Source organism: Staurois parvus, unplaced genomic scaffold (assembly GCF_062004578.1).
Source record: "Staurois parvus isolate SC_StPar_1 unplaced genomic scaffold, SC_StPar_1.0 ptg001435l, whole genome shotgun sequence".
In the NCBI taxonomy this organism is placed as follows: domain Eukaryota; kingdom Metazoa; phylum Chordata; class Amphibia; order Anura; family Ranidae; genus Staurois; species Staurois parvus.
Genome location: NW_028319231.1, coordinates 680366 through 792170, shown reverse-complemented (window position 1 = coordinate 792170; position 111805 = coordinate 680366). Strand labels below are relative to the sequence as shown.

The 111805-nt window shown below is 48.1% G+C and overlaps 1 protein-coding gene across 1 annotated transcript; it reads left to right on the top strand.

The window, feature by feature from the left end:
• Positions 1 to 28455: 28455 nt before the first annotated feature.
• On the top strand, positions 28456 to 88648 carry LOC149435987 (interferon-induced very large GTPase 1-like). Its single transcript, XM_089662196.1, is given in 4 exon segments — positions 28456 to 28755; positions 74825 to 78972; positions 87955 to 88467; positions 88469 to 88648. Coding segments are annotated over 4 exon segments (5025 nt in total). The 5' UTR covers positions 28456 to 28466; the 3' UTR covers positions 88544 to 88648.
• Positions 88649 to 111805: the final 23157 nt, after the last annotated feature.

Sequence of the window (111805 nt, the reverse complement as noted above, 5' to 3'; positions counted from 1 at the left end):
TAACCAGCTTATGTTTTCCTTGTTCAATGTTCTTATTAAGAGTTTCAAGTTTGAAAAGGTACAGAGTATAACATGAACATGGTTGGTTCCAAACCATGGAAGGTTACAAGTATCAGAGCCAGCATAATGATGATACAAACTGCCACAGAGAACTATGTAATGATTAGAGATGAGCGAAGTATTCAAAAATTCGATTCGACTGATTCGGCGAATTCGTGGAAAATATTCGATTCGAGTCGAATATATTCGCTGTGAATTTAACTTAAAAAAGGGTGTTTCTAGGCTTCATAGAGACTTAATATTAGTGCAGAACACTGTACCTTTAATTTAAATGCCCTTGGAGTCTGCTGGGGAAGAGAAATAATACTGTCAGTCAGTATGACATGCAGATGAGTGCCGTCGATCTTAGAATCACCGCACACTTCACTCATTTGGCCAGTCACGGGGCCAAAACCAGTGTTTGGAGCCACAGTGTGGCGGTGGAGGCAGCAGCAATGGGAGGCCATACAGCAACCTATGACAAAATGGAACCCACCAGCAGGAGTGTGAGGAGACCTGAAAGTGGCACATGGCAGAGTGGGAGCAATGGGAGGAGGTACAGGGACCCATGTCACACTGTGGACCCAGCAGCAGCGTGACCAGGCGGTACGGGGGCCCATGGCAGATTTGGGGCCTGGCAGCACCTATGGGAGGCCTGTAATCTGCCAGCAACCTATGACAAAATGGAAAACCGCAGGAGTGTGAGGAGACCTCAAAGTGGCACATGGCAGAGTGGGAGCAATGGGAGGCGGTACAGGGACCCATGTCACACTGTGGACCCAGCAGCAGCGTGACCATGCGGTACGGGGGCCCATGGCAGATTTGGGGCCTGGCAGCACATATGGGAGGCCTGTAATCTGCCAGCAACCTATGACAAAATGGAAAACCGCAGGAGTGTGAGGAGACCTCAAAGTGGCACATGGCAGAGTGGGAGCAATGGGAGGCGGTACAGGGACCCAGGTAACACTATGGACCCAGCAGCAGCGTGACCAGGCGGTACGGGGGACCATAGAAGATTTGGGGCCTGGCAGCACCTATGGGAGGCCTGTAATCTGCCAGCAACCTATGACAAAATGGAAAACCGCAGGAGTGTGAGGAGACCTCAAAGTGGCACATGGCAGAGTGGGAGCAATGGGAGGCAGTACAGGGACCCAGGTCACACTGTGGACACAGGAGCAGCGTGACCATGCGGTACGGGGGCCCATGGCAGATTTGGGGCCTGGCAGCACCTATGGGAGGCCTGTAATCTGCCAGCAACCTATGACAAAATGGAAAACCGCAGGAGTGTGAGGAGACCTCAAAGTGGCACATGGCAGAGTGGGAGCAATGGGAGGCGGTACAGGGACCCAGGTCACACTGTGGACCCAGCAGCAGCGTGACCAGGCGGTACGGGGGCCCATGGCAGATTTGGGGCCTGGCAGCACCTATGGGAGGCCTGTAATCTGCCAGCAACCTATGACAAAATGGAAAACCGCAGGAGTGTGAGGAGACCTCAAAGTGGCACATGGCAGAGTGGGAGCAATGGGAGGCGGTACAGGGACCCAGGTCACACTGTGGACCCAGCAGCAGCGTGACCAGGCGGTACGGGGGCCCATGGCAGATTTGGGTCCTGGCGGCACCTATGGGAGGCCTGTAATCTGCCAGCAACCTATGACAAAATGGAAAACCGCAGGAGTGTGAGGAGACCTCAAAGTGGCACATGGCAGAGTGGGAGCAATGGGAGGCGGTACAGGGACCCATGTCACACTGTGGACCCAGCAGCAGCGTGACCAGGCGGTACGGGGGCCCATGGCAGATTTGGGGCCTGGCGGCACCTATGGGAGGCCTGTAATCTGCCAGCAACCTATGACAAAATGGAAAACCGCAGGAGTGTGAGGAGACCTCAAAGTGGCACATGGCAGAGTGGGAGCAATGGGAGGCGGTACAGGGACCCATGACACACTGTGGACCCAGCAGCAGCGTGACCAGGCGGTACGGGGGCCCATGGCAGATTTGGGGCCTGGCAGCACCTATGGGAGGCCTGTAATCTGCCAGCAACCTATGACAAAATGGAAAACCGCAGGAGTGTGAGGAGACCTCAAAGTGGCACATGGCAGAGTGGGAGCAATGGGAGGCGGTACAGGGACCCATGACACACTGTGGACCCAGCAGCAGCGTGACCAGGCGGTACGGGGGCCCATGGCAGATTTGGGGCCTGGCAGCACCTATGGGAGGCCTGTAATCTGCCAGCAACCTATGACAAAATGGAAAACCGCAGGAGTGTGAGGAGACCTCAAAGTGGCACATGGCAGAGTGGGAGCAATGGGAGGCGGTACAGGGACCCAGGTCACACTGTGGACCCAGCAGCAGCGTGACCAGGCGGTACGGGGGCCCATGGCAGATTTGGGGCCTGGCGGCACCTATGGGAGGCCTGTAATCTGCCAGCAACCTATGACAAAATGGAAAACCGCAGGAGTGTGAGGAGACCTCAAAGTGGCACATGGCAGAGTGGGAGCAATGGGAGGCGGTACAGGGACCCATGACACACTGTGGACCCAGCAGCAGCGTGACCAGGCGGTACGGGGGCCCATGGCAGATTTGGGGCCTGGCAGCACCTATGGGAGGCCTGTAATCTGCCAGCAACCTATGACAAAATGGAAAACCGCAGGAGTGTGAGGAGACCTCAAAGTGGCACATGGCAGAGTGGGAGCAATGGGAGGCGGTACAGGGACCCATGTCACACTGTGGACCCAGCAGCAGCGTGACCAGGCGGTACGGGGGCCCATGGAAGATTTGGGGCCTGGCAGCACCTATGGGAGGCCTGTAATCTGCCAGCAACCTATAACAAAATGGAAAACCGCAGGAGTGTGAGGAGACCTCAAAGTGGCACATGGCAGAGTGGGAGCAATGGGAGGCGGTACAGGGACCCATGTCACACTGTGGACCCAGCAGCAGCGTGACCAGGCGGTACGGGGGCCCATGGCAGATTTGGGGCCTGGCAGCACCTATGGGAGGCCTGTAATCTGCCAGCAACCTATGACAAAATGGAAAACCGCAGGAGTGTGAGGAGACCTCAAAGTGGCACATGGCAGAGTGGGAGCAATGGGAGGCGGTACAGGGACCCAGGTCACACTGTGGACCCAGCAGCAGCGTGACCAGGCGGTACGGGGGCCCATGGCAGATTTGGGGCCTGGCGGCACCTATGGAAGGCCTGTAATCTGCCAGCAACCTCTGACAAAATGGAAAACCGCAGGAGTGTGAGGAGACCTCAAAGTGGCACATGGCAGAGTGGGAGCAATGGGAGGCGGTACAGGGACCCAGGTCACACTGTGGACCCAGCAGCAGCGTGACCAGGCGGTACGGGGGCCCATGGCAGATTTGGGGCCTGGCGGCACCTATGGGAGGCCTGTAATCTTCCAGCAACCTATGACAAAATGGAAAACCGCAGGAGTGTGAGGAGACCTCAAAGTGGCACATGGCAGAGTGGGAGCAATGGGAGGCGGTACAGGGACCCATGACACACTGTGGACCCAGCAGCAGCGTGACCAGGCGGTACGGGGGCCCATGGCAGATTTGGGGCCTGGCGGCACCTATGGGAGGCCTGTAATCTGCCAGCAACCTATGACAAAATTGGAAAAACCGCAGGAGTGTGAGGAGACCTCAAAGTGGCACATGGCAGAGTGGGAGCAATGGGAGGCGGTACAGGGACCCATGACACACTGTGGACCCAGCAGCAGCGTGACCAGGCGGTACGGGGGCCCATGGCAGATTTGGGGCCTGGCAGCAGCAATGTGAGGCCCGTAATCTGCCAGCATCCTATGACAAAATGGAACCCAGCAGCAGTGTGAGGAGACCTGATAGTGGCACATGGCAGAGTGTGGCGTTGGAGATAGCAGCAATGGGAGGCGGTACAGGGACCCATGACACACTGTGGACCTTGCAGCAGCGTGAGGAGGCGGTACAGGGGCCCATGGCAGATTAGGGGCCTGGCCGCAGCAATGTGAGGCCCGTAATCTGCCAGCACCCTATGACAAAATGAAACACACCAGCAGTGTGAGGAGACCTGAAAGTGGCACATGGCATGACACACTGTGGACCTTGCAGCAGCGTGACCAGGCGGTACGGGGGCCCATGGCAGATTTGGGGCCTGGCGGCACCTATGGAAGGCCTGTAATCTGCCAGCAACCTATGACAAAATGGAAAACCGCAGGAGTGTGAGGAGACCTCAAAGTGGCACATGGCAGAGTGGGAGCAATGGGAGGCGGTACAGGGACCCAGGTCACACTGTGGACCCAGCAGCAGCGTGACCAGGCGGTACGGGGGCCCATGGCAGATTTGGGGCCTGGCGGCACCTATGGGAGGCCTGTAATCTGCCAGCAACCTATGACAAAATGGAAAACCGCAGGAGTGTGAGGAGACCTCAAAGTGGCACATGGCAGAGTGGGAGCAATGGGAGGCGGTACAGGGACCCATGACACACTGTGGACCCAGCAGCAGCGTGACCAGGCGGTACGGGGGCCCATGGCAGATTTGGGGCCTGGCGGCACCTATGGGAGGCCTGTAATCTGCCAGCAACCTATGACAAAATTGGAAAACCACAGGAGTGTGAGGAGACCTCAAAGTGGCACATGGCAGAGTGGGAGCAATGGGAGGCGGTACAGGGACCCATGACACACTGTGGACCCAGCAGCAGCGTGACCAGGCAGTACGGGGGCCCATGGCAGATTTGGGGCCTGGCAGCAGCAATGTGAGGCCCGTAATCTGCCAGCATCCTATGACAAAATGGAACCCAGCAGCAGTGTGAGGAGACCTGATAGTGGCACATGGCAGAGTGTGGCGTTGGAGATAGCAGCAATGGGAGGCGGTACAGGGACCCATGACACACTGTGGACCTTGCAGCAGCGTGAGGAGGCTGTACAGGGGCCCATGGCAGATTAGGGGCCTGGCCGCAGCAATGTGAGGCCCGTAATCTGCCAGCACCCTATGACAAAATGAAACACACCAGCAGTGTGAGGAGACCTGAAAGTGGCACATGGCATGACACACTGTGGACCTTGCAGCAGCGTGAGGAGGCGGTACAGGGGCCCATGGCAGATTAGGGGCCTGGCCGCAGCAATGTGAGGCCCGTAATCTGCCAGCACCCTATGACAAAATGAAACACACCAGCAGTGTGAGGAGACCTGAAAGTGGCACATGGCATGACACACTGTGGACCTTGCAGCAGCGTGAGGAGGCGGTACAGGGGCCCATGGCAGATTAGGGGCCTGGCCGCAGCAATGTGAGGCCCGTAATCTGCCAGCACCCTATGACAAAATGAAACAGACCAGCAGTGTGAGGAGACCTGAAAGTGGCACATGGCATGACACACTGTGGACCTTGCAGCAGCGTGAGGAGGCGGTACAGGGGCCCATGGCAGATTAGGGGCCTGGCCGCAGCAATGTGAGGCCCGTAATCTGCCAGCACCCTATGACAAAATGAAACACACCAGCAGTGTGAGGAGACCTGAAAGTGGCACATGGCATGACACACTGTGGACCTTGCAGCAGCGTGAGGAGGCGGTACAGGGGCCCATGGCAGATTAGGGGCCTGGCAGCAGCTATGGGAGGCCCGTAATCTGCCAGCACCCTATGACAAAATGGAACCCAGCAGCAGTGTGCGGAGACCTGAAAGTGGCACATGTTTGGGGCATGATTCATGGCGGATTTAGTCAGTTGTGTCAGGAACTGGTGGTTTGAAATCCAGACTAATCCACGCCTGATTCATTTTCACAAACGTGAGTCTCTCCACACTTTGGGTGGACAGTCGTGTCCTCCGCGGAGTTACAATACCTCCTGCCGCACTAAACACGCGCTCCGATGCCACGCTACTGGCCGGGCATGACAGCCTTTCAAGGGCAAATTCAGCTAGTTGGGGCCAAAGGTCAAGTTTCGTTGCCCAGTAGTCAAGGGGATTGTCTACCTCGGTTGGCAGGGTGCTGTCCAAGTAGGCCCAAGCCTGTTGTTTGAGCTTCTGCTCCAGGTCCACCTGATGCTGCTGCTGCGGCTGGTTAGTAGTTTCCTCACTGCGCTGGTGAAGAAAGCTACTCATCATCGACTGCAGACTGAGGCAGCCGCTGCTGGTGGAGCTGCCACTGCTCCTACCACCCCACCCCTCCCCTGCTGCCATGGCAGCGGAACGCGAGCGCACAGGGCCCACAGTGTCTGAGGATGGACGTTGGCGCAGAAAGGCAGAGACCAACTGACTACATAGGTGGTTTTTATAGTACGTTATTTTGGCCTCCCTCTCAGCAGGTGTGAAAAAGGCCACCATTTTGGAACGGTAGCGAGGGTCCAACAAGGTGGACAGCCAAAAGTCATCCCTCTGTCTGATGGTTATTATTCGGCTGTCGCTACGCAAGCAACCGAGCATGCTATGGGCCATTTGTACCAAGGAATGCGAGGGACTCCCTGCCTCCATCTCCACAGCATACTGCCACGGTGCGTCTGGGTCCTCTGTCTCCTCCTCCTCCTCCTCTACCAGATGCTCCTGCTCCTCCACTCCTGTCCGCTGAGTGGAAAAACCACCCATTTCACTCAATAATTCCTGAGCACAAATGTCCTCCTCTACCTCCTCCTCTTCTTCCTGTCCTGCCCCCACAGGGGTCATGTGGCGTTGAGATCTGTGCGCCACGTCTACCGCACCCTGACCAGCCATTGTTAACAGCATTTGTTCCAGGACGTGCAACAGAGGAATGACGTCGTTCATCCCATAGTCCTGCCGACTCACGAATAGCGTGGCCTCCTCAAAGGGCCTGAGCAAGCGGCAGGTGTCACGCATGAGCTGCCAATGGCTGACATCGAAGTTACACAGGGGAGTACCTTTATCCGCTTGTAACATCAGGAAATCGGTGATGGCCTTTCGCTGCTCGTAAAGGCGGTCTAACATGTGTAGGGTTGAATTCCACCTTGTTGCAACGTCGCAGATCAGGCGATGCTGTGGAATTCCGTTCTGCCGCTGCAGCTCAAGGAGGGTGTGCTTTGCGGTGTAGGAATGGCTGAAATGCATGCAAAGTTTACGTGACATTTTAAAGATGTCTTGCAGTGGGATGGTGGATTTTAGGAACCGCTTGACAACCAGATTGAACACGTGAGCCATGCATGGCGCATGGTACAACCTTCCTTGACGCAGAGCAGACACCATGTTCTTTCCGTTGTCGGTCAACATGGTTCCGATTTTCAGTTTGCGCGGAGACAGCCATCTGTCGATTTCTCTGTTCATTACACTCAGAAGTTCCTCCCCTGTGTGACTACGTTCGCCAAGGCATACCAGGTGCAGCACAGCGTGACACCATTGCGCCCTGCACATGTGATATGTCGGTCGGGTAATGGGACTTGGCACGGGGGTGGCGGCTGAGGACACGGCGGAAGAAGAGGTGGTAGAGGCGGACATGTTTGCTGGACCAAGGACGTGCAAACGTGGAGGCAAAAGCGTCGTGACCTGTCCAAGTTGCTGGTGCGGCTGTGCCGGCACCACGTTCACCCAGTGGGCTGTAAATGACATGTACTGTCCCTGACCGTAGTTACAGCTCCACACGTCGGCGCTGCCGTGCACTTTGGCAGAGACCGACATGCTCAAAGACTGGCCCACCATCTCTTCTACATGTGAATGCAGGGCTGGCACTGCCTTTTTGGCGAAGAAATGACGGCTTGGCACTCTCCAGCGCGGCGCGGCACAAGCCATCATTTCTCGGAAAGGTGCTGAGTCCACCAGTTGGAAAGGGAGGGACTGCAGCACCAGCAACTTGGACAGGAGGACGTTCAGCTTTTGCACCGTCGGGTGCGTGCTCGCAAACTGTTGTCTCTTGGAAACGGATTCCAAGAAAGACTGCTGACGGAATCCGAGAAGAGGAGTAGCAGGAGAAGGAGCATCTGAACGAGCGGAAGATGCCAACGAGCGACAACTCCCCTCAGCAGAGGTGTTGGAGCCTTGACTGGCTGATAGAGGGCGATTGACGTCGGGTGATGGAGCAAGTAACGGAGCGGGTGATGGAGCGGGGGCTGGGGCAGGCAGAACCGCCGTATCTTTATCACGGTTTTCCCAGGCCACCGACTGGTGACGCTGCATATGCTGACGCAACGCTGTAGTCCCAACATGGGCCCCCTGGCCACGCTTGACTTTCTGGCCACATAGTCGACATACGGCTACGTTTACTTCCTCGGGCGGCTTGACGAAAAATTGCCACACCACCGAGTAGGAAACTTTGCCCCCGCTACTCCTCACTGGCTGACTGCTACTTCCTCCGTGCGCACCGGCACCACTACTGGCCGTGGTGGTAGGCTGCAGTGGAGCTGGTGCTCTACTCCGTGGCCGTTTGGCTCCACTGACACTGCTGCGACCCTGCTGCCTCCTGGGCAACCCACCGACTGTTTCGCTCTCTGCCAAGCTGGCACCCTCTTCTCCTGATGATGCGGAAGAAATTACCTGATGACGACGAGGCTGCCAAGTGCGATCAACCTCCTCATCATCAAGTAGGGTCTCCGCCTCACTACTAGCCCCTCGGCTGCGTCTGGGTCAGGAGACAGACCTGTCTCTAGACCGGCTACCGAGCCACTCTCCTCGCCAGTACTTCTTCGCCTGGCTGCTGAAAAGGCGGATGTCTCCCCCCGTTCCTGACCGCCCTCTGTTAGCTCTTCCTCACTGTACAGTGGGGCTGAGCCCACAGCATGCGATACTTCGCTTGGTGAGGGAACAGCAAAGGACAGGGGCAGGTAGAGGACACGTGATTTCAGTGGGCTTGCTCCCGGGCCATGCCAACTAACGGTTGTGTCTGATGTACCCACCGACCGTTGGCTGTAGGTGTCAGAGGTGACCTGGGAAGAGGAAGACGACCGAGCCAACCAATCGATGACGGCAGGGTTGTCGGTGGAGACACGACCGCTGGATGACACCGGGAGCACTGGCCTCTGGCTGCGAATAGTGCTGCCTCGACCCCTTCCTCTGCTGCCACGTCTGCTCGCTCCTAAAACATTGCCTCCTCTGCCACTCCTCTGCATGTTGTCTGACATACTCTTTAATTCAACGATTCTGTGTCCCTGAGTAACAATTCTGTGTCCCTGAGTAACAATTCTGTGTCTGTCCCTGAGTAACAATTCTGTGGCCCTGAGTAACAATTCTGTGTCCCTCAGTAACAATTCTGTGTCCCTGAGTAACGTTTCTGTGGCCCTAAGTAACGGTTCTGTGGCCCTCAGTAACAATTCTGTGGCCCTCAGTAACAATTCTGTGTCTGTCCCTGAGTAACAATTTTGTGGCCCTAACTAACGTTTCTGTGGCCCTAAGTAACGGTTCTGTGGCCCTCAGTAACAATTCTGTGTCCCTCAGTAACAATTCTGTGTCTGTCCCTGAGTAACAATTCTGTGGCCCTAAGTAACGGTTCTGTGGCCCTCAGTAACAATTCTGTGGCCCTAAGTAACGGTTCTGTGGCTCTCAGTAACAATTCTGTGTCCCTGAGTAACAATTCTGTGGCCCTAAGTAACGGTTCTGTGGCCCTCAGTAACAATTCTGTGGCCCTCAGTAACAATTCTGTCTGTCCCTGAGTAACAATTCTGTGGCCCTAAGTAACGGTTCTGTGACCCTCAGTAACAATTCTGTGTCCCTGAGTAACGTTTCTGTGGCCCTAAGTAACGGTTCTGTGGCCCTCAGTAACAATTCTGTGTCCCTGAGTAACAATTCTGTGTCTGTCCCTGAGTAACAATTATGTGGCCCTAAGTAACGGTTCTCTGGCCCTCAGTAACAATTCTGTGTCCCTGAGTAACAATTCTGTGGCCCTAAGTAACGGTTCTGTGGCCCTCAGTAACAATTCTGTGTCCCTGAGTAACCTTTCTGTGGCCCTAAGTAACGGTTCTGTGGCCCTCAGTAACAATTCTGTGTCCCTGAGTAACAATTCTGTGTCTGTCCCTGAGTAACAATTCTGTGGCCCTAAGTAACGGTTCTGTGGCCCTCAGTAACAATTCTGTGTCCCTGCGTAACGTTTCTGTGGCCCTAAGTAACGGTTCTGTGGCCCTCAGTAACAATTCTGTGGCCCTCAGTAACAATTCTGTGTCCGAGTAACAATTCTGTGTCTGTCCCTGAGTAACAATTCTGTGGCCCTAAGTAACGGTTCTGTGGCCCTCAGTAACAATTATGTGTCCCTGAGTAACAATTCTGTGGCCCTAAGTAACTGTTCTGTGGCCCTCAGTAACAATTCTGTGTCCCTCAGTAACAATTCTGTGTCTGTCCCTGAGTAACAATTCTGTGGCCCTAAGTAACGGTTCTGTGGCCCTAAGTAACAATTCTGTGTCCCTGAGTAACGTTTCTGTGGCCCTAAGTAACGGTTCTGTGGCCCTCAGTAACAATTCTGTGGCCCTAAGTAACGGTTCTGTGTCTGTCCCTGAGTAACAATTCTGTGGCCCTAACTAACGTTTCTGTGGCCCTAAGTAACAGTTCTGTGGCCCTCAGTAACAATTCTGTGTCCCTGAGTAACAATTCTGTGTCTGTCCCTGAGTAACAATTCTGTGGCCCTAAGTAATGGTTCTGTGGCCCTCAGTAACAATTCTGTGTCCCTGAGTAACGTTTCTGTGTCCCTGAGTAACGTTTCTGTGGCCCTAAGTAACGGTTCTGTGGCCCTCAGTAACAATTCTGTGTCCCTGAGTAACAATTCTGTGTCTGTCCCTGAGTAACAATTCTGTGGCCCTAAGTAACGGTTCTGTGGCCCTCAGTAACAATTCTGTGTCCCTGAGTAACAATTCTGTGGCCCTAAGTAACGGTTCTGTGGCCCTCAGTAACAATTCTGTGTCCCTGAGTAACAATTCTGTGTCTGTCCCTGAGTAACAATTCTGTGGCCCTAAGTAACGGTTCTGTGGCCCTCAGTAACAATTCTGTGTCCCTGAGTAACGTTTCTGTGGCCCTAAGTAACGGTTCTGTGGCCCTCAGTAACAATTATGTGGCCCTCAGTAACAATTCTGTGTCCGAGTAACAATTCTGTGTCTGTCCCTGAGTAACAATTCTGTGGCCCTAAGTAACGGTTCTGTGGCCCTCAGTAACAATTCTGTGTCCCTGAGTAACAATTCTGTGGCCCTAAGTAACGGTTCTGTGGCCCTCAGTAACAATTCTGTGTCCCTCAGTAACAATTCTGTGTCTGTCCCTGAGTAACAATTCTGTGGCCCTAAGTAACGGTTCTGTGGCCCTCAGTAACAATTCTGTGTCCCTGATTAACGTTTATGTGGCCCTAAGTAACGGTTCTGTGGCCCTCAGTAACAATTCTGTGGCCCTCAGTAACAATTCTGTGTCTGTCCCTGAGTAACAATTCTGTGGCCCTAACTAACGTTTCTGTGGCCCTAAGTAACAGTTCTGTGGCCCTCAGTAACAATTCTGTGGCCCTAAGTAACTGTTCTGTGGCCCTCAGTAACAATTCTGTGTCCCTCAGTAACAATTCTGTGTCTGTCCCTGAGTAACAATTCTGTGGCCCTAAGTAACGGTTCTGTGGCCCTAAGTAACAATTCTGTGTCCCTGAGTAACGTTTCTGTGGCCCTAAGTAACGGTTCTGTGGCCCTCAGTAACAATTCTGTGGCCCTAAGTAACGGTTCTGTGTCTGTCCCTGAGTAACAATTCTGTGGCCCTAACTAACGTTTCTGTGGCCCTAAGTAACAGTTCTGTGGCCCTCAGTAACAATTCTGTGTCCCTGAGTAACAATTCTGTGTCTGTCCCTGAGTAACAATTCTGTGGCCCTAAGTAATGGTTCTGTGGCCCTCAGTAACAATTCTGTGTCCCTGAGTAACGTTTCTGTGTCCCTGAGTAACGTTTCTGTGGCCCTAAGTAACGGTTCTGTGGCCCTCAGTAACAATTCTGTGTCCCTGAGTAACAATTCTGTGTCTGTCCCTGAGTAACAATTCTGTGGCCCTAAGTAACGGTTCTGTGGCCCTCAGTAACAATTCTGTGTCCCTGAGTAACAATTCTGTGGCCCTAAGTAACGGTTCTGTGGCCCTCAGTAACAATTCTGTGTCCCTGAGTAACAATTCTGTGGCCCTAAGTAACGGTTCTGTGGCCCTCAGTAACAATTCTGTGTCCCTGAGTAACAATTCTGTGGCCCTAAGTAACGGTTCTGTGGCCCTCAGTAACAATTCTGTGTCCCTCTGTGTCTGTCCCTGAGTAACAATTCTGTGGCCCTAACTAACGTTTCTGTGGCCCTAAGTAACAGTTCTGTGGCCCTCAGTAACAATTCTGTGTCCCTGAGTAACGTTTCTGTGGCCCTCAGTAACAATTCTGTGGCCCTCAGTAACAATTCTGTGTCTGTCCCTGAGTAACAATTCTGTGGCCCTAACTAGCGTTTCTGTGGCCCTAAGTAACGATTCTGTGGCCCTCAGTAACAATTCTGTGTCCCTGAGTAATGTTTCTCTGTCCCTAAGTAACGTTTCTCTGTCCCTAAGTAACATTTCTGTGGCCCTAACTCTGTCCCTAATACAGAGCGGTCTGCCTCTCTTGAATGACTGGAGGCAAATGGAGAATTCTAAAATGGCCGCCATTTATAGCTCGACCATTACACAGTGCTGGCTGGCTGGCTGCTGATTGGCTAATGCGATCACATGTCATTAAGGAATGCATTATGGGTCAGCGCGCCTTGTCTGCGCGCCTTCCCAGACATCCCCGCTCCGTCGCCGCACATGTCGCCGCCATTTTAGGAAAAATTTCGATTCGCGCATCCGAAGTATGCTATTTTTCGGATTCGGCGAAAATTTTCCAATATTCGAAACGAATTCCACTTCGCCTACTTCGATTCGCTCATCTCTAGTAATGATCAAAGTGTTATATTAAGTGCAGACCCAGGTGTGGAATGAACATTGGTATTATGGGTGAAATGGGTGAGGTAAGGACGAAAACTGCATGGAGAGTAATCTCAGGTCAAAACGAAAGTGGCTGTTAAGAGGTTGGTGGCCTATGGGTCCTATGACTTCTTAGATTTGGCCACGGTACATCTGAGTTATATATAAACAAACAGAAATACATCCAGCATGAAGTGTAGTAATGAAATGTATCGATATAAAGAAAAACATGCCCTCACACGATGGAAGGGAAGGCATGTAATCCACATTGCCAGCTGTAAATGGCCACTCAGTCCACATCAATGCACAGGAGTCTCACGTGAAGTTTGGCTATGCTGAGGTGCTCCTCACAGGCAAATGCTGGCTTTGGAGAGACCGGCCGCTGTCAGGTGCAGACATGCCTACTGAAACATCATACATTGGAAATGCAGAAGAGGAGACACGCATTTATTTTAGGGGATTCTCCTTTCATCAGAGGATTACCCATGACTGTATTTAAGGCCAGCTCAAAAATGTAATCCATTAAGGGACAACTGCATGTCAAACCAGGGCTTTGTTTTCAGCCAGGATGTGGTGGAAAAGAGTTTTGCCACCTCCAGCAGCTGCCTCGTGCACCCCACTACTTACTGTCACTTGTAAACCCAAAACCGGCTTCTGTTTTACAAGTGACAGCACAGGCCTCCTTTTCTGTCGGCACTCAGGAAGGGACAGCTGCTGGAAAGCGCAGTGTGTTTATGGACTGCAGGGAGAGCATCTCATGCTGTGTCCTGCTGGATGATCTCACTGCTGATTACACTGCAGGCCACTGGGGAAGAGAAGAAGACAGGGCGGCTGCTGACAGGTGAACAGATTTTGTGTGTAGTACACACCTGAACCCTGCATTTTGTGCGTAATGCACTCCTAAGCCCTGCATTCTTTGCACAAAGCACTCCCAAACCCTGCATTCTGTAAGTAACGCACTCCTAAACCGTGAATTCCAAGCATAACACACTCATGAACTCTTCATTCTGTGTATAGTACACTCCTGAACCCTGCAGTATGTGCATAACATACCCCCAGACTTTGCATCTTTTTGCTTAATGCACTCCTGAACCCTGTATTCTGTGCATTATGCATTCTTGACAACCTGTATTCTGAGCATGATGCACTGCTGAACTCTGCATTCTGTGTGTAGTTCACTCTTGAACCCTGCACTCTGTGTGTAGTACACTCCTGAACATTGTTCTCTGTGTGTAGTGCATGCCTAAACCCTGAGCTTTGTGTGTAGTGCATTCCTGAACTTTGCAGTCTGTGTGTAATGCACTCCTGACACTCTGCATTCTCTACATAGCGCACCCCTGAAACCTTTATTCTGTGCATAATGCATTCCTGACATCCTGCATTCTAAGCATAAAGCACTGCTGAACTCTGCATTCTGTGCATAGCACACTCCTGAACCCTGCGCTCTGTGTGTAGCACACTCCTGAACCTTGTGCTCTGTGTGTAGCGCTCTACCAAACCCTGTGCTTTATGAGTAGCACACTCCTGAACCCTGTGCTCTTTGTGTAATACACTCCTAAACTCTGAACTCTGTGTGTAGCACGCTCCTGAACCCTGCACTCTGCATGTAGCACACTCCTGAACCCTGCACTATGTGTGTAGAGCACTCCTAAACCCTGCACTCTGCATGTAGCATACTCCTGAGCTCTGCACTGTGTGTAGCACACTTCTGAACCCTGCACTCTGTGCGTAGTGCACTCCTGAACCCTGCACCTGTGTGTTATGCACTCCTGGTTTTATTTAAAAATGCCCCTTTAGGGAACATCCATTTTATTTTTTTCACATTTTTTTACATGTATTTTTAAATGTTTTCTTTTTTTTGATCAGCTGTATTGCTATAACAAGCAATAAATATCATCCCGTTTGACAGCATGGGTAGTCACAGGTCCTCTTTACTGAAATATCTGGGGTCTATTAGACCCCAGATCTCTCCTCTGCCTCACTCCCAAGATTAGTTTGATCGGATGTTTTCAGAGGCCCTTAACAGCCCATTTACATTAGAACGAATCAGTTTGGGACAATATACTTGTCACTTCTGGTTTCTTAAACCATAGAGATGATCGGGGAAGTTCTGGTCCTCAATCATTCCTAGGGGCAGTAAGTGGATAGAAAAGAAAACTAATGCAGACATCATATCTAAGAATTAGTAAGCTGCAATACAGTACTTTTTTGCTTTTGGTTTTAATAATACTTGAAGCTCTACTATTCACAGTGGTTATTTATTACCATTAATGGATTATTATTATGATTATTTTTATTATTTACTGTGATATTATTAATATGTTCTTTTCTTTTTTTATTATTTATCATATTTAAATCCAATCATTGTGATTTAATAATATATATTCTTTATATTTATTCTCATTAGTCTAGATTTGTTTGCCTGGGGCATATTTAATTAATTATTTTAGCAATAAAACATAATTATCAGATTTCCTCTGTCGCTGCATCAAGTTTTTTCTGCACTTTATGTACATCTATGATTTTATTGTTGTCTATTTAAAGTTTATTCTCCACCCTTATGGCTTCATTTTCCTTTAATTAAATTTTTGAGATATATTGAAGTATAATGTATTATGCTCAGATGGCCTGTGTTTACATGATTATTAGAGATGAGCGAATCGAATCAGGCGAAGTGGAATTCGTTTCGAATTTCAGGAAAAATTCGATTCGCGGCGAATCCAAATTTTTGCCGACTTCGGATGGTCGAATCAAATTTTTCCTGATCGGCCGTTTTCATCCCTTCTACAGCCGGCAAAAATGTCCCTGCAGAGAGCTCCGCTATTTCTGACAGCTGTCTGACAGTTCTTTCACATTTACAGCGATTGAAACATTGTATGTATTTGTTTCCATTTAGGATACAGATGTTTTTATTAGGAAACAAATAGATACAATGTTTCAATCGCTGGAAATGTGAAAGAACTGTCAGAGAACTGTCAGAAATAGAGGAACTCTGCACATACACTTTTTGCTTTACTGGAATTATTCTTATTTTCATTCTTCTTATTATTATTTTCATTCTTCTTTTCATTCTTTTCATTCTTCTTTTCATTCTTCTTCTTATTTTCATTCTTCTTTTCATTCTTTTCATTCTTCTTTTCATTCTTCTTCTTATTTTCATTCTTCTTTTCATTCTTCTTGTCATTCTTTTCATTCTTCTTTTCATTCTTTTCATTCTTCTTGTCATTCTTTTCATTCTTCTTCTTATTTTCATTCTTCTTTTCATTCTTTTCATTCTTCTTTTCATTCTTCTTCTTATTTTCATTCTTCTTTTCATTCTTTTCATTCTTCTTTTCATTCTTTTCATTCTTCTTTTCATTCTTCTTCTTCTTTTCATTCTTCTTTTCATTCTTTTCATTCTTCTTTTCATTCTTCTTCTTATTTTCATTCTTCTTTTCATTCTTTTCATTCTTCTTTTCATTCTTCTTCTTATTTTCATTCTTCTTTTCATTCTTCTTCTTCTTTTCATTCTTCTTTTCATTCTTTTCATTCTTCTTTTCATTCTTCTTCTTATTTTCATTCTTCTTTTCATTCTTTTCATTCTTCTTTTCATTCTTTTCATTCTTCTTTTCATTCTTCTTTTCATTCTTTTCATTCTTCTTTTCATTCTTCTTCTTATTTTCATTCTTCTTTTCATTCTTTTCATTCTTCTTTTCATTCTTTTCATTCTTCTTCTTTTCATTATTTTCATTCTTCTTCTTCTTCTTCTTCTCCTCATTCTTTTCATTCTTTTCATTCTTCTTCTTCTTCTTCTTCTTCTTTTCATTCTTTTCATTCTTCTTCTTCTTTTCATTCTTTTCATTCTTCTTCTTCTTCTTCTTCTTCTCCTTCTTCTTCTTTGGCCCCGTGACTGCCCAAATGAGTGAAGTGTGCGGTGATTCTAAGATCGACGGCACTCATCTGCATGTCATACTGACTGACAGTATTATTTCTCTTCCCCAGCAGACTCCAAGGGCATTTAAATTAAAGGTACAGTGTTCTGCACTAATATAAAGGCTCTCTGAAGCCTAGAAACCCTTTTTATAAGTAAAATTTGCGGCAAATAAATTTGAATCAAATCAAATTTTTTCGGAAAATTCGGCGAATCAGGCGAATCGAATTTTTGAAAAATTCGCTCATCTCTAATGATTATCTATCCTGGAAAGGGATACATTCTGATTTTTATCATTTATTTTTATTTCTATGTATTCCTATCATATATATTCATGTCACTTTCTATGGCTTTTCTACATGTTATGTTCTCAGGGAGGCACTTTATGATAATTCAATACCCTTCTTGCCCACATGGGTTCTCAGCAAGTTGTACTTTTTGTGGTTATGTTAGATTACATGGTCACTGTGCAGTTGTCCCCTGATAGGTTAAGTTTTTGAGCACTATTGCATAGCTGGCCCTAAATACGGTCATGGGTAATCCTCTGATAGGCTGATGAAAGGGGAATCCCCCAGAAATCCTCTTATGAATCTCCAACCTATGACGTTATCTTGGTAGGTGTGTCTGCACATGACAGCGGTCAGTCACTCCTCTGTTCCACACAGAACCAGTGTTTCCCTGGGAGTAGGAACAGCTCAGCATGGCCAGGCTTCACTCAGAACTCCCATGCATTGATGTGGACTGAGTGGCCTTTTATTGCTGGCTATATGGATTACATGCCTTCCCTTTTACCATGTTTGTAAGTGCATTTTTTGCATTATTTTTGTTCTTTATTGTGGATGTCTCTCTGTTTGTTTTTGGTGTGCCCCTGAGGATGTGTTGGTACACAAAACGCATTGGGTGGAGCCCTATTGCTGATGCCACGTCGCCACCATTGAGAAGCAGTGGCCATCTTGGTACTCACTTTGCTATTATTTTTATTACTCCACGTGGATATTTTAAATTGTTACTCATGACCATTAGAATAAAGTACTACACTATTAAGCACCTTTCTGGCTCCTGTGGCTGAGCTAATTCCTCCCCAGGACCACCAGGCACCCACCTTGATGGATGGATGGATCTGGATGACTAACCCATAGCTGCACCCCCAGATGTGTGATGTGTATAACCCATGCACATGAATACTTTTGTTCTGGTGAGTGTAGACCAGCCCCAAGGGTGGATTACCTTTCACGAGTTCATGCACTACTGTCCATCATGGATAAACCACACGTGCCATTCATAGGCTTTCTCTGAGTTGGTACTCTCACACGAAGGACAATCCATTATTCAGGAATGATTATATGAACTTTTTTTAGCACCATTTACCAGTTTACATCATTATTGCACTTATTTGCACTTTGTTGACTTTACATGCGTTGATGATTGATAACATGCATTTATAGCGCTGCACTATTACTGTAACATATTTCTATTCTGGGACTGTTGCCAATACCCTGAGTGCTAGCTGCTACCTTCATATCTATACCTAGATTTATATTTATCTTGTGTAATACCATTTTAGTGGTCTATATAATTTTACCAGCGCACGCTTTATCATTATTTTTAAACAATGTAACTATTCTACATTGCAGCTCAAGCTCTGTCTCCCTCAGTGGCTTAGTGGTTAGAACTCAGAACTTACAGCATATGGGTCATGGGTTCTAATCCCAGTCATGGCTGCACCTGTCTGCATCCCAGTTTGCATGCTTTCTCTGCACGCATGTGTTTCTGCCAACACTCCAAAGACATGCTGTTAGGTAATTGGGCCTAGTATATGTCTGAGTTTCTGGTCTTAGATTGTAAGCTCCTTGACATTTGTGAATACCCAATTTCCAGGGTTCTGTCAGTGCCAGGAATATTGATCAATCAATTACCATTTTGGCTACTAAGTGGAAAGGGAGTGAATCTTACCTGTGTCCTGTTCTTCTGACAAGTTTGAAACTTTCAATTTTCCTTCTGTTTATATTTCACTACAACTTTGTTTATCTTCTCTAAGGCTACTTTCACACTAGCTTTGTCAGCAGGCATCAGACAGGCATTTGGGAAGCGTTTTTTACGCTTCTTAAATGCCTATGAAAATTCTGCACATGGCAGCACACAGTGCTGTTCACACTGAAGCGTTAGCATTGCGTCACGGCAAAACTGGCGCCTCATGTCCAGTCAGGAGGAGTTGAAGCTTCCCATTCAAGTCTATGGTGCTGCTCCTCAAATGCCTGGCAGACGCGGTTGTGAGGCGTTTTTGGAGCGTTAATACCATTTAACTTCATTACAGGCATTTGTGGCGCAGTTTTAATGCTTGGTAAATGCTTATCACATGCCTCAAAACCGCACATAGGACATTTGGGGAGCATTTGAGGAGTGTTAAAACCGCTTCCCAAACACCTGTCAAATGCTATAGGGACGTTTGGCAAGAGTTAGAAATAAAGTCAAGTGTGAACGAGCTCTTAAACCTCTCTCCTTATACAACTTGATCCCCTCCCCCACCCCCTGTCATCACCTGTCATCAAAAATGCATCCAAAATGCTGTGGAACACGCTAAACATGCATCAAAAAAGTGCATGCAAAAACGCATCTGGAACACATCTAGACTGTGTTTCTATAGTGTGAACTGGCCCTTAGGACTTGTTCACACCACTTGTGGTGCAGAAATGCATGCAAGAACACACATTGTCCAGCACAACAAAGAAATGCAATGCCCTCTGCAGATGTGCACAGATACCATGATGAAAACTTAATTGCACTTCCACAAGTCTAGTAAACACAGATGCATTCACAGCCACCAAAACGCATGGCACCACACTACTACTGTGCAGGTAGGTGCAACACACTTTTACAATAACATGCCTGCAGTATTTTTGCATGTTCCCACACGTCAGGCAGCCCATTGAAATTAATGAGCTGAGGAAAAAAAAGTAAAAAATGCCCCATTCACACAGGTCCTCTGTCCTGTACAGCATGAATGAGGGGGTTGTTCATGTGGCTGGAGCCACCTGTTACACTATGGGGACACAGCAGCTGTATGAACACAGGTTGTCATCCGACAGGTGTGAAGGCGTGGGGAAGTGGCCCTGAATGCTCACTGTCTGTGTTCAGGGCTGTACACCTGCACCCATATGCTTTTCAAATTATGACCTGCAGCATTCCCATTGTGTAACATAGGTTGCCTGCAAACGGCAACAGCCACAAAAACAAACCACTGATTCACACTCTACAGGCCGCAGCACCCATGTGAATGAGCCCCAAGACCTCCATTACACACACAGCTTTATTTATGAACTCAGTACAGTTTTATCATTTAGATTTCACAGGAATATGGTTGGGATTATGTCCATTAATAATGTTTTTAGTGTATTTTTACCATAAATATAATTTGGATATTTTCTCTGGCGGTGGGGGGCTGTCAGGTATGCTGTACGGGGCCCCATGATATCTAACAGTGGCCCTGGGTGTATGCTTGTGTCTGTGCCACCTGTATAGTTAGGAAGAACCTTGAACCTCTGCTATGTATCTCAGTGGATCTAGGAATTTGACATGTTTTCAACTGAAAATACAATTATTAGTAATGTTTCCTTGGCAAATGAGGATCAGCTCCTCGGTGGAGAAAAGCGATCTCGTCATGTCCAGATGTGTTCTGGAATTCCACAAAATTCACAAAGCTCAAAAATAGACTTGCAAATTTCCACTAAACTCTCCTAACTACACCCCCATCCACTAACACTCCCCACTACCACTTCCGGGTGTGTGCAAACGTCCTTCCATCAACGTCATGACGCATTTCCAGTATGACAGCTGCTCTAAGTGCCTCCTCCAACAGCCATCTTGGCGTTTATTTGTACACCGTAGCAATTTTACATGCGGCTCCATTGACATTTGACATTGGCAAATATATGTTTGCAGCTCTACTGTGTATATGACATTGGTGAATGTATGCTTACAGCTCTATTGTGTATATGACATTGGTGAATGTATGCTTGCAGCTCTACTGTGTATATGACATTGGTGAATGTATATTTGCCGGTAAATGCCCAAAGTCAACATAAATTGGGGGCCCAATTTATTACTGTTAAGAGGATTGTAGAAAAAGAATACCTAGCTGCACATTGAACACGACCTATTGATTGGGTTTGATCTATTGATCTATGGATTTTGGTTTGTTAGTTTGGACATACTTGCATATGTGCGCTCTAACAAGGGAGATTTGGGCATATTATATAGCTAGCACCAATAAGTGTTAGGGGTGCTAGTACATTCAACTAGAACATGAAATAATCCCCTCAAAAATACATAGTCCAAATGTTTATTCATCAAATACACATTCCACATTTATTTGGACAGCAACAACAAGTAGCTACATTCAATTTCTTGGTGAAGAAAAAAAAGCAGGATTGATGTTGCTAAAATAGAACGGTCCTGCTCATAAGAGTTTACACTCTAAAAGATTATACCTATAATGAACTGTGCTTTCACAGGTTACAGCAGGAAACACACAGTTAATATGAATCACGTAGTAGGCTTATCTATCCACAAAATAGGCTGCAGATCAAAATATCAATATAAAAATACATACGTGCCAAAATAAAACACCTCCCACCTCCCCAATTCCCCACACATACATTTCTCATCAGGTTTGTCTGAAAACTGCATTTCAGTCTAAATAAAGCAAACTATAGCCAAGTGCAGATTTGGAAGAGCAGAGCAATAGACATGTGTTAGGATTACAATGCAAAGATAATAAACACAATCATTGTACAATAACACACAAACACACCTTAGAAGGAAAAAATGCAAAACATTTACAGCCCACATCAAAACACAGAGTGAGTGTGGCCTGGGGGCAATTCACCACAATATCTCTTCCCCCCCAAACCACCACAGACAAGGACTTGCAGAAAATAACGTTGCCTATACAAGGAAAATCAGCCACTACTGCAACTCTTTATATAACATAGGCCACACCCACCACTGTCATTCATTTGGTCAGAGAAAGTGTTTTCACCCGATGAATCCTCTTCCCACCTGCGGTAACCCTTGGTATACAGGCCCCACAAATCAGAGTCAGAAAGAAAGCCACAGTGACGTGTACCTGTGCAGCATACAACAGAACATTGAACAGGGATGTGAAAGGGAACCCTATTGGCAATATTTCTTGGCCCTATGGGCACAATTCACTCCAGATTATCGCATGAGTTAAGGCAGTCACATGACCACATCTCGCATGCAATACTGAAAATGTCAATTCACTTTTGCTAGCATGCGGCATTTCCCATAAATCGGAAAAACACTCAGGAAATCAAACATAAAAAGGCCTTACACCGCGGTCACATCAAAGCCGATTTAGAAATTGTACAGTGAAGATGCTGATTTCCTTACGATTTGCAAGACATCTGACACAGATATCTATGCAAATCGTCACAAAAGTAGGACATGTACTACTTTAGAAATCAGTGTCGGAAACGCACACCCATGTGACTGCTCTAATAGCAGACAATGGGGTGCGACTTGGCATATGATTTGCAACTCAGATGTCATGCAAATCACATGCCAAGTCACACTCAATGTGACCGCTATTAGAGCGTTCATATTGTTGTGGTTCAAACTTGGTTGGAGCCGCAACAATTTCTAAAGTAATGAATACACTACTTTTCATGCGATTTGCAGAGAGATCTGTGTCAGATGTGTTGCAAATCGCACTTTAAATCAGCATGTCCCCGACTTTGAAATCATGTGACTTCACTGTAAGTCCCATGATGTGACCGTAGTGTAAGTCGCACCACTTCAAAATCCGCTTTGATTTGACTGTGGTGTTAGTCCCCAGTCACATCGGGTGCAATTTGTCATGCAATTTGCAAGTCGCAGGGCATGCAAATCGAATGCCAAGTCGCATCCAGAGTGCACGATTTCAGGTGCGATTTGGGAATTTAAATTGTACCTGATATCGGATCTAATGAATGTGGATGTGAGTGTCTTAACGTAAGTGATTTGCTGCAGCACAGTTTCAAAAGTAGTTCTCGTCTTTTTCAGCATTTTGTAGTGATTTCACATATAGACTACAATAAAAATCGCAATGCAAAACACAATTGAAAACGCAATAACTCATTGGTAAATGTACAGAAAATACGGTGAAAAAAAGAAAAATTTAAATTGCATCGAGTGTGAACCAAGCAGGCAATTCAACAAAGGAAATAAATCTTTGAAGATCATCCAAATTCATTGCCATGGTTGGGATTCAAACCAACAACCCTAGCGCCCCTTACCTATATAAGAACTGTCAGACTGTCTCCTGCATAAAGCTGGTTAGCCTCAGTGGAGAGACAGGGTGACAGTTCTTAAATAGGAAAGGGGCGGGGCCAGCCGAGGACATCAAGCATGTGATCCCACCCCATGTGACATCAATGATGTCACATGGGGCGGGGTCACTCAGATGATGCCCCTTACCTATTTAAGAACTGTCACCCTGTCTTTCCACTGAGGCTAACCAGCTTTATGCAGGAGACAGTCTGACAGTTCTTATATAGGTAAGGGGCAGGGCCAGCCGGGGACAGCAAGCATGCGACATGGGGCGGGGTCACTCGGATGGCCCCGCCCCTTACCTATATAAGAACTGTCAGAGAGAGACTCACTGCATAAGGCAGCTAGCCTCTGTCTGGAGCGGAGCTTTTTTATTTTTATTTTTTCGGGTCGGCATGATTGACGTTGGATCTACTTCGGGGGACATTGTTTTATTAAAGGACTTCTCAAAGACCCTGTACTGTGTTTTTTTACACTACACTTTTGCTTTTTTTGTGAATGAGTAGCGGTACCATGTACCGCAGACTCATTCACGTAGGGGGGGGCGGGATCTGGGGACCCCCTTGTTAAAGGGGGCTTCCAGATTCTGATAAGCCTCCCACCCGCAGACCCCCACAACCACCGGCCAGGGTTGTGGGGAAGAGGCCTTTGTCCCCATCAACATGGGGACAAGGTGCTTTGGGGGGGGAGCCCCCCCTGCCCCAAAGCACCCCCCCATGTTGATGGCATGTGGCCTGGTATGGTTCAGGAGGGGGGGGCGCTCGCTTGTCCCCCCCCTTTCCTGACCTGCCGGTCTGCATGCTCGGATAAGGGTCTGGTATAGATATTGGGGGGGACTCCACGCTGTTTTTTTTTTTTAATTTTGGCGTGGAGTTCCCCCTTAATATCCATACCAGACCTGAAGGGCTTGGTATGGATGAGAGGGGGGACCCACGCTGTTTTTATTTATTTATTTATTTTTTATTGCGGACCTTTATTTTTACATTCAGCTGTCAAAATAAATATTAGCTAGACCTTCGAAATAAGTAAAATCATTACAGAAATAATTATAAAGGATAAGAAACAAAAATAAAATCACTAGAACTAAGGAAATCAAATTAGAATACATAAAGATATGCCGAGTGCTGTTTGTTAAACACAGGAGACGCGACCGAGTGCCGGCTGTCAGAGGACTCCACACACAGGAGACGCGACCGAGTGCCGGCTGTCAGAAGACTCCACACACAGGAGACGCGACCGAGTGCCGGCTGTCAGAGGACTCCACACAGGAGACGCGACCGGGTGCCGGCTGTCAGAGGACTCCACACACAGGAGACGCCACCGAGTGCCAGCTGTCAGAGGACTCCACACACAGGAGACGCGACCGAGTGCCGGCTGTCAGAGGACTCCACACACAGGAGACGCGACCGAGTGCCGACTGTCAGAGGACTCCACACACAGGAGACGCCACCGAGTGCCGGCTGTCAGAGGAATCCACACACAGGAGACGCCACCGAGTGCCGGGTGTCAGAGGACTCCACACACAGGAGACGCCACCGAGTGCCGGCTGTCAGAGGAATCCACACACAGGAGACGTGACCGAGTGCCGGCTGTCAGAGGACTCCACACACAGGAGACGCGACCGAGTGCCGGCTGTCAGAGGACTCCACACACAGGAGACGCGACCGAGTGCCGGCTGTCAGAGGACTCCACACACAGGAGACGCGACCGAGTGCCGGCTGTCAGAGGACTCCACACACAGGAGACGTGACCGAGTGCCGGCTGTCAGAGGACTCCACACACAGGAGACGCCACCGAGTGCCGGCTGTCAGAGGAATCCACACACAGGAGACGCCACCGAGTGCCGGCTGTCAGAGGACTCCACACACAGGAGACGCCACCGAGTGCCGGCTGTCAGAGGACTCCACACACAGGAGACGCCACCGAGTGCCGGCTGTCAGAGGACTCCACACACAGGAGACGCCACCGAGTGCCGGCTGTCAGAGGACTCCACACACAGGAGACGCCACCAAGTGCCGGCTGTCAGAGGACTCCACACACAGGAGACGCGACCGAGTGCCGGCTGTCAGAGGACTCCACACACAGGAGACGCGACCGAGTGCCGGCTGTCAGAGGAATCCCCACACAGGAGACGCCACCGAGTGCCGGCTGTCAGAGGACTCCACACACAGGAGACGCCACCGAGTGCCGGCTGTCAGAGGACTCCACACACAGGAGACGCCACCGAGTGCCGGCTGTCAGAGGACTCCACACACAGGAGACGCCACCGAGTGCCGGCTGTCAGAGGACTCCACACACAGGAGACGCGACCGAGTGCCGGCTGTCAGAGGACTCCACACACAGGAGACGCGACCGAGTGCCGGCTGTCAGAGGACTCCACACACAGGAGACGCGACCGAGTGCCGGCTGTCAGAGGACTCCACACACAGGAGACGCCACCGAGTGCCGGCTGTCAGAGGACTCCACACACAGGAGACGCGACCGAGTGCCGGCTGTCAGAGGACTCCACACACAGGAGACGCCACCGAGTGCCGGCTGTCAGAGGACTCCACACACAGGAGACGCGACCGAGTGCCGGCTGTCAGAGGACTCCACACACAGGAGACGCGACCGAGTGCCGGCTGTCAGAGGACTCCACACACAGGAGACGTGACCGAGTGCCGGCTGTCAGAGGACTCCACACACAGGAGACGTGACCGAGTGCCGGCTGTCAGAGGACTCCACACACAGGAGACGTGACCGAGTGCCAGCTGTCAGAGGAATCCAGCCAGAGATTTACTATTGAGCAGCGGCTAAAAAGCAAGCGCCCACAGGGGACAGCTAAAATGTGTTCTGCACATGCGCATTTATATCAGCCAAATAAACTGCACGAGCATCTAGTTTTTCACTGTGTCGACTTGCTTAAAAAAAAAACTTTTTAACACATTTTAATTTTTTTTTTGAAATGGCAGATATTGTTTAAAGTGAAGTCGATATTTGGCAAAGCAAATTTCAAAATGAACGTCTCTGCAGTGATTTTTCATGGTGTTAGATGTGCTTCTTAGCAAGTCTGCTTTGTGAGTCTGATTCCTGGTCTGTGTCTCGTTAGTAAATTTGATTGGGCGTCTACTTGTTGAGGCTGCTCAATAGTAAATCTCTTAGCGAGGTAAAAGTAGACGGTCGCTCATAAAAATTAGACATTCGCCCACGGAAATGCGCCCAGGCACAATAGTAAATCAAGGCCATTCAGTCCTATGGGAATTGCAGAATGCATAGAGTGGAGCATGTGAGCAGAATTAATGGCACTGCTTGATTTACACTCTCAGCTGTGAGGGGCATCAGTGGAGGATCGGGAGCGTGCACAGAACAAGGAGGAAGCATGAAAAAAACAGATCCATGGTATACTTGACATTTTAGAACAAATGATATAAACAAACTGAGTTTAGTTCCACTTTAACTCCAAAAGTTTTTTTCCCCTTCCTGACCAGGGCACTTTTGCTATTCAGCACTGCACTACTGTAACTGGAAATTGTGCGGTCATACAACAATGCACCCAAATCAAATTTATATAATTTTTTTCAGATAGAACTTTTTTGGTGATATTTGATCACTGCTGTCTTTTTTATTTTTTTATTCTATAAATTAAAAAGACAACATTTTAGAAAAAACAATATTTTTAACTTTCTGTTATAAAACATAACTAATAAAATAAAACCAAATGTCTTCATAAATGTAGGCCAAAATGTATTCTGCTACATGTTTTTGACAAAAAAAAAAAATCCCAAGAAGTGTATATTAATTAGGTTGTATGAAGGTTATAGTGTCTACAACCTATGGAATATATACTGGAATTTACACAGCTATGACATTATAGTGGTAACAGTGGTGGAACTGTGATAGTGTGGAGGACAATCTGGCGCTAACAGACCCTCGCTGGGAGTTACACTAACTGACAGACACTGACAGCAATAGTGACATGAATACATTGATCAGATATAATATTGTAAACTGTATTAATACACTGGCTGAGAAGGGGTTAACATCAAGGGACAAACAAGGGACTATCTGTGTGCTTAACCTCCCTGGCGGCATTCCCGAGTGTAGCTCGGGGTTAACTTTCAGTACCAAAAGCGGTAACCCCGAGCTACACTCAGGAATACCCTGCAGCATTGCTCAGGGATTCCCTCCAGCACTTACCTTGTCCTGTGCTCCCGCGATGTCCCTCCTGCAGTGTCCCCAGCCATCTCCTCCAGCCGATGCCGGCATCCGTCTTCCGGGTTCCGTTCCCTGCGACGTCCTGACGTACGGGGGACGGAACTGGCGGGAAATTAAAAAATTTTAAAAGTGACATTCAGTCAATACACTAAAATCACATAGTATAACATTCCTGTATCAAACCATTTCACATACATTTTGTCCCGAGTGCTTTGTCCGGCGCCCTGCCTGTATTATTACTGTTCTTTCTGCCTGGAAACTGAGAAACGTCCATGGCGTCCAAAAAGCGTCCCTTTAGGTCAGACGCGGTTTTAGACCGGCTAGAGAACAGCGATAGTAAATCAGAACCACTTGCAGAATTGAGTGATAATGATTCGTGGGGGAAATTCCTCATCAGACACTGAAAATGATTCTGCGACTTTGCTCAGCGATGTGCGAACTTGGCGCTCTATTTCACATTTCAGTGTTTTTGGTTTGATGATATTATTGAATTAAATTTATTATTATTATTTTATTATTTTTTATGGTTATTTATTAAATTATAATTTATGATTTTGTGTTTCAAGTTTTATCCTCCCCGTGATGTTTACTAGACTCTTGTTCAGACAGATTTCAGTGAGTTATTCCTAAAAATTACAGGTCTACAATAAAAAAAATGACATATTTCCATGCAAAAAAATTTACCGCTTTGAGCACAGAAATACTGACATAATCAGACCGCTAGGGAGGGTAACACATGTAGTGTGTGTAATATGTGCTGGTTTTACACAGATTCGGCTGTTTTGTCTCCCTGCTTTGCAGGGGAAGAAACAGCCAAATTGCTGATCTGTGTACAGAGTCCTGTGTGTGTGTGTAAACACGGGACTGTGCAGTGATTGGCTAGAGATGATCAGCAGGTCTCATTTATAAACCATTGGTCAGGACCTGCTGACAAAAATCCTGCTGTGGCCAGTGACAGCGTATGTTAGCGGGGTGCATGGGCGCCCCTAACCTGGAACAGGCTGGATGAAGTACAGTACATGTCTGTGATCCATCCTGCCCATGCCACATGCCTGCAGTAAATGTACCGTGGGCGGCCAGGAACTGGTCAAAAATAAAACTCACCCCAAATCATCATTGTTTCACTTTAATGTCAATAGTAACATGATGTACTTTTTTTCAGGTGATAAAATCCAGACATCATGACCTGCCCCATGAAGGCATCAGCGATGATTAAGTATCTAAAAGGAAAACTAACACAAGTGTTTGCGGAGAATGTGGACGGCTTATATGATGAAGTGGGATCTCTCTGCATCCTAACCCATCAGGAGTATATAGATCTGTACACGACTCCGGAACATGGAGAGAGAACGGAGAGACTGATAGACCTCATTCTACAGAAGGGAGAGCCGGCCTGTGAGAAGTTCCGGGATCATCTCGAGAACATGATTTCCAGGTTTCCAGACTTGCGTGGTGTGTCTACAGTTTTGAGTGAGTTATCTTCTTTCATTTCAATAATTCAGAACCGTCATAATGTTTGAACATTTCCCGTCTTTCCCGTATTCAATACAATCAGTGAACATTCTTTACTCACTTATGGTTAAAGCCCCGTAACTCAAAGGATCGGATTTAGTAAAAGCAAATGTAAAATTGTAATCTAGACTTGTGTTGCTGGTTAATTTTAACACCTTTGCTCACCCAGCAAGCAGGATCCCTTAACTTATCTGTCAAAGCCGAAACTTCAGGACACATGTAGCACTACCCCCGTAGGAGCCGCTCAAGAATATTTTTTTTAACAGTTGCGTTTATTGAAATTGTACAAAAGTATAACAAGGCAAGGTGCATAGGAACAGGCAAACTTAAGGCAGCCAGCATAAATATAATTCACATGGAATTCCAACGCTAAAAATCATACGAAGTCAACTGGTCATCCTGAATGAAAATGGGGGGGGAAGCTGTAAGAATAAAGAAACCCCTGAAGGAGGGGGGGGGAGAAGAGGAAGAGAAAGAAGAGGAAGAAAAGAGAGAGGGGGAGGAGAAGAAAAAGAGAGGCAAAGAAGAAAAGCAAATCATAAACATAAACTGCCACTGGCTTCCCATTGCCCAACGGATACTATTCAAAACATTAACAATAACATATAAAGCCATTTATAACTCTGCCCCAAATTACATCACCAATCTTGTCTCCAAATATCACCCAAACCGCACTCTCCGCTCCTCACACGACCTCCTGCTCTCTAGCTCCCTTGTCTCGTCCTCCCATGCTCATCTCTAGGACGTCTTCAGAGCTTCCCCCATACTCTGGAACTCTCTACCTAAATCTATCCAACTATCGCCTACTCTGTTCTCTGAAAACCTCTCTCTTCAGGGAAGCCTATCCTGCCCTCAGCTAATAATGGAATCTTCTACTGTTCCTACCAGTCCATCCCCCACAGTTACTACCTTTTGTACCACTAGCCCCTCCCTCTTAGACTGTAAGCTTCAAAATCCTGCATAATAATAATAAAAAACAATCACCAAGCAAGTATACAGTGCAAACTAGACATACCCGCAAGAGAAAAAGCCAATTATTATACTGTAAGGCCCTGAGCCTCCACCCGCCCAGTCCATATTTTATCAAATTTAGCTGGACAGTTACGGCTCATATAAGTCAGTTTGTACAACGGAAGCGCCCCGTTGACTGCCGATTTCCATCCCAAGACTGTCGGTGGAGCCAACTAATTCCATTTCAACAGAATTTCTCTCCTAGCATTGTAAAAAGCATAGAAGACAAACAGTCTATTATGCTTAGACGTCTCCACGAGGTCCAAAAGGCCTAGCAACATAATCAGGGGATCCATGGGGATAGACAGTTTACTAACAGCATTAACAGTATCCAGTACCCCGAAGCAGAATGGGAGAAGCTTGGAACATTCCCAGAACATATGGAGAAACGTGCCCACCTTCATATCACAGCGAGGGCATGTGGCTGATCTATCAGAGCCAAACGCCGCGGGGTGTAATATACTCTCTGGATAAATTTAAGCTGCGTGAAGCGGTCCTTGGCCGAGATCATGGTAGGGAGGCACTGTAGAAGACAATCCTCCCAGTCATCCTCTGATATCGAAGGGAGGTCCATAGAGAGTGGTAGAGAGTGGTATCAACAGGGAATGGAGAGCAGATAATGGCTTGGGCAAATCCTCCAGTAACAGCAAGTTTTCTAATGGATCCGTCTGGTCGGTGGAGAGGAAAATTGAGTGGCCACCGCATGACGCAATTGTAAAAACTGGAAAAACATTTGGTTAGGCAGGCCATAATTGCATTTGAGCTTGCCAAACCGAAGCAGGACGCCACTAGGCATAATATGGTGCAAGATTTTTATACCATAACAAGCCCACACCACGGGGTCCGGTATTGTATGGAAATGTGGGAGGGCAGGGTTGCCCCAGAGTGGTGTGTGAGGGGAGTACACATTATTATTTACCCAAAACTGAACTCTAGCTTGACTCCACACCCTCAGGATCGTCAGCATAGGAAGAGTGATGGCCAAGTTGGACTTCGGACCTCTATGAATTAAGTCAGCATACGAACCCAGTATTGCCGCTTCCAGGATCACCACAGCATTATCCCTAGGCTGGGCCACCATCGCACCGTGACCAGTACAGCCGTCCAATAATATAGAAGCAGTTTAGGAAGTGCCAGACCACCGCGATCAATAGGCAAGTGCAGCGTGGATCGGGAAAGTCTAAGGGCTCTTCCAGCCCAAATAAACCCAGAGAAGACGCCATCAACTCGACTGAAAAAGGATTGCAGGATCTGCACCGATGTATGCTGAAAAAAATTGATAAACTTAGGTAGGAATAACATTTTAAAAATATTAACCCGGCGGATGGTGCTAATCGGAAGGGAAGACCACGCAGTACATTTAGTCTGCAACTGTTGCACAAGGGGGTACAGATTTTCCGCTAGAAACTTCTTCAAGTCATGTTGCACCATTACACCCAAATACTTAAAGCAACAGACCGATCTAACAGGGGTGAAGGAAATGTTGGGTAAGGGCCGTGAAGCAAGAGGAAACAGTATGGACTTCTCCCAATTAATGCGAATACCGGAGTAACTGCCAAAGGGATCAATAAGACTTAGTGCCTCCCTAAGAGACGAATTACAGTCCCTCAAAATATAAGCATGTCTGCCATATATAGGGAAATCCTATCCTCCCAGTCACCCACCGGTAGGCCATGTAAAGAATCGGAAGAGCGGATTAGGCAGGATAAGGGCTCAATCGCCAGGGCAAACAAGCCTGACGAAAGTGGACAGCCCTGCCGAGTGCCTCTATGGAGAGCAAAAGGGGGGGAGAGGATATTGTTAGTACGTACTTTCGCAAATGGCGTACAGTAAAGGCACCTAATCCATGAAATGAAATGAGAGCCAAATTCGAATCGATGCAGTGTTTCCCATAGATACTCCCACTCAGCTGAATCAAAGGCCTGCTCGGCGTCCACAGACAGCACCACCCCAGGGTCATCCCTATCGCGAGCCACAGAATTATGGGTGAGCATTCTCTGAAAAAATATAAAAAAATTGTAAAAGGGGGCGTGTCCAAGATGGCGACTGGAGCGGCCTCATAATCCGGAGCTGAACAACTGAATCCGCTGCCATCCGTGCAGCAGCGGATCACAACGGGGCAGCAGAGGACCCTGGTGGCATCTCCTGCACCTGGGAGAGGGGCTCCGGGTGACATTTCCGCTCTCCGTAGCGGCGGACATCCGCGGCCTGGTGCGGCCGAATAAGCCGGGGTTCCGGCGCCTCGCATCTGTACCCGCTGCCATCCGGGTGGTGGGGGATCGCTCGGGGACATCCGAGGCACCCTCTGCATCCACTGAGTCTGGGAGAGGGGCGCCGCTGTATATTGCCATTCCCCGTGGCAGCAGACATCTGAGGCCTACTCCACCTAACGGGGACCTTCTCTCATCCGGTCACAGTGAGTAGGGGGGGCAGGTGGCTGCCGGTCATCAGATCCCCCCACAGGGATTTAGGGAACGGGACTCACATTTACTGCCCCAGTAACCGCCTTCCTCCGTGGCCACGGCCCCTGTTGGGCTCAGAGGCCTACTGGGGCCTTGATACTGCTCCGGAGGGTGGCTCCCTGGATCTGCCCTGGAGGGCCCTGTGCTTAGCATTGGAGGACCTCTGCTTCACGCTTGCCCCTCGTCCCTCTCGGGCCCTGGGGTGGGACCTGGTGCCATCATCCTGCTCCTGAGTGATATTTATGGTGGTTGCTGCGGCCTATGTCCTCTCTGCCCCTTCACGGCTTGCTAAATATTTTTACAATATAACGTTTTTGCGGACGAACCTGATAGCATTTATGTAACTACAACCCTAAACCTTTTTGGGCGTTATAGGTCCCCTGGGGTTATTATCTCCATTTATTATCCAATTTCCAGTTGATCACCCCCAGGGGACTCCCTGTATGCCGTCCACCAAGAAAAAAAGGGGACAAGCTCAAAAGTCCCTCACGACATACCTACTTAAGGCACACGAGATTTGCGGCATGTCTCCAGTCAATACAGAGCGAGCATCCCTGTCCGATCCCACGCAGGATACCACAGCTCCTTCATTAGCCCTGGTCAGTGAAAATACACAGCAACTCACAAAGGGGGACCTGGAGTCTTGCTTGGAAACTATGTACACCAAGCTGGCCGCCAAATTCCAATCAGAATTGCATAAAAGCACTAATGTTCTCTCTCAAGAAATAGCCACATTGGGCTCCAGGACCGACCGCTTAGAAACCAAACACGATGAGCTTAGCCTGGCCTATGGTGAACTTTCCAGAGATCATGATCATCTACAAACGGCCATTTTACAATTGCAGGCGCAGGTTGAGGACCTTGATAATCGCAATCGCAGGAATAATCTGCGAGTCAGGGGAATTCCAGAGTCTGTGTCTGACCTCTCATTAACCATAACCAAGTTATTCAAGTCACTCCTTCCGGATCGTGACCCTGAGTCCTTTGCCTGTGACCGCATCCATAGAGCCCTGCGCCCTAAACCTCCTAATGATAAGCCGCCTAGGGATATTGTTCTGTGCATGAAGGATTTTCTGACCAAAGAAGACATACTCAGAGCTGCTCGCAATACCCCAACGATCTCCTTTGAAGGCTCGGTCTTACAAATCTATCCTGATGTTTCCCCGGCCACGTTGGAGAAGCGTAGAAAAATGAAAGAAGTTACAACTGCCCTGTTCTCAGCTCGTATCCGCTACAAGTGGGGCTTCCCTTTTAAGCTGATAGTTCCACATAATGGGAGCACATATATAGCCACATCCCTTCCTGAAGGTAGAGAAATCTTGGCCAAATTGAGCCTGGCGGATGCCCCATCACCTCAACGTCCACCCGCCACACCTCGTATCTCTCCCATTTGGCATACCCCATCTCCACGGAGGGATAGAAGGAGAGTCAGACAAGAACTGGGTTGAAAGGACCATTCTCACTTGCCTAATACCCATTGTTTTGATAGTCCTTAGTCCTGCCTATTGTATATTATGACTTTAACAAGAATTGGGATACAGGAATTTTGATCATTTGTATCTTACATTGTCAGGATGTGCATTTTTGTGGTCACTGCTGTGATATTTCTGTAATTCTGAGAACTATGTGTGCCTTGCATTGATAGCTGGACGAGTTAAGGCTTAACAAGGGTCTTCGGACCCTCTTAATTACGCCCATTAATACATGGTTTCACAACTCTTCGACACGTTACCCCACCCTGCCTCCTGACATGGCCGGAGGTGACGCCGCCTGACTGAAGGGTGGCAGCTCCGTTTTCCATGTTTTATGGAGACAGGGTCTGGGCCCATTTGGCCCTTTAATGTTTGACCTTTTTGTTTTATCAGGTATGGCAAATTACCTGCCTGATCCATGTTCTTCAGTTACCCTCTCAATTGTAGGAGCTATTAAAGCTTCATTTCTATTGTTTTTCGTTTTTTCTCTTTTCAAAACTTTAGTGCATGATGTTGGTATTGTGCTGGTCTGTGGACGTCACGACCCCCATGTTGGGGTCTGGATGTCCCCTAGGCTGGTACTGCTGCCTGTAAATCTGTCTGATGTGGACTTGCGGGTCTTTATGTCTAGCCAAATAATTCTAGATGTCTTTTCAATGTGTATTTTTATGCTGATAGTTGCAAACTTTGTATACTATGGTAATTCAATGTATTTCGCATAATGTCCAGGGTTTCAATTCGCCAAATAAGCGCAAAACAGCCTTTCTTCAATATAAGCGTCTAGGAGCTAAAATTATTTTATTACAGGAAACACATTTTGCAGCCGCAAAACACCCGACATATTTTCATACATCCTATAGGCAGGGGTATTATACCTTACATTCCTCCAAGAGTAGAGGAGTAGCCATCTTTCTACATAACTCATTCCCCTTTGAGGTTCAACATGTGTATCGTGATCCGGACAGTAGGTTTATCATTCTTAAAGGCACCCTTTCAGGTCGAGATCTCACTATTGCTAATCTCTATGCACCGAATTCGGCACAAGCTTCCTTTTTTTCTAAATTTTTTGGTGTTCTGGATAGGTTTTTGTCCCCCCATTTATTGGTGGGTGGTGATTTTAATCAGGTGGCAAACCCTCTTTTGGACCGCAGCTCCTCCTCGCACTCTTCCCAGGCTTTCCCAAAATCCCTTACCAAGAAAGTAGATGCCCTCCAGTTGGTGGACGCCTGGAGAGCGCACAATACGGGAGCCAGGGATTACACATTTTATTCTCACCCACATGACACTTATGCCAGATTAGACTATATCTATTGTACCCCTATTTTACTAGCTAATTCTAGGACAGCTTGCATTCACTTGAGCACCTGGTCGGATCACAATATTATGGCCTTATCTATCACGTTTGTGGGATTGGCACCTACTCCCTTCCCTTGGAGACTTAATGACTCTATGCTTACTGATATTGACTCTCGCCAGGAGGTGGTTACATCTATTCAGGAATATTTTCAATCTAATTCAACCCCTGATATATCCTCAGCCACACTATAGGTAGCCCATAAGGCGGTCCTACGAGGCCGACTTATCTCCATGGCCTCGTCCAGGAATAGAAAACGATGGCAGCAAATACTACTTCTTACCTGAGAATTAGAAGCACACTATAGAAGTCATGTTGCTAATCCATCTCTTCTTAATAAACAGTTGTTGTCCCAAAAGCGCTTAGAACTGAATACCCTGCTTTCCCAAAAGACTGAAAAGGCCCTCCGCTGGTCAAAGGCCTATTACATAGCAACTCAGCATCTACTATGTTTGCAAGAAAATTGAACCACTCTCTGCGCCCCCACATGTGTATAAGTTACGCACTAACTTGGGTGCTATCTCATCTCTACCTCAGGAAGTTTTGGGTATTTTTGAAAACTTTTATTCTAATCTACTAGCTCCTCCGCAGTCAGATTCTGTTCCTCCATCAGACTCATGGCTGGATTCTATACCCCTCCCTGCTCTTACACCTTCTCAGATTGCCTCCCTTAATGCCCCCTGTACTTTGGAAGAAATAACTTGTGCGATTAGCGCGCTAAAACGCTCTACTGCACCGGGTCCTGGCGGATTTACCGCTAGTTATTATAAACACTTTGCCTCTACGCTGGCTCCCTATTTGATAAGTTTATTTAATGATGTTTTGTTGGGGGGTAAGTTCCCTGAGGAGATGCTGTTGGATAATATGTCTCTAATACCAAAACCACAGAAAGACCACTGTTTGCCACAAAACTATAGACCAATCTCAGTAATGAATAATGATCTGAAAATATTTAGCCATATTTTGGCGGACAGGTTGGCCCCTATTATCTCCTCTTTGGTCTCTCCAGACCAGTCGGGTTTTATTCCTGACAGATTCATTACTGATAACATTTGCCTCACTCTAAATGTTATTCAAGATGCCAATTTACATTCTAAAGAGGTTCTGTTGATGAGTCTAGACATAAACAAGGCCTTTGATAGTGTTCTTTGGCCCTACTTGTTCTCCTTGCTACAGAAAATGGGCTTCAATGACAGGTTTTTGGCTGGCATACACGCCCTATACGACTCTCCTAAAACAAGAATAAGGCTTCCTGGCTGTAACTCTGACTTCTTTACATTGGGTAGAGGTACCCGCCAGGGCTGTCCTCTTTCACCCCTTTCACCCCTTTTATTTGCGCTGGTGCTGGAACTAGAGATGAGCGAATTATTCAAAAATTTGATTCGGCTGATTCGGCTGATTCGGCGAATTCGTGGAAAAAAATTGATTCGAGTCGAATATATTCGCTGCGAGTTTAACTTATAAAAGGGTGTTTCTAGGCTTCAGAGAGCCTTTATATTAGTGCAGAACACTGTACCTTTAATTTAAATGCCCTTGGAGTCTGCTGGGGAAGAGAAATAATACTGTCAGTCAGTATGACATGCAGATGAGTGCCGTCGTTCTTAGAATCACCGCACACTTCACTCATTTGAGCAGTCACGGGGCCAAAACCAGAGTGTGGAGCCACAGTGTGGCGGTGGAGGCAGCAGCAATGGGAGACCATACAGCACCCTATGACAAAAATGGAACCCACCAGCAGTGTGAGGAGACCTGAAAGTGGCACATGGCAGAGTGTGGCGATGGAGACAGCAGCAATGGGAGGCGGTACAGGGACCCATGAGACACTGTGGACCTGGCAGCAGCATGAGGAGGCGGTACAGGGGCCCATGGCAGATTAGGGGCCTGGCAGCAGCAATGGGAGGCCCGTAATCTGCCAGCACCCTATGACAAAATGGAACCCAGCAGCAGTGTGAGGAGACCTGAAAGTGGCACATGGCAGAGTGTGGCGATGGAGACAGCAGCAATGGGAGGCCGTACAGGGACCCATGAGACACTGTGGACCTGGCAGCAGCATGAGGAGGCGGTACAGGGGCCCATGGCAGATTAGGGGCCTGGCAGCAGCAATGGGAAGCCCGTAATCTGCCAGCACCCTATGACAAAATGGAACCCAGCAGCAGTGTGAGGAGACCTGAAAGTGGCACATGGCAGAGTGTGGCGATGGAGACAGCAGCAATGAGAGGCGGTACAGGGACCCATGAGACACTGTGGACCTGGCAGCAGCATGAGGAGGCAGTACAGGGGCCCATGGCATATTAGGGGCCTGGCAGCAGCAATGGGAGGCCCGTAATCTGCCAGCAACCTATGACAAAATGGAACCCAGCAGCAGTGTGAGGAGACCTGAAAGTGGCACATGGCAGAGTGTGGCGATGGAGACAGCAGCAATGGGAGGCCGTACAGGGACCCATGAGACACTGTGGACCTGGCAGCAGCATGAGGAGGCGGTAAAGGGGCCCATGGCAGATTAGGGGCCTGGCAGCAGCAATGGGAGACGCCCGTAATCTGCCAGCAACCTATGACAAAATGGAACCCAGCAGCAGTGTGAGGAGACCTGAAAGTGGCACATGGCGGAGTGTGGCGATGGAGACAGCAGCAATGGGAGGCGGTACAGGAACCCATGAGACACTGTGGACCTGGCAGCAGCATGAGGAGGCGGTACAGGGGCCCATGGCAGATTAGGGGCCTGGCAGCAGCAATGGGAGGCCCATAATCTGCCAGCACTCTATGACAAAATGGAACCCAGCAGCAGTGTGAGGAGACCTGAAAGTGGCACATGGCAGAGTGTGGCGATGGAGACAGCAGCAATGGGAGGCGGTACAGGGACCCATGAGACACTGTGGACCTGGCAGCAGCATGAGGAGGCGGTACAGGGGCCCATGGCAGATTAGGGGCCTGGCAGCAGCAATGGGAGGCCCATAATCTGCCAGCACTCTATGACAAAATGGAACCCAGCAGCAGTGTGAGGAGACCTGAAAGTGGCACATGGCAGAGTGTGGCGATGGAGACAGCAGCAATGGGAGGCGGTACAGGGACCCATGAGACACTGTGGACCTGGCAGCAGCATGAGGAGGCGGTACAGGGGCCCATGGCAGATTAGGGGCCTGGCAGCAGCAATGGGAGGCCCGTAATCTGCCAGCAACCTATGACAAAATGGAACCCAGCAGCAGTGTGAGGAGACCTGAAAGTGGCACATGGCAGAGTGTGGCGATGGAGACAGCAGCAATGGGAGGCCGTACAGGGACCCATGAGACACTCTGGACCTGGCAGCAGCATGAGGAGGCGGTACGGGGGCCCATGGCATATTACGGGCCTGGCAGCAGCAATGGGAGGCCCGTAATCTGCCAGCACCCTATGAAAAAATGGAACCCAGCAGCAGTGTGAGGAGACCTGAAAGTGGCACATGGCAGAGTGTGGCGATGGAGACAGCAGCAATGGGAGGCCGTACAGGGACCCATGACACACTGTGGACCTGGCAGCAGCATGAGGAGGCGGTACAGGGGCCCATGGCAGATTAGGGGCCTGGCAGCAGCAATGGGAGGCTCGTAATCTGCCAGCAACCTATGACAAAATGGAACCCAGCAGCAGTGTGAGGAGACCTGAAAGTGGCACATGGCAGAGTGTGGCGATGGAGACAGCAGCAATGGGAGGCGGTACAGGGACCCATGAGACACTGTGGACCTGGCAGCAGCATGAGGAGGCGGTACAGGGGCCCATGGCATATTAGGGGCCTGGCAGCAGCAATGGGAGACGCCCGTAATCTGCCAGCAACCTATGACAAAATGGAACCCAGCAGCAGTGTGAGGAGACCTGAAAGTGGCACATGGCAGAGTGTGGCGATGGAGACAGCAGCAATGGGAGGCCGTACAGGGACCCATGAGACACTGTGGACCTGGCAGCAGCATGAGGAGGTGGTACGGGGGCCCATGGCAGATTAAAGGCCTGGCAGCAGCAATGGGAGGCCCGTAATCTGCCAGCACCCTATGACAAAATGGACAGCACCAGCAGTGTGAGGAGACCTGAAAGTGGCACATGGCAGAGTGTGGCGATGGAGACAGCAGCAATGGGAGGCCGTACAGGGACCCATGAGACACTGTGGACCTGGCAGCAGCATGAGGAGGCGGTACAGGGGCCCATGGCAGATTACAGGCCTGGCAGCAGCAATGGGAGGCCCGTAATCTGCCAGCACCCTATGACAAAATGGAACCCAGCAGCAGTGTGTGGAGACCTGAAAGTGGCACATGGCAGGGGCATGATTCATGGCGGATTTAGTCAGTTGTGTCAGGAACTGGTGGTTTGAAATCCAGACTAATCCACGCCTGATTCATTTTCACAAACGTGAGTCTCTCCACACTTTGGGTGGACAGTCGTGTCCTCCGCGGAGTTACAATACCTCCTGCCGCACTAAACACGCGCTCCGATGCCACGCTACTGGCCGGGCATGACAGCCTTTCAAGGGCAAATTCAGCTAGTTGGGGCCAAAGGTCAAGTTTCGTTGCCCAGTAGTCAAGGGGATTGTCTACCTCGGTTGGCAGGGTGCTGTCCAAGTAGGCCCAAGCCTGTTGTTTGAGGTCCTGCTCCAGGTCCACCTGATGCTGCTGCTGCTGCGGCTGGTTAGTGGTTTCCTCACTGCGCTGGTGAAGAAAGCTACTCATCATCTACTGCAGACTGAGGCAGCCGCTGCTGGTGGAGCTGCCACTGCTCCTACCACCCCACCCCTCCCCTGCTGCCATGGCAGCGGAACGCGAGCGCACAGGGCCCACAGTGTCTGAGGATGGACGTTGGCGCAGAAAGGCAGAGACCAACTGACTACATAGGTGGTTTTTATAGTACGTTATTTTGGCCTCCCTCTCAGCAGGTGTGAAAAAGGCCACCATTTTTGAACGGTAGCGAGGGTCCAACAAGGTGGACAGCCAAAAGTCATCCCTCTGTCTGATGGTTATTATTCGGCTGTCGCTACGCAAGCAACCGAGCATGCTATGGGCCATTTGTGCCAAGGAATGCGAAGGACTCCCTGCCTCCATCTCCACAGCATACTGCCACGGTGCGTCTGAGTCCTCTGTCTCCTCCTCCTCCTCCTCTACCAGATGCTCCTGCTCCTCCACTCCTGTCCGCTGAGTGGAAAAACCACCCATTTCACTCAATAATTCCTGAGCACCAATGTCCTCCTCTACCTCCTCCTCTTCTTCCTGCCCTGCCCCCACAGGGGTCATGTGGCGTTGAGATCTGTGCACCACGTCTACCGCACCCTGACCAGCCATTGTTAACAGCATTTGTTCCAGGACGTGCAACAGAGGAATGACGTCGTTCATCCCATAGTCCTGCCGACTCACGAATAGCGTGGCCTCCTCAAAGGGCCTGAGCAAGCGGCAGGTGTCACGCATGAGCTGCCAATGGCTGACATCTAAGTTACACAGGGGAGTACCTTTATCCGCTTGTAACATCAGGAAATCGGTGATGGCCTTTCGCTGTTCGTAAAGGCGGTCTAACATGTGTAGGGTTGAATTCCACCTTGTTGCAACGTCGCAGATGAGGCGATGCTGTGGAATTCCGTTCTGCCGCTGCAGCTCAAGGAGGGTGTGCTTTGCGGTGTAGGAATGGCTGAAATGCATGCAAAGTTTATGTGACATTTTAAGGATGTCTTGCAGTGGGATGGTGGATTTTAGGAACCGCTTGACAACCAGATTGAACACGTGAGCCATGCATGGCGCATGGCACAACCTTCCTTGACGCAGAGCAGACACCATGTTCTTTCCGTTGTCGGTCAACATGGTTCCGATTTTCAGTTTGCGTGGAGACAGCCATCTGTCGATTTCTCTGTTCATTACACTCAGAAGTTCCTCCCCTGTGTGACTACGTTCGCCAAGGCATACCAAGTGCAGCACAGCGTGACACCGTTGCGCCCTGCACATGTGATATGCCGGTCGGGTAATGGGACTTGGCACGGGGGTGGCGGCTGAGGACACGGCGGAAGAAGAGGTGGTAGAGGCGGACATGTTTGCTGGACCAAGGACGTGCAAACGTGGAGGCAAAAGCGTCGTGACCTGTCCAAGTTGCTGGTGCGGCTGTGCCGGCCCCACGTTCACCCAGTGGGCCGTAAATGACATGTACTGTCCCTGACCGTAGTTACAGCTCCACACGTCGGCGCTGCCGTGCACTTTGGCAGAGACCGACATGTTCAAAGACTGGCCCACCATCTCTTCTACATGTGAATGCAGGGCTGGCACTGCCTTTTTGGCGAAGAAATGCCGGCTTGGCACTCTCCACCGCGGCGCGGCACAAGCCATCATTTCTCGGAAAGGTGCTGAGTCCACCACTTGGAAAGGGAGGGACTGCAGCACCAGCAACTTGGACAGGAGGACGTTCAGCTTTTGCACCGTCGGGTGCGTGCTCACAAACTGTTGTCTCTTGGAAACGGATTCCAAGAAAGACTGCTGACGGAATCCGTGAAGAGGAGTAGCAGGAGAAGGAGCATCTGAACGAGCGGAAGATGCCAACGAGCGACAACTCCCCTCAGCAGAGGTGTTGGAGCCTTGACTGGCTGATAGAGGGCGATTGACGTCGGGTGACGGAGCAAGTAACGGAGCGGGTGATGGAGCGGGGGCTGGGGCAGGCAGAACCGCCGTATCTTTATCACGGTTTTCCCAGGCCACCAAATGGCGATGCTGCATATGCTGACGCAACGCTGTAGTCCCAACATGGGCCCCCTGGCCACGCTTGACTTTCTGGCCACATAGTCGACATACGGCTACGTTTACTTCCTCGGGCGGCTTGAGGAAAAATTGCCACACCGCCGAGTAGGAAACTTTGCCCCCGCTACTCCTCACTGGCTGACTGATACTTCCTCCGTGCACACCGGCACCACTACTGGCCATGGTGGTAGGCTGCAGTGGAGCTGGTGCTCTACTCCGTGGCCGTTTGCCTCCACTGACACTGCTGCGACCCTGCTGCCTCCTGGGCAACCCACCGACTGTTTTGCTCGCTGCCAAGCTGGCACCCTCTTCTCCTGATGATGCGGAAGAAATTGCCTGATGACGACGAGGCTGCCAAGTGCGATCAGCCTCCTCATCATCAAGTAGGGTCTCCGCCTCACTACTAGCCCCCTCGGCTGCGTGTGGGTCAGGAGACAGACCTGTCTCTAGACCGGCTACCGAGCCACTCTCCTCGCCAGTACTTCTTCGCCTGGCTGCTGAAGAGGCGGATGTCTCCCCCCGTTCCTGAATAGTAAATGAACAGTGCAGCGCTCTAAAAAACTACAACTCAATAATAATAACAACAAAAATAACAACAGTGATATAAATGAAAATAATGAAAAATTAGTGCCAACCCATATTATAAATAAGAAATTAAGTGCAAAACCATGACCATAAAAATAATGTGCCCACCATTCAATATGATATTTGACACTCCAAACGTCATCCAATAAAAAACTTTAGCAGTGCTCACACAGTGCCACAACAATAAATCAACATAATATATGTATGAAAAGCAATATCCTATTAGTGGAATACAAGACAAATCATGCGATGTGCAGCAGTGATATAGAATAAACATAAATCAGCATATATATCACCAAAATGAATCAACATAGGTATATACAATATTAAGAACAATGTCCTTTTAGTGAAAAATAGAGCAAATCATGCGATGTGCAACAGTGATAATTAGAGATGAGCGAAGAAATGAAAAATTCGATTCGACTGATTCGGCGAATTCGTGGACAATATTCGATTCGAGTCGAATAAATTCGCTGTGAATTTAACTTAAAAAAGGGTGTTTCTAGGCTTCAGAGAGACTTAATATTAGTGCAGAACACTGTACCTTTAATTTAAATGCCCTTGGAGTCTGCTGGGGAAGAGAAATAATACTGTCAGTCAGTATGACATGCAGATGAGTGCCGTCGATCTTAGAATCACCGCACACTTCACTCATTTGGGCAGTCACGGGGCCAAAACCAGAGTGTGGAGCCACAGTGTGGCGGTGGAGGCAGCAGCAATGGGAGGCCATACAGCACCCTATGACAAAAATGGAAACCACCAGCAGTGTGAGGAGACCTGAAAGTGGCACATGGCAGAGTGTGGCGATAGAGACAGCAGCAATGGGAGGCCGTACAGGGACCCATGACACACTCTGGACCTGGCAGCAGCATGAGGAGGCGGTACAGGGGCCCATGACAGATTACGGGCCTGGCAGCAGCATGAGGAGTCGGTACAGGGGCCCATGGCAGATTACGGGCCTGGCAGCAGCAATGGGAGGCCGTACAGGGACCCATGACACACTCTGGACCTGGCAGCAGCATGGGGAGGCGGTACAGGGGCCCATGACAGATTACGGGCCTGGCAGCAGCATGAGGAGTCGGTACGGGGGCCCATGACACACTCTGGACCTGGCAGCAGCATGAGGAGGCGGTACAGGGGCGCATGACAGATTACGAGCCTGGCAGCAGCAACTTGGACAGGAGGACGTTCAGCTTCTGCACCGTCGGGTGCGTGCTCGCAAACTGTTGTCTCTTGGAAACGGATTCCAAGAAAGACTGCTGACGGAATCCGTGAAGAGGAGTAGCAGGAGAAGGAGCATCTGAACGAGCGGAATATGCCAACAAGCGACAACAGTGGCCCATGACAGATTACGGGCCTGGCAGCAGCATGAGGAGTCGGTACGGGGGCCCATGGCAGATTACGGGCCTGGCAGCAGCTATGGGAGGCCCGTAATCTGCCAGCACCCTATGACAAAAAATGGAACCCACCAGCAGTGTGAGGAGACCTGAAAGTGGCACATGGCAGAGTGTGGCGATGGAGACAGCAGCAATGGGAGGCCGTACAGGGACCCATGAGAGACTCTGGACCTGGCAGCAGCATGAGGAGGCGGTATAGGGGCCCATGGCAGATTAGGGGCCTGGCAGCAGCTATGGGAGGCCCGTAATCTGCCAGCACCCTATGACAAAAAATGGAACACACCAGCAGTGTGAGGAGACCTGAAAGTGGCACATGGCAGAGTGTGGCGATGGAGGCAGCAGCAATGGGAGGCCGTACAGGGACCCATGAGAGACTCTGGACTTGGCAGCAGCATGAGGAGGCGGTATAGGGGCCCATGGCAGATTAGGGGCCTGGCAGCAGCTATGGGAGGCCCGTAATCTGCCAGCACCCTATGACAAAAAATGGAACACACCAGCAGTGTGAGGAGACCTGAAAGTGGCACATGTTTGGGGCATGATTCATGGCGGATTTAGTCAGTTGTGTCAGGAACTGGTGGTTTGAAATCCAGACTAATCCACGCCTGATTCATTTTCACAAACGTGAGTCTCTCCACACTTTGGGTGGACAGTCGTGTCCTCCGCGGAGTTGCAATACCTCCTGCCGCACTAAACACGCGCTCCGATGCCACGCTACTGGCCGGGCATGACAGCCTTTCAAGGGCAAATTCAGCTAGTTGGGGCCAAAGGTCAAGTTTCGTTGCCCAGTAGTCAAGGGGATTGTCTACCTCGGTTGGCAGGGTGCTGTCCAAGTAGGCCTAAGCCTGTTGTTTGAGGTCCTGCTCCAGGTCCACCTGATGCTGCTGCTGCTGCTGCGGCTGGTTAGTAGTTTCCTCACTGCGCTGGTGAAGAAAGCTACTCATCATCGACTGCAGACTGAGGCAGCCGCTGCTGGTGGAGCTGCCACTGCTCCTACCACCCCACCCCTCCCCTGCTGCCATGGCAGCGGAACACGAGCGCACAGGGCCCACAGTGTCTGAGGATGGACGTTGGCGCAGACAGGCAGAGACCAGCTGACTACATAGGTGTTTTTTATAGTACGTTATTTTGGCCTCCCTCTCAGCAGGTGTGAAAAAGGCCACCATTTTTGAACGGTAGTGAGGGTCCAACAAGGTGGACAGCCAAAAGTCATCCCTCTGTCTGATGGTTATTATTCGGCTGTCGCTACGCAAGCAACCGAGCATGCTATGGGCCATTTGTGCCAAGGAATGCGAGGGACTCCCTGCCTCCATCTCCACAGCATACTGCCACGGTGCGTCTAGGTCCTCTGTCTCCTCTTCCTCCTCCTCTACCAGATGCTCCTGCTCCTCCACTCCTGTCCGCTGAGTGGAAAAACCACCCATTTCACTCAATAATTCCTGAGCACCAATGTCCTCCTCTACCTCCTCCTCTTCTTCCAGTCCTGCCCCCACAGGGGCCATGTGGCGTTGAGATCTGTGCGCCACGTCTACCGCACCCTGACCAGCCATTGTTAACAGCATTTGTTCCAGGACGTGCAACAGAGGAATGACGTCGTTCATCCCATAGTCCTGCCGACTCACGAATAGCGTGGCCTCCTCAAAGGGCCTGAGCAAGCGCAGGTGTCACGCATGAGCTGCCAATGGCTGACATCTAAGTTACACAGGGAGTACCTTTATCTGCTTTTAACATCAGGAAATCTGTGATGGCCTTTTGCTGTTCGTAAAGGCGGTCTAACATATGTAGGGTTGAATTCCACCTTGTTGCAACGTCACAGCATGAGGAGTCGGTATAGGGGCCCATGGCAGATTAGGGGCCTGGCAGCAGTTATGGGAGGCCCATAATCTGCCAGCACCCTATGACAAAAAATGGAACACACCAGCAGTGTGAGGAGACCTGAAAGTGGCACATGGCAGAGTGTGGCGATGGAGACAGCAGCAATGGGAGGCCGTACAGGGACCCATGAGAGACTCTGGACCTGGCAGCAGCATGAGGAGGCGGTATATAGGGGCCTACGGCAGATTAGGGGCCTGGCAGCAGCTATAGGAGGCCCGTAATCTGCCAGCACCCTATGTCAAAAAATTCAACACACCAGCAGTGTGTGAGGAGACCTGAAAGTGGCACATGGCAGAGTGTGGCGATGGAGACAGCAGCAATGGGAGGCCGTACAGGGACCCATGACAGACTCTGGACTTGGCAGCAGCATGAGGAGGCGGTATATAGGGGCTTATGGCAGATTAGGGGCCTGGCAGCAGCTATAGGAGGCCCGTAATCTGCCAGCACCCTATGTCAAAAAATTCAACACACCAGCAGTGTGAGGAGACCTGAAAGTGGCACATGGCAGAGTGTGGCGATGGAGACAGCAGCAATGGGAGGCCGTACAGGGACCCATGACAGACTCTGAACTTGGCAGCAGCATGAGGAGGCGGTATATAGGGGCCCATGGCAGATTAGGGGCCTGGCAGCAGCTATAGGAGGCCCGTAATCTGCCAGCACCCTATGTCAAAAAATTCAACACACCAGCAGTGTGAGGAGACCTGAAAGTGGCACATGGCAGAGTGTGGCGATGGAGACAGCAGCAATGGGAGGCCGTACAGGGACCCATGACAGACTCTGGACTTGGCAGCAGCATGAGGAGGCGGTATATAGGGGCCCATGGCAGATTAGGGGCCTGGCAGCAGCTATGGGAGGCCCGTAATCTGCCAGCACCCTATGTCAAAAAATTCTACACACCAGCAGTGTGTGAGGAGACCTGAAAGTGGCACATGGCAGAGTGTGGCGATGGAGACAGCAGCAATGGGAGGCCGTACAGGGACCCATGACAGACTCTGGACTTGGCAGCAGCATGAGGAGGCGGTATATAGGGGCCCATGGCAGATTAGGGGCCTGGCAGCAGCTATGGGAGGCCCGTAATCTGCCAGCACCCTATGTCAAAAAATTCAACACACCAGCAGTGTGTGAGGAGACCTGAAAGTGGCACATGGCAGAGTGTGGCGATGGAGAAAGCAGCAATGGGAGGCCGTACAGGGACCCATGAGAGACTCTGGACCTGGCAGCAGCATGAGGAGGCGGTATATAGGGGCCCATGGCAGATTAGGGGCCTGGCAGCAGCTATGTGAGGCCCGTAATCTGCCTGCACCCTATGTCAAAAAATTAAACACACCAGCAGTGTGAAGAGACCTGAAAGTGGCACATGGCATGAGAGACTCTGGACCTGGCAGCAGCAGGAGGAGGCGGTATAGGGGCCCATGGCTGATTAGGGGCCTGGCAGCAGCTATGTGAGGCCCGTTATCTTGCAGCACCCTATGTCAAAAAATTTAACACACCAGCAGTGTGAAGAGACCTGAAAGTGGCACATGGCAGCAGAGTGTGGCGATGGAGACAGCAGCAATGGGAGGCCGTACAGGGACCCATGAGAGACTCTGGACCTGGCAGCAGCAGGAGGAGGTGGTATATAGGGGCCCATGGCAGATTAGGGGCCTGGCAGCAGCTATGTGAGGCCCGTAATCTGCCTGCACCCTATGTCAAAAAAATTTAACACACCAGCAGTGTGAAGAGACCTGAAAGTGGCACATGGCAGCAGAGTGTGGCGATGGAGACAGCAGCAATGGGAGGCCGTACAGGGACCATGACAGACTCTGGACTTGGCAGCAGCATGAGGAGGCGGTATATAGGGGCCCATGGCAGATTAGGGGCCTGGCAGCAGCTATGTGAGGCCCGTAATCTGCCTGCACCCTATGTCAAAAAATTAAACACACCAGCAGTGTGAAGAGACCTGAAAGTGGCACATGGCATGAGAGACTCTGGACCTGGCAGCAGCAGGAGGAGGCGGTATAGGGGCCCATGGCTGATTAGGGGCCTGGCAGCAGCTATGTGAGGCCCGTTATCTTGCAGCACCCTATGTCAAAAAATTTAACACACCAGCAGTGTGAAGAGACCTGAAAGTGGCACATGGCAGCAGAGTGTGGCGATGGAGACAGCAGCAATGGGAGGCCGTACAGGGACCCATGAGAGACTCTGGACCTGGCAGCAGCAGGAGGAGGTGGTATATAGGGGCCCATGGCAGATTAGGGGCCTGGCAGCAGCTATGTGAGGCCCGTAATCTGCCTGCACCCTATGTCAAAAAATTTAACACACCAGCAGTGTGAAGAGACCTGAAAGTGGCACATGGCAGCAGAGTGTGGCGATGGAGACAGCAGCAATGGGAGGCCGTACAGGGACCATGACAGACTCTGGACTTGGCAGCAGCATGAGGAGGCGGTATATAGGGGCCCATGGCAGATTAGGGGCCTGGCAGCAGCTATGTGAGGCCCGTAATCTGCCTGCACCCTATGTCAAAAAATTTAACACACCAGCAGTGTGAAGAGACCTGAAAGTGGCACATGGCAGCAGAGTGTGGCGATGGAGACAGCAGCAATGGGAGGCCGTACAGGGACCATGACAGACTATGGACTTGGCAGCAGCATGAGGAGGCGGTATATAGGGGCCCATGGCAGATTAGGGGCCTGGCAGCAGCTATGTGAGGCCCGTAATCTGCCTGCACCCTATGTCAAAAAATTTAACACACCAGCAGTGTGAAGAGACCTGAAAGTGGCACATGGCAGCAGAGTGTGGCGATGGAGACAGCAGCAATGGGAGGCCGTACAGGGACCATGACAGACTCTGGACTTGGCAGCAGCATGAGGAGGCGGTATATAGGGGCCCATGGCAGATTAGGGGCCTGGCAGCAGCTATGTGAGGCCCGTAATCTGCCTGCACCCTATGTCAAAAAATTTAACACACCAGCAGTGTGAAGAGACCTGAAAGTGGCACATGGCAGCAGAGTGTGGCGATGGAGACAGCAGCAATGGGAGGCCGTACAGGGACCATGACAGACTCTGGACTTGGCAGCAGCATGAGGAGGCGGTATATAGGGGCCTATGGCAGATTAGGGGCCTGGCAGCAGCTATGTGAGGCCCGTAATCTGCCTGCACCCTATGTCAAAAAATTTAACACACCAGCAGTGTGAAGAGACCTGAAAGTGGCACATGGCAGCAGAGTGTGGCGATGGAGACAGCAGCAATGGGAGGCCGTACAGGGACCATGACAGACTCTGGACTTGGCAGCAGCATGAGGAGGCGGTATATAGGGGCCCATGGCAGATTAGGGGCCTGGCAGCAGCTATGTGAGGCCCGTAATCTGCCTGCACCCTATGTCAAAAAATTAAACACACCAGCAGTGTGAAGAGACCTGAAAGTGGCACATGGCATGAGAGACTCTGGACCTGGCAGCAGCAGGAGGAGGCGGTATAGGGGCCCATGGCTGATTAGGGGCCTGGCAGCAGCTATGTGAGGCCCGTTATCTTGCAGCACCCTATGTCAAAAAATTTAACACACCAGCAGTGTGAAGAGACCTGAAAGTGGCACATGGCAGCAGAGTGTGGCGATGGAGACAGCAGCAATGGGAGGCCGTACAGGGACCCATGAGAGACTCTGGACCTGGCAGCAGCAGGAGGAGGTGGTATATAGGGGCCCATGGCAGATTAGGGGCCTGGCAGCAGCTATGTGAGGCCCGTAATCTGCCTGCACCCTATGTCAAAAAATTTAACACACCAGCAGTGTGAAGAGACCTGAAAGTGGCACATGGCAGCAGAGTGTGGCGATGGAGACAGCAGCAATGGGAGGCCGTACAGGGACCATGACAGACTCTGGACTTGGCAGCAGCATGAGGAGGCGGTATATAGGGGCCCATGGCAGATTAGGGGCCTGGCAGCAGCTATGTGAGGCCCGTAATCTGCCTGCACCCTATGTCAAAAAATTTAACACACCAGCAGTGTGAAGAGACCTGAAAGTGGCACATGGCAGCAGAGTGTGGCGATGGAGACAGCAGCAATGGGAGGCCGTACAGGACCATGACAGACTCTGGACTTGGCAGCAGCATGAGGAGGCGGTATATAGGGGCCCATGGCAGATTAGGGGCCTGGCAGCAGCTATGTGAGGCCCGTAATCTGCCTGCACCCTATGTCAAAAAATTAAACACACCAGCAGTGTGAAGAGACCTGAAAGTGGCACATGGCATGAGAGACTCTGGACCTGGCAGCAGCAGGAGGAGGCGGTATAGGGGCCCATGGCTGATTAGGGGCCTGGCAGCAGCTATGTGAGGCCCGTTATCTTGCAGCACCCTATGTCAAAAAATTTAACACACCAGCAGTGTGAAGAGACCTGAAAGTGGCACATGGCAGCAGAGTGTGGCGATGGAGACAGCAGCAATGGGAGGCCGTACAGGGACCCATGAGAGACTCTGGACCTGGCAGCAGCAGGAGGAGGTGGTATATAGGGGCCCATGGCAGATTAGGGGCCTGGCAGCAGCTATGTGAGGCCCGTAATCTGCCTGCACCCTATGTCAAAAAATTTACACACCAGCAGTGTGAAGAGACCTGAAAGTGGCACATGGCAGCAGAGTGTGGCGATGGAGACAGCAGCAATGGGAGGCCGTACAGGGACCATGACAGACTCTGGACTTGGCAGCAGCATGAGGAGGCGGTATATAGGGGCCCATGGCAGATTAGGGGCCTGGCAGCAGCTATGTGAGGCCCGTAATCTGCCTGCACCCTATGTCAAAAAATTTAACACACCAGCAGTGTGAAGAGACCTGAAAGTGGCACATGGCAGCAGAGTGTGGCGATGGAGACAGCAGCAATGGGAGGCCGTACAGGGACCATGACAGACTCTGGACTTGGCAGCAGCATGAGGAGGCGGTATATAGGGGCCCATGGCAGATTAGGGGCCTGGCAGCAGCTATGTGAGGCCCGTAATCTGCCTGCACCCTATGTCAAAAAATTTAACACACCAGCAGTGTGAAGAGACCTGAAAGTGGCACATGGCAGCAGAGTGTGGCGATGGAGACAGCAGCAATGGGAGGCCGTACAGGGACCATGACAGACTATGGACTTGGCAGCAGCATGAGGAGGCGGTATATAGGGGCCCATGGCAGATTAGGGGCCTGGCAGCAGCTATGTGAGGCCCGTAATCTGCCTGCACCCTATGTCAAAAAATTTAACACACCAGCAGTGTGAAGAGACCTGAAAGTGGCACATGGCAGGCAGAGTGTGGCGATGGAGACAGCAGCAATGGGAGGCCGTACAGGGACCATGACAGACTCTGGACTTGGCAGCAGCATGAGGAGGCGGTATATAGGGGCCCATGGCAGATTAGGGGCCTGGCAGCAGCTATGTGAGGCCCGTAATCTGCCTGCACCCTATGTCAAAAAATTTAACACACCAGCAGTGTGAAGAGACCTGAAAGTGGCACATGGCAGCAGAGTGTGGCGATGGAGACAGCAGCAATGGGAGGCCGTACAGGGACCATGACAGACTCTGGACTTGGCAGCAGCATGAGGAGGCGGTATATAGGGGCCTATGGCAGATTAGGGGCCTGGCAGCAGCTATGTGAGGCCCGTAATCTGCCTGCACCCTATGTCAAAAAATTTAACACACCAGCAGTGTGAAGAGACCTGAAAGTGGCACATGGCAGCAGAGTGTGGCGATGGAGACAGCAGCAATGGGAGGCCGTACAGGGACCATGACAGACTCTGGACTTGGCAGCAGCATGAGGAGGCGGTATATAGGGGCCCATGGCAGATTAGGGGCCTGGCAGCAGCTATGTGAGGCCCGTAATCTGCCTGCACCCTATGTCAAAAAATTAAACACACCAGCAGTGTGAAGAGACCTGAAAGTGGCACATGGCATGAGAGACTCTGGACCTGGCAGCAGCAGGAGGAGGCGGTATAGGGGCCCATGGCTGATTAGGGGCCTGGCAGCAGCTATGTGAGGCCCGTTATCTTGCAGCACCCTATGTCAAAAAATTTAACACACCAGCAGTGTGAAGAGACCTGAAAGTGGCACATGGCAGCAGAGTGTGGCGATGGAGACAGCAGCAATGGGAGGCCGTACAGGGACCCATGAGAGACTCTGGACCTGGCAGCAGCAGGAGGAGGTGGTATATAGGGGCCCATGGCAGATTAGGGGCCTGGCAGCAGCTATGTGAGGCCCGTAATCTGCCTGCACCCTATGTCAAAAAATTTAACACACCAGCAGTGTGAAGAGACCTGAAAGTGGCACATGGCAGCAGAGTGTGGCGATGGAGACAGCAGCAATGGGAGGCCGTACAGGGACCATGACAGACTCTGGACTTGGCAGCAGCATGAGGAGGCGGTATATAGGGGCCTATGGCAGATTAGGGGCCTGGCAGCAGCTATGTGAGGCCCGTAATCTGCCTGCACCCTATGTCAAAAAATTTAACACACCAGCAGTGTGAAGAGACCTGAAAGTGGCACATGGCAGCAGAGTGTGGCGATGGAGACAGCAGCAATGGGAGGCCGTACAGGGACCATGACAGACTCTGGACTTGGCAGCAGCATGAGGAGGCGGTATATAGGGGCCCATGGCAGATTAGGGGCCTGGCAGCAGCTATGTGAGGCCCGTAATCTGCCTGCACCCTATGTCAAAAAATTAAACACACCAGCAGTGTGAAGAGACCTGAAAGTGGCACATGGCATGAGAGACTCTGGACCTGGCAGCAGCAGGAGGAGGCGGTATAGGGGCCCATGGCTGATTAGGGGCCTGGCAGCAGCTATGTGAGGCCCGTTATCTTGCAGCACCCTATGTCAAAAATTTAACACACCAGCAGTGTGAAGAGACCTGAAAGTGGCACATGGCAGCAGAGTGTGGCGATGGAGACAGCAGCAATGGGAGGCCGTACAGGGACCCATGAGAGACTCTGGACCTGGCAGCAGCAGGAGGAGGTGGTATATAGGGGCCCATGGCAGATTAGGGGCCTGGCAGCAGCTATGTGAGGCCCGTAATCTGCCTGCACCCTATGTCAAAAAATTTAACACACCAGCAGTGTGAAGAGACCTGAAAGTGGCACATGGCAGCAGAGTGTGGCGATGGAGACAGCAGCAATGGGAGGCCGTACAGGGACCATGACAGACTCTGGACTTGGCAGCAGCATGAGGAGGCGGTATATAGGGGCCTATGGCAGATTAGGGGCCTGGCAGCAGCTATGTGAGGCCCGTAATCTGCCTGCACCCTATGTCAAAAAATTTAACACACCAGCAGTGTGAAGAGACCTGAAAGTGGCACATGGCAGCAGAGTGTGGCGATGGAGACAGCAGCAATGGGAGGCCGTACAGGGACCATGACAGACTCTGGACTTGGCAGCAGCATGAGGAGGCGGTATATAGGGGCCCATGGCAGATTAGGGGCCTGGCAGCAGCTATGTGAGGCCCGTAATCTGCCTGCACCCTATGTCAAAAAATTAAACACACCAGCAGTGTGAAGAGACCTGAAAGTGGCACATGGCATGAGAGACTCTGGACCTGGCAGCAGCAGGAGGAGGCGGTATAGGGGCCCATGGCTGATTAGGGGCCTGGCAGCAGCTATGTGAGGCCCGTTATCTTGCAGCACCCTATGTCAAAAAATTTAAACACACCAGCAGTGTGAAGAGACCTGAAAGTGGCACATGGCAGCAGAGTGTGGCGATGGAGACAGCAGCAATGGGAGGCCGTACAGGGACCCATGAGAGACTCTGGACCTGGCAGCAGCAGGAGGAGGTGGTATATAGGGGCCCATGGCAGATTAGGGGCCTGGCAGCAGCTATGTGAGGCCCGTAATCTGCCTGCACCCTATGTCAAAAAATTTAACACACCAGCAGTGTGAAGAGACCTGAAAGTGGCACATGGCAGCAGAGTGTGGCGATGGAGACAGCAGCAATGGGAGGCCGTACAGGGACCATGACAGACTATGGACTTGGCAGCAGCATGAGGAGGCGGTATATAGGGGCCCATGGCAGATTAGGGGCCTGGCAGCAGCTATGTGAGGCCCGTTATCTTGCAGCACCCTATGTCAAAAAATTAAACACACCAGCAGTGTGAAGAGACCTGAAAGTGGCACATGGCAGCAGAGTGTGGCGATGGAGACAGCAGCAATGGGAGGCCGTACAGGGACCCATGAGAGACTCTGGACTTGGCAGCAGCATGAGGAGGCGGTATATAGGGGCCCATGGCAGATTAGGGGCCTGGCAGCAGCTATGTGAGGCCCGTTATCTTGCAGCACCCTATGTCAAAAAATTAAACACACCAGCAGTGTGAAGAGACCTGAAAGTGGCACATGGCAGCAGAGTGTGGCGATGGAGACAGCAGCAATGGGAGGCCGTACAGGGACCCATGAGAGACTCTAGACTTGGCAGCAGCATGAGGAGGCGGTTTATAGGGGCCCATGGCAGATTAGGGGCCTGGCAGCAGCTATGTGAGGCCCGTAATCTGCCTGCACCCTATGTCAAAAAATTTAACACACCAGCAGTGTGAAGAGACCTGAAAGTGGCACATGGCAGCAGAGTGTGGCGATGGAGACAGCAGCAATGGGAGGCCGTACAGGGACCCATGAGAGACTCTAGACTTGGCAGCAGCATGAGGAGGCGGTATATAGGGGCCCATGGCAGATTAGGGGCCTGGCAGCAGCTATGTGAGGCCCGTAATCTGCCTGCACCCTATGTCAAAAATTAAACACACCAGCAGTGTGAAGAGACCTGAAAGTGGCACATGGCAGCAGAGTGTGGCGATGGAGACAGCAGCAATGGGAGGCCGTACAGGGACCCATGAGAGACTCTGGACTTGGCAGCAGCATGAGGAGGCGGTATATAGGGGCCCATGGCAGATTAGGGGCCTGGCAGCAGCTATGTGAGGCCCGTTATCTTGCAGCACCCTATGTCAAAAAATTAAACACACCAGCAGTGTGAAGAGACCTGAAAGTGGCACATGGCAGCAGAGTGTGGCGATGGAGACAGCAGCAATGGGAGGCCGTACAGGGACCCATGAGAGACTCTAGACTTGGCAGCAGCATGAGGAGGCGGTTTATAGGGGCCCATGGCAGATTAGGGGCCTGGCAGCAGCTATGTGAGGCCCGTAATCTGCCTGCACCCTATGTCAAAAAATTTAACACACCAGCAGTGTGAAGAGACCTGAAAGTGGCACATGGCAGCAGAGTGTGGCGATGGAGACAGCAGCAATGGGAGGCCGTACAGGGACCCATGAGAGACTCTAGACTTGGCAGCAGCATGAGGAGGCGGTATATAGGGGCCCATGGCAGATTAGGGGCCTGGCAGCAGCTATGTGAGGCCCGTAATCTGCCTGCACCCTATGTCAAAAAATTTAACACACCAGCAGTGTGAAGAGACCTGAAAGTGGCACATGGCAGCAGAGTGTGGCGATGGAGACAGCAGCAATGGGAGGCCGTACAGGGACCCATGAGAGACTCTGGACTTGGCAGCAGCATGAGGAGGCGGTATATAGGGGCCTATGGCAGATTAGGGGCCTGGCAGCAGCTATAGGAGGCCCGTAATCTGCCAGCACCCTATGTCAAAAAATTAAACACACCAGCAGTGTGAGGAGACCTGAAAGTGGCACATGTTTGAGGCATGATTCATGGCGGATTTAGTCAGTTGTGTCAGGAACTGGTGGTTTGAAATCCAGACTAATCCACGCCTGATTCATTTTCACAAACGTGAGTCTCTCCACACTTTGGGTGGACAGTCGTGTCCTCCGCGGAGTTACAATACCTCCTGCCGCACTAAACACGCGCTCCGATGCCACGCTACTGGCCGGGCATGACAGCCTTTCAAGGGCAAATTCAGCTAGTTGGGGCCAAAGGTCAAGTTTCGTTGCCCAGTAGTCAAGGGGATTGTCTACCTCGGTTGGCAGGGTGCTGTCCAAGTAGGCCCAAGCCTGTTGTTTGAGCTCCTGCTCCAGGTCCACCTGATGCTGCTGCTGCTGCTGCGGCTGGTTAGTAGTTTCCTCACTGCGCTGGTGAAGAAAGCTACTCATCATCGACTGCAGACTGAGGCAGCCACTGCTGGTGGAGCTGCCACTGCTCCTACCACCCCACCCCTCCCCTGCTGCCATGCCAGCGGAACGCGAGCGCACAGGGCCCACAGTGTCTGAGGATGGACGTTGGCGCACAAAGGCAGAGACCAACTGACTACATAGGTGGTTTTTATAGTACGTAATTTTGGCCTCCCTCTCAGCAGGTGTGAAAAAGGCCACCATTTTGGACCGGTAGCGAGGGTCCAACAAGGTGGACAGCCAAAAGTCATCCCTCTGTCTGATGGTTATTATTCGGCTGTCGCTACGCAAGCAACCGAGCATGCTATGGGCCATTTGTGCCAAGGAATGCGAGGGACTCCCTGCCTCCATCTCCACAGCATACTGCCACGGTGCGTCTGGGTCCTCTGTCTCCTCCTCCTCCTCCTCTACCAGATGCTCCTGCTCCTCCACTCCTGTCCGCTGAGTGGAAAAACCACCCATTTCACTCAATAATTCCTGAGCACAAATGTCCTCCTCTACCTCCTCCTCTTCTTCCTGTCCTGCCCCCACAGGGGTCATGTGGCGTTGAGATCTGTGCGCCACGTCTACCGCACCCTGACCAGCCATTGTTAACAGCATTTGTTCCAGGACGTGCAACAGAGGAATGACGTCGTTCATCCCATAGTCCTGCCGACTCACGAATAGCGTGGCCTCCTCAAAGGGCCTGAGCAAGCGGCAGGTGTCACGCATGAGCTGCCAATGGCTGACATCTAAGTTACACAGGGGAGTACCTTTATCCGCTTGTAACATCAGGAAATCGGTGATGGCCTTTCGCTGCTCGTAAAGGCGGTCTAACATGTGTAGGGTTGAATTCCACCTTGTTGCAACGTCGCAGATCAGGCGATGCTGTGGAATTCCGTTCTGCCGCTGCAGCTCAATGAGGGTGTTCTTTGCGGTGTAGGAATGGCTGAAATGCATGCACAGTTTACGTGACATTTTAAGGATGTCTTGCAGTGGGATGGTGGATTTTAGGAACCGCTTGACAACCAGATTGAACACGTGAGCCATGCATGGCGCATGGCACAACCTTCCTTGACGCAGAGCAGACACCATGTTCTTTCCGTTGTCAGTCAACATGGTTCCGATTTTTAGTTTGCGCGGAGACAGCCATCTGTCGATTTCTCTGTTCATTACACTCAGCAGTTCCTCCCCTGTGTGACTACGTTCGCCAAGGCATACCAGGTGCAGCACAGCGTGACACCGTTGCGCCCTGCACATGTGATATGCCGGTCGGGTAATGGGACTTGGCACGGGGGTGGCGGCTGAGGACACGGCGGAAAAAGAGGTGGTAGAGGCGGACATGCTTGCTGGACCAAGGACGTGCAAACGTGGAGGCAAAAGCGTCGTGACCTGTCCAAGTTGCTGGTGCGGCTGTGCCGGCACCACGTTCACCCAGTGGGCCGTAAATGACATGTACTGTCCCTGACCGTAGTTACAGCTCCACACGTCGGCGCTGCCGTGCACTTTGGCAGAGACCGACATGCTCAAAGACTGGCCCACCATCTCTTCTACATGTGAATGCAGGGCTGGCACTGCCTTTTGGGCAAAGAAATGACGGCTTGGCACTCTCCACCGCGGCGCGGCACAAGCCATCATTTCTCGGAAAGGTGCTGAGTCCACCAGTTGGAAAGGGAGGGACTGCAGCACCAGCAACTTGGACAGGAGGACGTTCAGCTTTTGCACCGTCGGGTGCGTGCTCGCAAACTGTTGTCTCTTGGATACGGATTCCAAGAAAGACTGTTGACGGAATCCGAGAAGAGGAGTAGCAGGAGAAGGAGCATCTGAACGAGCGGAAGATGCCAACGAGCGACAACTCCCCTCAGCAGAGGTGTTGGAGCCTTGACTGGCTGATAGAGGGCGATTGACGACGTCGGGTGACGGAGCAAGTAACGGAGCGGGTGATGGAGCGGGGGCTGGGGCAGGCAGAACCGCCGTATGTTTATCACGGTTTTCCCAGGCCACCGAATGGTGACGCTGCATATGCTGACGCAACGCTGTAGTCCCAACATGGGCCCCCTGGCCACGCTTGCATTTCTGGCCACATAGTCGACATACGGCTACGTTTACTTCCTCGGGCGGCTTGAGGAAAAATTGCCACACCACCGAGTAGGAAACTTTGCCCCCGCTACTCTTCACTGGCTGACTGCTACTTCCTCCGTGCGCACCGGCACCACTACTGGCCGTGGTGGTAGGCTGCAGTGGAGCTGGTGCTCTACTCCGTGGACGTTTGGCTCCACTGACACTGATGCGACCCTGCTGCTGTCTCCTGGGCAACCCACCGACTGTTTTGCTCGCTGCCAAGCTGCCACCCTCTTCTCCTGATGATGCGGAAGAAATTGCCTGATGACGACGAGGCTGCCAAGTGCGATCAACCTCCTCATCATCAAGTAGGGTCTCCGCCTCACTACTAGCCCCCTCGGCTGCGTCTGGGTCAGGAGACAGACCTGTCTCTAGACCGGCTACCGAGCCACTCTCCTCGCCAGTACTTGTTCGCTTGGCTGCTGAAAAGGCCGATGTCTCCCCCCGTTCCTGACCGCCCTCTGTTAGCTCTTCCTCACTGTACAGTGGGGCTGAGCCCACAGCATGCGATACTTCGCTTGGTGAGGGAACAGCAAAGGACAGGGGCAGGTAGAGGACACGTGATTTCAGTGGGCTTGGTCCCGGGCCATGCCAACTAACGGTTGTGTCTGACGTACCCACCGACCGTTGGCTGTAGGTGTCAGAGGTGACCTGGGAAGAGGAAGACGACCGAGCCAACCAATCAATGACGGCAGGGTTGTCGGTGGAGACACGACCGCTGGATGACACCGGGAGCACTGGCCTCTGGCTGCGAATACTGCTGCCTCGACCCCTTCCTCTGCTGCCACGTCTGCTCGCTCCTAAAACATTGCCTCCTCTGCCACTCCTCTGCATGTTGTCTGACATACTATTTAATTCAACGATTAGGTGTCCCTGAGTAACAATTCTCTGGCACTCAGTAACAATTCTGTCTGTCCCTGAGTATGAATTCTGTGGCCCTGAGTAACAATTCTGTGTCTGTGCGAGTAACAATTCTGTGTCTGTGCGAGTAACAATTCTGTGTCTGTGCAAGTAACAATTTTGTGTCTGTGCGAGTAACAATTCTCTGGCACTCAGTAACAATTCTGTCTGTCCCTGAGTAACAATTCTCTGGCACTCAGTAACAATTCTGTCTGTCCCTGAGTAACAATTCTCTGGCACTCAGTAACAATTCTGTCTGTCCCTGAGTAACAATTCTCTGGCACTCAGTAACAATTCTGTCTGTCCCTGAGTATGAATTCTGTGGCCCTGAGTAACAATTCTGTGTCTGCGCGAGTAACAATTCTGTGTCTGTGGCAAGTAACAATTTTGTGTCTGTGCAAGTAACAATTTTGTGTCTGTGCGAGTAACAATTCTCTGGCACTCAGTAACAATTCTGTCTGTCCCTGAGTAACAATTCTCTGGCACTCAGTAACAATTCTGACTGTCCCTGAGTAACAATTTCTCTGGCACTCAGTAACAATTCTGTCTGTCCCTGAGTAACAATTCTCTGGCACTCAGTAACAATTGTGTGTCTGTGCAAGTAACAATTCTGTGTCTGTGCAAGTAACAATTTTGTGTCTGTGAGAGTAACAATTCTCTGGCACTCAGTAACAATTCTGTCTGTCCCTGAGTAACAATTCTCTGGCACTCAGTAACAATTCTGTCTGTCCCTGAGTATGAATTCTGTGGCCCTGAGTAACAATTCTGTCTCTGTGCGAGTAACAATTCTGTGTCTGTGCAAGTAACAATTTTGTGTCTGTGAGAGTAACAATTCCCTGGCACTCAGTAACAATTCTGTCTGTCCCTGAGTAACAATTCTCTGGCACTCAGTAACAATTCTGTCTTCCCTGAGTAACAATTCTCTGGCACTCAGTAACAATTCTGTCTGTCCCTGAGTATGAATTCTGTGGCCCTGAGTAACAATTCTGTCTCTGTGCGAGTAACAATTCTGTGTCTGTGCAAGTAACAATTTTGTGTCTGTGAGAGTAACAATTCTCTGGCACTCAGTAACAATTCTGTCTGTCCCTGAGTAACAATTCTCTGGCACTCAGTAACAATTCTGTCTGTCCCTGAGTATGAATTCTGTGGCCCTGAGTAACAATTGTGTGTCTGTGCAAGTAACAATTCTGTGTCTGTGCAAGTAACAATTTTGTGTCTGTGAGAGTAACAATTCTCTGGCACTCAGTAACAATTCTGTCTGTCCCTGAGTAACAATTCTCTGGCACTCAGTAACAATTCTGTCTGTCCCTGAGTAACAATTCTGTCTGTCCCTGAGTATGAATTCTGTGGCCCTGAGTAAGAATTCTCTGGCACTCAGTAACAATTCTGTCTGTCCCTGAGTATGAATTCTGTGGCCCTGAGTAACAATTGTGTGTCTGTGCAAGTAACAATTCTGTGTCTGTGCAAGTAACAATTTTGTGTCTGTGAGAGTAACAATTCTCTGGCACTCAGTAACAATTCTGTCTGTCCCTGAGTAACAATTCTCTGGCACTCAGTAACAATTCTGTCTGTCCCTGAGTATGAATTCTGTGGCCCTGAGTAACAATTCTGTCTCTGTGCGAGTAACAATTCTGTCTCTGTGCGAGTAACAATTCTGTGTCTGTGCAAGTAACAATTTTGTGTCTGTGAGAGTAACAATTCTCTGGCACTCAGTAACAATTCTGTCTGTCCCTGAGTAAGAATTCTCTGGCACTCAGTAACAATTCTGTCTGTCCCTGAGTAACAATTCTCTGGCACTCAGTAACAATTCTGTCTGTCCCTGAGTAACAATTCTGTCTGTCCCTGAGTATGAATTCTGTGGCCCTGAGTAAGAATTCTCTGGCACTCAGTAACAATTCTGTCTGTCCCTGAGTATGAATTCTGTGGCCCTGAGTAACAATTGTGTGTCTGTGCAAGTAACAATTCTGTGTCTGTGCAAGTAACAATTTTGTGTCTGTGAGAGTAACAATTCTCTGGCACTCAGTAACAATTCTGTCTGTCCCTGAGTAACAATTCTCTGGCACTCAGTAACAATTCTGTCTGTCCCTGAGTAACAATTCTCTGGCACTCAGTAACAATTCTGTCTGTCCCTGAGTAACAATTCTCTGGCACTCAGTAACAATTCTGTCTGTCCCTGAGTAACAATTCTGTCTGTCCCTGAGAATGAATTCTGTGGCCCTGAGTAAGAATTCTCTGGCACTCAGTAACAATTCTGTCTGTCCCTGAGTAACAATTCTCTGGCACTCAGTAACAATTCTGTCTGTCCCTGAGTATGAATTCTGTGGCCCTGAGTAACAATTGTGTGTCTGTGCAAGTAACAATTCTGTGTCTGTGCAAGTAACAATTTTGTGTCTGTGAGAGTAACAATTCTCTGGCACTCAGTAACAATTCTGTCTGTCCCTGAGTAACAATTCTCTGGCACTCAGTAACAATTCTGTCTGTCCCTGAGTAACAATTCTGTCTGTCCCTGAGTATGAATTCTGTGGCCCTGAGTAAGAATTCTCTGGCACTCAGTAACAATTCTGTCTGTCCCTGAGTATGAATTCTGTGGCCCTGAGTAACAATTGTGTGTCTGTGCAAGTAACAATTCTGTGTCTGTGCAAGTAACAATTTTGTGTCTGTGAGAGTAACAATTCTCTGGCACTCAGTAACAATTCTGTCTGTCCCTGAGTAACAATTCTCTGGCACTCAGTAACAATTCTGTCTGTCCCTGAGTATGAATTCTGTGGCCCTGAGTAACAATTCTGTCTCTGTGCGAGTAACAATTCTGTGTCTGTGCAAGTAACAATTTTGTGTCTGTGAGAGTAACAATTCTCTGGCACTCAGTAACAATTCTGTCTGTCCCTGAGTAAGAATTCTCTGGCACTCAGTAACAATTCTGTCTGTCCCTGAGTAACAATTCTCTGGCACTCAGTAACAATTCTGTCTGTCCCTGAGTAACAATTCTGTCTGTCCCTGAGTATGAATTCTGTGGCCCTGAGTAAGAATTCTCTGGCACTCAGTAACAATTCTGTCTGTCCCTGAGTATGAATTCTGTGGCCCTGAGTAACAATTGTGTGTCTGTGCAAGTAACAATTCTGTGTCTGTGCAAGTAACAATTTTGTGTCTGTGAGAGTAACAATTCTCTGGCACTCAGTAACAATTCTGTCTGTCCCTGAGTAACAATTCTCTGGCACTCAGTAACAATTCTGTCTGTCCCTGAGTAACAATTCTCTGGCACTCAGTAACAATTCTGTCTGTCCCTGAGTAACAATTCTCTGGCACTCAGTAACAATTCTGTCTGTCCCTGAGTAACAATTCTGTCTGTCCCTGAGAATGAATTCTGTGGCCCTGAGTAAGAATTCTCTGGCACTCAGTAACAATTCTGTCTGTCCCTGAGTAACAATTCTCTGGCACTCAGTAACAATTCTGTCTGTCCCTGAGTAAAAATTCTGTGGCCCTAATAACGTTTCTGTGGCCCTAAGTAACAATTCTCTGGCACTGAGTAACAATTCTGTCTGTCCCTGAGTATGAATTCTGTGGCCCTAACTAGCGTTTCTTTGTCCCTAAATAACGATTCTGTGGCCCTCATTAACAAGTCTGTGTCCCTGAGTAATGGTTCTCTGTCCCTAAGTAACTTCTCTCTGTCCCCAATTCTCGTTTCTGTGGCCCTAACTCTGTCCCTGTCCCTAGTACAGAGCGGTCTGCCTCTGTTCAATGACTGCAGGCAAATGAAGATTTCCAAAATGGCCGCTATATATACCTCGACCATTACACAGTGCTGGCTGGCTGGCTGCTGATTGGCTGATGCGATCACATGTCGTTGAGGAATGCATTATGGGGCAGCGCGCCTTGTCTGCGCGCCTTCCCCGACATCCCCGCTCCGTCGCCGCACATGTCAGCCGCCATTTTCGGAAAAATTTCGATTCGCGCGTCCGAATTAGGCTGTTTTTCGGATTCGGCACGAATCGAAATTTTTCCGATATTCGACTCGAATTCCACTTCGGATACTTCGATTCGCTCATCTCTAGTGATAATGGATGAAAAACGTGACTGTGCAAAACTCCTCTTTCGTTAATGGCTAGATTGCCTCCTCACCTCCTCCTACTGACCCCTAAGGGCCAACAGGCTTGCAGGATCACCCTGGATCCTTAGTATGTAATGGCCAGCAGCTTCCTTCCTTCCCTGGATCTCCTTTACAGGGTTCCAAATACCCTTATTCAGTCAGGGCGGTCCTGAAGAGTAATAGCTCACCAATCCAGTGAGCCAAAAAAACTCTCTAAGTGCAGTATTGAGTCAACTTCATTTATTTCATATAGAGTAAAAAGGTTTAACACTCACATTGCAGACAAACTTCCCTCCTCACTGATGTGTGGGTGTACTGCATGCGAATGGGACCTCTCGGGTATAGCAAGATGGCGTCTCACGCCGGAAGTGCGTCACCACGCACCGGAACTACGGACTCGCGTACCTACGCGTTACGTCACCGTCTACTCGTGACTTCATCTGGGTAACACCCTGATCGGACTCCTCCGGGTTCTCAGGTTCACCCTTCTCTGGGTTCTCGGGTTCGGACTCCTCCGGGTTCTCGGGTTCGGACTCCTCCGGGTTCTCGGGTTCGGACTCCTCTGGGTTCTCGGGTTCGGCCTCCTCCGGGTTCTCGGGTTCGGACTCCTCCGGGTTCTCGGGTTTGGCCTTCAGGCCAGACAGCACAGCACAATGCTGAGAGTTCTCCTCACACAGCTGTTCTCCAACGACAGTCACGTTTTTCATCCATTATCACTGTTGCACATCGCATGATTTGCTCTATTTTTCACTAAAAGGACATTGTTCTTAATATTGTATATACCTATGTTGATTCATTTTGATGATATATGCTGATTTATGTTTATTCTATATCACTGCTGCACATCGCATGATTTGTCTTGTATTCCACTAATAGGATATTGCTTTTGATACATATATTATGTTGATTTATTGTTGTGGCACTGTGTGAGCACTGCTAAAGTTTTTTATTGGATGACGTTTGGAGTGTCAAATATCATATTGAATGGTGGGCACATTATTTTTATGGTCATGGTTTTGCACTTAATTTCTTATTTATAATATGGGTTGGCACTAATTTTTCATTATTTTCATTTATATCACTATTGTTATTTTTGTTGTTATTATTATTGAGTTGTAGTTTTTTAGAGCGCTGCACTGTTCATTTACTATTCATTGACACTGTTATTTGGTATCAGTTTTTGAGTGCTGGCAGCTTAAGGAAAAGGTTTAGTAGTTCCATTTTCAAAGCGCAGGAGGATTTTGATCATTTGCAGACACTTTAGTCCCCCCGTTCCTGACCGCCCTCTGTTAGCTCTTCCTCACTGTACAGTGGGGCTGAGCCCACAGCATGCGATACTTCGCTTGGTGAGGGAACAGCAAAGGACAGGGGCAGGTAGAGGACACGTGATTTCAGTGGGCTTGCTCCCGGGCCATGCCAACTAATGGTTGTGTCTGACGTACCCACCGACCGTTGGCTGTAGGTGTCAGAGGTGACCTGGGAAGAGGAAGACGACCGAGCCAACCAATCGATGACGGCAGGGTTGTCGGTGGAGACACGACCGCTGGATGACACCGGGAGCACTGGCCTCTGGCTGCGACTAGTGCTGCCTCGACCCCTTCCTCTGCTGCCACATCTGCTCGCTCCTAAAACATTGCCTCCTCTGCCACTCCTCTGCGTGTTGTCTGACATACTCTTTAATTCAACGATTCTGTGTCCCTGAGTAACAATTCTGTGTCCCTCAGTAACAATTCTGTGTCCCTCAGTAACAATTCTGTGTCACTCAGTAACAATTCTGTGTCTGTCCCTGAGTAACAATTCTGTGTCCCTGAGTAACAATTCTGTGTCCCTCAGTAACAATTCTGTGTCCCTCAGTAACAATTCTGTGTCCCTCAGTAACAATTCTGTGTTTGTCCCTGAGTAACAATTCTGTGTCCCTCAGTAACAATTCTGTGTCCCTCAGTAACAATTCCGTGTCTGTCCCTGAGTAACAATTCTGTGTCTGTCCCTGAGTAACAATTCTGTGTCCCTGAGTAACAATTCTGTGTCCCTCAGTAACAATTCTGTGTCCCTCAGTAACAATTCTGTGTCCCTCAGTAACAATTATGTGTCTGTCCCTGAGTAACAATTCTGTGTCCCTCAGTAACAATTCTGTGTCCCTCAGTAGCAATTCTGTGTCCCTGAGTAACAATTATGTGTCCCTCAGTAACAATTCTGTGTCCCTCAGTAACAATTCTGTGTCCCTCAGTAACAATTCTGTGTCTGTCCCTGAGTAACAATTCTGTGTCTGTCCCTGAGTAACAATTCTGTGTCCCTCAGTAACAATTCTGTGTCCCTCAGTAACAATTCTGTGTCCCTCAGTAACAATTCTGTGTCTGTCCCTGAGTAACAATTCTGTGTCCCTCAGTAACAATTCTGTGTCCCTCAGTAACAATTATGTGTCCCTCAGTAACAATTATGTGTCTGTCCCTGAGTAACAATTCTGTGTCCCTGAGTAACAATTCTGTGTCCCTGAGTAACAATTATGTGTCCCTCAGTAACAATTCTGTGTCCCTCAGTAACAATTCTGTGTCTGTCCCTGAGTAACAATTCTGTGTCCCTGAGTAACAATTCTGTGTCCCTGAGTAACAATTCTGTGTCCCTCAGTAACAATTCTGTGTCCCTCAGTAACAATTCTGTGTCTGTCCCTGAGTAACAATTCTGTGTCCCTGAGTAACAATTCTGTGTCCCTCAGTAACAATTCTGTGTCCCTCAGTAACAATTATGTGTCTGTCCCTCAGTAACAATTATGTGTCTGTCCCTCAGTAACAATTCTGTGTCCCTGAGTAACAATTCTGTGTCCCTGAGTAACAATTGTGTCCCTGAGTAACAATTCTGTGTCCCTCAGTAACATTTCTGTGTCTGTCCCTGAGTAACAATTCTGTGTCCTTCAGTAACAATTCTGTGTCCCTCAGTAACAATTCTGTGTCTGTCCCTGAGTAACAATTCTGTGTCAAATATCATATTGAATGGTGGGCACATTATTTTTATGGTCATGGTTTTGCACTTAATTTCTTATTTATAATATGGGTTGGCACTAATTTTTCATTATTTTCATTTATATCACTATTGTTATTTTTGTTGTTATTATTATTGAGTTGTAGTTTTTTAGAGCGCTGCACTGTTCATTTACTATTCATTGACACTGTTATTTGGTATCAGTTTTTGAGTGCTGGCAGCTTAAGGAAAAGGTTTAGTAGTTCCATTTTCAAAGCGCAGGAGGATTTTGATCATTTGCAGACACTTTAGTCCCCCCGTTCCTGACCGCCCTCTGTTAGCTCTTCCTCACTGTACAGTGGGGCTGAGCCCACAGCATGCGATACTTCGCTTGGTGAGGGAACAGCAAAGGACAGGGGCAGGTAGAGGACACGTGATTTCAGTGGGCTTGCTCCCGGGCCATGCCAACTAATGGTTGTGTCTGACGTACCCACCGACCGTTGGCTGTAGGTGTCAGAGGTGACCTGGGAAGAGGAAGACGACCGAGCCAACCAATCGATGACGGCAGGGTTGTCGGTGGAGACACGACCGCTGGATGACACCGGGAGCACTGGCCTCTGGCTGCGACTAGTGCTGCCTCGACCCCTTCCTCTGCTGCCACATCTGCTCGCTCCTAAAACATTGCCTCCTCTGCCACTCCTCTGCGTGTTGTCTGACATACTCTTTAATTCAACGATTCTGTGTCCCTGAGTAACAATTCTGTGTCCCTCAGTAACAATTCTGTGTCCCTCAGTAACAATTCTGTGTCACTCAGTAACAATTCTGTGTCTGTCCCTGAGTAACAATTCTGTGTCCCTGAGTAACAATTCTGTGTCCCTCAGTAACAATTCTGTGTCCCTCAGTAACAATTCTGTGTCCCTCAGTAACAATTCTGTGTTTGTCCCTGAGTAACAATTCTGTGTCCCTCAGTAACAATTCTGTGTCCCTCAGTAACAATTCTGTGTCCCTCAGTAACAATTCCGTGTCTGTCCCTGAGTAACAATTCTGTGTCTGTCCCTGAGTAACAATTCTGTGTCCCTGAGTAACAATTCTGTGTCCCTCAGTAACAATTCTGTGTCCCTCAGTAACAATTATGTGTCTGTCCCTGAGTAACAATTCTGTGTCCCTCAGTAACAATTCTGTGTCCCTCAGTAGCAATTCTGTGTCCCTGAGTAACAATTATGTGTCCCTCAGTAACAATTCTGTGTCCCTCAGTAACAATTCTGTGTCCCTCAGTAACAATTCTGTGTCTGTCCCTGAGTAACAATTCTGTGTCTGTCCCTGAGTAACAATTCTGTGTCCCTCAGTAACAATTCTGTGTCCCTCAGTAACAATTCTGTGTCCCTCAGTAACAATTCTGTGTCTGTCCCTGAGTAACAATTCTGTGTCCCTCAGTAACAATTCTGTGTCCCTCAGTAACAATTATGTGTCCCTCAGTAACAATTATGTGTCTGTCCCTGAGTAACAATTCTGTGTCCCTGAGTAACAATTCTGTGTCCCTGAGTAACAATTATGTGTCCCTCAGTAACAATTCTGTGTCCCTCAGTAACAATTCTGTGTCTGTCCCTGAGTAACAATTCTGTGTCCCTGAGTAACAATTCTGTGTCCCTGAGTAACAATTCTGTGTCCCTCAGTAACAATTCTGTGTCCCTCAGTAACAATTCTGTGTCTGTCCCTGAGTAACAATTCTGTGTCCCTGAGTAACAATTCTGTGTCCCTCAGTAACAATTCTGTGTCCCTCAGTAACAATTATGTGTCTGTCCCTCAGTAACAATTATGTGTCTGTCCCTCAGTAACAATTCTGTGTCCCTGAGTAACAATTCTGTGTCCCTGAGTAACAATTGTGTCCCTGAGTAACAATTCTGTGTCCCTCAGTAACATTTCTGTGTCTGTCCCTGAGTAACAATTCTGTGTCCTTCAGTAACAATTCTGTGTCCCTCAGTAACAATTCTGTGTCTGTCCCTGAGTAACAATTCTGTGTCCCTCAGTAACAAATATGTGTCCCTCAGTAACAATTCTGTGTCTGTCCCTGAGTAACAATTCTGTGTCCCTGAGTAACAATTCTGTGTCCCTCAGTAACAATTCTGTGTCCCTCAGTAACAATTCTGTGTCCCTCAGTAACAATTGTGTCCCTCAGTAACAATTCTGTGTCTGTCCCTGAGTAACAATTCTGTGTCCCTCAGTAACAATTCTGTGTCCCTCAGTAACAATTCTGTGTCCCTCAGTAACAATTCTGTGTCTGTCCCTGAGTAACAATTCTGTGTCCCTCAGTAACAATTGTGTCCCTCAGTAACAATTCTGTGTCTGTCCCTGAGTAACAATTCTGTGTCCCTGAGTAACAATTCTGTGTCCCTCAGTAACAATTCTGTGTCCCTCAGTAACAATTCTGTGTCTGTCCCTGAGTAACAATTCTGTGTCTGTCCCTGAGTAACAATTCTGTGTCCCTCAGTAACAATTCTGTGTCCCTCAGTAACAATTCTGTGTCCCTCAGTAACAATTCTGTGTCTGTCCCTGAGTAACAATTCTGTGTCTGTCCCTGAGTAACAATTATGTGTCCCTGAGTAACAATTCTGTGTCCCTGAGTAAAAATTCTGTGTCCCTCAGTAACAATTCTGTGTCCCTCAGTAACAATTCTGTGTCTGTCCCTGAGTAACAATTCTGTGTTCCTCAGTAACAATTCTGTGTCCCTTAGTAACAATTCTGTGTCTGTCCCTGAGTAACAATTCTGTGTCCCTCAGTAACAATTATGTGTCCCTCAGTAACAATTCTGTGTCTGTCCCTGAGTAACAATTCTGTGTCCCTGAGTAACAATTCTGTGTCCCTCAGTAACAATTCTGTGTCCCTCAGTAACAATTCTGTGTCCCTCAGTAACAATTGTGTCCCTCAGTAACAATTCTGTGTCTGTCCCTGAGTAACAATTCTGTGTCCCTCAGTAACAATTCTGTGTCCCTCAGTAACAATTCTGTGTCCCTCAGTAACAATTCTGTGTCTGTCCCTGAGTAACAATTCTGTGTCCCTCAGTAACAATTCTGTGTCTGTCCCTGAGTAACAATTCTGTGTCCCTGAGTAACAATTCTGTGTCCCTCAGTAACAATTCTGTGTCCCTCAGTAACAATTCTGTGTCCCTCAGTAACAATTGTGTCCCTCAGTAACAATTCTGTGTCTGTCCCTGAGTAACAATTCTGTGTCCCTGAGTAACAATTCTGTGTCCCTCAGTAACAATTCTGTGTCCCTCAGTAACAATTCTGTGTCTGTCCCTGAGTAACAATTCTGTGTCTGTCCCTGAGTAACAATTCTGTGTCTGTCCCTGAGTAACAATTCTGTGTCCCTCAGTAACAATTCTGTGTCCCTCAGTAACAATTCTGTGTCTGTCCCTGAGTAACAATTCTGTGTCTGTCTCTGAGTAACAATTCTGTGTCTGTCCCTGAGTAACAATTCTGTGTCTGTCCCTCAGTAACAATTCTGTGTCCCTCAGTAACAGTTCTGTGTCCCTCAGTAACAATTATGTGTCCCTCAGTAACAATTCTGTGTCTGTTCCTGAGTAACAATTCTGTGTCTGTCCCTGAGTAACAATTCTGTGTCTGTCCCTGAGTAACAATTCTGTGTCCCTCAGTAACAATTCTGTGTCCCTCAGTAACAATTCTGTGTCCCTCAGTAACAATTCTGTGTCTGTCCCTGAGTAACAATTCTGTGTCTGTCCCTGAGTAACAATTCTGTGTCTGTCCCTGAGTAACAATTCTGTGTCTGTCCCTGAGTAACAAATCTGTGTCCCTAAGTAACGGTTCTGTGTCCCTAAGTAACGGTTCTGTGTCCCTAAGTAACGATTGTGTGTCCCTAAGTAACGGTTCTGTGTCCCTAAGTAACGGTTCTGTGGCCCTAAGTAACGGTTCTGTGTCCCTAAGTAACGGTTCTGTGTCCCTAAGTAACGATTCTGTGGCCCTAAGTAACGGTTCTGTGTCCCTAAGTAACGATTCTGTGGCCCTAAGTAACGGTTCTGTGGCCCTAAGTAACGGTTCTGTGGCCCTAAGTAACGGTTCTGTGTCCCTAAGTAACGGTTCTGTGTCCCTAAGTAACTATTCTGTTACACAGACAGGTCTGCCTCTCTTGAATGACTGGAGGCTAATGGAGAATTCTAAAATGGCCGCAATTTATAGCTCGACCATTACACAGTGCTGGCTGGCTGGCTGGCTGCTGATTGGCTAATGCAATCACATGTCATGAATGAATGCATTATGGGTCAGCGCGCCTTGTCTGCGCGCCTTCCCAGAGATCCCCGCTCCGTCGCCACACATGTCGCCGCCATTTTAGGAAAAAAGGAAAAATCGAAATTTTCCTAATATTCGAAACGAATTCCACTTCGCCAAGTTCGATTCGCTCATCTCTAGCTGGAACCTTTGGCAGTGGCGATCAGATCACATTCGTATATTTCTGGCTATTCATTATTAGTTTCACATTTTAAAATAAGCATGTATGCTGATCATGTTATGCTTTTTCTTACTAACCCGTTGACTTCATTGCCTAATTTATGTGCCGTATTGAACGATTTTGCCATAGTGTCGGGTCTCACCGCCTGTTAATGTTCCTGACTCCCTAAGTGTATCTCTCTGTAGTTCTTTCCCATTTCGTTGGGTCAAGGACCAGATATCCTATCTGGGGATTAATCTCACTCCCAGATACTCGGATATGTTTACTGCTAATTATCCTCCATGTGTATCACATCTCTCTACTCTATTGAAGATTTGGCACGGTTATCATATCTCCTTTTTGGGTGGAGTCACAGCGGTTAAAATGAATATTTTGCCCAAACTGCTTTATCTTTTTAGAGCACTTCCAGTTCTAGTCTCGAAAATGTTTTTGGACCACTTTCAGCGGACTATTAACAATTTTATTTGGGGAAACAAGCATCCACGTTTTGCCTCATCTATTTTGTACCGCTCACAACGTACAGGAGGTCTCGGTCTTCCCAACTTTTGGCTATATTACCTCTCGGCTCGTTTTGCGCAATTATCACAATGGGCTACTATTAACTCTCAAATCCCATGGATCAAGTTCGAGTCTCAGTCAATACGCCCATTTTATTTACCGGGAATTTTATGGTCTAAAATCTCCCCTCGATCACTTACTTTTTATAACTCCATAGAGACCCATTCACTGACACTTTGGTCCAAATACAGATCTAAATTGAATCTAGTCTCTCTTATTCCCCCAGGTGTTTCATTTTTTGGTGATCCTACTTTTGTTGTAGCTTTATCTTCCCCTCAAATGTTTCGTTGGTGGTATGATCGATCCTTTATCAGATTATCTGATTTTCAAAGAGGAGGATCTTATATTACCTTTGATATGCTGCATGTGTTATTTGATGTTCCTCTTCATGAGTACCTTCGTTACCGACAGATTAGACACTTTTTTAATTCACACTTTCTCCGATTTCCTTTTTTGAACGTATCAGCCGTGACTCTCCCAGAGGTAGGGGTCTTATTTCAGATCTTTATCACCAATTTTTGATCTGCCTTTTTCATACACCCCCTTTATACAGACAAAAATGGGAGGAGGATAGTGGTATCACTTTTTCAGATGAGGATTGGGATTCCATGGTGGATAACATATGCAAGAGTTCTAGATCTTTTTCGGTTCGTGAGACGGCCCTTAAGGTTTTAACCAGATGGTATTATACCCCATCAAGACTACATGTATTGTTTCCACAAACGTCCCCTTTATGTTTCCGGGGCTGTGGCCTCACAGGTACTTTGGTTCATATATTCTGGGATTGCCCGAACATATCTTTGATTTGGTGTAAGATATCTGAGGTGGCTACCTCACTGTCGGGTACCCCGATATGATTGTCCATACAGACCTGTTTATTGGGGGCCCATATCCCAGGGGTCTCTGATGCCAATCTGAGATTGATACATACTATTTGTATTGCCACTTTATGGTCTATTGCCTTACATTGGAGGTCCAATGCTGTACCCTTGGCCTCCGTTTTATACAGAATTGATGCTGTAATGCTCATGGAATGCATTCATTATACCTTACTGGATAAGATGCACTTATATGATAAAAAAATGGGAGTCATGGAGAGATTGTAGACACTTATTGCATGATTAACAACATTCTCAGTGAAAGTTGACTGACATATACTGTTGACAGATGTATCACTCAGCTTACCTTATCGTTTACGTATTTCATGCACTCGTAATTTACTCTTTTCTATTTCTTCTTTTTTTTAATGTTAATATACTTTTCTGTATTGTACTTTTCAAAAATGCCTTGTTTTTACTGAAAGTATCACTTGAAAATGTACTGTTGTTTTACAGTCTCATATACAATAAAACCGTTTGTAAACGAAAAAAAAAAAATTGTAAAAAAAAAATAATAAAATATAATGGTAAAAAATAATAAACTAATAACTACCGACCCCATTGGCAGAACTACCAGGGCAAAAAGGTCACACTTCCGACTGGGCCCCGGCTACTGTGGGAGGGGCCCAAGACAGCATGAAGTGGGCCTGCTGCAGAATATATGAAAAGGTCCCGTAATGAGAGTAAAGGGCCCCAGAATCAGTGGAAAGGGCCCTGGGCCCAAAGGGAGGAGCCCCAGCCAGGGGTCAGGAGGACCCTTCATGGTTTCTTGCACCAGGGCCATGAGGGTTCTAGTTACTCCTCTGACAAGATCTATAATGTACCCCAGTTGAAACTACTTAAACACTGAGGGTCTGTGGTAGGCAGACTATAATGCATTCATAGATCCCAGATTAGAAGCTTTCCCATGTGTGACTTGAGTAGTCTGAACACAAGCTGTAGCCATTCAGTCTGAATGTGTCACTCCATGGACTTCAGGTGGAGGCAGGACTACTTTGTGGTTCAACTTTCACTTTGAAACATAGTGGTCTGCGGAGTCTGTGCTGTGTACCCTGGTGGGGGAGTTTCCTTTTTTGTGCTCAGCCAGAACTAAGTTGGCTTGAGTAAGTAGATATATACAGGTGAAACTCAAAAAATTAGAATATCATGCAAAAGTTCATTTATTTCAGTAATGAGATAGACTCATTACATGCAAAGCAAGAAAGTTCAAGCCGTGATTTCTCATCATTGTGATGATTATGGCTTACAGCTCATGAAAACCCCAAATCCACAATCTCAGAAAATGAGAATATTGTGAAAAGGTGCAATATTCTCGGCTCAAAGTGTCCCACTCTAATCAGATATTTAAGTCATAACACCTGCAAAGGGTTCCTGAGCCTTTAAGTGGTCTCTCAGTCTGGTTCAGTAGGAATCACAATCATGGGAAAGACTGCTGACCTGACACCATCATTGACACCCTCCATAAGGAGGGAAAGCCTCAAAAGGTAATTGCAGAAGAAGTTGGATGTTCCCAAAGTGCTGTATCAAAGCACATTAATAGAAAGTTATGTGGAAGGGAAAAGTGTGGAAGAAAAAGGTGCACAAGCAGCAGGGATGACCGCAGCCTGGAGAGGATTGTCAGGAAAAGGCCATTCAAAAGTGTTGGGGACTTTTACAAGGAGTGGACTGAGGCTGGAGTCAGTGCATCAAGAGCCACCACACACAGACGGATCCTGGACATGTGCTTCAAATGTCGTATTCCTCTTGTCAAGCCGCTCCTGAACAACAAACAACGTCAGAAGCATCTTACCTAGGCTATAGAAAAACAGACCTGGTCTTTTGCTCAGTGGTCCAAAGTCCTCTTTACTGATGAGAGCAACTTTTGCATCTCATTTGGAAACCAAGGACCCAGGGTATGGAGGAAGAATGGAGAGGCCCAAAGACCCCGAGTATGGAGGAAGAATGGAGAGGCCCAAGGACCCCAAGTATGGAGGAAGAATGGAGAGGCCCAAGGACCCCGAGTATGGAGGAAGAATGGAGAGGCCCAAGGACCCCAAGTATGGAGGAAGAATGAAGAGGCCCAAGGACCCCGAGTATGGAGGAAGAATAGAGAGGCCCAAGGACCCCGAGTATGGAGGAAGAATGGAGAGGCACACACTGCAAGATGCTTGAAGTCCAGTGTGAAGTTTCCACAGTCTGTGTTGATTTGGGGAGCCATGTCATCTGCTGGTGTTGGTCCACTGTGCTTCATTAAGTCCAGGGTCAACGCAGCCGTCTACCAAGAGAGTTTGGAGCACTTCATGCTTCCTTCCGCAGACGAGCTTTATGGGGATGCTGACTTCATTTTCCAGCAGGACTTGGCACCTGCCCACACTGCCAAAAGCACCAAAACCTGGTTCAATGACCGTGGGATTACTGTGCTTGATTGGCCAGCAAACTCCACTGACCTGAACCCCATAGAGAATCTATGGGGCATTGCCAAGAGAAAGATGAGACACATGAGACCGAACAATGCAGAAGAGCTGAAGGCCGCTATTGAAGCATCCTGGTCTTCCATAACACCTCAGCAGTGCCACAGGCTGATAGCTTCCATGCCACGCCGCATTGAGGCAGTAATTGCTGCAAAAGGGGCCCAAACCAAGTACTGAGTACATATGCAGCTTCTACTTTTCAGAGGTCCGATATTGTTCTATGTACAATCCTTGTTTTATTGATTGCATGGAATATTCTCATTTTCTGAGATTATGGCTTATAGCTCATGAAAACCCCAAATCCACAATCATCACAATAATGACAAATCATGGCTTGAACTATCTTGCTTTGCATGTAATGAGTCTATCTCATATATTAGTTTCACCTTTTAAGTTGCTGCACTGAAATAAATGAACTTTTGCACGATATTCTAATTTTTCGAGTTTCACCTGTACACAGAAAAGCAGACGGCACTAAAATTAAATCCTAAAGCCAGCAATCAAGTGTATTTTACTGGAGGAATATAACACTCATACCTTTTTGAGCTCTCCACTTTCAGACATAAATTAGGCCCTCTCTACCCTTGCGTAGGCTGATCACAGGCTACTATAGTTGTAGTAGTGTTCTTACCGTATCCCTATTTTCCAATTGATTACAATGTTGCAAGTAGACTGGTAATATAGAAACATATAATAAATTAAAATTTTATTTCTTACAGAACTTCATACAAGAAAAACTACCTTTCATCAGTTTGCAGAAAAAATGAACATGGAACCAAACCTGACTACAAAATTGACTCTGGGGGATATCTTGGGTATTGGCTTAGATAATGTGTATGACAAACCTCCTAAAACTATAGAGGATCTTCCCTGGAATTACTTAAGGAAACTCATGGCCTTAAACAGGGCTGCAAGAGACATTCTTCTTGAGAAAGAACAGTCTACTGGTGTTGACATATATGATAATGGTGATGATGATGATTACAACCCATTTAATGCTTCTTTGATTACAGGTGACAATTCCTCAGCCTCTGTTCACCCCCTGGATGTCCTGTGTCTTCTCCTGCATTGCTCAGACAGTTTTCTGCAACAAGAGATTGTTACCAAATTGTCCATGTGCCAGTTTGCTGCCCCTCTGCTGCTCCCTTCTGGTGACGGGTCACACTGCACCCTCCTGCTTTGGGCAATGAGAGACATAGTGAAGAAGTGGAGACCTCAGTCATTAGCGGACAGTAAAGGGTTCAGAGAAGAAAATGTGGTGAATACTTCCATGCCAATCTTCTCTTTTGTCAGACTTGGAAAAAACAAATTATCCAAATCAAAAATCCTGAACCAAGTTCTTAATCCACCTCAGCTACATAATAACTTCTTCATACATGACAATATGGATGGAGGAAACATTAAGAGGGAAATATCTGATGGACTGGTAGAAGTTTCCTGGTATTTTCCCTGTGGTACATCTGATGTTTTCCCAGAACCCATCGCAGTGACCAACCTACGAGGAGACCTGGAGACCAACAGGGACCAGTTCAGGTTTCTGACAAGAATTTCATCAGCTGTGTTTATATTCATTGAGGATATTTCTGAGAGAGAATTCAGATTGCTATCATCCTGCCCTACCACTGACACCCAGTATTACTTCATTGTCACTCCCGGTCCTGGCAAAACTGTGAGTACACAGACACAGAAGACCCTTCAAGACTTAATGCCAGTTCTAAAGATGAAAAAATCATATGTGATAATACATGCAGGCACGACAAATGAGGCGACATTTGTAAAAAAACTACAAAGTACTATTATTAATTTCTTAAATGGTAAGCCAAAAGAAAATAAAATGAGAGACCTTGAGAAAGAAACTCATGGATTGGACATCCAAGTGGATGAGAAAGTTCCTGAATGTCAGAAGGCCAGGGAACTTGCCAGGAGAATTACAGAAGAAATAACAAACGTGTCTGAGTATAAGAACATCACTATGAAGTTACAGGGAGATCTCTGGAGACAGTTATCTAATGTGGAAAAGGAACTTTGCAGAATGACAAAGCAAGGTGGTAAAGACACACAACATTATCAAGATGAACTGATGAAGAAACGTATTTCACTGCATGAGGAACAACATAAGCATGATCTGCCCCATGGTTTGATGCTCTTTATTGATGCAATCACTCATTTGTCTGAGATTGAGAAACAATATTTTCTGAAATGGATGAAATTTGAACTCGATTCAATTGCTAGAAATCATCTTTCTAATCTTCAAGCTGAATACAAAGAAAAATGTAACGATCTCTTAATCAATAAGGAAGAACTCAGACAGATAGACCAAAAAATCTCTGACAGTTCTTTAGGAATTGAACATTTCCTACGTGAGATGGGACAGTTTTATGAAGCTGAATGTTCCATGGCTAAAGAAAACAAAATACATAAAAGCCAAAAACAATTTATTGGACTGCCAGGAATTGCTGTCAATCTCTTGTTGAATAGTTTCCCATTGGAGCTAATAGATGGAGATGCCTCCAACATTCCCCTACGGTGGTTATCTGATGTTCTAAATGAGCTGGACACCAAAACAGGGGGGAAATGCAGAATGAGAGTAATCACTGTGCTGGGAGTGCAGAGTACAGGAAAATCCACTCTTCTCAACACCATGTTCGGTCTGCAGTTCCCGGTGGCCAGTGGAAGATGCACACGAGGAGCCTTCATGACTCTTCTTAATGTGAAAGAGAACTTCCAGAAGGAGTTGGGCTGTGACTTCATCCTGGTGATTGACACTGAGGGGCTGAAAGCTCCAGAGTTGGCTTCCTTGGAGGGCAGTTATGAACATGACAATGAACTGGCCACACTAGTGGTTGGGTTGAGTGATATCACTATAATCAATATGTCAATGGAAAATACAACAGAAATGAAGGATATCTTACAGATTGTGGTCCATGCTTTTCTTAGAATGAAAGAAATAGGAAAGAGACCCAACTGCCAGTTTGTACATCAGAACGTGAGTGATGTGTCTGCTCATGACAAGAACATGAGAGACAGGAAGAAACTTCTGGAGCATCTGAATGAAATGACAAAAGTAGCTGCAGAGATGGAGAGGAAAAGTGAGATCAAAACTTTCAGTGATGTGATGGATTACAATCTAGAAAAAGACAATTGGTACATTCCTGGACTCTGGCTTGGGGTCCCACCAATGGCTCCAGTAAATTCCGGGTACAGTGAGCATGTAAATGAATTGAAAAAATATTTATTAGGATTCATGTCAAGCAATGACTCACTGCACAATCCTGTAAACATTCCTGAATTTTTAACATGGATAGGAAGTTTATGGAGCGCTGTCAAACATGAGAAATTCATCTTCAGCTTCAAAAACAGCCTGGTGGCAGAAGCTTATAATAAACTGTGTATACAATTCTCACAGTGGGAATGGGATTTCCAAAAAGCCGTCCATGATTGGATGATCCAGACGGAGACAGATATTAGGAATCAGTCAGAAAAAAACTTAAATGAGGAACTGCGTTCAAGATTTACACAGCAACTCAACAGTTTGTTAAATAATGAAAAAAACAAGATGTCAGAATTGCTAGAATGCTATTTTGAAGATAAAAATGAAAAGGTTCATCTTATAGAACGTTACAAACAAGATTTTGTTTTGAGCATAGATTCCCTGGGAAAAGAAGTACAAAGAAATGCTCTTAGAAAGTGTGATGAGGCTGTTTCTATCCAGAAAGGAAAATTTAAGATTCAGGAGATGCTGAGCAGTTATCAGAAATCAATTGAAGTTAAAATCACTGATCTCCTTGAGAGGTGTCGAGAGAAAAAGCAGAAGCTGAGTGATGAAGATCTACATCAGGAATTTGAGTGGATGTGGGAAAGGACACTGGAAGGTCTACAGATAGAGAAATTAACAAAACACAATGTCAGCACATCTCTGCTTAACCACTTACAAAATGACATGGGTAGCAAAGGAGCAGCTGTAAATCAAGAATTAATGAATATAAAAAATTTAAACTCTAGTGTACAAGCTAATTTCACAATGCATGACAAATATATTGAGACTGGAAGGATCACATGGGCCTTAAATAAACTCGGGTTAGGAAAAAATGAGCCTTATGACAAGTTAAAAGAATTTGCTGACTCTCTAATAGGACAGTGTGACACCTATGTCCGAGAGAGGGTGGACCTCATGGAGGATTATAATGACACCTACTGCCAGGGATTGCTCCACATGATCAATGAAGAGCTTTCCCAAAAGAGAAAAAGTCTTCATTACTCTTTAGATTTTGAGTTGGGTATCAAGCAGCACATTCTTGGAAAAGCATCCCAAGAGTTTCAGAAGATGCAGGACAAGTTCATTATAGAGAACGATCCAAAACTTTGTCTGGAGAAAGTAAAGCCTCAGTATTTAGAAACATTTATCAACACATTTCAGGAAAAAGACATGAGCCAGACCAAAGCCAAAGAATTTTGTGAGAGATGTCTTAAACCAGCAATAACTGACCATGTTTTTAAGCATCTTGGAAAGGAAATGGTGACCGACATAATAAGTTCAGAGAAAATGCTTTTCTGCTCCAGAAGCTTTTTTCAAAGTTTTCTAATGAAGGAGCTGCTGAATGAAATGTCATTTCAGAAATATTGCATGTTTATTGAATCATATAAGAATTATACAGAAGCCTGGATCCTTAGTTACATTGAAAATAAATATGCAAACTCAGAAACATTAAAACCACTCCTGGAAAACATTATCTCTGAATTAAACAGAAAAGTAAGAAATGTTCTTACATTAGACAAATGTCTTTCAAGTTCATCTATCGCAGATTTTTTGAAAAGCGTGTGTGAGGAGCTTAAATGCGATTTAGTGATTTCCCCAAATGAAATACAGGCGGTCGGGGGCGTGTCCAAGATGGCGATCGGACCAGTCGCCTGAACTGGAGCTCCGACGGCTCATCTCCTCATCCACCGGCATCCACCATACATCAGAGGGCGGGAGTGAGTGTGAGACTCACCCGTCCCCGCGACATCCCTGCTGGGCAGCTTCGGGCGCTGTTGGCGCCACTCGGAGGCGGTGACCAGGTGCGGCCTTGTTGCGGCCGGGTGGAGCCGCGGAGTTCACCGGCATCCACCATACATCAGAGGGCGGGAGTGAGTGCGTGACTCACCCGTTCCCTCGACTTCCCTGCTGGGCAGCTTCGGGCGCTGTTGGCGCCACTCGGAGGCAGTGACCGGGTGTGGCCTTGTTGCGGCCGGGTGGAGCCGCGGAGTCCTCCGGCTCACATCGGGCCGATCGGTGGTGACAGAGCACGCGGGGCAGAGGTGGGAAGGGGGAGGACTGGTCGCCCCCCCTCCCACTCGTTCAGTGAACGATCCGCCTGTCGTCCCTCCGTTCCAGACGGGACGACAGGAATATATGTGTCACCCTCCCTCCCCCCATATGTGAAACAGGGGCGGTGTGGAGTAGTGAGGCCTAGTGAGCCCAGGACCTCTTCCATCAGGGTACAGGCTGAGTGCATTTTCAGTCCAGGGAGACATATTATCCACGAGTACATTCCTTCTCCCACAGAGAACTGCCAGCACTTCCCGATCCATTGGGTCACCCCCCACACAAACCCAGGAAATATCGGCATATTGTAGAGGCCTTGCTACAGCCTTTACAACAGGTAGCTGTGCTGAGGATAGGCCTATAGAAGACGTCCCATACAGATTCATATAAGGGGAAGGCTGTGGTAATCCCTGTATCCGTACGTCCGCACAGCAGAAACCATTGACCCCCCCTGTTTCGCTTATCCTTTCCTGCACGCTGAGGCATATAGTGCAATTCTGGGCCTGTTGTAAACTACCTATTCTCATTTTCACATATCTGTTCTGGGGGATCCAGCTTGACCCCAAAGAAAATGGCAATATAATACCGTGAGCCTTGACACACGTAGGTGGGGCTACGCAATCTTCACAGAGAGGCGACGCAAACATGGGGAAGGCAGACAAGAAAGCTACTACTCCTCGCTCCAGATCCCCTCGCCGTACAGGTGGTCCTGCTAATCGCAGTATCCCGGAGCTATTCCGGTCTCACACTCCGGATCACGCAGAATCCTCTTCTATTGCATCACCATTACATTCGCCTACAAAGGAGATTCCATCACAGTCTATTAGTTTGACAACAGTTGCCACAACAGCGGCCATACCTGGACATGTCGAACCTCCCCCTCTCACCATCGGGGATTTGAAAGCGGTTGCATCAGATATTAAAGGGACTCTTTCAGCGGCAATAGCTGAGCTACATATTGACCTGCAGGCAGTGGCGCATAGGCTGGACGCAGTGGAGGATAAAGTTAGTATGCAAGGCCTTGCTATTCATGAGGTGCGCAAGCAGGTTGACACGCACTCAATGCACCTAAGAGAGCTCGATCGTCATATTGAGGACTTGGATAATAGGGGAAGACGACATAACTTGCGGGTGCGCGGTGTACCGGAAGCAATAGAGTCTGGGCAGCTCGCCCAAGTTCTTTTAACCATCTTTAATGATCTTTTGGAAAGACCGCATGAATCTCCTATTGAGATCGAACGTCTCCATAGGGCCCTACGTCCCAAAGGCAGAGACACGGACCCACCGAGAGATATAGTTTGCTGCCTAGTCGACTTCAACTTAAAGAGGAAATATTACGTAGAGCTCGGGACAAACAGCGCTTGTTTTACCAGGAAACGGAAATTAAATTATTTCAGGATCTCTCCCATCTCACTCTGCAACGTAGGAAAGACCTGCGCCCCTTACTAGATTTACTTCGCTCTCAAGGTATCGCCTACCGTTGGAAGTTTCCGTTTGGTCTTGCTGCAACACATATGGGGAGATCAGCTCTCATGAGATTTCCGGAAGACCTTGCACCATTCTGTGAAACCTTGAATATCCCTTTACCGGATATACCTAACTGGTCCAGTGCTTCTTCTTTACAATTGCAGCTAGATGACAGCCCCATGGAAGCACAATCTGCTGGCCACTTATCTGGAGAAAGACGACGCAAATCTTCACACCCAGCTTCAACTTCCCCGGTACGAAGAAGGCTTATTAATGATGACAGTTTACCAGCATCGCCTGCACACCGTAAGGCGCGTCATGAATGACCTTTTCCCGTTTTCTGATATTCATGCTCATGAGTATAAACACCCCCACAGTCTGAGGCTGCTTTACTAGTGAATCGAGCAGGTTTTGTTATTTTTTATCCACGGTTCCTTTATGTGACATAACTAACATCACCTGTACTTCTCAAGGGTATGTGTATCGCTTCACATTGCCAAGCTTCATATATGTAATATGTATCGATCATATATATTCGTTTTGTAGGCATGTAAGGGCTGAGGTATCCTTATTTGTGTTATGAAAGAGTGATGTTGGGATCTGTGGAGCTATTGGTTGTGTACCTGCTGGTATTGAAGGGCTCTTTTTTGCTTGGCTAGTGCGCAATACTATGGTTCTGAACAGCTATTTGACTTGATCTTGCAGATAAATTCTCCATAAGCCTTGAATTGCCTCGGGACTAGCCTATACGCTTGTGCATACCATCTTTGGTGGGACGGGGGATGGGGGCTTGTGCGGATCAGTAGTGTACCGAGATGTGTTTATCTCTCCTGAAGCATCCTAAACAATAATACCATAATCTGGATTCATGGGATTTCGTACCATCTTGGTGTACTGCTGTACGTGCTTGCCTCTGACCCTTGTCTCTTAATTAGATCAATGCTAATATCATATTAATAGTCTATTCGCATTATTTATTTGCTCTCCTTACATTATGTTGGTCTTACAAAACTCTTGGGATACCTCTATCTGCAATTCAGTTTATGATATGTTACATACCTCCTAACTAGATGTGAGTACTGTGGTATTTTTGATTTGGAGTATGAGTCCATACTATATGATTTTCACATGTATAGTTCACTCCGTGGATGGGTGCAATTTGGCCCTATACATTTAGCTGCTCTACTTTGTCGCAGACTCGTTGGGCCACAGATTGTAGATGCTTCTTCCCCAGCAACCTATCTTTGTTTTGTAGGCGATGGGGTGTTTAACACTACTTAGAATCCCTCAGTTGGGATTATTACTTACATTATCTTTGGAAAACGGTTTCAGGAGATATTTGGCCCTTGGCTTACATCTCAGTTTCGGCATATGGGATTATGTTGCTCCTGCCATGCACTTTTTCATGTACAGTAGCTATCTTTATCCGAAATTGATATGACCTATGCAGACCCTTTTCGAGTGACTCGAGTGTTTATGTGGTACGATTTAAAGTATCTTTTAGGAAATGACAGATCACAGATTGCATTGTATATGACTCGTGATAACATAATATGTATATGGTAAAATAGGTTACGCTCAATTGCATGACGTATTTCCAATGTCTGTCCAAGTTATGTCATACAGTTTTAAATATTGGGTCTTCTCCTTTGGCATACATTCACTTTTACACCTATTGTTGCACATCACTGTTTAGGAGCCTTGATAGGGTCCAAGTGACTACCTACAACCTTGAGTTTATCATGATGTTGCATATAATACTTTTAGCATACATCCCTCCCCTGTTACACTCCACTTATCTCTCGATACAAGTCAGCTACTTCCCACCTACGTATATGTGTCAAGGACACATCATATTGGATCACTCCCCCTCTACAACTTTTATTCAGGAGAGTTAGGCCTCTTTAGAACTATACTGTATATTCTTAATACGGCCGTTTCTGGGTTTGACACCTCTCCGACAGTTTATTCGAGATTCTCACACAACGTCTTGCAAACAACCATTCCATAGGAGCTTTACTATGAGATAGAATAGCTGGACTATTCTGCCTCTGGAGTCGAGTTTTAAAGGAAGTTGAAGGAACATAGATTAATACATACATACGGACATATATGAAACACACCTGACACTTCTATCTTTTTTTCTACCTAATTTTTTGACTCTGTTCCTTTATAATTTAGTTTCTATTCCAACAGTTTAGAAACTCTATATTAATCTTTTTTCTTCTGATACCCCCTTGTTGTCGTCGTCCCCCCCCCCCCCTTTTTTTTTTTTTTTTTTTTTCTCTCTCTCTCTCTCTCTCTTTCTCTCTTCGCCTTCCCCTTCCTCTCCCTGCCTCAGCGATACGTATTGAGTACACTTATAGCCCTCCAGCAACCAGTTCGTGTAGATTTCATAATGGCTAATAAACACGCATCTAAACAGTCATTTCGCACACTTTCCGTGGCCTCTCTCAATGCAAGGGGCCTAAATGTGCCTGAAAAACGCTCGCAACTACTCACTTATATGAAGAGCCTACGTGCAGATGTGATCTTTGTCCAAGAAACTCATTTTCGAGCAGACCAAGTCCCTAAATTCTCTAATGTTAACTACCCCACGGCATTTCACTCAGTTAATGCGGAAGTAAAAGCTAAGGGGGTATCCATTTTGCTTTCTAAAACGCTCCCGTTTGAACTTGCTGAGTCTCTTGAAGATCCCGAGGGCAGGTTCCTTTTTCTCAAAGGCACCCTCTTTAATAAACCGCTTACCCTAGTCAATGTTTATAGTCCCAATACTGCACAAGTAAGCTTTTTTCGTAAAATCACCAAGTTACTTGCTACATTTCAATCGGGTATCCTGATTCTGGGAGGCGATTTTAATGTGGCTCTGAACCCACTGGAAGATACGTCCTCGGGGTTTTCCTCCATACCGTTCCAAGCACTCAAACAAATCAAAATTGAATTGAAAGACCTTCTCCTTCATGATACATGGCGTACCCTTCACCCTTCGGACAGAGATTATACCTTTTATTCTGCTCCTCACAAACGCCACTCTAGAATCGACTACTTCTTTCTCTCGCAAAACGATTTAAATACCTTGCAGTCTGCCTCGATCGAACCAAAGATCCTCTCAGATCACCACCCGATTATGATAACGTTGCAATTCCTGGATACACCAGGCATATCCAAAATATGGAGACTGGATCCATTTCTCCTTACGGATTCCTCAGTTACCCTCCAGATCCGTGATTCTTTGACAAACTACTTTCGAGAAAATACATCCTTGGAAACGACCCCTCTCGTACGGTGGGAAGCACACAAATGTGTAATACGTGGACTTATAATGTCAATCTCAGCTGCGCGAAAACGTCGGGCTCAAGCATCATTTTCTTCTTTATTGCAAAAAGTTCGCTCACTTGAGTGCGCACATAAACGATCTATAGCCTTAAGATCGGCTACTGAACTAGATCGAGCACGACAACAACTCCGCGATGTCGTAGAGAAGAAAACTAAGCGTAATTTTACTCTACAACAGAAGCTTTTCTATGAACATGGCAATAAGAGTGGCAAATTTCTTGCTCGGGCGCTACAATCTAAAAAGGCAGCTCGACACATTTATCAGCTCCATTCCAAGCATGGACGCCTACTGAAAACATCGTCGGAAATCGCGGCGGAATTTGAAGAGTTTTACTCTAACCTATACAACCTACCTTTACAGCCCAAACCAACAGGTGACATTAGGCCACGTAAGACCATTATACAGGCCTTCCTCACGCAATATCTCCCCAAACCAGTTTCAAGGACACAAGCGAAAGAATTGGAGGGAGCTTTGTCGCTACAGGAACTACAACAGGCTATTACACAGTTGAAACCTGGTAAAAGCCCAGGACCCGATGGCTTTATCAACTCTTACTACAAATCTTTTCTTGACATTTTAGCGCTTCCATTTCTACAGGCCTTCAACACATTAGACACGCCAGGACAATCTATGAGTCATCTTTCGGAGGCTCACATTACGGTTATACCCAAAGAGAATAAAGACCAAACTTCTACAGTGAATTATCGTCCGATTTCGTTATTAAATGTTGATCTAAAGATCTTTGCTAAAATTCTGGCTAACCGCTTACTACCTGTTATAGACTCCATCATATCTCCGGACCAGGTGGGCTTTGTTCCGGGCAGAGAGGCCAGAGATAACACAATTAGGGCCATTAATATACATCACTGGCTACTTCAAAAGCGACAACCTGGATTTTTTCTCTCTTTAGATGCCGAAAAGGCGTTTGACAGACTAGCATGGGATTACCTGGAGGCAGTTTTGATTGGACTAGGACTACCTTTGCGCTTTTTGACTTTTATTATGTCTCTATATATAGCCCCCACAGCGCGAGTGCGCGTTAATGGTCACCTTTCGGACTCCTTCTCAATTGGCAACGGGACTAGACAAGGATGCCCCTTGTCACCCCTCTTATTTATCCTTACATTGGAACCTTTATTGAATTGCATTAAGGATAATGCTAACATCAAGGGGATTTTGATCAATGACAAACTACATAAAGTGGCAGCCTTTGCTGATGACATACTTCTTTTCCTAACAGACCCGCATATCACGTTGCCAAACTTGCTACAAGATTTCAAACTATTTCAGTACTTGGCTAACTTTAAAATCAATTTTTCTAAATCTCAAGCACTTAATGTATCATTAACTCCGGATGTGTTGAAACAAGCGACATCAAATTTTCCTTTTACTTGGCAACGTGAAGCTATCACTTATTTAGGAATCCAATTACCAACACATCTTTCGGAATTATATACAAAAAATTTTCTACCCCTCTTACGTGACATCTCCAAAGACCTACAGACATGGAATAAACCCTGGTTTTCTTGGTTTGGTAGGGCAGCTATACTAAAGATGAACGTGCTCCCCAGAATACTATATCTTTTGCAGACAATACCAATCCAATTACCAAACTCATTCTTCAAATCCTATAGAACGCTCTGTACCTCCTTTCTTTGGTATAATAAACGCCCAAGAATTAGCTTTGCCCAACTCACCATGCCCAAGAGGAGTGGAGGTATAGGACTTCCGGATATTCACCGTTATTACAGGTCCTGTCACCTAGCCAGAATAGTGGACTGGACAACAAACCACACTCGTAAGGTGTGGGTTGGTGTAGAGGCTGATTTCTCAAAGATACCACTCTCCACCTCCCCGTGGCTGAAAACCTCTCACGTCCCTTCCGAGTTTCGAGAACACCCACTTATAGGTCCCACTCTATGCTGTAGTGCTCAGTTGTTCCAGAAAAAAGAACTATCTTCCTTTCCGAGCCCTCTTACTCCGATCAAATTGAATCCGGACTTTATTCCAGGGATTTCTCCGACCTTTCTCGCTGGGTATGGCCGTGATGAGAGTTTTACAGTGGGTCAATTCTTCAAAGATTCTAGCCTCTTATCTACAGAAGACATTGCAAAGACGTGGCCATCCATTACACTAACACCATGGATGTATAGACAAATACACCATTTCTTACGTAACTCCCCACATCTAAAAGACTATTCAAGACCGCTTACTGCATTTGAGAAGCTCTGCTTTACGGACATCCCCCAGCGGCATGTTATATCTAAGCTCTATTCCTATCTTGAAAGTACTAACACATCTCATTCGCGGAAGACCTGTTCAGCCTGGCAACGTGACCTACAACTTCAAATCTCACCAGAGGACTGGGACCACATTTACGACCATATGCATAAAGGCTCCATTTGTGTCTCTACACAAGAAGGCAATTATAAATTATTTTCCAGATGGTACAGAGTTCCGTCTTGGGTTAGTAAATTTGATCCTAACGCCTCAGATCTATGCTGGAGATGTTCCCGGGCAACAGGTACTCTTCTACATATCTGGTGGGACTGCCCGCGGCTGCAACCCTTCTGGAGAAAAGTTTTGGACATAATCACTCAAGTAACTACATACACCCTAGACTTTACCCCAGCACAATGTCTACTTCATCATTCCTCACTTTCTGTGCGGACTTATCGTAGGTCGCTTGCTTTACACATGATAAATGCGGCAAGACAGTGTATTCCGGTCCATTGGCGATCGGAATACGTTCCCACCGTGCGAGAGTGGATTCTTAGGATCATCAGGATCGCAGAGATGGAGGAGCTGATTTCAGTGGCAAAAGAACACCCCGAGAGATTCAGGAAGACTTGGGCGTGTTGGAATCATTTCCAAACTACCGATACTTATCATTGTCTAATGAAGGAATGAGCGAGAGGAGATTTGGTGACACGGAAACCCCTAGAACGTTCACTTCAGGAATAGTTCCATTACGGGACTTTAACGAAATTGTATTTCTAAGTAATGATTGAATCTCTCTCAGCCTGGAAGCTGCTAACTGATATGACTGGTTTGGTTATGCCTATTTAGTTATATACCTCATCCTTCCCCCATTCACCTCTCCCCCCCCCCCCTCTTCCCCCTTTTTTTTTTTTTTCTCTCTCTCTCTCTCTCTCTCTCTCTCTCCCTCTACCTCTCTCTCTCTCTCTCTTCATCTGTATTCGTCCCCTACGTCCCTCCTCGCCCCACTATGATATTTTTTCTCATACTCTTCCTCCATTCCCTTGCTCATTTCATTCCCATCTCTTCTTTCTCTCTTTTTCACCTCTTTACCATATTCTAACTAACTATATTTTTCATAAGGTACAGAGTACTTACAGACACACAGGTGTAACAATACTCCTCCAATCTAATCTATAATGTTCAAGTACGGAATCCTAAGACATATATGCCTTGAGTTGACACGACTATTGCTATATACCTCACTGTCCTGTTTCTTTAGATCTCCCTACACAAGGACTATTGTACCCCGTATTTCTATAAATTACTTACTGCTAACATCATTGCTATGGGTATATACGGTGCCTTCCCCTTAGGACTGTATTTCAGGTTGAGCTACGATTTACTTCTATGTCCTGCACCCGTCTGCGTTACGGGAGAACATGCTTAAAGACTTGCGCGGACTGCGATCCGTATTTGTTTATGACTTGTTATGCCTTTCATATCTCAATAAAATTTCTTGGGAAAAAAAAGAAATACAGGCGGTCACTTTCCAGAACAACGCTGCTGTTGCTCAGTTCTCATCGGACATTGAGAAGTTCCTCAAAAATACAGAAGACCAGATCTTCTCAGAGCTCCAGTATATGAATATAAAATCTTTGCTTTCCAGGTTGACAATAAAGCCTCATGATAGATTGCACAAGCAGGTTGTTGGCTGTGGGGAGCAGTGTCCATTCTGTGAAGTACCCTGTGAAGCTGGAGGTGATGGCCATAAACACTTTGCTAATATTCATAGACCAAAAGGACTGGGAGGATGCCATTGGCACAAGGATGGAACCTTGACTACTGACATATGCACAACAGCAGTTGTATCTGATACTCATTTTCAGAGTTCAGAAACAGAAGGTCAATGGCACCCATACAAAGACTATACAAAGTATTATCCAGATTGGGCCATCCAACCAGATGCCAGTCTCACAGCCTCAGATTACTGGAAATACATTTTTGTGGAGTTTAATGAGCAGTTTGCTGAGCAATATGACGAAAAACCAGGAAAAGTTACCAGATGGCTGGAGGGCTATAACCAAAAAAAAAGCCTTTGATAGCCTAAAGCAAACGTTCAATGACTAAAGCCAAAAAGAAAAGTCCCCAATGTCTTCAACTTCAGGTTCAGATTTTATCTTCAGATTGATCTGCTAATAGACATACCATTATGATTTAAAGTAGTTGTAAACCACAGACATGAAATATGAACAAGACATACAGTCATGGCCGAAATTGTTGGCACCCTTGATATTTTTCCTGAAAATCAAGTATTTCACACAAAAAAGGTATTGCATTAACACATGTTTTGCTATACACATGTTTATTCCCTTTGTATGTATTGGAACAAATATAAAACAGAGGCAGAAAAGCAAATATGACATAATGTCACACAAAACCCCAAAAATGGGCTGGACAAAAGTATTGGCACCCTTAACTTAATATTTGGTTGCACACCCTTTGGAAAACATAACTGAAATCAGTCGCTTCCTATAACCATCAATAAGCTTCTGACACCTCTCACCCGGAATTTTGGACCACTCTTCCTTTGCAAACAGCTCCAGGTCTCTCTTATTGGAAGGACACCTTTTCCCAACAGCAATTTTAAGATCTCTCCACAGGTGTTCAATGGGATTTAGATCTGGGCTCATTGCTGGCCACTTCAGAACTCTCCAGCGCTTCTTTGCCATCCATTTCTGAGTGCTTTTTGACGTATGTTTGGGGTCATTGTCCTGCTGGAAGACCCAGGATCTTGGACGCAAACCCAGCTTTCTGACACTGGGCCCTACAGTGCGACCCAAAATCCTTTGGTAATCCTCAGATTTCATGATGCCTTGCACACAGTCAAGGCACCCAGTGCCAGAGGCAGCAAAACAACCCCAAAACATCATTGAACCTCCACCATATTTTACCGTAGGTACTGTGTTTTGTTCTTTGTAGGCCTCATTCCGTTTTCGGTAAACAGTAGAATGATGTGCTTTACCGAAAAGCTCTATCTTGGTCTCATCTGTCCACAAGACGTTTTCCCAGAAGGCTTTTGGCTTACTCAAGTACATTTTGGCAAACTGTAGTCTTGCTTTTTTATGTCTCTGTGTCAGCAGTGGGGTCCTCCTGGGTCTCCTGCCATAGCGTTTCATTTCATTTAAATGTCGACGGATAGTTCGCGCTGACACTGATGCTCCCTGAGCCTGCAGGACAGCTTGAATGTCTTTGGAACATGTTTGGGGCTGCTTATCCACCATCCGGACTATTCTGCGTTGCAATCTTTCATCAATTTTCCTCATCCGTCCACGACCAGGGAGATTAGCTACAGTGCCATGGGTTGCAAACTTCTTGATAATGTTGCGCACTGTGGACAAAGGCAAATCTAGTTCTCTGGAGATGGACTTGTAACCTTGAGATTGTTGATATTTTGCCACAATTTTGGTTCTCAGGTCCTCAGACAGTTCTCGTCTCCTCTTTCTGTTGTCCATGCTTAGTGTGGCACAGACAGACACACAATGCAAAGGTTAAGTGAACGTCTCTCCTTTTTATCTGCTTTCAGGTGTGATTTCTATATTGCCCACACCTGTTACTTGCCCCAGGTGAGTTTACAGGAGCATCACATGCTTGTAACATTCTTATTTATCCGCAGTTGTGAAAGGGTGCCAATACTTTTGTCCAGCCCATTTTTGGAGGTTTGTGTGACATTATGTCGAATTTGCTTTCTTTCCTCCCTTTTTTTGTTTTGTCCCAATACACACAAAGGGAATAAACATGTGTATAGCAAAACATGTGTTAATGCAATACGTTTCGTGAGAAATACATGATTTCCTGGAGAAATATCAAGGGTGCCAACAATTTCGGCCATGACTGTATATAGTGTGTTCTTGTCCCAGTTAGGAGGACTTTCTGTCTGCTGCCTCGTTCTTCTGTTATCAAGATGAATTACTTCTGACAAGTTTTCCTGACACAAAGAGATAAAATGTTGGCTGGAGAGGGATCTCAGCACACCGCCTGTGATTGAGCTCACTGAGCTCTGCTTTCTGGACTTTCAACAGATGTAGAGAAGAGAAGACTGCAGATAAACAGGCACAACTTAAGTAGAAGAATTTATTTATACTCTGTGTATCACCTGAGGCCAGTCACCTCACTGGGTATATGTAAGGGTTTACAACAACTTTATTTCACAACTTTATGAAAAAAATTTTTTTGTTTTTGTTTGGTTTGTTGTAAGTGGGGAAGAATTCAGCTGCATTCACACTAGCACATCTGTTATGGAAGCCATGTGCTGGGGAGACATTTTTGTATGTTTAAAAAATTATTTTAGGTTTGAAAGTTACTTAAAACCCACAAAGCATTATATATATTCTGAAAGTAGACACCCTAGAGAATACAATAGCAACTGTTTGTTCTAAATTTTTATGTTATACAATATTAGTGCAATGGTTTAGAAAATGGAAAGTTTCAGTAAAAAATACACCAAAGGTAATTTTCGGACACAAAAACACAAAAAAAGACCCAATTTTTTTGTAAAATACATAAGATGAGGCTGCGACAAGAAAAATAGCTACCCAATGTCAAGCCTTAAAATTGTGTAAACCTGCGAAACGGTGACAAATTTTGGAACCTTATATTTTCAATAGGTGACACTTTAGAAGCTTCTTCAGGTCATCGGTTTTGAATTTACCATGAATAATAGGCCTAGAATTATTGCTCTCACTCTGGTGTGCACAGGGATATGCGTTCAGCACACATTTTTGTGCGTAGGCGCCCCTGACCTTTTGTACGTGCATGTATGTGGGAATCAAAATTTTTTGGGGGGGGATTTTAAGTGCTTTGGTGTAACTTACATTTATTACACTTTTTTTTTTACTAAACTTTTTTTTCACATAGGCGACAAAAAGTCCTCTATGTGATGCTTTTTTAATGAGTTTCTCTTTAATGAAACACCAGGGGTCTAAAAGATTCCTGCCTTTTTGTGGGTTTGGCCATGTTTATGGGTGTTTACACACAATTACATGTACTTGCATGCATTTAGTGTTTCTAATCAGACCATGGATGCACAGAATTCTGTTTTCCCTAAACATAGATAAACTGAAAACACCTAAACGCAGGTAAATTCCCAGTTAGAAGAATGCAATTAAAGCACAACTATAGGCAAAACTTTTTTTCTCACTTTGGATAGAGTAAGGGAGGTTAATAACCCCGTCAGCTCTTTATCTTTGCCATGTGTATCCCACTGGGGAGATATCTCTTCACTTCCTCTCAAAAGTGAGGGAATCCCAAGGTGGCACCAGGGTCACCAGAATTAATGGTAAGAGTAAGACTGAAACACATTAGCAATGTTTTTTTACTAGGATTGGGCTTGATGTTCGAGTCGAACATAAGTTTGATTTGAACATCGTCAGTTCATGTGTTTGGTGAACACATGAATGGTAAGGGCGTTTGGCAGGCTATTCGCCCACTGCACCCCACAATGTACTGGCCATGACAGTGCATTGTGATTGGCCAAAGCAATGTACCTGACCACCGGCAGGTTGGCGGCGGCAGCGGGCATGGCATTGTGATTGATGTTGGATCTACTTCGGGGGAAATGTTTTTCTATTTTTAGGACTTGTCAAAGACTGTCTCCTGTCATTTTTACACTATATTGTTTTTTTGGTGAACGAGTAGCCACACCATGTACCCCATACTCATTCACATGGGGGGGTGGGATCTGGGGGCCCCCTTGTTAAAGGGGATTTCTAGATTCTGGTAAACCCCCCTTCTCACAGACCCCCCCCAACCACTGGCCATGGTTGTCCAGAAGAGGCCCTTATCCCCATCAACATGGGGACAAGGTGCTTTGTGCCGAAGCAACCCCCCATGTTGAGGGCACGTGGGCTGATATGGTTCGGGGGGGGGTGCTCACTTGGCCCCCCCTTCCCCCTTTCCTCACTTGCTGGGCTGCATGCTTGGATAAGGGTCTGGTATGGATTTTGAGGGTAGACCCCTACGCCATTTTTTTTTTAAATTTGGTGTGGGGGTTCCCCTCAAAATCCATACCAGACCCAGAGGACTTGGTATGGATGGGGAGAAAGCCGTTAAAAGTGTCGGGCAATGCCGGCAATACTTTTTACATCTGAAACATGAAAGAATGTTTTCATTACTAAAATACTGCATGACTTAATAATATCACTCATGCGGTATTTTAGTCGCTGTGCGGTATCCTACCACATACTTGGATGCGGTAAGATACCGCTTAGTGAACTGTCCTTGTTCAAAGTTCACAGTCGAACTTTTGTTAGGTTCAAATGTTCAAACGCGAACTAAACAGGGGGGTGTTCAGCCCATCACTATTTTTTACATGTGTAGCGCTACCCCCTTAGGAATCGCTGAGTTTTGGGTCCCCCTAAAGCTCTGAACAACCAAGCAACACATATTTTCTTCCACGCTTTGCACACTGGAGTCAGTAAACAGTCCTTGAGTTTGGTTTTGTGATTTTATTAATGGGTTAATAACTCAAATGGGGTCTAGGGGTGTATAGGATGCCCAAGGAAACTCTAGAACTTTCAGGACAAATGCCTTAGGAACTAGGAACAGTCTTTCCTTTGAGAGCCCTCAAAGCTCTTTGGTGTGCCTCCTCAGACCCCAGATGAATCCTCCCCTTCACCCAGCTGTACCGAGCGTATTTCCTGAGCAAGGGGGCCCAGAAACTGCCAACTTAAAACATTCCCAGATGGGAAGCTAGTAGAGTTTTCTACCTAACTGTCCTCTCCTTCTATCTGGCCCAGGGGGTGTAGAAGTACTCACACTGTCCTCTCCTGTCAGCGTGGTGGGCTGGTAGCTACCTTCAGGCTTTTTGCTTGGCTGGCTCCTTCCCTGCTGCTCAGGATGTCCTCCCTAGGAGACAGTGGTGCAGCGGAGATCCTCGTTTCCAACAACCTACTTCCCCTGAGGCCCCTCCCCTGAGGCCCCTTCCCTGAGGCCCCTCCTAGGCTCCACACTCCATCTTCCACCAAACACTCACTAACTCCCCATAAATCAGATGATGAGGAGGCAACATATTGCCTCCTCACCACCTGTCAAACAAACTTGGATCGCTTTTTAGAGGACCAGCAGTGCCTGCTGCACTTGCGAATGAGCCCTTACTTGCTTTCAACAGCGGCACCCTTAGGACTCATTCACATTTAAAGTTGGGAGGTGGTAAAACCCTGTGGTTGAGTCACGGATTTATCAGCCCCCAACCCCTATCCCCTTTAGCTGCTGAGGCATCAGTCAAAGGTGTACACATGCTGCAGCAGCAATTAAACCCCGTGTTGCTTTTGGTGGGGGTTACTGCCTGACAATAACGACCCATTCAAGTAACTAGGCCCTCGCTGCAAGCACCCCCCAACTGCATGCTTCTGCGGGGTCCAAGGGGTTAAAACAGGTGGTGAGGAAGCAGCTCAGCTCTTGTACTGCACAAAGTTGCAGGGCACTTGCAGAACGGCAAATGGCTTCACCCACCAACCATGACAGGGCGTATAACTCCTGCTGCAGCTGTGACATGTGTACACCCCTAGCCACTGCAGCTAAAGGGGGTGCGGTGGGGGTGCTAAAAACAAGTCTTAGTTATGGTGTTTTACTACCCCCCAAACTGCAAATGTAAATGAACCCTCATCTTATGCAGTTCTTGTTCCCTATTACAGCTCCAACATTCCAAGTAGTCCCTCTGCATTGCAGTCTGTTTGATCCACTGGGATGGCGGGTCAGCAAGCCCAGATTGTGATCTCCCAGTCATCTGGCCACAATCTACTGGAGGCTGACCCCTGCTCTAAATGCATATAAATGCATAGTTGTCAATGCCAGTGTAAATGAGGTCTAATGCGCAGCCTTGTGCTAAATGTTTAAAAAATGTATTTAATTCCCCAATAGCCTGTTTGGAACAAAAAAACAGCTCAGGTTGCAACACCAATCTTTCAATGCTAAACTGTCTCTTGCAGCACTCTTTTTTTCCCACCACTAGATGTCCTCAGTCCTCTGCTCTGAATTAAAGGGGACGTCACCCCCGTAACGTTCATTCACCATGTCATCAGCACCACCTTTGGATCATCCATTACCAGTCAACCTGAAGAAGAGGACATATTTGTTGCTGTTAGGATTTGTAGATACAGTAAGAAAGGGTTAAATCTTCTGTCAGGTTTCTTTGTTTGCCAGTGGGTGAATCTATCCAATGGGAAACAAAGAGCAATAAATCCTGACAGGAGTTCTAACCCTCCTACACTTCATCCAAAAACTATAAAAGAAAAAAAAATCAGCTTGACATTTATTTTGTTTCTTATTGTGCATTGTGTATTATTCACTGCATACAGAATATCATTATATCGGCTTAGCATAGGCAATAGTTATTGTTAGAGATGAGCGAATCGAAGTAGGCGAAGTGGAATTCGAGTCGAATATTGGAAAATTTTTCCTAAAATGGCGGCGGACATGTGCGGCGACGGAGCGGGGATGTCTGGGAAGGCGCGCAGACAAGGCGCGCTGACCCATAATGCATTCCTTAATGACATGTGATCGCATTAGCCAATCAGCAGCCAGCCAGCCAGCACTGTGTAATGGTCGAGCTATAAATAGCGGCCATTTTAGAATTCTTCATTTGCCTGCAGTCATTCAAGAGAGGCAGACCTCTCTGTATTAGGGACAGAGTTAGGGCCACAGAAACGTTACTTGGGGACAGAGAAGCATTACTCAGGGACACAGAATTGTTAATGAGGGCCACAGAATCGTTACTTAGGGCCAAAGAAACGCTAGTTAGGGCCACAGAATTGTTACTCAGGGACAGACAGAATTGTTACTGAGTGCCAGAGAATTGTTACTTAGGGCCACAGAAACGTTAGTTAGGGCCACAGAATTGTTACTCAGGGACAGACACAGAATTGTTACTGAGGGCCACAGAACTGTTACTTAGGGCCACAGAAACGTTATTAGGGCCACAGAATTGTTACTCAGGGACAGACAGAATTGTTACTGAGTGCCAGAGAATTGTTACTTAGGGCCACAGAAACGTTAGTTAGGGCCACAGAATTGTTACTCAGGGACAGACACAGAATTGTTACTGAGGGCCACAGAACTGTTACTTAGGGCCACAGAAACGTTATTAGGGCCACAGAATTGTTACTCAGGGACAGACAGAATTGTTACTGAGTGCCAGAGAATTGTTACTTAGGGCCACAGAAACGTTAGTTAGGGCCACAGAATTGTTACTCAGGGACAGACACAGAATTGTTACTGAGGGCCACAGAACTGTTACTTAGGGCCACAGAAACATTAGTTAGGGCAACAGAATTGTTACTCAGGGACAGACACAGAATTGTTACTGAGGGCCACAGAACTGTTACTTAGGGCCACAGAAACGTTATTAGGGCCACAGAATTGTTACTCAGGGACAGACAGAATTATTACTGAGTGCCAGAGAATTGTTACTTAGGGCCACAGAAACGTTAGTTAGGGCCACAGAATTGTTACTCAGGGACAGACACAGAATTGTTACTGAGGGCCACAGAACTGTTACTTAGGGCCACAGAAACGTTAGTTAGGGCCACAGAATTGTTACTCAGGGACAGACACAGAATTGTTACTGAGGGCCACAGAACTGTTACTTAGGGCCACAGAAACGTTAGTTAGGGCCACAGAATTGTTACTCAGGGACAGACACAGAATTGTTACTGAGGGCCACAGAACTGTTACTTAGGGCCACAGAAACGTTACTTAGGGCCACAGAATTGTTACTCAGGGACAGACACAGAATTGTTACTCAGGGACACAGAATTGTTACTGAGGGCCACAGAACCGTTACTTAGGGCCACAGAATTGTTACTCAGGGACAGACACAGAATTGTTACTGAGGGCCACAGAACCGTTACTTAGGGCCACAGAAACATTAATCAGGGACACAGAATTGTTACTGAGGGCCACAGAACCGTTACTTAGGGCCACATAAACGTTAATCAGGGACACAGAATTTTTACTGAGGGCCACAGAACCGTTACTTAAGGCCACAGAATTGTTACTCAGGGACAGACACAGAATTGTTTCTTGAGGGACACAGAATTGTTACTGAGGGCCACAGAACCGTTACTTAGGGCCACAGAAACGTTAATCAGGGACACAGAATTGTTACTGAGGGCCACAGAACCGTTACTTAGGGCCACGTAAATGTTAATCAGGGACAGACACAGAATTGTTACTGAGGGACACAGAATTGTTACTGAGGGCCACAGAACCGTTACTTAGGGCCACAGAATTGTTACTCAGGGACACAGAATTGTTACTGAGGGCCACAGAACCGTTACTTAGGGCCACAGAATTGTTACTCAGGGACACAGAATTGTTACTGAGGGCCACAGAACTGTTACTTAGGGCCACAGAATTGTTACTCGGACAGACACAGAATTGTTACTCAGGGACACAGAATTGTTACTGAGGGCCACAGAACCGTTACTTAGGGCCACAGAAACGTTACTCAGGGACACAGAATTTTTACTGAGGGCCACAGAACCGTTACTTAGGGCCACAGAATTGTTACTCAGGGACAGACACAGAATTGTTACTGAGGGACACAGAATTGTTACTGAGGGCCACAGAACCGTTACTTAGGGCCACAGAAATGTTAATCAGGGACACAGAATTGTTACTGAGGGCCACAGAACCGTTACTTAGGGCCACATAAACGTTAATCAGGGACACAGAATTGTTACTGAGGGCCACAGAACCGTTACTTAGGGCCACAGAATTGTTACTCAGGGACAGACACAGAATTGTTTCTTGAGGGACACAGAATTGTTACTGAGGGCCACAGAACCGTTACTTAGGGCCACAGAAACGTTAATCAGGGACACAGAATTGTTACTGAGGGCCACAGAACCGTTACTTAGGGCCACAGAATTGTTACTCACGGACAGACACAGAATTGTTTCTTGAGGGACACAGAATTGTTTCTTGAGGGACACAGAATTGTTACTGAGGGCCACAGAACCGTTACTTAGGGCCACAGAATTGTTACTGAGGGCCACAGAACCGTTACTTAGGGCCACAGAATTGTTACTCAGGGACACAGAATTGTTACTGAGGGCCACAGAACTGTTACTTAGGGCCACAGAATTGTTACTCGGACAGACACAGAATTGTTACTCAGGGACACAGAATTGTTACTGAGGGCCACAGAACCGTTACTTAGGGCCACAGAAACGTTACTCAGGGACACAGAATTGTTACTGAGGGCCACAGAACCGTTACTTAGGGCCACAGAATTGTTACTCAGGGACAGACACAGAATTGTTACTCAGGGACACAGAATTGTTACTGAGGGCCACAGAACCGTTACTTAGGGCCACAGAATTGTTACTCAGGGACACAGAATTGTTACTGAGGGCCACAGAACCGTTTCTTAGGGCCACAGAATTGTTACTGAGGGACACAGAATTGTTACTGAGGGCCACAGAACCGTTACTTAGGGCCACAGAATTGTTACTCAGGGACACAGAATTGTTACTGAGGGCCACAGAACCGTTACTTAGGGCCACAGAATTGTTACTCAGGGACACAGAATTGTTACTGAGGGCCACAGAACCGTTACTTAGGGCCACAGAATTGTTACTCAGGGACAGACACAGAATTGTTACTCAGGGACACAGAATTGTTACTCAGGGACACAGAATCGTTGAATTAAAGAGTATGTCAGACAACATGCAGAGGAGTGGCAGAGGAGGCAATGTTTTAGGAGCAAGCAGACGTGGCAGCAGAGGAAGGGGTCGAGGCAGCACTATTCGCAGCCAGAGGCCAGTGCTCCCGGTGTCATCCAGCGGTCGTGTCTCCACCGACAACCCTGCCGTCATCGATTGGTTGGCTCGGTCGTCTTCCTCTTCCCAGGTCACCTCTGACACCTACAGCCAACGGTCGGTGGGTACGTCAGACACAACCGTTAGTTGGCATGGCCCGGGAGCAAGCCCACTGAAATCACGTGTCCTCTACCTGCCCCTGTCCTTTGCTGTTCCCTCACCAAGCGAAGTATCGCATGCTGTGGGCTCAGCCCCACTGTACAGTGAGGAAGAGCTAACAGAGGGCGGTCAGGAACGGGGGGAGACATCCGCCTTTTCAGCAGCCAGGCGAAGAAGTACTGGCGAGGAGAGTGGCTCGGTAGCCGGTCTAGAGACAGGTCTGTCTCCTGACCCAGACGCAGCCGAGGGGGCTAGTAGTGAGGCGGAGACCCTACTTGATGATGAGGAGGTTGATCGCACTTGGCTGCCTCGTCGTCATCAGGTAATTTCTTCCGCATCATCAGGAGAAGAGGGTGCCAGTTTGGCAGCGAGCGAAACAGTCGGTGGGTTGCCCAGGAGGCAGCAGGGTCGCATCAGTGTCAGTGGAGCCAAACGTCCACGGAGTAGAGCACCAGCTCCACTGCAGCCTACCACCACGGCCAGTAGTGGTGCCGGTACGCATGGAGGAAGTAGCAGTCAACCAGTGAGGAGTAGCGGGGGCAAAGTTTCCTACTCGGATGTGTGGCAATTTTTCGTCAAGCCGCCCGATGAAGTAAACGTAGCCGTATGTCGACTATGTGGCCAGAAAGTCAAGCGTGGCCAGGGGGCCCATGTTGGGACTACAGCGTTGCGTCAGCATATGCAGCGTCGCCATTTGGTGGCCTGGGAAAACCGTGATAAAGATACGGCGGTTCTGCCTGCCCCAGCCCCCGCTCCATCACCCGCTCCGTTACTTGCTCCGTCACCCGACGTCGTCAATCGCCCTCTATCAGCCAGTCAAGGCTCCAACACCTCTGCTGAGGAGAGTTGTCGCTCGTTGGCATCTTCCGCTCGTTCAGATGCTCCTTCTCCTGCTACTCCTCTTCTCGGATTCCGTCAGCAGTCTTTCTTGGAATCCGTTTCCAAGAGACAACAGTTTGCGAGCACGCACCCGACGGTGCAAAAGCTGAACGTCCTCCTGTCCAAGTTGCTGGTGCTGCAGTCCCTCCCTTTCCAACTGGTGGACTCAGCACCTTTCCGAGAAATGATGGCTTGTGCCGCGCCGCGGTGGAGAGTGCCAAGCCGTCATTTCTTCGCCAAAAAGGCAGTGCCAGCCCTGCATTCACATGTAGAAGAGATGGTGGGCCAGTCTTTGAGCATGTCGGTCTCTGCCAAAGTGCACGGCAGCGCCGACGTGTGGAGCTGTAACTACGGTCAGGGACAGTACATGTCATTTACGGCCCACTGGGTGAACGTGGTGCCGGCACAGCCGCACTAGCAACTTGGACAGGTCACGACGCTTTTGCCTCCACGTTTGCACGTCCTTGGTCCAGCAAACATGTCCGCCTCTACCACCTCTTCTTCCGCCGTGTCCTCAGCCGCCACCCCCGTGCCAAGTCCCATTACCCGACCGGCATATCACATGTGCAGGGCGCAACGGTGTCACGCTGTGCTGCACCTGGTATGCCTTGGCGAACGTAGTCACACAGGGGAGGAACTTCTGAGTGTAATGAACAGAGAAATCGACAGATGGCTGTCTCCGCGCAAACTGAAAATCGGAACCATGTTGACCGACAACGGAAAGAACATGGTGTCTGCTCTGCGTCAAGGAAGGTTGTGCCATGCGCCATGCATGGCTCACGTGTTCAATCTGGTTGTCAAGCGGTTCCTAAAATCCACCATCCCACTGCAAGACATCCTTAAAATGTCACGTAAACTTTGCATGCATTTCAGCCATTCCTACACCGCAAAGCACACCTTCATTGAGCTGCAGCGGCAGAACGGAATTCCACATCATCGCCTGATCTGCGACGTTGCAACAAGGTGGAATTCAACCCTACACATGTTAGACCGCCTTTACGAGCAGCGAAAGGCCATCACCGATTTCCTGATGTTACAAGCGGATAAAGGTACTCCCCTGTGTAACTTCGATGTCAGCCATTGGCAGCTCATGCGTGACACCTGCCGCTTGCTCAGGCCCTTTGAGGAGGCCACGCTATTCGTGAGTCGGCAGGACTATGGGATGAACGACGTCATTCCTCTGTTGCACGTCCTGGAACAAATGCTGTTAACAATGGCTGGTCAGGGTGCGGTAGACGTGGCGCACAGATCTCAACGCCACATGACCCCTGTGGGGGCAGGACAGGAAGAAGAGGAGGAGGTAGAGGAGGACATTTGTGCTCAGGAATTATTGAGTGAAATGGGTGGTTTATCCACTCAGCGGACAGGAGTGGAGGAGCAGGAGCATCTGGGAGAGGAGGAGGAGGAGGAGACAGAGGACCCAGACGCACCGTGGCAGTATGCTGTGGAGATGGAGGCAGGGAGTCCCTCGCATTCCTTGGCGCAAATGGCCCATAGCATGCTCGGTTGCTTGCGTAGCGACAGCCGAATAATAACCATCAGACAGAGGGATGACTTTTGGCTGTCCACCTTGTTGGACCCTCGCTACCGTTCCAAAATGGTGGCCTTTTTCACACCTGCTGAGAGGGAGGGCAAAATTCCGTACTATAAAAACCACCTATGTAGTCAGTTGGTCTCTGCCTTTCTGCGCCAACGTCCATCCTCAGACACTGTGGGCCCTATGTGCTCGCGTTCCGCTGCCATGGCAGCAGGGGAGGGGTGGGGTGGTAGGAGCAGTGGCAGCTCCACCAGCAGCGGCTGCCTCAGTCTGCAGTCGATGATGAGTAGCTTTCTTCACCAGCGCAGTGAGCAAACTACGAACCAGCAGCAGCAGCAGCATCAGGTGGACCTGGAGCAGGAGCTCAAACAACAGGCTTGGGCCTACTTGGACAGCACCCTGCCAACCGAGGTAGACAATCCCCTTGACTACTGGGCAACGTAACTTGACCTTTGGCCCCAACTAGCTGAATTTGCCCTTGAAAGGCTGTCATGCCCGGCCAGTAGCGTGGCATCGGAGCGCGTGTTTAGTGCGGCAGGAAGTATTGTAACTCCGCGGAGGACACGACTGTCCACCCAAAGTGTGGAGAGACTCACGTTTGTGAAAATGAATCAGGCGTGGATTAGTCTGGATTTCAAACCACCAGTGCCTGACACAACTGACTAAATCCGCCATGAATCATGCCACAAACATGTGCCACTTTCAGGTCTCCTCACACACTGCTGGTGTGTTCCATTTTTTGTCATAGGGTGCTGGCAGATTACGGGCCTCCCATAGCTGCTGCCAGGCCCCTAATCTGCCATGGGCCCCTATTCCGCCTCCTCATGCTGCTGCCAGGTCCACAGTCTCTCATGGGTCCCTGTACGGCCTCCCATTGCTGCTGTCTCCATCGCCACACTCTGCCATGTGCCACTTTCAGGTCTCCTCACACTGCTGGTGTGTTACATTTTTTGTCATAGGGTGCTGGCAGATTACGGGCCTCCCATAGCTGCTGCCAGGCCCCTAATCTCCAATGGGCCCCTATACCGCCTCCTCATGCTGCTGCCAGGTCCACAGTCTCTCATGGGTCCCTGTACGGCCTCCCATTGCTGCTGTCTCCATCGCCTCACTCTGCCATGTGCCACTTTCAGGTCTCCTCACACACTGCTGGTGTGTTCAATTTTTTGTCATAGGGTGCTGGCAGATTACGGGCCTCCCATAGCTGCTGCCAGGCCCCTAATCTGCCATGGGCCCCTATACCGCCTCCTCATGCTGCTGCCAGGTCCACAGTCTCTCATGGGTCCCTGTACGGCCTCCCATTGCTGCTGTCTCCATCGCCACACTCTGCCATGTGCCACTTTCAGGTCTCCTCACACTGCTGGTGTGTTACATTTTTTGTCATAGGGTGCTGGCAGATTACGGGCCTCCCATAGCTGCTGCCAGGCCCCTAATCTCCAATGGGCCCCTATACCGCCTCCTCATGCTGCTGCCAGGTCCACAGTCTCTCATGGGTCCCTGTACGGCCTCCCATTGCTGCTGTCTCCATCGCCTCACTCTGCCATGTGCCACTTTCAGGTCTCCTCACACTGCTGGTGTGTTCAATTTTTTGTCATAGGGTGCTGGCAGATTACGGGCCTCCCATAGCTGCTGCCAGGCCCCTAATCTGCCATGGGCCCCTAGACCGCCTCCTCATGCTGCTGCCAGGTCCACAGTCTCTCATGGGTCCCTGTACGGCCTCCCATTGCTGCTGTCTCCATCGCCACACTCTGCCATGTGCCACTTTCAGGTCTCCTCACACTGCTGGTGTGTTACATTTTTTGTCATAGGGTGCTGGCAGATTACGGGCCTCCCATAGCTGCTGCCAGGCCCCTAATCTGCCATGGGCCCCTATACCGCCTCCTCATGCTGCTGCCAGGTCCACAGTCTCTCATGGGTCCCTGTACGGCCTCCCATTGCTGCTGTCTCCATCGCCACACTCTGCCATGTGCCACTTTCAGGTCTCCTCACACTGCTGGTGTGTTCAATTTTTTGTCATAGGGTGCTGGCAGATTACGGGCCTCCCATAGCTTCTGCCAGGCCCCTAATCTGCCATGGGCCCCTATACCGCCTCCTCATGCTGCTGCCAGGTCCACAGTCTCTCATGCCATGTGCCACTTTCAGGTCTCCTCACACTGCTGGTGTGTTCAATTTTTTGTCATAGGGTGCTGGCAGATTACGGGCCTCCCATAGCTGCTGCCAGGCCCCTAATCTGCCATGGGCCCCTATACCGCCTCCTCATGCTGCTGCCAGGTCCAGAGTCTCTCATGCCATGTGCCACTTTCAGGTCTCCTCACACTGCTGGTGTGTTCAATTTTTTGACATAGGGTGCTGTCAGATTACGGGCCTCCCATTGCTGCTGCCAGGCACGTAATCTGCCATGGGCCCCCGTACCGACTCCTCATGCTGTGACGTTGCAACAAGGTGGAATTCAACCCTACATATGTTAGACCGCCTTTACGAACAGCGAAAGGCCATCACAGATTTCCTGATGTTACAAGCGGATAAAGGTACTCCCCTGTGTAACTTAGATGTCAGCCATTGGCAGCTCATGCGTGACACCTGCGCTTGCTCAGGCCCTTTGAGGAGGCCACGCTATTCATGAGTCGGCAGGACTATGGGATGAACGAGGCCTGGAACAAATGCTGTTAACAATGGCTGGTCAGAGTGCAGTAGACGTGGCGCACCGATCTCAACGCCACATGACCCCTGTGGGGGCAGGACAGGAAGAAGAGGTAGAGGAGGACATTGGTGCTCTGGAATTATTGAGTGAAATGGGTGATTTTTCCACTCAGCGGACAGGAGTGGAGGAGCAGGAGCATCTGGTAGAGGAGGAGGAGGAGGAGACAGAGGACCCAGACGCACCGTGGCAGTATGCTGTGGAGATGGAGGCAGGGAGTCCCTCGCATTCCTTGGCACAAATGGCCCATAGCATGCTCGCTTGCTTGCGTAGCGACAGCCGAATAATAACCATCAGACAGAGGGATGACTTTTGGCTGTCCACCTTGTTGGACCCTCGCTACCGTTCTAAAATGGTGGCCTTTTTCACACCTTTTTTTTTACATTTTGTCATAGGTTGCTGGCAGATTAAAGGCCTCCCATAGGTGCCGCCAGGCCCCAAATCTGCCATGGGCCCCCGTAACGCCTGGTCACGCTGCTGCTGGTCCCACAGTGTGACCTGGGTCCCTGTACCGCCTCCCATTGCTCCCACTCTGCCATGTGCCACTTTGAGGTCTCCTCACACGCCTGCGGTTTTCCATTTTGTCATAGGTTGCTGGCAGATTACAGGCCTCCCATAGGTGCCACCAGGCCCCAAATCTGCCATGGGCCCCCGTACCGCCTGGTCACGCTGCTGCTGGTCCCACAGTGTGACCTGGGTCCCTGTACCGCCTCCCATTGCTCCCACTCTGCCATGTGCCACTTTGAGGTCTCCTCACACTCCTGCGGTTTTCCTTTTTGTCATAAGTTGCTGGCAGATTAAAGGCCTCCCATAGGTGCCGCCAGGCCCCAAATCGGCCATGGGCCCCCGTACCGCCTGGTCACGCTGCTGCTGGGCCCACAGTGTGACCTGGGTCCCTGTACCGCCTCCCATTGCTCCCACTCTACCATGTGCCACTTTGAGGTCTCCTCACACTCCTGCGTTTTTCCTTTTTGTCATAGGTTGCTGGCAGATTAAAGGCCTCCCATAGGTGCCGCCAGGCCCCAAATCGGCCATGGGCCCCCGTAACGCCTGGTCACGCTGCTGCTGGTCCCACAGTGTGACCTGGGTCCCTGTACCGCCTCCCATTGCTCCCACTCTGCCATGTGCCACTTTGAGGTCTCCTCACACTCCTGCGTTTTTCCATTTTGTCATAGGTTGCTGGCAGATTAAAGGCCTCCCATAGGTGCTGCCAGGCCCCAAATCGGCCATGGGCCCCCGTACCGCCTGGTCACGCTGCTGCTGGGCCCACAGTGTGACCTGGGTCCCTGTACCGCCTCCCATTGCTCCCACTCTGCCATGTGCCACTTTCAGGTCTCCTCACACTCCTGCGGTTTCCCATTTTGTCATAGGTTGCTGTATGGCCTCCCATTGCTGCTGCCTCCACCGCCACACTGTGGCTCCAAACACTGGTTTTGGCCCCGTGACTGGCCAAATGAGTGAAGTGTGCGGTGATTCTAAGATCGACGGCACTCATCTGCATGTCATACTGACTGACAGTATTATTTCTCTTCCCCAGCAGACTCCAAGGGCATTTAAATTAAAGGTACAGTGTTCTGCACTAATATAAAGGCTCTCTGAAGCCTAGAAACACCCTTTTTTAAGTTAAATTCACAGCGAATATATTCGACTCGAATCGAATATTTTCCACGAATTCGCCGAATCAGTCGAATCGAATTTTTGAATACTTCGCTCATCTCTAGTTATTGTAGTTAATGTAAACCTGTCATGACCATTGTTGACCTTCTGACTGTTATGCTGACCAAGTGGCTTCTGTACTTTCTAAGGCATTGATCTAGATCAGTGGTGGGCAACCTTTTTTTTCAACTGAGCCAAATCTCGCCAAAACCACGATTGAAATTTTTTTTGAGAGCCACATTTTTAAAACTGAAAATACATAGTATGGTACACTGTTTTTAGTTTCAATACGTTTTTATAGTAATTCATCCCCCATAGTAATTCATCCCCCATATAGTAATTCATCCCCCATATAGTAATTCATCCCCCATATAGTAATTCATCCCCCATATAGTAATTCATCCCCCATAGCAATTCATCCCCCATATAGTAATTCATCCCCCATATAGTAATTCATCCCCCATAGTAATTCATCCCCCATATAGTAATTCATCCCCCATAGTAATTCATCCCCCATATAGTAATTCATCCCTCATAGTAATTCATCCCTCATATAGTAATTCATCCCTCATAGTAATTCATCCCTCATATAGTAATTCATCCCCCATATAGTAATTCATCCCCCATAGTAATTCATCCCCCATATAGTAATTCATCCCCCATAGTAATTCATCCCCCATATAGTAATTCATCCCTCATAGTAATTCATCCCTCATATAGTAATTCATCCCCCATATAGTAATTCATCCCCCATAGTAATTCATCCCCCATATAGTAATTCATCCCCCATATAGTAATTCATCCCCCATAGTAATTCATCCCCCATATAGTAATTCATCCCTCATAGTAATTCATCCCTCATATAGTAATTCATCCCTCATAGTAATTCATCCCTCATATAGTAATTCATCCCCCATATAGTAATTCATCCCCCATAGTAATTCATCCCCCATATAGTAATTCATCCCCCATAGTAATTCATCCCCCATATAGTAATTCATCCCTCATAGTAATTCATCCCTCATATAGTAATTCATCCCCCATATAGTAATTCATCCCCCATAGTAATTCATCCCCCATATAGTAATTCATCCCCCATATAGTAATTCATCCCCCATATAGTAATTCATCCCTCATATAGTACTAGTAAGTAAGTAGCAAGTAGTAAGCCAAGTCCCCCCTGTGTCAATTCACTTACCTTTGCTCCGCGCGTTCTTTTCGCCGTGTTCCCGCGCCGTTACGGTCTTCAGGGCGGACTGTGAGAGGAGCCTAGCTCCTCTCACGTTCGTCACGCTGCCCCGCCTACACACATCCTGACAGCCAATCACTGGCTATCAGGATGTGAGTGGCAGCGAGACTGGCCAATCATTGCATTTGAGCGCGCTGCCCTGGCTGTTTTTTTTTTTTTGGAGCACGCTCCGCGGGCCGGATTAAAAGGTCCGCCGGGCCGTAGTTTGCCCATTGCTGGGCTAGCTGCAGAGTCCTGACTTTTGGGGCGGCCGCCCGAGAGGAGGGAGGGGAGCGGGCGCCCGGCACACAGAAGAGCCGCATTAAAGTGTGTAAAGAGCTGCATGTGGCTCGCGAGCCGCGGCTTGCCGACCACTGATCTAGAACATTTATGTAGATTAGGAATGTCAGTGAAAAGTCAAAAGCCCCAAACTGTGTGCTTGTTTTAGGTTACCGACTTAAAGTCTACGTTCACCTTTTCTAAAAAAAAATATCCTTTGCAGTCAAGGGGTTCCAGTAAGTATTAAAAACTGTGCAGCTTTGTAAAACCTCCATGAACTTGCTTGTCACGCCTGTAGATCGGTTCCACTAGAAGCTTGGCCGAAAAACATCCGGTTAGCAATCCCCACAATTTACCTTCTTGCTAGGATAATGGAAACCTCCATTGCAAGTCCAATGGTAAAACTATTGGGTTTTATTGCTCTGGTAATTCTGGGAGTGAGCCATCCAATGGTGGCAAAGTGACTGTCCAATGGTTTTTACACCCTAGAAAGACAGGATATAGTTTTCCATCTGGAAGGTTTTTGACCAGGCTTCTGGTGAGCCCAAATGGCCTACAGGGATGACAAGAAAATGAATATATTACACAGCCGGACAGTTTTATCTACTGGGGCCCTTTGACTGTGTAGGATATTTTCTGTAAAAGGTGGACTTAGCCTTTAAGGTATTAGGAAGAATGTCAACATGACTGCCCAGGAAAGAATAGCCGAGTGATGGTGGGTTCCATATTTCTTTTATGACAAGTTTCAGTATAATACTAGGTATAATATTAGATTTCTTATAGCAAAGCTGTGAATTATTAGATTATTTTAGAGTAGTTTGTTTGGCTTATGTAGAAAAAATATAAGATTTGTCCAAACTGCCAGAACTAACTAGGATGCAGAGACCTTACAAATATATCTTTTGGCGTGCAAACTGTCAGCTTTAAAATGGGAATCGTTTCTTAAAAGACATAAAAAAATGTCTAATTGATAGATTTAGTTTTTTTTAAGTACAGTAGGGAAAGGCTAGACCCCCTGTCAGATTTTTACTCCTTGGTAAAACACCAGGCCAGGAAGTGAGGGGAAATCTCCAACGGATATCATTAAAAACCCAAAAGGAGTTTTAACTGATGATTTCTTTGATATATAAATACATCACGGGACAGTTTTACTCTAGTAGTAGATTAGCTTTCACTAAGGGCCGGATCAAATCTCTGAAGGCATTTAAAGTGTTACTAAACCCACAACAGTACAATCAGTGTGTAGATGCAGGGAAGCATGCTTGTTATACTCACTGTGGAACCGAAGGGGTTAATCCTCTGCATTGAAGACAGGCTATTTGATCCTGTTTTCTCTTATCCTCCCCTTCTTCCAGTGTCCATCTCTTATCCTCTGATAAGGCATATCATGTGGAAACATTCTGCACATGCTCAGTTGGTGTGTATTGCTATAGAGGTTTTTTTTTTCTTGGAAGAGTGCAGGATATAGTGAATGCAGGGTCCGGGGAGACCTGATATAGTGAATGCAGGGTCCGGGGAGAACGGATATAGTGAATGCAGGGTCCAGGGAGACCAGCTATAGTGAATGCAGGGTCCGGGGAGAGCGGATATAGTGAATACGGGGTCCAGGGAGACTGGATATAGTGAATGCAGGGTTCGGGGAGAGCAGATACAGTGAATGCAGGGTCTGGGGAGAGCGGATATAGTGAATGCAGGGTCCGGGGAGAGCGGATATAGTGAATGCGGGGTCCGGGGAGAGCGGATATAGTGAATGCAGGGTCCGGGGAGAGCGGATATAGTGAATGCAGGGTCCGGGGAGAGCGGATATAGTGAATGCGGGGTCCGGGGAGAGCAGATATAGTGAATGTGGGGTCCGGGGAGAGCAGATATAGTGAATGCCGGGTCTGGGGAGACCAGATATAGTGAATGCAGGGTCCGGGGAGAGCGGATATAGTGAATGCGGGGTCCGGGGAGAGCGGATATAGTGAATGCGGGGTCCGGGGAGAGCAGATATAGTGAATGGAGGGTCCGGGGAGAGCAGATATAGTGAATGTGGGGTCCAGGGAGATCAGATATAGTGAATGCGGGGTCTGGGGAGACCAGATTTAGTGAATGCGGGGTCTGGGGAGAGCGGATATAGTGAATGCAGGGTCCGGGGAGAGCGGATATAGTGAATGCGGGGTCCGGGGAGAGCAGATATAGTGAATGTGGGGTCCAGGGAGAGCAGATATAGTGAATGTGGGGTCCGGGGAGAGCAGATATAGTGAATGCCGGGTCTGGGGAGACCAGATATAGTGAATGCAGGGTCCGGGGAGAGCGGATATAGTGAATGCGGGGTCCGGGGAGAGCAGATATAGTGAATGGAGGGTCCGGGGAGAGCAGATATAGTGAATGTGGGGTCCAGGGAGATCAGATATAGTGAATGCGGGGTCTGGGGAGACCAGATTTAGTGAATGCGGGGTCTGGGGAGAGCGGATACATTGAATGCAGGGCCTGGGAAGAGCGGATATAGTGAATGCGGGGTCCGGGGAGACCAGATATAGTGAATGTGGGGTCCGGGGAGAGCGGATGTAGTGAATGCGGGGTCCGGGGAGACCAGATATAGTGAATGCAGGGTCCGGGGTTTAGTAACACTTTAGAAAACTATTTTAACCCCTTTACTGCCACCTATGTAATGTTTATGTTGGGTGCAGCAGCAGCTTTTACATTCACTCCCGGCTGCTGACAGAATACAATAGCTGAGGAAAATGGAAATATAGGGCTGTAAATAAGGTCAACGTATTGGTTTTGCTACCTTAAAGTATAGATGTTGATATAAGTGACCTTGTGCCCATGCAGGAGGCTTCTACACCCCTGAAGATCTCCATGGTCTCTTTGGCTTGCAGTGTAATATACCAAAAATGTAAACTGCACCACACCACTGCTAAAAGGTCCAGATATGACTTTATTTCAGCTAAGGAAGACAATCCAAAAAGTGGCAAATGCATTTCAGGGCTCCAAAATGCCTCCTGAATCAGAGCTTGAAATTGAAAAAGTGAACTGGATCTTTACTGGTTTTTCTTCTGAAGCGATGTCAAGCACAGACCTTGTCAGCAGGTGGTTTGGCCTCAAGCCCTGATGAAAGGGGTGTTTTTAGATTCCCAAATTGTGTTGGCTACTCTTTGGATTGTCCCCCTGACTTTTATTGGCATAAAGTCATATCTGGACCTTTTAGCAGTGGTGTGGTACGTCCATTTACATATTTTGGTCATAATACAATAGCCAGCCCTGAAGATTGGGCCATCTGCACTGTAGAGTATGGATGGTGGAACCTGCTGGTTGAATGAAGAGAAAATCCATCAGTATATGGCCAGCTTTACTATCCTCTGTTACAGAGCCATAGCCTACTTCTGTGTCTACATCCTTATCCCTGCAATCTTCTTAAATGCCAAGGTCCCATTGATTTGAATCCAGCAGTAAACCAAGGTTTCCTCATTTTACAGCCCCATTCAATTCAGTAATAAAGATACGTGGCTGGGGGGGAGTTCTATATAGGTAAAAGAGTTGGGGAGTGGACTATCATTAGGTTAATAAGATCTGAACACGTCCTTCAATGTATAGCTACCAACTGTGGAGTCCTGGAAGAGATCCCCCAACTTATATGTCAAATATATCTGTGCAGGGAGACCAAATAAAATGGAAGATATTGTACTTTGTTATAAAGATATTTCCTAAATATGAAATGATTGATATTAATGTGCAAATTATTTGTAAAATGATTGCTATTATTAAAGCTTTAGAAACTCACCTAATATGTCTGTAATCATTTCTGGTGCGTGTGGTCTGAAGTTGGGCTATTAGGTGGATAACTAGCATGCAAAACCCTCACAATGAACTTCTCCTATCTGCTCCATCTTGGTCTGTTAAACCTGCCATCGAAGTGACCTGTCTGTCCAATAAGAGACGAAAAATACCTTTTTAAGTCCAATGATCTGATAACCTCCTGTGCTCTCCGCCTGTGCAAATTGTTACCAGTAAGTCCTCCTGCACACTGGGGGGGGGGAGGGGCATTTTAATAACGCTGGTAATGTTAGCTGTGTAAAGTCACGTTAAAAACTTGAGTTTTTTCACGTTTTTGAATTAGCTTTTAGTCATGTTTTTTGCATTTGTGTTTTTTAGCGTTTTTGTAGGTTTTTTTTTTTTTTTGACCCAACAAATGTTTTGGTTTTTTTGGTCAAAAAAATTCTAAAAACACTGGTTTGCCGCGTTTTTCAGCGTTAGGGTAATTTCACGGCTAAACTCCTCTAGAAACCCACTAGTTCTGGGGTTTTTTTCCAGCCAAAAAACATCCCTGCCAAAAAACGTTGATTCCAGTCTGTGTGCACGGACATATAGGATAACAGGCTGGGGGGGTACTGACTGTAGAAAAAAAATGTAAAAAGCCAAAAACAGCCGCTGTAAAAATGTCCCGTGTGTGTGAGGACTTACTTTCAGTTCTCTCTGTGAACTGCAGCAAACCCTACCTCTGTTAGAGATGAGGAGAAGGTGAGGTATTCTGCGGTCCTGAGTGACAACACTGTTCCTTAATAAATACAATACAGTGAGTGAGCGTTGTCACCCTAGGACAATGTTACTGGCAGGATCACCAGGTGAAAATATGGGAAAAAAGACTGAAAAACAAGAAAACTAGTTCAGCCCCCTCATCTAAAGATGGGTAAGCTGCAAGATATTACATCCTTATTCTTGGGTTTAAATAATATAAAGTAATGCTTTAATGAGAAAGAAAAATATCGGGTACAAAGTGAAGGCACCTATATGTGACAGCACAGACCCACATTAGCATTCAGTCACCCCACTCCATTACATCTGACTGCAGGGCTGATGTGATTGGGCAAAGCTCTTAGTATCATTAACCTTTGTATGTTGCCTCCCATACATTCCTATTGGCCCATCATTACAGTAGGCTGCCTCGATGGTCAATCGAAATGTGCAGGGACCGGAATGGTGCAGGCAAGCTTTGACACAACTAGAATGTTCCACAACCAGGGGCGGACTGACCATTTGGAAACTCGGGCACTGCCCAAGGCCCCGTATCAGTAGGGGGCCCCATGAGATGCCCCTGGTACCTTTTTCATAGGCTTTTTTGAGTTTGGGCGAGGACACAGGGGCCCCATGATCC